A 144179-nucleotide genomic window follows, 5' to 3' on the forward strand; every position below is an offset into this window, starting at 1 on the left:
GACAGGTGCACTCTTCGCTGGGCAAAAAACTGGCTGGATAGCCGGGCCCAAAGAGTTGTGGTGAATGGAGTTAAATCCAGTTGGTGGCCGATCACAAGCGGTGTTCCCCAGGGCTCAGTACTGGGGCCGGTCGTGTTCAGTATCTTTATCAATGATCTGGATGAGGGGATCAAGTGCTCCCTCAGTAAGTTTGCAGATGACACCCAGTTGGGTGGGAGTGTTGATCTGCCCGAGGGTAGGAAGGCTCTGCAGAGGGACCTGGACAAGCTGGATCGATGGGCCAAGGCCAACTGTATGAGGTTCAACAAGGCCAAGTGCCGGGTCCTGCACTTGGGTCACAACAACTCCATGCAACGCTACAGGCTTGGGGAAGAGTGGCTGGAAAGCTGCCCAGAGGAAAAGGACCTGGGGGTGCTGGTTGACAGCTGGCTGAACATGAGCCGGCAGTGTGCCCAGGTGGCCAAGAAGGCCAACGGCATCCTGGCCTGTATCAGAAATAGTGTGGCCAGCAGGAGCAGGGAGGTGATCGTGCCCCTGTACTCGGCACTGGTGAGGCCGCACCTCGAATCCTGTGTTCAGTTTTGGGCCCCTCACTACAAGAAGGACGTGGAGGTGCTGGAGCGTGTCCAGAGAAGGGCAACGAAGCTGGTGAAGGGTCGGGAGAACAAGCCTTATGAGGAGCGGCTGAGGGAACTAGGACTGTTTAGCCTGGAGAAGAGGAGGCTGAGGGGCGACCTCATCACGCTCTACAACTACCTAAAAGGAGGTTGTAGCGAGGTGGGGGTTGGTCTCTTCTCCCAAGTAACAAGCGATAGGACGAGAGGAAATGGCCTCAAGTTGCGCCAAGGGAGGTTTAGATTGGACATTAGGAAAAACTTCTTTACTGAAAGAGTGGTCAGGCCCTGGAACAGGCTGCCCAGGGAAGTGGTTGAGTCACCATCCCTGGAAGTATTTAAAAGACGTGTAGATGAGGCGCTTAGGGACATGGTGTAGTGGGCATGGTGGTGTTGGGTTGACGGTTGGACTCGATGATCTTAGAGGTCTTTTCCAACCTTAATGATTCTATGATTCTAAGGGGTTTTGTGCTCCTAGACAGTTAATTTTAAGCAGAATTCCATGCTTCATGGGTAAAATGGATATAATGTTGGAAATTACACGACAAAACTAAAATACTATGGATGCCCAGTTCACATTCCTGCAACTTACATACAAACCCTCCTTCCCTTCTCTCTAACTAAGTGTGTATTCTTAGCATATGCAGACACTCCACAACATACACTTGTCACACCTAAAAAAACAGTCCTTCAGTTTTCTTGGCAGTTCCACATAACAGATGTCAAGATCTGAGGTTCCCGATCCATGGTCTGCATGGCACGAGGGTATGGAAAACTCTTCCAGGTGAACATGTGGGGTAGGTGGCAGCAGCAGTTCATGACAATGGCTGCATGGAGGTTTCCGTAGGAGCTGCTGGATAAATACCTCATGGTTCCCAGAGGGCAATCAGGAGTTGATACAATTAGCATCCAACACAACCATGTCTGTAATTCCAATGCAAACTGCAGGAACTTGGAATGAGGTAGAGAGCATTGGATTAGGATGGAAGAAAGGCTAGATCATGTTTATCCCTGAGGTGAAAGGAGAAGAGCAATTAAGACGGAAAAGGGGTAGGATTGGAGTCCTCATTTTGGCAGACAGGAAAGGAAGGAAAGGAAATAGGAGCCAAGCAGTGAACTGTTGCCTAAGAAGGGTGTGTAGAAGGAAGCAAGGAGCTTAAGATTGGGAAGGGAAGGTTGGTGGGAGTGGAGTCCTAGTTTGGGAAGCAAGCAGGGACGTGCAACCTGCCCTGAAAGCTAGCAACTGCTGCTGCTTTGAGTAGTGGTTCCCAAATAACCAAGCCTAGAAACACCATTTCCATCAAGTTCAGCCTGGGTCAGAGTACAAAGTGAATTTCAGAACAAAGGGATTATGGCAGACAACTCCCTGCCCACTCTCCCCTCCCTTTTCTTTTATAGGAAGAGGAATCAAGAGAAGCGCTCAGCTTTGGAAACGTGGCTCCACTCCCAACCCATTTAGTGTCAGAACCAACACCCTAAAGTGCACCCATGGGAACAGCGGGAGCCAGAGCAGCTCAGAGAACAGGGTATCTATCCCATGCTCCCTCTCAGGTATGTTGCTTACTGACGTAATGCTTTTACATTGAGACTGGACTGCCGAGCAAGTGCTGCGGGATAGCTTCTAGGTCTATAAATGCAGAGCTATCATTTGCGGTAAAAAGGAAATTAAAAAAACAACAGATGTGTATACTGGAAATGATGTCAAGGAAGAGAAGGCATCAAAAATATATATACTTTTTTCCATTGACCACCAATGGACAATATGAGGATTTGGTATCACTGAAGAAAAGCTGGCCCCCCAACCCACAAATACTTAGATGTATTTTGGCCTAGTTAAGCAGGCAGCTCTTAGCCCTGACTTCAGTAGAAATCAATGCTTAAAGTTAAACTCATCCATAAGCATATGCAGGATCAGAGACTGTGTCCCCATAGATAGCTTTTTCCAATACAGTTCACAACACTGCCAAAGAATCATATTTAAGACTGTACTGCAGTATGCCCAATCTATTTAGCTGGTAATTCCTGTATCTCAGGGTATATAATTGCCAGAAACTATTGCTGAAGATTTGCTTTTCTGATTCCCAGTTGTCCTGACCATCTGCATTGGTTTTTGGTCAAGACATTATTCATTAAATTTGATTTTCTTTATATTCACATCCATCATGCTTGCTTTGCTGAATTCTGTACGTGTATTATTTGTGATACACATGATGTTTGGAAACACATGAGCAGAACACTCACTAAGGATAGAAATTACCAGCTCCAAAGGCAAGAAAATGATGTTCATTCCATCATCTAGCTTCACCAACAGAAATCTCATTGATAAACTCTATTCTAATACACAGCCAGATAAGCAATCTTGTTACTTCATAATGAGAGCTGATTTCTCCTCATCTAAACCTCCATTACTTCTGTCATCTCATTTTTATGTCATTTCCTTCTTACAAATGCTTTTATGTTATATTTCCCCAAGCAGACAAGAGATATTATGTTTGGTTTATATTTATTGCAAAGCCTTTTATGTGGAATGGAAATAAGTGTAGAAAAGCTAGAGGAAGGTTTTGTATCCTCATGCACTCCAACTATATATATTCTACACTGCAGATTCCTTCTGTAATGAAAACTACACTCCTCCTTCTCAGAAGCAATCCCAATTCCAAAGGTAAGGATTAGCAAGCTAAGTTGCAGGCTCAAAAAAAGATTTTTATTTGAAATTTTATTATTGCTGATAATACTGGCCAAAAAAAATTTCCAGAAAGGCCCTACAGATTATTGGCTGAACCATATTCCACAGATCTGATGCAACAGTAGCCTTCTAGAGTTCCCTCCTACCCACAAGCACAGATTTCTTCTTCTAACACACCTATGAACCTTACCGCATTTGTCTTACCAAAGCACAGGTCCCGGAATCTATTTCCAATCAGAAACCTCTTAAAGATGGAGAGGTGAAACCAAACCTGGATGAAGTGCAACTTGCATTTGGCAAGCGCACATCAAACTAGACTAACCTGATCGTTTTTCTCTGACTATCTAAAAAAGCTATCATGACTAAGGGTGGCAATAAGCAGCACAAAGTCTACCTGAAGGCCAGTCACTACTAGTGCACCCCAGGGTTTGATACTGAGGCCAACACTGTTTAACATCTTCATTAATGACTTGGATGATGAGACTGAGTGTACTGCTAGCAAGTTTGCTGATGACACCAAACTGGAAGGGGTGGCTGATATGCCAGAGGGTCAGAGGAACCTCAACAGGCTGGAGAAATTGACCGACAGAGAAATGCAGAGCCCTGCACCTGGGGAGAAACAACCTCAGGCACCAGCACAGGCTGGGAACTGGCTGGCTGGAAAACAGCTTGGCAGAAAAGAAAAAAGGCAGGGGGGGCACACAGAGAGGTGATGGTGTGTTGATTATGAGCCAGCAATCTGCCTTTGCAGGAAACATGCCTTGGGAAGACTGTTGCCAGCAGGTGGAGGGAGGTGATCCTTCCCCTCTGCTCAGCACTGGTGAGATGCACCCGGAGTTCTGTACCCAGCGCTGGGCTCCCCAGTACACGGGAGACATGGACACGCTGGAGCAAGTCCAGTGAAGGCCCACAATGATAATTAAGGGACTGGAGCATTCTTCATATGAGGAGAGGCTGGGAGAGCTGGGGACTGTGCAGCCTGGAGAAGAGAAGGCTCAGGGGGATCTTATCAATGTATATAAATACCTGATGGGGGGAGTAAAGAAGAAGGAGCCAAGCTCCTTTCAGTGCTGCCCAGTGACAGGACAAGAGGCAATGAGCCCAAACTGAAACACAGCAAATTCCATTTAAACATAAGAAACCTTCTTTTTTTCATGGGGGTGTTTGAACGCTGGAGGAAGTTGCCCAGAGAGGTTGCGGTGTCTCCCTCCTTGGAGATATTCAAAACCCAACAGGACATGTCCCTGACCACCCTGCTCTAGGTGACCCTGCTCTGAGCTGGGGTTTGGATGAGACAATCTTCAGAGGTGCCTTCCCACCTCAGAAACTGTGATTCTGTGGGAGTGCATTGGATCTAATTTAGCAAAGCATTTGATAGAGTACTATCTAGGAGAGTAGTGGTTCAGCTGGAGAAGGGGAGAATGACAGCGTTGATGAGGAACCTGCATGTGCCAATAGACAGCACAGAGGAGACGTGTGAAGTCAGAGGAAAGTTACTAATTCAGCCCATGGTCTTTGAATGAATCTTTCCTTACTGTTTTTATCACTGATCTTGATACCAAAAAATAAGAACGGTGTAACGAAATTCACAGCTGACAAAGCTGGGACGCACTGCTGACAAACCAGGGAAGCACTGCTAATGGGGAAGAAGACCAGAATATCATCACGGAGAGACTGAGCGCTCTTGAAGACTAGAGAAACGGAAACTGGGTAAGTAATAGAATAAATACATACAAACTAACAAAATAATCACAGTCTTGCACAGTGAGGAAGCAACATTTGGAAACAACTGACAAAATAAAAGACTTAGATTGTAGTTAATCACAGGATGACCTTAAAACCTGTGCCAAAAAAAAAAGCAGTCCTGAGCAGCATAAATCAAGATTTTTTTTTTTAAAAAAAAAAAGGTAGAGATGTATTAATATTATTGCCACTGCACAAGATACTACAATGTTGTATACAATTCCAGCAACCTACATTCAATAAAATCTACTCTGTATCAAAACAGATTTCAGGGGTGAAGGGCACTAAATTAATTAGGTGAATGGAAAACCTTCTTCACAAATGGAGACAAGGAGAACCTGGTTTATTTTAGCCTAGCAAAATAAAGGCTAGGAATTTTTTTTTAAACTAATGAATTGTGTTGCCAAATAACAAATGGCTTTGAATAAATTGAATCTGGAAAACAGAAAGTATCTAACCAGCTGACCAGTGAGGTCCTGGAAAATTCAAAATTCAGCAGAAATTAGAGAGAAGAAATTTAGCTAGCCTTAAGATAAAGGCTGAACAGTCTGTGAAAACGATTACAACATGGTGGTCTGTGGTGGCAAGGGACAGAAATCAGCAAACCAAGAGCTCCCATTTAGCCCCATCTACCTAACCCGTGCTCTCAATTCCAGTTTCAGGTTGCTACTTTACATGCTGCCCTGGACCACAGCACAGGGGCCACCTCTGAGATGCTCTGAATTATACTGGAGACAAGACTAAGTATATAAAGGATAAAAATCATCAAGTTCCAGGTTGTTTGATCCTACACTGGGAGAGGCCGTGCTAGTTAAGAGGAAGTAGTGAAGTAATTGCTATCTTAAGGCAACTCTCAGCTATATATAGCTTTATATGTGGAAAGGGAGTGATCCAAGAAGCTCTTAAGCTAAGGTGACCACCCTGAACTGAAAATAATAACACTGATCTCTTTACCAGCTGTTCATTTTCTTTTTTTCTGCCACTAACAATGACACAAGTTAATTTAATTAAATTCAGACAGCCACAGACTGTGTGATGGTGAGATTTGCTGAATAAAATCAAGAGACATTTCTTCATTTGCAGATCTAAATTTTTAAAAAACAAAGATGCTCAATTTAGAGTAGTCAAAAATATTCAGAAGGGCTAAAGCAGTACAGCCTCAGTGATTTGAATGGCTTTGATACTGCTCCACACCCCTTCCACAGCTTCTGTGTGTCTCAGGTTCAGCACCCAAAGGGAATGTATGCATTTGAAAAAATGGTCATTAGCTGTCCTTAAATTAAAGTAGAACTCTAATCACTGCATGATGCTGAAGAACAAGAGAGCATGTATGACTCAGATAAGTTCACTTATGTGTTTAGAGACTCAAAAGAGAAGGGGTTTTGTGCTAACAGGTTAGAAAAACGGTATGAAGAACATCCTGAGGGCAAATGATCTAACAATTGTGTCATGACATGTATTTTAGAAAGAAAAAAAGATTAACTGCCATGGTGAGCCAAGTGATCATTTAGGCAATATTGTAGACAAAGGAACTAGTTCCCTGCTGAGTTTTTAATGACTTGAGAACAAAACAGTCTTCAGACACTAGAAGCGTTTGACCCCAACAAACTGCTCTTGCTGTGTTCGCCAGGTTGTGCCCATACCCCCCTTTTGGTTCGGTGTTGAAGTGAAACCCTGACTATCCCAATTTTCCACCTGTCAGTTGGGTTTTCAGGGTAGTTTAGCACATTCAAACTAGATTCTCTGAGGAGGAAACTCATCCAAAAGCTCTCCTCCATTCACCTAGGCACCAAATTCACCCCAGTCCATAATGGAGACAATAAGTAGCTAAATCAGTGACTTGTCCTTCAGACAGCCTCAAACCATGTGTGAGATGGGGATATCAGGGGACCAGATTAAATCTAGTCCAGAGTAAAATACCCAAACCACTAACAATTTTGATATATTAGATGGTGATCCACCTGCCCCAGTCTACTCATCTGCTCCTTTCACACACAGAGTTACTTGCTTATGTAAACATGGCCACAGAGACAAAAACATTATTTCTCCAGGTGAAGGCTGTATATTAATAGCTCCATCAGGTGTGTGATTGCCATTGGTTTGGGGTTTTTTTTCCCAATGGTGAGCAGAAACTCACTTGTACCTCAGTGAAGTGATAATCAGTGTCTCTTCTTCCTAGCAGATATATACCTGACCAAGATTCAGTTAATGTGGACTACTGACTGGACATCAGTTCCCCTAGCAGACACCAGTATTAAGAGAGAGCATAATGACAAGGCTGCTTCTTACTCCAGCAATTGAAATGGTTGTTCAGAAGAATTTCTTTGCATTTTATGATCCTATTGCATGACAGATACTATTCAGAAAACGTAACACTTCATGTCACAGAGCAGCAGAGAGGAAAGACGACTCCATTCCCACCACTGAATGATCAAGACTGCTGTGGGAATGAAAAGATCCTGTAACAAGACTTGGAGGCACCAGAGATTAGGTTTAGAGTTCCCCATCGCAGTTTCCACAGGCAGATGTTCAGAAATGTAAATTGTATTTTGGCCTTGAGAATCACCCTCAGTGTCCCTATTACAAAACCCTAATGCATGCCTCCATTTCATCTGCCTAGCACTACTATAATTTTATGGCTAAACATGTCTGGGGTTTCTCCCTCAACAATCAGTCTAGAATTACTCTCGCAATATTGCAAAGTCGGGTCATTTCCGATTCTTGTTTCATCTTGTCCATTTTAGTTGCAGCACTGAATCATGTTAACTTCAGACCATGTAATTGTTTATCCACATGGAAGGTAAGTAGCCTCACAAGCCTTATAATGATGCACCCAAATGAGGTTGCCCAATGCCAAGGTACCCCTGCACCAAGGAACCCAGATACCCCTCCTTGCTGCCGCTTCTCTGTGTGTCTCTATCCTCAGTGAGTTCTCCCTGCATTCCAACGTCCTGAAAATGAGTTTACTTTGCAAATGAGCAGCGCCTGTATTCATTGTGCCTGTTGCTTTCCTTCCTCTCTTGCACACAACGTGACAGTCTCACAACCATCCTCTCTTTCCCCCAAGCACTTTCCTCAGACCGCCTTAGCCCAGACTCTCTTGGCCGTGGATCTGGAACATGGCTTGAACCAAGCTCTGCACTGGTATGGAAAGGCACTACAACGTACCTGCAACAATCACATGGACCTGAAGCATGGGTCTGTGCAACACCAGATGTCTGAACGGGTAGCCTCTAATAAAACCTATAGCAGATCCAGGGGATGCTCAAGGTTTAGTGACCACCAAGAAACCTTTTCCACAAAAACTCTTGGCTGCAGTACTCAGTACTGTCCTAGGAAGCATCATGCATGGGAGCGCCAGCTGAGGATAACGTAGAGCGCTGTGAGGACAGACTCCTGCAGCTGCCTTCCCATAGGTGCTGTGTGCCAAGCTGCACCGGTGCTTGACCCATTTACAGTTGCCATGGAGAGACTGAAGCATACAGAAGTATCACGTCTCCAATTGCAACAAGATCTCATAGAAATAAATATCTATTTGTGAATTTAAAGGGGAAATACAATAAAATAATTATGAAAAACTACGTCCAGTGACTGCTGGCAAGCATGAATTATCTGACAAAGCTAATCTATCATCCTTCATTATCAGTAGGCTGCAGCTCTAGCCGAACCAACCCCTTTAATGAGAAAAGAGAGGAAATTGGACACAGCTGTGGCACCTTTCCTTTTAAGACTTTCACTTTTAAAACGCAAATACTTTTCACCTTAATGATCTTGCAACACAAAAATGGATTAAAGCAGCATTGAGCCAAGAATCACATTTTCGTGTGCAGTGCAATTTCTCACAGATTTTGTAAATAGGTTGGTCTCCCTCCCAACAATGAGATTTCTGCCCTCCATAATTGTGCTGCAGCTACAGCAGCTACTAATGAGAACAGCACAATGATGAGACTGATTCTCTGAGATTGCAAAGAAGTGTTCAAACACCCACTCCTTCCAAGTGCTACTGCTTGGCAACATGTCTTGAAGGAAGAAACACTAGTATGTTAAGGTTCATTGAGCAGATAGGAAATGACCAAAACCTTTTCATTTGGGCTTCAGACCAAAGTAAACATTTTGTGCATTTGTAATTTTTTTCATCAGTTTATTCTCTTTTTCTGCCAAACTGTGAATTTATGGATCCCAACCAGGTATAGAAATGTTAAACTATTGCAATCAGCTCTGTAGTCATGAAACAGCCCAATTTCGCAAGCTTGGTGGCTGAAGGTAATTTTGGTCAAGCCTCTGATTAAGGATATTTGCAGCACATAATAGCAGTAATTTATTGAAACTACGGCTCGGTGAACAATGCTATCTATACTCATGTGTCGGTGGATGGCTCTCGATTAGCCATTTATGTGCATGTAGCTAAGCACATCCATTTATTATTGTTTTCATTTGTTTTAAGAACTTAGAAGCCTAGCTGGGGACCAGCATTCCCAAACATCACCCACACTGGAGGGAGTTTAGTCTTAAACTAAACATCCAATCCCACTTTTTTCCACTGACCCTTCTGAGTCTGTTGCATTGGCGACAGCAGGTAGAGAGAAAACAGGCTAAAAGAACAAAGTACAAAAATCAAGTCATGTAAAGAGTATTATTCTAACCAAAAGGTCCCATGATTCAGGGACTAGCACTCCTGAAGCTAGAGAGGGAAACTGTGCTAAAGCACATTTTATTAACACAGACCCAGCTTTTTTTTTTTTTTAGTTTTTTCTTCCCACCCACCCCCCCACCCCCGGTAAAGATTGAAAGCAGACAGCTGAAAATAAAGAGGTAGGCAATGCCTTTCATCCATCCTAGAGACAGAGGGAGGTGGCTTGTCCTGCGGTGATGCAGTGCCATCTAGTGATTCCCTCCTTCAAGGAAAAAAGAAAAACCCACCAAATTACATCTCCAGGTTAAAAAAAAAAAACAACTAAATTACACCTCGGTGTAGGGGAGGGCGTCTGACAGGCAGCCTGTTCCCATAACAGGGTGCGGGTGTGAACAGGCTTCCCTCTCGCAGGCAGTAGCTGCCAGGGAGGTTTGGGTTGAAGGCCACCGCCACCGCCACCGCCACCTCACTCTGCAGGGACGGGGACCGAGGGTGCCAACTCGGCGGCTGGCCCCGGGCAAGCCGGCGAGCAGCAGGTCTCCCCATCGACTCGCCAGCTTCAGGCAAGCCAGCACGTAATGACGCTCCGGTTTTAAGGGTCTCCAAGGCCCGTGTGAGAGGCAGCACAGCCTCGGCAGATGTAGCTGAGGTTCATTTAACCAGCACTTCGCTTCCCAGGGTTTAATTAGCTGCTGCTGCGCTAAATAACAGCTCCCAGGAGGCAGCGGCACGTCAGCGCTGTTACAAGCTGGTGCCTGAGCGAGCCTAAAGAAAAGCTGCAGCTCGGCATCAGAAGCAGCATGGCTACCCCAAAGCAGTTAGGAGACCCTCTCTCCTCCCCTCCCACCTCTGCCCCTCATGGTGTCCGCTGGGTTTGAAAATGCAAACTTTTTCAGTGAGTGGTGTCCAAGATCTTACGCTGATTTCTAGACTCCTGGTCCCTTGGTGTTCAATTTCTTCATGTTCTCAGTTTTTTTCTGACCAGTCATGAGAACAGGTTTGCTTGTTCAGGGTTTTTTTTGTTGTTTGGGTTTTTTTTTTTAATTTAATAAAAGCACTAAAAAAAGCACAAAAGTGACTAAGACATTACTGCATGATTCCAAAGTCCTGGAGAAAAATATCAAGTATTACCAGCTATCCTGATTTTTACCATGAGCTTTGCAACGCTGGAGCTTACCTGTCTCAACTACATATAGTTAAATAGAGCTAAAACCAAAAGATTTATTTCAGAGGTGTGAAAAACTACAAAAATGGGAAGGAACATTTTTTTTTTTTTAAAGAAAAGTAAAAACAAAATTTCTCAACACAGAAGACTTCACAAACGTACAGTGATCTCTGGATGCTGGCAGTTACTCAAAAGCTGATTTTTCCCCATCCTTGTGAACTGAGGTTCAGGTGTTGGTGTGGGTGCCTTCCAGAAGCCACACGTTCCCACGAGCTAAGCACCGGGCTGGGTGCCCAGGAATCCCACATATTTCTGTTTCTGCTTCCATCTGGCTTGAAGGAAACCGTCCGTTTGTATTGCTGTGTAGCTGCCCCAGGCCAGGAGGCTGCTGCGGGCAGCACATACAGGTGGGGATGGGGTGCAGTTGCACGGTCTCAACATCAGCACATGACCCCCATGTGTGCCCGCTGTGTCAGCAGGTGCTGATATGGGACTACTGTCTTTCCCTCATCGGCAAATTTATGGTTCATCTTCTCTATTACTAACTGACAGGAATATGAGTGGGAGGAAGACTAGCCAACCACCCTGGGATTTAGGAGTGCCAAATACAGCTCCTGCCCACCATAGGCCGTGGTGACCCTGTTTTATTCTGGGCACATGAGGCACAGGGGTGCTGCTTGGCTCCCGCATCCAAATGCACTCTCAGGCCATGTCCAGTCCTTGCTGTGAGGCATGACCCACAAGTACATCATTCCCTTCCGTTTCCCCTGCCTGTCTTTTTCCCCTGTTCCCCCCGTTCTCCCACAAAGAAAGCCCGAGGCGCCTAGGAGGGACCAGAGCAAGGGAATAGAAGGCACAAGGCTCTGCCTTTGAGATGAGGGAAGTTAAGAATATTGTCTTTTTTTGCATATGGGGAAAATAAGGACCAGAATTAAAAGCCAGTCACCCAAGGGAATAAGGTAACCAAATAGCAATCAGGATGCCAAGGTCCTAAGCCAGTTCGAAGGCTGGCAGACAGCTGTGCCTCCTATGGCAAATGAGTGGTTCCACTGGCAAATCCGGAGTAGTTACCTGATACGTATAATATATAGATAACCAGATATACTAGATACATCTAATATATATAAAATAATAGCTTAAAGTATGTAACTTTAACCAGGGTGTTCCTACCTAATTAGAATTCAAGAAATAGCAAACTAGACCTTCCTGATGGGTTTCCAGCTGTAAATATCAGAAGATGTTGAGAACTGGTTCTGCCAGTCACTGCGTCCCACGATGAAGATGTGCTGAGCATGCAACCAGCATGTGAAGGGAGGCACTGCCATTCCTCAGGAATCAGAGGCTGTAACAGGGTTGGAAGTGATCAGGATAAGCACAGGATTGTTTGTTGTATTTTTGCCCAATTGTGCTGAATGCGCTGTTCTAAATAGCACCGTCTCTATTGTGTCTTGTCTAATATGCACTATAAAACCAAAAATGGGTAGCAGAAATTTCCTGATAACTGAACACAAACTGAAAATTCATGTTTAGAGGAGCAAATAATATCCGTGTCAACAATTTCATGACCCACACAAAAAAGAACTATTTTTATGTTTAGAGATAAAAATTAATTGGAGAGCACTAAAATACTGAACATTGAGCAACATATTACCTTTAAAACCATTAAGAATATTCAAGAACACTAGTAGTACCATTCATTATCACTTTCATAGCCACGTTTCATGTTGAAAGTCAAAGCACTGAACTCATGCATTGCTAAGGCTTGCTAATACAGCACCAGAGTAAATGGAGAAAGGAGGACTCCTTACAAACGGAAAGCCTGCATCTGTGGAAAATGTGCCAGCAAGGTTGATGCATTTTTACTGTCTGTGTGAGGACTTTGGGATTAATCCAATACTGAGGAGGGGAGAGGAGGGGGCTCTCCCACAGGGGCATGATTTTTCTCTCTCATCACTGTAAAGACAGCGCTCATGAAGAAGGAACATATTTGTGAAAGGATTACCAGTAACTGTTCTCCCATAGTCTTTCAGTGATAAATAGCAATATATCCTAGCAGAAGTCAAATTCCTGGTGCAGAACCAAATAAGAACTTGTGCATGTTTGTGTTTGAGCTAGTTTTTCTTCACTGATGCAGCATTTACCTTTTCCCATTGCTAACATTTTTTCCCTTCAACTGGAAGCACTTTCCTGAAAACTATAGTTTGCATATTGGGCCATAACAACATCATGGTCATACAGCGTCTGAGAACATCTATTGAAAACAATGGGACAAGGCTTCTTGAACGGTAGAGGAGCAGATCCTGAGGGCTGTAATATTTCAAAGCTGATCTTTGTCCGGCACTAACATGTAATTCTCAAATTCCACAAGGCACAGGCAGCAGTCCTTTGCCCTGTTCTGTCCTGGCGAGCTCCCACTTGGATACCATAGCCAGGATTGAGTGTCACCTTCTCGAAATATGTGAAGAAATCCAGTGAAAGCAGTGAACAACAAGAGAGATCCAGAAAGTACGACATAGGAGGAAGACTTGCATGGGGTAAAATATTCTAGCAACATATAAAAAGCTAGTGGAAAGAGGAGAGACATAATGAGATCTTCCTGTCCATCATGGATGAAAGGAAGATGTAATGACCTTCAGCTGCAGTTAGGAGAATTCAGGTTGGATGCTAGCAAAAAGCATTTTAGCAGTGCAGGTAGCGATATTGGAATAGGGTGCCCGAGAGGCTGTGAACTCTCCACCATCAGAGGTTTTTAAGGACAAATTTAATAAACATACAGGTATAATCACTCTGGCCTGAAGCAGAAGCAAAGACAAGTTCATGAGGTTCTTCAAGCCCTATTGCTCTATGAGCCTCAGATACTAAAATTCTAGCCTAGAAAATATGAGCTTCCTTCCAACTGCAAATACAGAATCAAATTACAAGTACACCCCAATTTCACACACAGTAGTGTAAATCAGGAGGTACTAAGCTAAAGGAATTATGCTGTACAGCCCAAAAAGATGGCATTCAAGATCATTAAGCTAATGGATTTTAATGTAATGCATGGTGATTTCAAGTTATTTTTTGTACCCATACTAGTTTCCTTGTTCTGTTCCATTCTGGGTTTTGTAGCAATAACAGTATTGTCACCTCATTACCTTGGCACCTGAGTAATGTAGCAGGGTGGAAAAAAATATTAGCCGGGAGAAAAATAAGCTGATTTTATGCCACTGCATCATATTTGAAATCCACTGACGGAAGGTTTGGTGATCAGTACATTCTTTATATAACTCCGCTTAATAAACCAATTTCTCTGACTTCTGTAGCTAACAGTTCCACACACCTTTCTTTTTTTAACTGGTTAATTTTGTACATGGTAAGTGTATTAATTAAAAATGGAATCAAAGGGCCTAGCTAAATCTTTGGTCTTCTCTGTGCCCCTGTTTCCCCTGTCTGTAACACAGACGTCAGCTGGATGATTAGTTCATTATGATTTGTAGGATGCTTTGCATATCCCCAAATTATTAAATTAGATCATAGCAGATATTTAACCACCGTTTTAGAAATTAATTCCCATTTATTGGATTTTTGATAGAATTCAGAAAATGGCTGGGAGATCTGGTTTTTCTTCTTAGACACACACTGTCACCCAGCGTGACTGCCCTTGCTGAAATCAGTTACGAAGTCTCCCAGCAGCCGCAGCGGGTACGGGACCTGCTCACACTTTCTCGCTTTGTCTCCAGGATGCCTGACTCCTACCGACACAGCCAGCACCCTGCAACAGGTACCTTTACTTTTGCATTTGCATCCCGTCCCGGGGGAAATCCCTCACCCATCACCTCCCAAAAAGCGGGGCTGCCCCTTGTACATCTGTAGGCAGCTTTCATTGCATACAGGAGCATTTCAGTGTCCCTTCTACTCAGCGTGAAGGGCAAGGTAGTCAGTACAACATTGGTTTTAAGGGAATTTACTTATTGGCAAGGACCAGCCTACCCTTGCTGGCTAGAAATCAACCCTTTCCAGAGGTAAAGAGGATGCAGTCTGCCTAGCTGCGCAAATGCCAGAGAGCATCACATGTAGTAGTGATTATATTTAACTCTCCATGTGTGGACACTCTTATCCTAGAAGTAACAAGCGCATTTTCCTGTTTAACCCACTTCTGAAGATGAATGTTGAATGTGAGTAAACTAGGCACGAAGACGACACTCACAGGCCAGGAGATAAAAAGGAAAAGTTTATCAGGCTCAGCATGAAGACAAGGCCAAGACGCGCCGAGACACACCTGAAGCTATGGATATCAAAAGCCCAGGCTCAAGGCATGAACGAATCACCTTAAAACATTTGTCCACACATGAGTAGCCTGCATACTAGGAAACAGGTATTTGGAAGTATGAGGCAATGGCCACTAATTCACCCAGTGTATCTGGGCCAGTTTAATCACTTTCAGCTGTCAATGTCTTTGACTCAGGACAGCTTGACTAATCACGGGTGGAGCCATTCGTATATCACAGCTGAGAGGGCACCAAGCAAGGACAACTTCCACTGAATACTACAGTAGTGCTCTTGCTTGAGTAGTGCAATAACTTCGCTATTTCCTCACATTATTTGGCAATTGTGTCCTATATTTCTACTCTAGCAAAGTTCCTTATTTTCCACTGTTTCTAAATATAATATAATTCTGAAATAAGCAAGCATTAGCTTCAGGTTATTAACTTTGAATGCCAGATTATGGTTTCCATTGTTTATTGCCACAACAGACTATTAAAGAGGTACCTCCGCTCAGCTAAATTTAAGATTTTGTCTTCAGGCATAATAATACCTCTGAGAGTTGCTCGACTCTAATAAGATATTTAAGCATATTCTTAAATTTAAGCATCTAAGTTGTCCTCTGAGGTCAGAGGACCTTTTTTGTTTAAAAATAAATCTGTGGTTAACTCAGTATACAGACTTTTTTTTCCCAATGCAATATAGCTGCTATGGCAACAATCAGTAGCATAGCACTTGTGGTGAAAGGCAGTGTGTTTTGATTATTAAATGAAGATCCATGAAGACTGAACTGTGTTCATAAGTGCTACCTCACAGAGGATCCAAAAAGCCACTTTAACTCTGCTTAACTAAGCTGGCTCTGAAATGGGAACACATGGGTGGAAAATTCTTTTGGCTCTGCTACTTATTTTTGAACTTGCCAAAAACAGTTTCTCATAAAATCAATCATATCACCTAGATTTTTCCTGTTTTCCGCTGATAAGCTTATTGCGGAATAACTTCCCACATACTTCTTTCATACTGCTATGCTTCTTCATGCACAGGAGCTGAGCTTGCCTTACCTCTACCAAACTGTTTTGTAAAACCTGATGTCCATGGTCCAATTCGTAATGTTGTTAGAGTCAAGTCTTATACAACTGTAAATATCATATACCCTTATACTTAAAAGACACTAGTTTAAGTCTCAGCATAGCCAGTGGAAGCTGAAAAAAAGAACATAATAGTATTATAATCTGCCACTAGAGGTGCCTGAACATTTCAACAGGCACAGGTTCACATCAATTTCAGGCAAATTTCCAAAGATTTGATGTTTCAAAGTATACCACATCTGGAACTGGTCTAATACCAATCTAAAACCTTAGGGACAAGGGTCTCTCACAGGAGCAACTTTCCTGCTAGCTTTTCCGTGCTTTGTCCTTTTGTTGTTCAGTATTTCAAACTTGCAGAGGCAAAGGTAAAGCAGACAGGAATAACATCATGGTAAAAAGCTGAGAACAAAGGTTTTGAATATCAGAACGAAAATCTGTTTCGAGAAGTTGGTGAGCTTCAGGTAACTACTTCTTTTAAATTCTTATTTATGTTTTTAAAACATTTTTAAAGTCTTTAACGCTGGACACAGAACCCTATGATAAAGATCAGTAGGCTCTGAGGTGGAAACCAGCATCTCCTCCTTGTCCAGAGGAACTAGAGAATTACTTGCTGGGAAACCATCTTTGACAAGCACATAGGAAAGCCTCAGGAAAACATTCGTCACAAACCCTGGGTCTCCTGCTCAAAACTAGGGAGGCTCTCCAGCCATACACTTTCCACACTTTTAAATGGTCATACGGGCCCCAGTATGAAACTTGATGTTCCCTTTTGTTTTGCCATTAATCAGCTTCTGCAGAAGTAACAGAACTGTTTTATCCATTCTCTTTTTAATTTATATAAGCATTAGGTTTATACATATGTAACCAATCATTTTGTACTTCTAAAACTTAAATTACTACAAGGCTGAAATATAACTACATACAAGACTGAAAAAAAAACCTTATCAAAAGAACGAGGGAAAGAACTGAGAGAAACTTTCCTCTCCTAATATAAGTGATCAGTCAAACAAGTTTTCTGTAGCTATCAAACACCCCATAAACTTAGTCCTCCTTGGCATGTATTGCCAAAGAAGCTTATAACTATCAGAATATATGTTTGCTCTAGCAAAAATCATGAACGCACACAGCACTGCAAAAAATTTTGTTGGTAAAATTCTTGGTGCTCGAGAGAAGAGATATCGAATGGTCTTAATTCTGCAGACTAAGGCAAACTGTTCCTCAAACAAAGAGCAACCAGGCAGAAAAGAAAATTCATTGCTTGGCTCAGAAGTTTGTGAAGGCTGAGAAGAAGAGGAGACCTCTGTGGACAGGGGGAGTTCCTCAGCCTCCTCCCATCCCATCCAAATCAATCAGCACTACAGCTCTACACACCCTTCAGGGCTGGTTTATATTTAGAACTTAATAAAGAATAAAAAATAGCAAATCATACACCCACTCTGCTTTGGGGAAACAAATGTGCTAGTCAACGGAAGATATAAATAATCACACGATGACACAACGAAACGCCTCATCCGGTGGCTGCAGTGCAAACTGCTGTCCACTAGCCAGCAGAACTGCTGGATATACTCCTTTAATCTCTTTTCTGAAGTGATGGATTCTTTTCTTGGGAACTAGCCCAGTTCACCGAGGAGTCATTTTTTCCCCCATCAGCTGAGATCAGTCACCAGTAACTCATCACTTTTGATCCAGGCCGTGTTCTTCACTTGTAACTGAGACTTTCCAGCAACAATACTGCAGCTGGCCTGCAGGAAACACCTCCGAACTCCTATTCATAGTCTGGGCAGGGCAGAGGAAGGAGAGAGCAGGCAATCAGATACAGGGTGATAGGAAAAGTGTGATCTTCCTTTCCCTTGATAATGACACCATTTTCTCCCCTCAGCTTTAACCTTTCAAAAGCATTCAAGAAGGCATGTGAAAACCTACAGCCCCACACAATCTAGGCATAGTAACTCCAAATTTTTAGATGCAAAGCAAAATCATGGTGCTGGGCATGGATAAATAGGCCAGAGAAAGTGAACACGACCAGTCAGCTCCAGGAAAGAGCCAGTCTGGGTTCCTACTCCGACGACTGCAGGCATTTCTATTGAAAACTGCTTCTGTGTTCCATTAGATAAATTGGGCAGGTTGTCCTGGAAGCAAGAAAACAAGAGTTTTGTGTACCCAGCTTTCCTGCTCTGTAACAATTTAGGGAATGTACGAAAAATAAAGCTTTATCAGGGACATTCATGCCCCCCTCCCACCCAGTTGCTGGTGAGGTTGGTATGAGGCAGAAGCAGTGGTGCTTCTAGACACACACTTGAAAGGATTGAGGGACCTGGAACATTTTGATGCTAAATGCAGAGAGGATGGCAGGTTTATGAGGTGGCTAAGCAGAGGCTTGGGAAACTACAACATGAGAAGTCGTTGTCTAAATAGCACCGAAGTCTTGCCTTGTCCGTCTAAAGCCTTTGGTAAATCTGGCCTATAAGTCTACTCAGCTTCACAAGTCCTTGCAGACACAATTGACTGTGTGAGGGCAGCAAAACAGACTGCGGTATAGTTTTGTCCTGGTAGAATTCCTTCTGAACTACCCCAAGGAACAGGGTCAAACTGGTAACCAGTGTAAACCAATTAAGGTCTGCCCAGGTGTACCAGCTGCAGATCAAACTCCTATCACCCCGAATGTGACTGGAGGTGTACAGGGACAGAATAAGAAAAAAATACTATGAGTTTATAGGGAGGGAACTGGGATATTTACTGCTTTCCAGCTGGCTTACAAGAAAAGAGTGCTTGTATGGCACAGCTTGTGCTCTCAGGGCGCTCCTCGTGGGGTGGAAAAAAATTGGGGAGTTTTTTTACATGCTCAGTTGCTCTCTCTGACCTCTAATAGCAGCAAAAGCAGCATGAAATGAGATCCAGGCTATCGTGGAGAATTGCCAGATAATGGGATTTAAGGAAGAGTACATGTGTTTATATACACCCTTCAGCAGTTAACAACTGTATCAAGCAGAAGATATCCTGCTACTTCAGGGGTTAAAACAGATTCATTATCAGAAGGGAGACCACAAAGACCCTAGTGTAATCCTACTGCGTAGGACGAGCGTGTGAGGGGCGGTGGGGGGTGTGAGTGTGTACACACCCCTGCTTCTCCTCACAGAAACATTTTTGTTGCACTTTCCCAGATACCTCGGAGCCAGCCATAAACTGCAGGACCTTTTGTTAGCTGGGCTATTGGTTCAGTCCTGGATCAAGTTAGGCCATAGCTCAAAAGCTGGTGCTACCCGATATGCCTCTTTGATGAGCAGCACAAAGCGAATGAGTTGGATCCAACCCTCGGCAATAACATGGCTGCCAGCACCTTTGCTGGCGGTTTCTGTGCACACTGAGAATGAGTTTCTTCTTTTCAGTCCTAGCAGGGCAGAGCTGAGGTCCAACTGCAGAAGTTATTGTCTGACCTGCCTCCGTTTGTGGAGGAGGAAATTTAGGTCTCTTGGGCTATTAATTCTACCAGCATTTCTTCATAACTTCCCTACAGTTTCCTCAGAATTAGGGGTGGTGGAGGAAACAAGTCTAAATAACCGCAATGCAAACATTTTACAGCAGCAAGAAAGCACCACCCTAAAAATAGCACATTAATTTTAAATTACACAGAGCAAGAGCAATGCCCCTTTGGAAACTGTAATTTCAAGGTAATGAGGGTGTTTGTTGAGGAAAGCGTGTGTGACCCTGCCCATCTTTCTTCTCCAGAATAGATGGGGATGTGTCACAAATAGGTTGTTTCCACCCGGAGCCACTCCTCATTCCCGCACGCCATGCTCTGCCTTGCCACCAAGGGACAAAGTGCAGCCGCCACTGTGGCCGCTCCATAAGAGCCGCTCACAGACCTTTTATCAGTGTGAACCTGCGGCAGGGAGCCAACAGTGCCAAAAGGCAGAAATAGCAGCACTCCTTTTATCACCCAAGGCGGAGCGTCTTTCACACCGCACAATGCGGTGCCAAAAGGTCCATGGGTAGGGTGGGGAGATCCCCCTCACCTTTTCACGGGGCTCATCGCTTAGTCTTGACATTTACAAGAAGCGTAGGGAAAGGCTTCTCGTTTCCACGTGTGGCAATGTGACCCTAACCTCTCAGTTCAGGACGTGGTCTTTATAAAGATTAGGCTGCACGGGACACATCCTGAGGAAAGGGTGCAGTGCCGCTCTGCATGACCGCTGTCTAAGAACATGAACTGTATTAACCTTCTGGGGGGCTTGTGGAGGGAAAGGGGCAAAATGAGACAGCCGCTGATCCGGGACATACGGTCATCTTTAAACAATACTGTGGTCACACAGCCTAATGACTGTCTCTTTACCTTTGCCCTCATCCCACTCCTGGGGAGAATTGTAGCTCTAAGTGGAAAGTTAAGAACTGGAGCTGCAGATTTAAACTGTGCTTGGCCAAACTTCCTATTACGATGACCTGAAGCAAAGTAACGAGACCAGGCTGAGTCCTCCCAGCTCTGGACTCTGAGCTCCACAACTGTGCTCCCCATCCAGAGGAGAGCTGCCCCTGGCAGTAGAGACACATCCATTTATGTTGGAAGAACAGAATGCTGCATTCAATGTCCCCCCTAGGACTAGGGAGCACTTTCCTCATTCATACTTTTCCATTAACAAACTATGGACCGGTCTCCCCTACAGAGAAATAAAAGTTACTCCCATTCCTGCTGTTTCAGATGTCAAGTGTTTTGTATGGAGGTCTGCAGGCTCTCCGTACAAAGTTAGACCTGTAGCTATTCAGAGCATGGCAAATCGTTCAGGGCCACATAGGAAAAGAAAACAGATTTCACACGAGGTTTGCAAAATCCTGGACAAATTCCAGTTTAGATAAGACAGCACAACCCTGATTTGGCATTCCTAATGCTTCTGCTCTGACCATGCAGGGCTCAGTCCATGCATGAGCACTGCTTTGAATGATCGCATTGGATCATGGAAAGAGAAAGAACGCCGTGAATTAATCACAAAAATGCTCTGACTTAGCTTCAAGGAATGGAGCTCTTTCAAGAGCTACCAAAATCTGACAGCATCCCAATGGCAGTCCCATGTAGCGCAAGTCCAGCCCTTATGGCTGCTTCCTTAAACCAAAATAAACTAAGCTCCTGCACTGCTAATGGCAGTGAAATCCAAATGAAAATTCAGTATTACTGAGAATATTGCTGTAGATTTGTGATTTTCCTGTCCTGCATATGAATGAGAGTCAGCAGTTGCTTTTTTTCTGTGTTCAGGTATATGATTTGAGTGCTCTCAAAGGCAAAAGTCAACAACACCTTTAAAACCTTTTTTATTTTTTTCTTTTCTGAGCTTCACCTGAGTCTAGTTCTCACTTATATTCTGCTTCTTTACATCTATGAATTCTTTTGTGGTATAAATACCATCTACTGTTACTTTAAGGTTTCTTTATGATTTAGAGGTACATAAATGGATTTACAAGTCACCTACAGTGAAATAAGAACTACCCAGACAGACTCCCTGAATTAAAGCAGTCTGACCTCCCAGTAATGCATACCAAAAGCTTTCATTCTTACTTTTCCTACCTCAGCTCTGCTCCAACTCATCCCTACCAGATACCCAGCAGCCAGAGTACACACCAGCCAACACCTTTTTCCTTGAGTTCCAGCAGTGAGTGTTTTCCAGGATGCTTGGAGACCACATAAACCACATTACAACCAAAGAAAGGAATAAGCAAGAAAATTTCAGCCAGGAACCTTCTGCCTCCCCCTCCAAAGCGACTTTCTTCTCTGGCAACGTTATTCAAGCCCTTCAGGACATGACTGCACAAGGAAAAAAGATACCCTCACCTCCCTTTGAAGAAAATATCTTGCAAGTATTAGAGTATATTCTGTCCATAAATTGCCTCAGCAGCAAAATGAAAAATGCTTCACACTTCCAGATGTAAGATGCGCAAAGGGGCTTAATTAGCTAAAGTTCATATACTGCTTTGAAGATGGGAAGACCTCTGAATGAAGTGCTAAGGACAGATAACCAGAATCCATCTCTTCTGGTATAAAAAACATAAAAAGCAGATTGATGTTGCACAGAAAATGTATGCCAGAAAAATTGTCCAATCATAGGATTATTCACCAAAGTTTTACTTGGAGCCTCAGGGATTGTTCAGATACTGGTATTTCCAAGCCGTATCTCACTCGGAGATGTGATTTCACTACCTATTTTTGGCAGGCGACTCAAATGGGATGTTAGAGTAAATATTGTTAGAACACTATGACATTTTCTTCAACATTCAGGGCTCACAGTTTTGATGTTTAAAATACAGAAGATTTCTGACAGCTTCCTCGAAAAGTGATCTTTTTTGTGTCTGTCCAAGTACATAGCAGCTAAAAATGCTGATTCTGAAGCACAGTATATCCATTAAATAATTCATATCCCTGACTAACACTAGTGAGAAATGGTATCTAGGAGCAAAACAAGTGAATCCGAGTGCATGAAAGCTCATTTCCAAATATTAATTAGGAAGGAAAGAAAGATTAAGCATACTTAAACATCAGACAGAAATTAACCTCTTGCTGAGCATTATCGTCTTCACGTCCAAACTCCATAAACTGCAATAATCCAGCCAAACCTCAGGAAGAACGACTGGAGGAATGGCTTTCCTCCCCCAGTGGTGAAAAACCAATCTCTCAGGCAAAGAAGCGTGAGGTGCTTTGGTAAACAATGTTCTAACCCCACCAGGGAAGTGGTATTGATTAGACCCTGGGAGGAAAAGAAAAGTGAGTCCTAGCAGGATGACAGCAAAACCAGGACCAAACCATCAGCTGATGATCAAAAGTAGACATTGGTTTGTATCAGCTGAGAGGAACGTGACCTCCCCTGGACCCTTGTTCTTAAAATGAGGGAATTTTATTATTTAGATGAGTCTATGGTGTTAAGCACTACAAATAAATAGCAGGTTGTGCTATAAAGAGCTCAGGAATCTGAAAAACTGTTTTTCTTTTAGGCTGCTCATGGAAAGAAACTGAACAGAAAGGTAAGGTCTCAGACCAGAGTGAGATTTTCTTTGGAAACACATGGATCAATAGCTCAACTTGCCCTCCATATTGGAGCACCACGCTATGGAAACTACATATCTGAATAGTTATGCACATACACACATACACATATTTATTTTTTAAACACAAAGCAAAGGTTTCAAAATGTATCACCAACAGAGGAAGCAGCCTGAAACTCCTTGCAGGGGTCAACTGATTTAGAAGAATCTCACAGTGCTGTAACAGCAAATTTCTCTTCGAATCGCCAACAAACTCCTGTGCACATGGCTGTTGCAGGATGCCAGTTTTCACCCTGTCCCGTATGACTCAAAGCCACAAAGTCCAGAGACTCACTTGATGATCAAAAAACCCTCCACGCTGTGCATTCAAAGAGGCAAAACTGTCAGCTCTGACAAAAAATGATTAACTGTAGAAATGTAATTATGGGCTACAAAAGTATCGTTTCCATCCTCAAAAAGCTTAGTGCAGTTCTGGGAGCAAAACAGCACAGGAAGGAGGTAATCAGACTTTTAAGACTCTCTTATCATAGCTACTCAATGTCCTCTACATGGAAAACGGGCTCCAGTTTCTCCTTGGAAAAGGGTGACTGAAATACAGCCATTAAGCAGGACCGAAATTACCTATTTTCAGCTAACAAGTACTTATGTGAAAACATGGATATTTTAGCACCAGAATCCCAAACAGAATCCCACACTGACATTCTGCTATTTCCACCAACAAACATTTGGTGTTCTTCCTGAGGACAAAAGCTTGCATTTTCAGCAGGTAAACACAGTTACTTCACTCAAGCCAAGTAAGTAAACAAATCCATTTTAAAAAATTAAGGCAAGATTAGAAAGTGTTCCTTTTATTTCCTCTTTTTTTAAAAAAAAAAAATCAACCCTTGAAAATGCTATTTTACAGCTGCAGAAAATGTGACTTTTGCCTGACTTTTGTGTTGGGTCAGCCAAACTTGAAGAAAAACAAGAAATCTCTCTGTAACCGAGGGTAAACCCTCACTTTAATATGCACTGTTCCCAGAGGAGGAGAAAATTCAATTACTAAAACGGCAGCATAATCTTTTCATTATTACTTCAGGAGCTCAGAGTTAATTGGACAAGTTTAGCACCCTGTGAATGAATGTGTGTCCTTACTTCTATGCAATAAATGGTCTATAATTACTTCCATTTCTCTGAAACCAGGAGATAGCTCTCATTAGCATTACTCTGAAAGAAGCCTTTTGCTCTTTTGGGGACTTATATAGGCCCCATCATTATCACATCTAAGCACTCCACAACACCTCTCATGCACAGGGAAATGTTCTTATTTCATCTTGCACATAACTGCGCAAAGGCCCCACATGCCTATAGTGAATTTGCACAAGTACTTATGCCTCAGTCTCGACCGTGGTTTAGCATGTGTCTGTCACCTACTCATGTCCCAGCAGGCTCCTTGGACCAGGCAACCCTGCCCTCACCTGAACTGAGCTGTGAGGTCCAGCACATCTTCCCAAAGCCCAGGACAAAGACTGAGTGGTCGAATCAGGTGAGAAACCTTGGCCTGATCCACCTGACAGGTCAGGACTCCACATCTCCCCCTTTCCCTAAACAGCATGCTTTAAACTACCAGCTGTAGCCCGTTCAGGACACTTGTGCTCCCTTCTGTGGGAGCATTTGCATTTTCTAGGAAATGATTAAGGACACCTGGTGCAGAGCGAAACACCGTAAGCCAGGTTGTGCCATGGTTAACTCATCACCCAACAGGTGTGCTCCACCACCTCCTGTGGTTTAGAAGACAAAACTTGCTCTTTGAAATACCAGCCCAATAGTGTGCATCTGCCCCCTGGACTCATCACTGACCCCTGTAATTGCTTCCCTGCATCTGAACACACACACGTACACACACACCAGTTGTCTTAGTAAAACAGGTGTTTCTGAAGCCAAAGGATGTCACAACACATGGTCCAAGGTCTAAGTCCCAAACTAGAAGGACTTTTTTCAAAACTGGGAATCATTTTCCTCCCTCCACATCCTTTAAAAGAGGTCAGAAATAGATGTACAACATGACAGTAATACTACATACAAAGGTAAAGATAATTTGCAGTTTCAGCACACTTCTGCTTATCCTCTCCAGGATCACAGTGGCTCCCCCGTTAATTGCAATGATGTAGCAGAGTTCGTGCTGAGTTCTACTCTGTTGGGCTGGTTTGGCTGAGTTGGTATTCTCATACTGATTGTGCTTTCCCTCATGATCTCAATCCTTTTCAGCTGCTCGTTTTCAGGAGGCAGCACCATACACATACAGTATCTGGATGCATAGCTAGCTTTCAGCTGCATTAAAATGCATCCAGTTTACCCAGTTATAATACTGCAGGACCTCCCTCTTTTTCTCATTATAGACCACTCTTCATCTAGCATACAAGTGTTACCAATAGGGATTTTATATATTCTAGAACAACAAAGTTAGTGCACTGAGGCCCCCCGAGTACAAGCAACACCCTCCAGGTGCAAAAACAAATGCTTGGAAAGGAGGGGAACAGAATTCAGTGAAGAAAATGGCCCAGCCACCAGGATCTCCTGCAGCTAGAATCATAGAATCATAAAATCATTAAGGTTGGAAAAGACCTCTAAGATCATCGAGTCCAACCGTCAACCCAACACCACCATGCCCTCTACACCATGTCCCTAAGGGCCTCATCTACACGTCTTTTAAATACTTCCAGGGATGGTGACTCAACCACTTCCCTGGGCAGCCTGTTCCAAGGCCTGACCACTCTTTCAGTAAAGAAATTTCTCCTAATGTCTAGTCTAAATCTCCCTTGGTGCAACTTGAGGCCATTTCCTTTCGTCCTATCGTTAGTTACTTGGCAGAAGAGACCAACCCCCACCTCGCTACAACCTCCCTTCAGGTAGTTGTAGAGCACGATGAGGTCTCCCCTCAGCCTCCTCTTCTCCAGACTAAACAGTCCCAGTTCCCTCAGCCGCTCCTCGTAAGACTTGTTCTCCCGACCCTTCACCAGCTTCGTTGCCCTTCTCTGGACACGCTCCAGCACCTCCATGTCCTTCTTGTAGTGAGGGGCCCAAAACTGAACACAGGATTCGAGGTGCGGCCTCACCAGTGCCGAGTACAGGGGGTACTGTTCTGGGTCTCCTCTGTTCATTACATTTAGCTTTCTACAGCATACTTAACTACTAACTAGGTGAAGAGTGGGACCCAGGTCTTCCTCGAGCCTAGGAAAATTTCATTCAATTTTCATTTTTCACTCTCTCACCACACAGAAAATCCATAGGCTTAGTAAGAAGCTTGAAGTCAAGTACTTGGACACTTCAGATGGCATCCCTTCTAGAGCTGAGACAGGTGTTGAGAAAACATCCTTCCAGACTGAGCAAAAACTTATACCAAGCCTGACAGGAAAGTCCTCACAGTTCCCTCAGGATCCCACCACCCTTTCCTTCTTTTTTTTCCTCCTTTTTTTTTTGTTGTTGTTGTTGTTGTTGTTGTTGTAAGAGAAAAGTCTTAGAGATAAGGGATCTGACTCTACCTGTGAAGCTGAATCTTAAGGTATAGCTTTCTGAAGTTTGGAAATTCAAAGCTAAGGTTTTAAAACTAGCCTAGCTTACATTCTAGTTCTGCACATTTAGGTTGTTAGGCATGAAACTTTCTTTGACCCAAAAAGTCAAGTCTGTTTTCATCCCTGGGAGTTTTAAAAATACTTCTTGTTTTGCCTAAGTTACAAACACTGGGAACAGGGACGTAGCTTGATTTGAATATAAACATTAGAACTGATGTGCCTCCTCTCCGAAGCAAAGCTGCGTTCAAGCATTATACAATAGCTGGATACAGATATAAACATGCTAAGAAAAAATCTGAAATAGAACAAAAATAACCCTATGCTAATTGAGAGCTGTAAAGTATGGCAAATATATTACTACCTACCCATGTAACCATCTCACACCAATGAGAGAATCTTCTGGTGTTACACAGAACTGTACTCGCTCCATCTGTAAGAATTAACAGATGGAGCAACTCTTCGGGCTTTACGTAACAGTAATTAAACAAATCCTCACAATGGCCACATGATTTCATGCACAAGCCAGGGCAGTGTACAAAAAAAAGCTTTGCTGCCAGGTTGGAAAATTCCAGGTTGCGTATCCCAGAGAGCTCCGCAAGAGCCATCAGCTTTCTGCAGCCTTGGGGTCAGCCTGCCTCTTCGCTGCACACCGGGACCGAGAGCAGAAAATCCAGAAACAAGGCAGCTGCAACGGGCATCTTCATCGTCTGCAGGAAAAAGTTCTTGGACTACTTCGTCTGTAAGATGAGAGACAGTTATCCAGGCACATTGCTATACTAGAAGTCAGTCTGAATAAAGAACATATAGGAAAGATCATAGCATTTGGTATGTAGGAGAATTCAGTGTCCCCACAGACAGCCCCTGGTACAAGCAGGTCACCTCTCTCACGTCACCTGCTTCACAGCCACGAGCACCAGCAGCTCTCTTGTGGGCTAGGACCTGAGGCTGGAGGTGGGCATGTGAAATGCAAGAATTACCCATCGCTACAGGCAGGAAAAGAAACCTCCCCACCAGGTAACACCCACCCAGCCACCCATGTGTATATATACATATGTGAATCTCTACTCATCTGAAAGGGCAAGAAATAGCAGAATGAGCAAGGCACTGCACCTTAACTGGAGAAGGAAGGAGTCCATTACAGATGGAAAATGCAGAGAGGGACAACATTTTGTATCTTCACACAGGCTCTCCCTCCATCCCAAAAGTAAGCATCATCATTAGTACCAACAGACCTCCCTTACCTCTCTAAGGTGCTGGCCACAGGGATGACTGAATGGGGCACCCCAGGAGGTCACCTCTGAGAAACCCTCAGAGCCATGCTGGACATGGAGCCGCCGTCTCCATACCCCTCATCTGGGGGTCCTGCAGAGCTCTGTCCCTTCCCCACCTACTACTCCACCTCTCTATAAAATACCTCGGATATCTTGGGCCAGAAACACATAGATGACACACAGGCCTTTATCTCTTGTACATGAAATATATATAGAAATCTCCCACCACACATCTAACACCAAGCCAAAATCAACACCTGAAAGAAAATTCAGCTCATTAAAACTGAATGGTTCAGGTCCAGGTGGGGGAGGGAATCCATCCAAATCTACTAATTGTGTAATATCCCATCTGCTGTTGCTGAAAATGCCTGCCCCCCAAACTAATGAAGTGTTTCACAGCTTTTGGGTTCTTTTGCTATTCCAAACAGGATTTGTTAAAAAAAAAAAAAAAAGTTGGCAGAATGAAATATGCACTAATAATATAGCTGTTCATTGCCCTCCCAGCAAAATGAATGACTGGGGGAGGGAAAAAAAAACAACGCAGGTGTCTGCTGCCACCACATGGTCAGGAATAGACCTAGGCAGAGTTTTAAAATAAAACAAAGTGTGCTTCTTCAGAGTACATCAATTCACTAAGCCTATCATTTTTATGTATTTCCTTAACTCATCTCCAGTTGGGGGTAACTTGTTGCAAATCCATCAGGTGAGCAGGTTCCCAGCCTGCCTGGTAGCCCTGCCCTGCAACCGGGTTGGATCCAGAGATTTCAACGTTTCACACACTCTTGCCTCAGCTCTGGGATACAAGTTATTTTCAAAAAGTCTTCGGAAAGAGAAGATCAGCTTTTCAGACAACTCAGGACACACGTATCAAACGCTCCTGGAGAGCGACTCACTCTGGAGTGACATCTGGAAGGGGGGAGGTGGGATCCATCCCCCACCCTAGGACCTCTAGAGCAGGCCCTGGCATGAATCAAGCAAGGTCAGGGCAACAGCACCACTATTTATTCCAGTGACTCCTCTCACCAAAAAGCACTTAAAGAAAGAGAAAAGACTGCCTTTCTGCAGCTGTAATTTAAAACACCCTGTTGGCATTTTTATTTTTGCTAAGAAAATTGCAAATCCCAGCATCAGCTTGGCCAAACTCCGGAAAGAAAGAATAAATCCTCTCTGGAAGATAGACTCTTGAAAGGTATACTATGCAAAAAACCTCTCTTAATCAGAAATATCAAAATAAAGGTATGGATTAGTATTCAAGGCCTAGAGACTCCTCTAGACTTTCTACATCAGTTTCACAAGGCATTACAGCCCTGCACATCATAGCTCCACATCCCTAAAAATATTATAAACAGTACAAAAAATAAAATTGCACTTTCTATTAACCCCAAATCTCCCTCTGTATTTTCTTTTTGGTGTGCAGAGGAGCAACAGAGCAATTTGCTACTCCGTTCTTTCATGTCTCATCAGTAATAATTTCTCATAAGTTTTTTTGTATTTTAGAGGTGCCTTTTTTTTCCCAACAGCCACGAAAAAATATCCCAATGACTCATTAGCTCTTCTCAGAATACAGGCATTTATGAAACTCCATGCAGCTTTGTTTACTGTGAAATTCAGGTCAAAACTTGAAAAACAAATCATGAAGGGCTGCTGTAAAAATTCAATAGCGATGTAGCCATCTCAGGGGGTGGGGGGTGAAATGTGTATCCAACCTTATTCCTCTTTTTGTGGAATGTGAACAAGTTTGTGAGATACCTAATTAAAAAAAAGCTCTGTAAATGAATGATGGAAAGTTGCCATGGGTTTTACATTTTGGTGACAAATATTTCCAACAGTTAGTTCTCTTAGGAGTCACTTCCAGTCTTTACTAATGAAGAATGACACTGTCTGTGATGTAGCCAAAATCTTTGTTCAGGGATCTTTGAGGCCTAGAAGTGACAAAAGGTTGTAATTTTAAAACAGTTAGAGAACAAGTCTCAGGATGATTCAGCTGCATACTATAAAACAGGTTATAATTAAAACATTTATTGCCTCTGCGTATCATGAGAATTTCATGACCCCATGGTTCAATACCACTTAATAGATTGAAGGTACCGCCTTAGGCATTTAGTGTGCTGTAGCATTAGTCCTTGACAGATATCAGTGAAGTGCGGTATGGATTGGTACGTGAAACTTACTGCTTATAGTGGAAATGGGCTGATTCCCATTACGATATCAGCCTCACAACGTGCTTGCCACTTTGTCCCTCAAGGTAATTCACCAACCACAGGTACAGTCATATATCATCCTTCCACCAATCTGCCTTAGAGGGAGAGATTTTTGAGACAGGAATATTCAAAAAGCTTTAGGATCCATAAGATAAGCAAGTCATCTGGCTTGGGCTGCGTTGATTGTGGAGTTCGCACTGATCTTCTCATTTAACATGAAAGGCTGAATTCAACATTAGCATTTGGGATGACTATTTTCAGCTGTCATTGATATTACTTGACCAAAGTTCAAGAAAAAAACAACCACAATAGCAGCCTGTGTTCCAGAAAACCATTTACAGTAACGCAAATTACTGTCATTTATTTTACCCTAAAACACCTTTGTCGTCATATGTCAGTGTTTTATTGTGATGGTTTTGACCTCAGTGAAGAACTCGTAGGAATCCTTTGCTCCCTCCCTTCCTATGCCTGAGGCTTTCATCCCACCAAATGGCAAATTCAGATCTCTAACAAGCCAGCAGTTGGTCCACACCAGTCCAGACTGTAGTCTTTGTGCCACCCGATGAACACGTCCCACACTGCTGGACCACACCGTGGCTGCCAAGCCGTATTTCACACTGTTGGCTCTTTCGATCACTTCTTCTTCTGTATCAAATGCTACCACACACGTCACAGGACCAAAGATCTCTTCTTGCATGCAACAAGATTCATCCTTGACTTCAGCAATAACTGTGGGCAACATGAAATAGCCTTTCTGGTTGCCAGCTGGGAGAGCCAAGGAATCCACTCCCTCTCCGCAGAGGACTCTGGCTCCTTCAGCTTGGGCTTTCTTCACATAGCTCCTTACCTGGGGAAGCAGCAGGAAAACATCACTGCTAAAGGACACCAAATCCTGAGGGTCCACCTCTCCACTCTGGGCACATCAACAGGAGCCCCTGAATATCTCCAACTGGATCACGCTGCCTTTACCTCCCTCCTAACAACAGAGGTCATTCCCTAGCTTTTGTCATGATGTTTCTGTAAAAGTAAGGCTGGCTAGTTCTTGCTGTAAAACAATCTTTCTCTCTCTCCAAACACTTACTAGCCTAGCAGGCCACACCGCTGGCCCTTCTCACTAAGTATTCTCAAAAGGGTAGGGGCCCTGGTGAAAACACAAGTGGTCCCAGAGCCTCCCTCCCTTCTTCCAGGAGCTTGGGCAGTTTGCCACGTATTCCACGCCATGGTTCACTCATTTACTTGAAAGGATCAGTAATATTTTCCTACCTCACAGGCAAGCTTGTTAAATGTTTACATGCCACTAGGGTGATGAAGCCATGAATGCTATAAAAAATCTCATCAATAAATAATTAAAGCTGTTTCCATGGCTGCTGCTACCCTGTGCTACCTTGAACACATAGGAGATGCTATTGATCTAATTCTGCTGTTCTGAAATCATTGCCTGGTTTCTCTCCCTATAGAAACACCACAGAGATACCACCGGGCTTCTTTCTCTTTTTCTTCTTTTAACCACCTTAGTAGGTTAGACTCGGAAGTCCTCTGTGGTGCCACAGACCGAGGACCTCGGGAAGTGGGTGTTTCTGCCACTCTGCTTCTGAACAGGCCTGGAGAACCTGCCGAGGCCTCAGGAAGCATGACAAAGGTTTGGCTTTCTCTCTCACTCTGTGGTTTTCAGTCTGCTTCTTGCTTGTGCTGATTGTGTCAGATAGTTTTGGATGTGAGCATCTGCTCTCCTGAACTCTGTCTGACACTGTAAAAATTCATTTCATGTAAGCCACTAAAGCAGACTTATGTTTAACTCTGCACCATCTCAGCTTCCCTCTACACATATGCAATTCCAAATTACTTGCAAGCAGTCCTAGGAAACTGTGTATTGTACTCCCCAGAGTTTGCCAAAGAGTCATCTAAAAAATAAAACTTTTACCTTTTTAACTACCTTATTAGACAAATAAGTGATCTCAGCAAATGCAATATTAAAATCCATGAAAATGTTGCTGAACTCTAAGATTGGTTAGTGTAAATTCAGGATTTGGATTTACGCATTTTGAGTTATTTCACCTCAAATGGGAAAAAATTATTGTTTGTCGTTTTAAATTGTTTTCCCCAGAGAGTTGATTTTTCTGGAGTGATCCCAGGCCACAGGCAACAGAAACCTTATCAAAAAGATAATGGCTTTGAATCATTATCGCTCAGAGCTAATCTTGGAGAGGACATGGTCCTTTCCATACACCTCTGAAATCACCTTTCATAGCCCTCTAAAAGATGAGATGAGATCATGTAAACTCCATGTGACATCACCTTTTCTAGATGCTCTTTACTTATTAGTGCTCCCACATCGACTGTAGGATCTGAGGGGTTCCCAACCTTCCACTTCTTTGCCTCTGCCACAAACCTCTTCAAAAACTCACTGTATATGCCCCTCTGAACAAAGATCCTGGAGGTGCAGAGACAGATCTCACCCTACCAAAAAGAAACAAGCAAGAAAAACAACAATATTAGTTCATATTACATTGTACTGTTGACGAGTATTAAGAGTCACATCCCAGAATGAGACTTGTGTCCCTGCATCCTCAGGAGTGCAAACTACGTTCACCAACACTGCAAAGTAGGGTTTTTCCGAGATTAAAAAGGAAAAGAGAAGAAAAAGACAAAACAGCAATAACAGGATTGTACAGTCACTTACTAATGCAAATACATTTGATTTTTCATTGATTACATGTTGTCTTCTCCAACATTTTTCATAGGAAATGTGATTTCCAATTCTGAATGATCTCTGTCTTCGTTTCCTGATAATCCCTTTCTGATACCAAGCTATTTTTCTGAACATTTGCCCTGATACAGTTTCATGGCTTTAGTGACCTCTCCTGAGGGTGGTGATGAGGGAGGAGGAACATCGATAGCATTTTGGGAGCAGTCTCCTAATTTAATTCCAGCAAAGCAGTCAGCTTCCCACTTACGTGCAGGGTGGGATTTAAAACAGCTGCTTTCTGGGAGGATAAGCAATATATCTATTTTGAGAGGGATAATGACACCTTCTTATTTTCTGATGGAGAGTACTAGGAAGACTCCTTTATTATTTTGTTTCCCTGCTTGTGGAATAATGAAAATGTTTTCATATTTTTCTATTTACAGTTTGCCAGCAACACAGAACCTTGAAACAGACCTTGACAATTTAGGATTTGGATCCAAAGGCACGTGCAGGTGCGCACGCACACACACACTCTCAGACACACGCATACCTCCTGCTGCAAACAGGGTTTATATGCTACAGAGGTGGGAGGCACCTGGTTGGCAAAGCTGGACCTCAGGGTGGTGGGGATGCATTGGGTCAAGTCGGCATCGTCAAAGACGATCGCGGGGTTTTTGCCTCCCAGTTCCAGCGAAAGCCGTTTGCAGTGCGGAGCACTTTTCTCTGTGATCCGCTGGGCCGTCAGCGTGCTTCCCGTGAAGGAGATCAGAGGCACGTCGGGATGGCAGACGAGGGCTTCTCCTGCCTTGGCGCCCATTCCAAACACCACGTTCACCACCCCGTGGGGTACTCCTGATGGGAAGAAAGGCACACAGTCATCATACCCTTTCCCTTGCTCTGCAGGTTTCACTTCACTGTGTTTTGTCCCTGAAGTTAGAAAATTACCAGTAGCTCTAGAGTGACAAAGACTGACCCTTAACTTGCGTAGTGGCTGAAATGCGTGATGTTCAATAACTCTGGGGGTCATGGGTTAAAAGATAAAACCAATTCCACTGATCAGTCAAGCTTGCCTGACATCCATCATCAGAGATTCAGTTTTCAGTCATTCAGGGAAGAAGTAGTTGTCCTCCCAGTTTTTCTTGATAGTCACCAAATCAGCCACCAAGAACTGATTCTCACTCTCACGTCCTGACGGTTCCTCTGCTGGCACCACAGACTTAGGGCACCCTTAAGTGGAGTGCAGGAGGGGGAAAGGAGGCACAGGAAGACTTTTCATGAGAAGACAGTGGAAAAAAACGGGCTGGGGTGGGGAGATGGGATAGCATGAGGGCAGGGAGAGCTTTTTGTTCTCCAGTGCAATATTGAGCTACGGCAAACAGTCTTTCCCAAATTCTTTGAGCACTTTCTGATTTCTGCAACAAAAAAATGGCGCACAGGCAAGGATTCCCACCCATTCCTGCTCCCTAGTATGCTACGGGATTTACCTGCTTTCTCCAAGAGTTTGCACATCATCCAAGCCGTGACAGATGTCATCTCACTTGGCTTGGCAACCACAGTATTTCCACATGCAATGGCAGGAGCTATTTTCCAGGTCAACAAATAAAGTGGCAAATTCCAGGGACTGATTAAACCAGCTACAAAGCAAAACCACAGAAGACAGGAGTTCAGCCTGCTGGGAGAAAACTCGATTCTCTAACCTCAAGCAGATTTATAAAGGGAATTTGGCTATGGCTTTTATTTCCAGACAATTGTACAACAAATTTGCAGCTAGAAACGTTTCTCAGAGGCAGATAATTTTAAAAGATTTGTGCAAATGATCCTAAAGGTGATCAGCCGAACTCTCTGAATAAGTTTTGTTGCTTCTTCAGGGCAGAATCTTATATTCACAGCAGCTTTTCAGTGTTTTCTAGAAACATTAATGCAAGGTTAGCCATAAAAACTATGTTCATCAACTCGTCTGTGGTAACATTCTGGGTTAGCCAACAGCATGTTAAGGTAATGTGCATTAGCTCAGATCACTCTTGCTTTCTCTTGCTCTTTAGAGCTTTTTTTTTTCCCCAATTTTAATACAAAAAAGAGCATGCATAACATACAGTGCGTAATTTCCTGATAAATTTTAGCCTAACTTATGAGTGCCAAAGTTTATCAGTGTACAAACTGCCGTTTTCCTAAATTACTGAATGACCAGAATTTTTTCAGTAATTGCCTTTGGGAATACTTTCACTTTACATATTTATAGAAAATAGTGAAAAACAATCTGTAATTGTTAGGCACGATTGCTCACAAAAGCCATAGGATTTCTCATTGTTTGATGGAGCAGATGCAGTGAGTGACTTCTCCTTACCAGAGTAATTTTACCAGAAGTAACTCATGTTCTCCACTGCTCACAAAAACTTTTAAATAATAGGTCCTCTAGGTTAGCCAATCTTATTTTTTAAATAATTCAAGTATGAATGTGGAACATTCTTATATATTTAGCTAAAACACCTAATAACGGAATCATTACGACTCCATTACTCCTCAGCTCAGCACAGCCACTTCATTTCTGAAGCATTAGCAGCATCTAGTGGCTGAGTCCAGCGATTCCCCAGCTAAAAGCGGTTTAGCCACCCGTGTGCATTCCAGTCACAGGCTGAAATGTCACCTTGCAAGCTACTCCTGCTCCCCCAAAGGCGAGGAGGAGCCAGCTCTCCCCGCAGGAGCAGCAGCTCAATGCTTCTGAATGCCTCACTGACCCACAGCAGCAATACTGAGTTACCCACACAGATACACACGTACAAGGGAGATTTTGAGGGTGAGAGCTACCAGGTTAAACCAGATGCTTTTTGAAGCATGTAAGCATGCTTTTTACCGTAAGTAGCATAACTCATTTTACATAAAGTTGCTCATGCTATAGCAGACTAGTCGTGTTTAGCACGTGATCCAAAGACAATAAATGCTTTTGAAAAACCCTCTTTCTTTGTTGAGCCATTGCTGAGGCAGACACTCTGCCAAGCTTTTCAGCGTTTCAGGAGCACCATACCAACTCCCACAGGTGCCCTGGAGGTGTAATGCACGCAGCCCATGGTTGCCATCTCGGTGCACTCTGTTGTCTGATGAAGGATGGAAGAGGCAAAGAATCGGAAGTTGTACACGGCCCGAGGGATGTCCACCGTTCTAGCAAACGTAATAGTTTTTCCTGAAACAAAAGCAAGCATTCTGCTGTATTATCACGGGCAGAAACAGTGCTTTAAACTCTGCTCTGAAAGCTGATTTGCATGTTTTTCGAAAAATGACTTTTGTCCTGCGCCCAAGTAACCCCCGGCACAGTGCAACCATAGTCAATGACAACAGCTCCCCTCTAGTATTGCATTCCAAATATCTAACAACTGAAGTCAAAGTCAGCAATTCTGAAAAGCAAGAATGCCCCAGGAATCCAAAATCAGCGACTTCCACAAAGTTCATGCACATCAACTCCCATTTGCACCAACAGTTCCTACCAAAAAATTTGGACCATATCCTCCATTTCAATATTCAGCAAGACACACTATATTTGAGATCAACAGTTCTAATTTTTACCTTGATCCTTTGACTCTGCTTGTGCAAATACTTCCAGGTCATGTTCAATCAGATCTGCCAATTTGTTCAGGATCTGAGATCTTTCCAATGGACTTTTTGAGGACCAAACTGGGAAGGCATCTTTGGCAGCTTTGACAGCAGCTTCCACCTAAAAAAGCAAAAGAGGCATGGTGAATGTTAATGAAAGGCCTTAGAAAGAATATCAAACAATCAGCAGATGAATTCATATTTGAGAGGCTAATAATCCAGATCACATTGTTGGGAAGACTGCACCTCTCCCAGAGCAAATGCAGCCCCAGTCTAAACCTCCATAGCCCTTGCAACATGGGACTTCAGCCACACTGGGAATGATGAAAGTACGGGGTTGGGGAAAGAACGGACTGTATGCCCTGCTAGCCTTTGATTTCCTCTTGCCTTTCCTCCAGCTGGTTCAAGCAAGGACTAAGAATATATTTACAGAATAGGCACTCAGAGAAAATTTTTAATATCACCTGATCACAGCTAGAAACTCATTAACACCTCCACAGGAAAAAAAAAAATTAGCTCCTTTCTAAACTCCTGGGGTTTAGTCAGTTCTCTCATCAGATACCTAATGAAGTCTACAGATATGAAAGATCATTATATGGACTTATATAAATGCATACCAGTCTTGTCAGTATTTTGCCCGAGATGTACATAACTGCTGCATGGTCCTTCAGCCTGACCTTTCTGAATAGTGGCAGATTACCAGCACTTTTCTGAAGCAGACTAGGCTTCAAAGGATTAAAGTTCACCAGAAAGCTTTCTCTCCCATCAATCATTTCCTCTGGGCTCTTAAATGGAAGTTACCTGCACCTATTGATTTATAAGCAGTTCCTTCTTGATGTTTACCAGTCTCTCAGATTACTAAAGATGGTTACCAACATCCTTCCATATTTTAATTAACTGCCCTATTTCCCAATTTTTGCTTCCTATGTATCACTTCTTTATTGTTTCCAATGTCTAACATACGCATCAAGGTGGGCTTTTAGCCAAAGCGGCTTCCCATAATTCTTGCTCATGAATTTCTTCAGCTTTTGGAAATCGGCCAAAATCAATAACTAGGAGGATGCTGATGTAATATTAATCAGATCCTTCTGACCTCTCCTAATGCTGCCATATCGCTGGTTCCCGTGCAGTCACTGAAGGCTCCTTTCCACCAATTCCACAAAACTGAGTGCCAAATTTGTTCCTTCAGATCATGATGGGTGTTATAAAAGGCATCGCAAAATAATTTATAGACACTTCAGTGATGTTTTACTAATGAGGGCACAAAAGTTCAAGCAGGTAAAAAACCTTCCCCCTCACGCACACCAGAATTTATGGTCTCCCTAAAAATAAGGACCAGAGTTTGAGGGCCAGAACGATATCGGTACGGAGGCCAAGGTGGGAAATAAACCAACTGGCACAAGGTCACACAGCTCACTAGCCAAGCTCAGAAACCCAGACTCTACTCTTTCGACTGTAGTTCGACAACCAAGTGCTGAGGTGCCGACGGCGGCGGGCTGTCAGCCACCGAACAGCTGGAGCAGGGCCAAGGCAGGCCTGGGGAAGGGGAACCGCCGCTTCTTGAGCGAGCCAGGTGTGGATGGCACGCTACCCTGAAAAGGTTCACCCCCTCTGAAACCATACCACCTTTACTAATTAACTTGTTCTTCCACCCTTCCGTCATTAGGGGCCATTGCGGTGCTGCTTCTCATCTGTCCTCTCCTCTGTGGCCTTTCCCACCAGGTGCTGGGTGCTTCAAGAGAGGGCTGATGTGAAGTCAAGGCTATCTGCATTTTTAACCCTCCAGTGGGTTTAGAGAAGGAAGAAAATGTTGCATTTTCACAGACAGCAGAAGAGAAAATTATCAAAGGAAGGAATGAAGTGGCAGTAGATTGATCAAGAAAAAAGCAAGAGGAAAAAGAGAGAGATTTGAACGGAAGGAGTAAGAGAGCGTACAAAGGCTAAACAGTTACTTAGTTTGACTAGCAAAAAGCAGCAAAGAAAGTCGAGCCACAAAGAAAACACGCGTAAGAATTCAACTATGAACTCGTGTGTCTGAAACACTTCCTTCTGCTTTCCTCTTCTGCACAAGACAGACACAGAGAAAGAACACACAATCCAGGCCTATCGTAAAAGGCTGATACCGAAACACCCCAAACTGCCCTAGGACATGGTATTTGCTTTCCCAGGGGATGATGCACAGGAGCAAGGTTCTTAGAAGAGAGATTATTTTTAAGGAGATATTTGCCAGGACTAATTAGGCCTCACCAGCCCGTCTTTTGGAGATACAGGGTACCTGTTCAGCTTGCTTTGGTGCTGCTATTTGGAATTTAAGACATCTAGCTAGGGGACAAATTAACCCCTGAAAAAAAACATTCAGTGTTTTTGGCAGAAACTGGCTGAAACGGCCATTGCAGCTGACCTGGTGTTAAATTCCAGGGTCAGCAACAGATTCGCTGTCTGCCTCCGTTCTGCCTTCTAACCTTCCACTAAAATTAACCAAGAAAAAAATCCAAGACATCGAGCCTTGCTAGAAACCAGCATCCCGAGTTTTTTGTGGAACCTGGGTCTAGGTGCGTGTTTTGGTATCTCTAGATACCCTCTAAGTAGCATGTGATCGCATTTTCCCCTGCAGCATATTCCATCAGTCACCAGCTTTGCAGAGCCTGACCTTCTTGTATAGTTGTCTAAAGGCAGGGGTAAAGCACTCGCCGACTTTACAGGTGTTTAAACTGGGTCCCACTCCTACACACAAGCACTAACTCAGAAAGCTGAAAGAGAAAAGCCGTGGCTCTTTAGTATATTTGAACTATATCTCCAGAATGGCCGGCAGCCTACTTTTGTTAAGCTGTTCTGGCATTCTCACATCCCTCTGGTGTTAATGATTTTGCAAATGAATGAACAGGAAGATTTGCACCTGCACATCAAAGAGAAATCTTTTCAGGCATAATTAGGGTTGGAATGAACTTACACAGACGTATTCTAGCAAACCCAACCTGTTACTCTTTAACCCTTGGTCATCAGCATCTAGCAAATATTTACCCAATTGAAATTACAGTGCAAAGGTTTCTGCTGAGAGAAGCAAAGAGAACAGGACCAAAATGCAAGTGAACAGCTACACACAGTAGCAGTTTGTTTTAAAAAATGTTTTGAAAATACTGTACACTACTTGTCAATATTTTCCAGCTCTTGGAGCTATCCAAGCTTTTCCAGTCGTTTCTCTCTTCAGTAAACCTGAAACACTATGTTGGACTCACACTTGTAGATCCCTTACAAAGTAGCATCAATGACACTGCAGCTCCCCAGATGAATGTCACATTGCCCATCCACACCTGAACACATGCAAGGTACCAGGAAACATTCATCCCACCAGAGAGCACAGGACTAGGAAACATTACATTGATGCAGAGGACGGCTACGTTATAAGGAAACGTACACTCATCGCAGCCACTTCATCACCTCCGCTTAATATCCAACTGCTAATACCAAAACCAGAGAGGTCTGGAAGCTTTCTACCATCTTCAGGGAAGAGTCAGCAAGCCAAAAATCCTTTTAAATGACAACTGCAAATCATCAAGACACTAAGGGAGAACACATTTAGTTGTATATGGTGCCTCTAAGTTTATTTACAGAAGAGCTCAATAAACCCTCTTCTCTCTTACAGATTGTTTATACTCACAGTCAGTCTGAGTGTTATTGTTAACTTATGTACAAGACATCTCCCACGGGAGCTGAAGGAGCTCCACTGAACTTACTGAAGCTTTGTTGATTTACACCAGCCTAGGATCCAGCCTGTAACTTTCTAACAGCAAAACGTAAAAAAATAACAGTGTTCGCTGCCACAGCAATAGATTACACAGCGCTGCAATACAATCAAGAACTTACTCATTTAAGCATTAAAGTCTTCAGCGTTTTTCTGTTCTCCCACCTTCAGCCTCTCCCACTCAAAATATTAATGTCATGTGCATTTAACGTTTTCACTTCTTTGTACATTTGGATAGTACTCACCTCTTCTTTGCCACTGTCTGGCACCCTGCAATAGACATCTCCGGTGGACGGATTATAGGAGTCTATGTAGGCGGAACAAGGAACAAATTTGCCACCTATAAAGTTTTCCAGCACTAAGAGAGCCTTTGAGTGAGCCATCGTTAGCCGCTTGCTTCATCTGTGATTTTTTCTACGAGGCATCAATTTAGATTAGTAGGTCTGTATGTATTTGCACAGCGAGTCTGAACTCCTCCCCCTCTCTCTCTCCGTCTTCCCTGCACCACTCACTCATGAGTGGGAATGAACCCTGGCAACAACAGCAGAAAAGAGGAAAGGGGGAAAAAAGTACTATTTCTGCGACACTATGTTCTTTTCTAGGAGTTGAAGCAGGGAGGCAGGATCAGCTTAGTTGTTAGAAAACAGCTCCTCTCTGTCTATAGGATATAAAGTAGGAGAGAAAAAAAGAAGGGGAGAAAAAGAATGGTTGGATAGGGAAATTTCTCCCTATACCAGTTCTTCAAGTTACAATCTGAAGACATTTTGCAACAACTAAACAAAATAATTCAAGACACAAACACCTAGCCAGGGACCTGCTCCTTACTGTCAGTAGACACAGAGAAAAGACACTTGGACTAGCATGTCCGCAGCTCACGTTCAATGGCTTTGTCGTCATCAGTACTTTTCCTTGTAACCCCGAAAACCATGCTTCTGCTAAAACAAAAGATCTTAAACATAAGAAACTCTCATTCTTCCACCAAAATCCCCAAACATCAAACAATACGAGCAGCTGAGTGTGCCTTCAATTCAAAACAGTTGAGAAGCACAATCCTACCTGGTACACTCTGTTGTATGTTGTCCATACATACTGTCCAGAAATCCAGTTTTTAAAAAAGAAGCAAGACACCAGCTTTCATGCTTTCCCTTCCACAGATATTCCAGTGGAAGTCACTTACTATAGAGAAGCCTGTTACATATAATTAGGTTTTTCTTTAACTTCCCAAGAACCCGAACTGCCTGGTAAGAGCTGTGTAAAAGACATTTTTCTCCAAGAGAGAATGCTTAGATTATCAAATTGCTCTAAGATTGCATGCCGCCTCCTTGTACTCCAGATATATTCAAAACACTACATCCATACTGGAGAGCAGTATGTTGTCAGCAGGAGATTGTGAGTATCTCAATCAGCCGTTTAGAATGTTTTTGCACCCCAGACCACTGCCAAGCCATCAAATTTCTTGTGGATCAACATGCAAACATATTTTGTTCGAATAAAGGTGGTATGTTTTTGTTGCACAACAGATCATTTATGCATCAACCAACTGGTGCCTCTGAGCAGTGTTCAAATCAGTGCTGAAAGGTAGTGCAGTCATGTTGAAACTGGATTAGGTAATACCTCTGGCTCTCCCAAGCTACAAACTGGGAAAGCATGCAGTAGCTTCTCTGTCGTCACAGAATACTGTGTCTCAAAATTTAATGCAACCATGTCTGAGAAGGGTTATCAGAGGTTCATCCCGTATCACACTTCCTTGTCCACAAACAGCAAGGAATTTACGGAAGTCTTAAAACTGAAGACGCATTCTTCTGCCCGTAGCACTTCAGCTGTCCTCTGACTTAACAGCAACCTAAACATTTTCAGGGTTTGAAGGCAAGTTCAAGTGGAACAGGTTCAATGTAGGAGCTTGGCAGTACGAATCTCTGGAATCCAACAAGTGCATTGAAACCTTGAGGGCTGGCATGCTGAAATTGGTAAGTATTTAAACGCAATTTCTGGACTATAAAAAGACATGACAAATAGCGATAATTCATAAGCTTCAGTTTTGGCAATAACAGTTTTCATAAGATTCATAAGATTTTGCAAAAGTCATTTCCACGTAAAGCATTGCTGATACTTCTACAAATGTGAATGCGGTCAATGAGACAATTTATCTATGTGGCCAAGTGCAGGTATCTGCACTTGGGGGCTAAAGCATGTAATTGCAAAAAAACTTACCTACCAAAAAAAGCTTGTGGGAACAGTAGGTATGGACCGTATATGATTTTGAACTAAGTAACAACCATGGGCTTTTTGTGTTCTTCACTACACAGGGCACAGCTTTACTTCGGTTAACCCCAGTGACTGATGCTCTGGAGTGAGTACTCTAGTTCCTTCCCCACACTACTATGGTCGAAGTAGACCACATGTCTCCACCCCACACTCGCGTACAGGTCCTGAAATACCTGAGGTCCTCTCACACTTCCTATTGAAAAAAATCTTCCAAGTTGTAGTAAAGTGTGTCTGTCCCGAGCTCATGCTGGAGCTGGCAGAAGGACCCTCTTTTCAGTTGGGAGGTTTTGCCTGCCCTATTACTGAAAAGCGGGAGGGAGTTACAGGCTTGAGTAAGCAAAACAATCTGGCTTTAGCATACATCCCGAGATTAAACTGCCACCGCTTTTGTTCAAACGAGCACTAAGTCTCGATGAAAGAGAGGTGTATGCGCAGTAGCTGCACTGAGTAACGTGAGAAAAACTGAAATTATTTCCACAGAAAGACAAGTCGCATGCCAGTTTCCCATTTTAACTCATCAGTTTACTCTGAAACTTCTGAGTTATGGAAAGAAAAGAATGATTTAACACAATTTAGAAGTGTTTAAATAACAAAAGAGAAAAGAGACAAAAATTATGCTCAGACAAAGTTATTTTATTATTCTTACAATTTAAAAAATAAAATTAGCCAATGTTGGCACAGCTTCCACTACACGGCAAAAGAAAACTTTTTTTAAATAAATTTTGGAACAGGGAAAACAATCCCGGGATAATACTACATGCCATTCTCTTGAAACCAAAGTAAATAGTTCCTTTTTTCCCTGAATATGCATTCAACTCAAACCTAAAAATATATTAGACCAATAAAGTTACTTTACTGAATTAATGTGCAGCAAAAAAGCAAATCAAAGAAAATATGTAAACAATTTATGTCTGGAAGTAAGGAGTTTGTTTCATGATGATTCAACATCTTTTTCTCTAATTCAACTTTCTAAGATTTTTCCATCAAGCTCTCTAAGGGCTAAATTCCACATGGAGAAACACATGAGATTCTTGCGATCGAGAAGTGCAACATTAGCAGTTCCTTGTCAGTTGGCATCTTGTTCTGCAGTGGGAGAGACTCATGAAGGGCTCCCCAGACGTCTCACACGATTCAACTTTTGTCATCATCATCATCTCCCCAATTAATTGCACTTGTTCCTTCAACTGAAGTAACTGGATTCTTAAACAGAAGTTTGGATATCTGGTTGGACGGTGGAAGTTCTGACACCACTGTCATTCTTTAATCTAAAAATATAAGCAAATGGAAAAAACCCTATGGTGAAAAATGAAGTACTAAATGTAAAATGATCACAGCTTTTTTCAACGTGACATAATTAGCTGTGGAAAAAATAATTCGTTTTGCTCTGAAATCCTCTGGAACAAGATCACAAGTATTAAAATAGTAATTCCCAAATAACAATCAAAGAGTTATTTAGTCCTCAATTCTACAAACATTGGGCATCATAGATCTAAATAGAACCCCATTCACTTCAAGTTAAATTTAATGAAAAATGGGTGCAAGATTAAAACCTTAATTCTGGATCCTATTTAACACCAGACAGACTGTTAAGAGTATTAAAGCTCCATAAGGTCCAGAGCCTCTGACAGACCTAGCACATCATTCCTACGCACACAGGGAGAAGCCAGAAATTCTCATGCTCTAGTTCCAAGTTTTGACATTAAATGACTCAACTTTAAGTCTCAGTACCAGAACTTGGTTAATGTGACTAAATTGCTCTCCCTCAGGCCTAGAATTAGAACTTAAATTCTTATCCAAACATCACAGCAAGATTTTTTTTAAAGTGACAGATAGAGGGACATTCGTATTTTTTGCTCCTAATAAAAGGCAAAACATTTATATTTAGCCCCACAGCCTTTGCTTCCTCTCACTTACACAGGATCAGAGAATGTCTATAGGCATCGGTAAGCATCAAATGTACAATTATCTTTAATGCTAACTGAAAAAGATTTGGGACCCAAACTAGCCGCAGTAAAAATGGCCAACGCTTCTTATTTACAAACTACTTCCGGTATATTTATACAGGCAATTAGATTTCAGAAAGACTGATGTATGTTAAAATAGTGAAGGGGTTTTTTTTAACTCAAGAGAGGGGGAAAAATGCACAACATTCAAAAATTCTAAATAGAGTAATTTTTCCTCCTAATAAATTGAACAGAACCATGACAAGTTTTCTTCACAACTTGCTGAAGCACTGTCTCTTTTTCAGCAGAATAAATTCACTTTTTAGGCCAAAGGGTGTAGAACAGGTGTTAACCATAAAAACTAAATGCTCTGTGAAAGTTAACACCATTCCTTTACAGTACAGAAAGTCCGCTACAAAAATGCCATACCTCTGTGACAACTCCTGCAGCAATAGTGGAACCACTGTAGCGTAACATAAACCTCCCAAGCTCTTTAAAATCTTTATACAACTCTAGAGCAACAGGTCTTTGAGTCTGTAGTTCTATTAGAGCATTCTGTCCTTTAGACAAGAACCTGCAGGTAAATAAGCAGAAAACTCTATTATAAATATATGCATGCATAAATGAAAAAGAGAACAGTGAATAAATGGAAAAAATCAACTTAAAAAGCCAAAAGTATAATGATCAAGCTTGATTTCAAGTATAACCCAAGCCACCAGACTGAAAACTCATTTCCCTGGAGCATACCTTTTAAAAAGGCACCTGAGTTTTCTTTAAAAGCTTCTAGAGAAGCGCATCCACCACAACATTTAGCAAATTGTTTTGAAGTTAATTATCTCATTAATACCTGTTTTTTCATGTCTAGTAGAAATCAAGTCTTGTTGCAAACCCAACGACTAAAGAGCCAATTCATTGCTCTGTAGCAGTCATGATTTCTCTTCCCATTACCTTTCAGCAACAGTTTCAGCCATGCAATTTCTGGAAAAGGATTATTCTGATAACGTTGTATGTATCAAATAGCATTTCTACCCAAATACAGCTTTAAAATATGGGGATGTTCCCATAGCTTAACTTGTATGGGAAGACTCCCTAAATCCCTTTTTCTCTGACCCACTGTCTAGTCGAGTTTATTTTAGACAGTAACTCATCTCCAGAATTATACCAATGATCCCACGGTATTACAAGAAGAAAAGAGATAATGTAAAAAACAAAACAAAACAAAACAAAACCCTAAAAAAAGTCCTTTAAGTCCAGGGCTGGTGATCTAGGATTCACTCCCAATTCTGCAAGTGACCTCAGGCAAGTTATTTTACTTCTCAGGTGCTCAGCATTAATCAAGTGGGCAGGAGGTTTTTCACTTTGTAAAGCGCTCTGAAATCTGAACATGAAACCAGCTAAAACAATGAAAGCATACTCTTATAAACACATTATTGCTTCATAATAGAACCTGCTTGATATACCGTATATTAATCAGAAGTCAACCATTTCTTGAGTAATTATTAACTAGTCAAAGTCAAAACACTTACTTAGGTTTTTGCTTTGTCACTTCACCAGTGCTTTTGTGCAGGACACTCAACAGTCTTCTAATAGTGGCAGGTTCACTTATGGTTTGATAGTGTAAAAGCACCTAAAAGTATTTTTTCCAGTTATTAAACATTCTACAACAATCAGAAATCCTACGTGTTAATACTTGAAAATACCAACTTCTTTTAAGACTGATTTTTTAAACAAATACTTATAAAACTTCTCTCACAGGAGTTCTCTGCCTCACATTCAGTAACTGTTCCTAGCCCCTAAACTTTGTGATTTCTACACACGTATTAATTCATCACAAATACAATCTTCTTTCTCAAGTGTTTTGCTTTTGCCACTTCAGTGCAGTTCTGTAGCGTGAACTGATATTTTATTTATTTTAAAAGGTATCTTACAACTAAGATTGTACTCCTACAAGGCACGAGTTTTCTAAAGGCCAGCCTAGCCTGACTGTGGTGGAACTCATGTTCTCTGAAATGGCTCAGCTATGTATTAGAAGCCAGCAAGAATATGCACAAGCAGCCACAACAGTCCCTTACATCCTCTTCAAATTATAGAAAAGGTTCTGTCTGTCTGGTCCTGGAGAGACAGAACCACTTCTGGATGCTAAATGCCTCTCATATTCGGGGGGTTGAACACGGAGAGGAAAAGCCCTGAGCAACCTGTAATGAACACAGGAACTTTGTTCACAGAGACTTACAGGAAATCCTTTAGTGATTGGAACCTCAATACTGAAGATGAGAACCCGAGCTCTGAAACGAGTGCAAACTTTAATGGGTTCCTTGGGATCACAAAATACGCAGCCAACGCTACAAGAGAGGAGAACAAAAGAAACTGATACATATCTTGACATACAAACGTTAATCACTGCACTGGAAAAAGATAAATATTTAAGACAAGCAAAGCAAAGACAACACCACTTTAATAAAACCTGGAGGGGAAAAAAAAGTCAGGAACACCATATTAAAGCCCTAGACAAAAATTAATTCCTAGACAATGTCTACGGTATTTTGTGGGTATGCATGAAGAGGTCTGTCTAGTTCAGTGAACAATTACGTCCATTGCTAATCAGTTTCTAAAAATGTCACTGTTTCCTGTGTGTAGGTACTTTGAAGAATTAAACTTTCACTCCGAGATTAATTGTTCCAGATCAATAGCATAAAATACTGCAGGGTGCCCAAAATTGCAGGGCTGCTGCCTGTAACTCAACTATTTTGTGTATAAAGAACATCGTGATCAGGACTCTCAAAACTTAAGCTCTCAGCCGCACTCATTTCCAAAAAACTCTACATGGAGTCACAAGAAAGCAGCTGCTCATTACAAGTCAATAAGGTAAACTAGACACAGCTTTTTCACAGTGGCTAGTTTTAGCCATCTAAAATGAAAGGAAAATTAATCCCACCCAGAAAAATATGACTAAAGAGAACAAACAGCATGATTAAAAATATAAATCAGATGTAATCAAATTTCCTCAATATCAAGACAACTTAAAACTTCGTACCTTTTCTGGACAAATCTAACATATCTCCAAAAGATGAATGACATCAAGGTAACAAATTGACTCAAGCCTTCATTCAACAAGTAGAACAAGACTTCCCCCACCACCACCCCCCATTTACCACAGAGAATCACACCCCATTACGAAATGGCAATACAGAAAAGCCTGTACTTTTCCCTTAAAAGCAGAGCATAAATTTTCAAAACTATCAATGCAAGGACTTTTTCAAACAGTAGCTTCAAAGTTTGCTGTCTAAAGTCCAACTGGAATGTAAAAAGCTGTACAAATTATGGATCCAATTTTCTAGCCTGAACAACAACTGACACCTAAAAAGCTTAGCATGAAACCTATAGACTGAAAAAGACACAAAGAGATTTGCTCTGTCTCACTGAATGTATCAGACTCCCCCAAAAAGGGTCAGCAGAACATTTACCAAAACGAATGTTACAAGCAACGGAATGTGTTGAATAAACAATTTCCATCAATTCCACTTGTCCAGATTTACTTATTGGTACGCAGCGCCAGTTATTTGGATGTGTCTTGTTAGAATGATTTATGATTCGATAAGCTCTTAAAAAATATTCTGTTTTATTTAGCAATAAGGATTTACTTAATTCAGCAATTAAAATGTCCGAGGACAAGTCTTAAAGAAAAAGGCTTTGAAGGTTACCAGTGTCAGCACTAGGGCAAAGTATGAAAACTAACAGTATTCTTCTGAGGTTGCCGTTGTACATGTGGCAGATGTTTCCAACGTTTGTACATGCAAGCCAGGTGATAGGCATCACTTTGGTTTTAAATATCTTGGTAGCCACATCATTCTTCAAGTAAACCGCTGATTGTTAAGTGTAATAGTTATAAAGCTTTTCATTAAAAACAAACCGTTACTTAGACTGAAACCCAGTTTTGCTCACTTGATTTTGATGATATCCATGCCGGTCAAAGTGAGACTAACGTGATCTCCTGCTGCAGCCCAATCAACTGGTTCATCGTGCAGTGTGATTCCTGGAAATGAGTAAGAACAGAACCTCACAGTGAAGTACCTAGGTTCTGAGCTACAAACAAACAGCTCTGTTTGGGCCATTTGTGCTTCATCAGCCATTACTCATCAATTTTCAGTATGAATGGGTTGAGAGTAAAAGCTTTTTAACTGAGAAGACTGAGGAAGTTTTTTTTTCCCCTTGGTAAGGACTCACTATTCTCTCACCCCACCCTGCACAATAACATGGCTTTATTTAAGCCAGAGGAGGGGACCTGGCATTTGTCACACAGCGCAGATGACGTAGTCCTGAAAATGTCGTAGTACTAATATCTCCGTATCTGCCCCACCCATCCTTTGAGGCACACGCACACCCTAGACCGCATCTTTCATATACTTTAATGGTACTATGTCAACTTTCATTTACCTTAAGTGGGTTCGCTAACTCTTTCATAAAAAAGTGTAACCGGTGCCCTTCGTTTACAACATCGCGTCTATTAGAAAGCATCTTTAAAAGTAATTTTATTCAGATTTTGATGTATTTTAATCACTTTAAAAGATAACCTGGCTGGTGGGCAAGGACAAAACTAATTGCTCCTAACTTAACATTCTGAAGTTTCTGGTAGACACCAAGAAGGACAGGAAAAAAACCCCACTTTTTAGAAATACTGCATACATTTATAGGATCTAGTTCTATTTTGCTACAGATTGTATTTATTGTCAAAAACATGCCAGAAAGTATGATTCAACTACATGCATGTTAAGTACTGTTTTTTAAGCAGTGTTGATAATTATTTCACACATACATGTCATTCTCATTCAGAATAAGTGAAACTCAGCCTCTTGAAATGAAAAATTGGAATCCTAATGTGCACACTAGCTTTAGTAAATATTGTATGATAAATTAAATTATCTCTTCTTTACATTCTTTCCATGCTACTTCCTCCACTCCCAAAACAGAGGAGTGACTACAGTGGTCTGATACCCATATTCATCCACGTTATTGTAAAATTCCTGCGCATGCAAACAACGTGCATACAACTGTATAAACAGGCACACTGAAGAGCTTCCCAAATTAACACTGAATGGGCCGGTTCTGGAACAGGACAGGACAGTTGAACCAGCACATGGCTGAATTCAGGCTAAATAGTTAGATACAGAAACCTATTCATTTATTTTGAGGGCTTAATTTTTTATTCATTGGTCAGTGTAGGAAAATCATAATTTTATCTTTCTGTTTGCATATGAAACAAAAACAACTCTGCAGTACAAAGACAGCGAGCTTAATCAGGAAACAGCTAAACATGTAATGTCTTGACTTAGCTATTCCTCTTTTCAGAAATCAAATGTATTGAAATTTAAATGCAATTTTCTTCTCTTTTGTGGTTGCTCAGAACAATTATATCCTGAAAGTTTGTATATTATGAAAGGATCAGTGACAATCTCATGAACATCAAACAGCAGAGACTTAATTCTCAAGCTTTTTCACATCTAATTCATAAGATTAATTTCTAAAGGTTGTTCAACATCCTCACACTTCCTAACAGCAGTGACACTCCACGGCAAAGCTGAATATTAATGATGCCGGTACTGCATATTTTTATAGGCATCGCTGGAACTCGGATGTTTTTACAAGTTCTTCATAAAGCAATGTCAAAAGTCATGAGGCTATAACATTTGGAATATCTGATATGGTAAAAAAAAGTTAAAAAAAAAAAAAACACGCAAGATTTCACATACTCTTCATAGACATATTTATACAGACACAGTCACATCTAAAGAAATTCGTTTTATGCCTTCACATTTTATGTTTGACAGTTAGTATCAGTTTGACAGTCTGTTACCATTTCAGTAACTGCTTCTAGCCCAGTATTGACCTGAAAGTAAACACGCTTCTGAAGACTGTACCTTTTGCAGTGCAAGTTTCATTGGGAGGCATTGCCAAAAGTCGTTCTCCAACTTGAATATAGCCTGCTTCTATTTTACCAGTCACACAAAATCCTGATCCTTGGTCTGTAATAAACAGAGTAATAATTTCAAAAGACTTCCTCATAAGGTCAATTTCCCATCACAAGTTAGCCCTTCAGCAATGCATAGGTAAGTTTTTAATGTAGCGAAGATGGGTTTTTTCCCCACTCGGTAGAGTGTTCAGTACTTGCAAGTTAGCCAGCTGTGCATCATAATGAAAATGAAACATTAAATTCAAAACCTCTTTTTTTTTTCAGAAATCTTACGTTTTTCAGAACTAAGGGAGAAATATCCTTCTTTAAAAAAAGGCAGGTACGTGATGAAATATTTTTTAGTTTTTCAATATTAGATTAAGCCCCTTCATTTCTAGCAATTTTATTTAATTCAGCACTTTCTCACTACAATTACAGATAAAAAACCATACCGCAGACCTCTCATAAAAATTCTCAAGCATACAGGTGCAAATTCCTATGCCATTTACTGTTTAACTGAGTCAGAATCCTACATGCTCTGTCTGCATATTACATTTACTCCTGGAAAGTCAGATTGATTCAGTCCTACTTAATATGAGGAGCTACTGTAATTGTGGATGACTTCAGTATTTCTGAATAAAAGATCTGCAAAATTTTTCTTCAATGTCCTAATACTCTGTTCATTATTTGAATATGTCAGTTATTTTCAATATATGTGCTACACGTGCACATTTATGCACATACACCTTAAGAAATGCCTCATTTCCTTAGCATGTGTTTGCAGATGTATTTAAAAAGAATCTCTGAAGTGATTCTACAATGACATTTTCAGTATCCATACAAACAACAAATATACCTTTTGCTGAACATTAGAATTCAGTGATAAGCAAGCATCCTAGTATTTTGCGGGTCACATTAGACTAAACACTTAATTTAAAGCTGAATTCAAAAGAGCAAGTTGACCTCAAATCTTGACGTCACATACTACCAACTTGCTCTTTTGCGTTCATCACCATTATTGATGAATGCTTCCATCTATCTAGCTGGAAAAATATTACCAGTATGGCTGCAAGCTAATTTTCTTCTATTCATTCCAGCAAATGAGATGAATATAGTCAATTAACAGATGACATCGGATGTCAAAAGAACAGAAAACTGGAGAAGCAGATACTTGCTAGAAAAAGAATCTCCAAGTCATGGTACAAATACCGCCTCAATATGGTACACAAAAGAACCTGAAGCTGGCTCTGCAAGCACTTGCAGGCAACCAGAAACATGAGCTAGTTCCAGGTTCCCAACCACTCCCACGCACAATCAAGAACCATTTCTCTTTTTTTCACATCATCACTAGCTCTGGGTTGGTAAACCAGTGTGGTTTTTGAAGCCCTCTCCCATGCTGATTGCTTCCTGCAAAGTGTCAAGTTCCTTCAGCTCCCCATGAAATCAATGCAAGTACAAAATGGATTGGGGGGGACAGAATCAGGGCATAAAAATTGGCCTGACTTCTGTGTATCATGGTACTCGGGTTCTGCCAGACATGTTCTTTGTCCTCAAGATTTGGCTGCTGGATAAGGCTGTTCTAAAGTCAGGTCAAGTCACACCCTAGACAGCATAATAATATGGTAAGTGGGGACTGATACAACGGTGAAGGAATTTGCAGGGACCACTTGGATCAGGAGAGGGTTTGCCTGGAGAGAACATTGGGAGGGCTCTGGAGGACAACAGCTAAAATCAGGCTGAGGTAGATTAATCATATGTGTGGGCAAACTTACTAAAGAAAGGGGTTTTCCAAACTATGTAAGAGTACACATAGCACTCTCACTTTTCATACACTTCTATGGAGAGCTCCTCCTGAGCATGCACAGGCACTGGAACAGAGCTGAGAACAACTGTTGCTTCATGTACTCGTACCTGCAGCTACTTCCTCTGGTGGCATCCAAGTTCATTAAGTTTTGAGATCACAAGGTAGGAAAAAATAGCCTAAAAAACACCTAAAAGGCCACATCTAGTGATAAACCCTGTATATGTAAATTGAGTCCCTTCCAAAGCCATTATTTTTTTGCATAATTTAGCAAAAAATCAGACTTTTCCACAGAACAGATTTAGTCAGAATTGCTCATTTTGTGAAACTTAGCTCAACACAAAAATGATTATTGCAACAAAAAAGTTGTGATAATATTATGAAAGATCTCAATCAATAATGCTAACACACTTTCCCACAGCTCACAAAATTAAAAAATTAAAAAAAAAAAAATACAGTGATGGCCTAGATGATGAAACTAGTGGTAACACACTAGGGTAAGTTCTCATGCCAGGTTTCAATATTTAACATTATGGCTTCAGTACCTTAAGTCAGCTAACCCAGGGTATGTACAGCATCTAATGTTTTCTCAAAGACCCACATGAAAATTGCACAAAACTGATTTTTCAATTACAATCAGTATTTTGATCTGGTTTGTCTGTACTTCTCCTATAAACACCCTATATATATAAAGTAAAATTTCTTTTAAAATATGAATTTCAATAATAATATTTGATTACAAATATTTACAACATTTCAAATCATGCTGTTGTTTAGTTTGCAACATTTCTCAAGGGACCAACGGAACGTTTCAAATAGGGTGAGTGTTACAAACCTTATTTCTTCTAAATTACCTGTAAATGTAAATGCATTCAACTGAAAAAAAATATCAAGTTTACCATGAAAATCTTAAGGGCTCAAAGCAGTCTATTTTCTCCAGACAATGGGAATAAGGACTAGTTATAGTTATTTGTTGTCCATATCTCTATTAGTGCTAGAGAATAGCTAGCTGCCTTTCATTAAATCCTTGGCTGGTTATAACAGTCTCACTACCACCACCCTTTTCTTCCACCTCACCCCCCAAATTCTTATATGAAAATGAAGGAATTTATCATTATTTACAGCTACAACAATAAGCATAAAAGGAACAAGTCAAACTTTTTTAAAATATGGGAGTGGAAGGTAAAAGAGCCCGAAGTCACACTCGTGAAAAGTTTGAGAAACATTCATTTAGGCAACAAGAACCAGTTTGGGAAAGAGAAACTCCCAAATTCTGTGCCACAGAACCATCAACTCATTACACAGCCAATTAGCTGGTCATGCAGATTTTCTTCCTCAATTTCTTTTCCAGTGTGTTTCTCTTTCAGCGGTACTATCTAAAATTCGATAAAGGACAGTGCTTGAAAACTTACTATTCCTGTTCAAGACTACTGATACACATAAAGCTCCTACTTTAAGTATTATTTTTACATCATTTTTCAACACTTGTGTTAAATATCAGTGAAATGATGGTGAAAATATTATAAAAACAACCAACCTTTAAAGACATCAGCAACACACAACCTGAATGGTTTATCAATTGATCTCTGTGGTGGCTTGAAAGAATCTGCAAATAAATCAATAAAGACCTTTTAGAATTTCTGTATGCGATAACTATCTCAACAACTTCTCGCTTAGGGATATATCAACTATATTGCATTCCAAAGACTTTGTCCCACATTACCCCCAAAATAAGTTTTGAAATACACAGGACTAAGATATATTAGTTTTTAAATGAGGAAAATTGCACTCACCAATTTGCTCTAACAAACACTTTCCTTTATACCACTGCGTGAGGTTACTTGACTGACCCCTTGTGACCAGATTTTCACCACCAAGGCCGCTTGTTGGGATATAAGCCACATCTGATTCCTAATTAAGAAAACAAACAGAAGTTAAGCATACATTAACAACAGGATCTTCTAGCAGAAGCAATAGGTGCATTTTTTCAATATTACACATCTAAGCTATAAAAAAACAGTTGGCACATTCATATTTCCCCTGGAGATGGCAGATTACTTGGTGGATCCATTTCCTTTCTGTTTACCTCTTGCCTGATCACAGTTGGATCACAAAGAGTTGGAGATATTTAAACATGATTATAGCAACATTAACAACTAGAAACTGAGTTCAGGTAACAAACTCCAATTCCGTATCTGACAGGCAAAACTTTCGTTTGAATTGCTGGTTTATACATAGGGATTTCAGGAAAGCCACAGATAGTGCAAATGGATAGTAGTTGGAACTGAGGAGATGCGAGAACAACAGTCAAGAATGGCAAATGGAGAGTGTTCTTACGAGTTCATAATCCACACTGACACCTGCTCTCTACTGTCATTCATGTAATCCTGACCATTAAGATAGACGACCCTTGGTCTGTTCTGCTTTGTAGACAACAATCCCAGGAAACTACAAATGAGGCGAGTGCCCCAAAGATTCAACAGACCTAAAGAAAGATGATGATGGGAAGAGTATTAAAAAACTGACTAACCTTATCCAGGGCTCAATGTACACCCTACCAGTAAGAAAAGGAATCTGCTATACTTTGTGCACATAGTAATAGCAGGGAAGTGACACAAAGTAACCTGACTGTAAGAAAAGCTCATCCTACCCAAATGCCTGAACAAAGCAACAAAGACCTCAGAAATTTACATTACCTTAAAGCCAGCTTGTTTAAGAAACTGGCCAAGCTTACTCGTAATTTCCTGAAATCTTTCCTGTTGCCAATTGACCTAAAATAGAAAACAGATTATGATAATAAAATTGTAGATTTTTAACCATGACTGGAGCATACAGCTGCATGTCATCAACTCTGTAGTACCAGTAGATGTATAAATATTTATAAATATGAGACTTCCAGGTGGATTCATAGTTGAATACATAAGAGCATACACATTAACAATTACTGATAGCAAACAACACACCACTTAACTTGCAAGCCCCCTTAGTTTGATTTGTCCTTGAACAGCACCTTGTTTTTTTTTTTTAAGTTTACACAAAATTCAGATTCAGCAATAACATCTACAACACAGCAATAATCTAAAACACAGCTAGTAATATTTAACACACCTTACAGGTTTAAATAAAGCTCTTGGGGTCTTGACCTGAATGACCACCAAGATGCTCTTGCAGATGCCACTGGGTTAACTGCTTATGTGAGATTTTCGCAAGTACAAGAGGGACCCCTACTCATTTTAGCACCAAAACTATCCTTCTGTGTGCTTTGAAAATACACCCATAAATAAAAAGTATTGTAAGGTCGAAACACAAGAGACAGAGATGAGAATCAAAGAAAGAAACAGTACTTTATTATTAGTTTCACAATATTGATGCTTAAACTTAGGGTCCACAATTCTAGACGGAAGCCCTCCAACTAAATGAAAAAATTAAGCACGTACCTGGTCCATTTTATTGACTGCAACAGCTAGCTGCGTCACTCCAAGAGAGCGCACTAATAATCCATGTTCTCGAGTTTGTCCACCCGTCTCAAACCCTGCTTCAAACTCTCCTCTACTAGCATCCACAACCAAAATAGCCACATCAGCCTAGATTAAAAAAAAATACAATCAAAAGTGGTTAAGAGGTGGAAATAATCCGGGTAAATATGCCAATCAGCAACATTTCACACAAAATGTACTTTACAGAGGAGGAATCTTGATGAGCTTCAAATCTAATTGAAACTGCTCAGTCCTATCTGTGTCATGCCCACTTTGGTGAGATATTATGGCATTATGTCATCTCATGTCATAAACCACCATTTTCTGTTAAACACAAGCCAACTCTTGGTTTTGGGAACCTGTCCTCTTCAAACTACCTACTATGGATGTGCTGCACAGACCTCAAGTGGACAAAAGCAGCCCATGCTCCAGAAGCTTAAGAACAGATATGAGCACAATGTCCAATTCTCCCTGCCTCAGTCTGGACACCTTCATAGTGAGAAGCTGCAAAAATTACAGATAAATCACCTCACTATACAACTGGGACAACTGGTCGACTGCGTGTTGGATGTGGATGCCTCACAGTCCACTCAGCACACTGGAGCATGCCAAAATCACAAGGTGGAAAAGATGAAGTAGCCTATTTTATCACCTAGGCAAACTCTCTGCCACAGCATTAAGACCAAATAGGTATCACAGAGTCTACAGCACTGCCCAAAAGTCAGCATGTAAGCACAGGCAAAACCCACAGGTTTTGCTGTTAACCTCAAATGCTGCTAATATTTCTTGTACTTTTCCTACTTTGGTAAGTAACAGCCATTTAGACCATCATCATGTATCAAGCAACGGCAACAGACGTGAACAATAAAGGTACTGCTGTCAAGAGGCAGGTGTTAAGACAATTTCACAGGACTCATGAGATGGACATAATGGAAAGAGAGAGGAGAAAAAGTGGTACTTTCTCCCTTTCCTTATATGCTTATGCTTCAGGATGCCAGGAGAAGGAACAGAGACAGCACGTTGTCCTGGCTCTGAATTCCCTTCGCCTTGTCCTAGGCGTGAAATCCCCACAGCTCATACAGAGACGGCGCAAGCGTGAGAACGGGAAAAGGATGAGGGATGAATTTCCCCACAGCTCTCAGCCTCAGAAGTGCATTGCGGTGAACTTCTCCCTCAAAAAAAGGACATCCTGTATTTTCAAATTATAAAAACCGTGCCTGAGGACTCATGTGAATTAACCATATGTATCAAAGGCCAGATCCTGGCCCTGATAAGGCTGATCTGCATTTTGCATAACAGCAGTTGGGGATTCACCTCCTAACAGAATTCTCCACGATAAAAAGGCATCAGAGCCATTTCCACGTTTGCTTTCTTCCACCCGTTGCTTCAGCGCTGAGCCTACTCTAATAGGCAACAGAAACTTGCAAGGCTTCAGTGATTCCTTAACAGGCTTCAGAATAGACCAGCCCCTCATCATCCTGAGAGCTGAGGGAACACAGAGATACCAAGTCTTATTTGGCCAGCCCCATCTTCTGCTGAACTGATACAACTGCTGGTGGATCTGCAAGTCTTCTCTTAACACTTCTGCCTGTATTACTTTTCCCCCAAAAGACAAACCAATTTAAATTAAAGTTGTAAAGAAAATGGCATGGCTGAGTTGACATTTTCCACATTCTGAAACTAAAGATCCATTTCTAATTTTAAAACTCCTGAACTTCCAACAACATATGCTCCACAATATAGATGACTGTACAAGCTCTAAACCATAATTTGCAAACTTCTGACTATTCTGCAGCCTAACCACTGGGTCACAACTTCTGAATTCTTACCCAGGCTCTGCTTCAGAGCTAGAGCAGAATTTGGGGCAAACCAGTCTTCCTACAGTATAGTTGTCTCCCTGTAAAATTATACTAACAGTACCCATCCTTACTGAGATCTTACGATCAAACTCACATTTCAGACTGTAGTGACATGCACGAAGCAAAAATCTCTACACAGTAGCTTAGCTTCAGGAAAAAATTACACCTCTACATTGTTAAACAGAAGAACGCCTTTTGTTTGACCTCTCCAAATCTTTTTTCTTTAAGCTCAAAACCACTTAAAATCTTTACCTACAGGACCACTTTCACAGAACTTCTTGTTGAATAGACATATGCCACATATGAATAGCTTTCAAAGCTCAACTCTGATTTTATCAAACTGCAACTTAGTATTCAAATTACTTCCCTCTAAGTAACTTAAATATAATAAAACTCTCTTCCAAAAAGTTTATGTCCCAAAAAAAGAAAAGCAACTGCCTTCAAAGTTAAACACACACATTCTTTTTTAAGTTTAGTAAACTCATGAAAACCTCAAAGATATCTTAGCACCATCAATGATTCGATTTCATCTTCGATTTTAAAAGAAGCAGCAAACCAATTTAAGAAAAAGATATAAATAATAAAGCTATTCAAAAAAGAGGTTTAGACCATCTCTACCTGTGCAGCTCCTGTGATCATATTTGGAATGAAGTCTTTGTGGCCTGGGGCATCCATCAGTGTAATTACTTTAGTCTTTGTCTCGAATTTGGTCATACCCACATCCATTGTCACTCCCCTTAAACAAAGTATACATGCAATGCGCCATTAGAACTGCTTTGAGAGCTTCATAAAGATATAAAGTAAGCTACTAAAAACACAATCATGAAACTGTTCACTTCATAGCTTCCATTTGGTTTAACCTGCACAAAAAAATTGAAAGAAACCTGCTTGCTGGAAAAGCAGACCTCTAGAGCTGCCTTTCAGTAACTCTAGTGACGAAGGGACTGCCTTACTCCATGTTCTTCAGCATCAGTTTATATTGTGAATGTTATCCTTCCAACCAGCAGAGCTTAATAGGCTATGAAACCATGGGTGACAAGTGATTGTAAAAATATAAACGCATAAAAAAATGCCGGTTTTTATTATTTTGTGAACACAGAATATCATGTCTTTAGCTTCCCATATAGTGTTCTTAAAAGTTTTTTCAGATTTTAATTTTAAATTAGCTTCACTGCTTCCCCATTACATACTTTTTCAACATGACAAAATTTAATTTTAAATTTAATTTTAAATTTTGTATTTCAAGTTATTAAAGGCAGTTTATAAAGAATACAAATATAACTTATTAATTTAATTAACTTATAGCTTTTATATTCAATGTAATGCAAGTCATGTGATGAACTGACACTTCAAAGCTTAGTTTGTAATTCTGACACCCCTTCATAGAAAAATTTAACCTAGAACTTTCCGATACAATGATAACCAAACTGAGAGAAATTTGGCAGCAATAAACCAGTAAGGCAGCTTTAAATAAACTCAGCTACTAGAAGCATTCCGCATCGTAGTTCTACACTGCACTCCACAGCACAGAAGTATATAAAGAAATACTCAACTTCTCCTTCACATTTCTTGTAACCAAATGAGGATATTATTTTTTTCTTTTGATAACATGTACTCTTATAGACAAAGAAAAATATTTTCTAATAAGTATTGAGTAAATATCTTTAAACATTTAGAATATTCCTACCAAAGCACTATTAGTAGATTGATATTTCCTAACAAATGCTGTTCTTTCAGGGAAAAAAGGTAATTCCCGTTAAAAGATATTTCTACCTTTCTCTTTCTTCACCAGTTTCATCCAAGACCCATGCATAGGCAAATGAAGCTTTGCCAGCCTTCTTAGATTCCTGTTCGTATTTGTGCATAGTTCTTTTGTTCACGTTTCCCAAAAGGTAGAGCAGATGACCCATTAAAGTACTTTTACCTGCATCAACATGTCCTATGGAGGGAAACAAATATTATATAAATTTTATTAATTTACACATTTTAAATATAGTACAAGAAGAAATATACTAAAACATATGAAAATCACATGCACTAATAATGCTTATGCAATCCATAGAATTTCACAATACTGTAAGATACAGATACAGAGAGACAGTTTATTGAAACAGTCAGTTAGCAAGACAGCCATCTAGCACTTCCAAATTCATGCTAAAAAGAATACACTGCAAGAATGAAACCAAACCAAAGTACATTTTATTATACTGTCAAAAGGAAGCTAAGTCAACCTCACTGTCCTAGTCAAGGACATCTGAATGTACTTCCTCCACCGAATAACAGTCAAGCAGATGCGAATGAAAACAGTATGAGATTTCCCTTCCCTGGAGAGAGGACAGTTTTACTTCTGTATCACTTCCAGATTCAATCAACACAGTTTTTAATTTCTATGTTTGTCAAAAAACGTAATTTAACAGTATTACCTATTACCACCAAATTAAGCAGTTGCTTTCCTCCTTGTCTCTTCTCCAACTCTGCTTTCACATCTATTTGTGGTTTTGTCCTGCTTGACTTTTTTACTGGAGTAGGCACCGTATTCTGCTCTTCTGAAACCTGCACTACTTGGGGTGAAAGAGCAGATTTTGAGACTGCCTCAAGTACCCCAGAAGCTACACTGGTGTCTTCAGTTAACGGTCCTTTCTGAGGTGTGTTAGCATGGCCATTTTCTTCAGCAATCACACTAGGGAAAAAAAGAAAACACAAGGAATGCAAAATGACAAAGGCGCCATAGAAATATAGGAGGGAAATTGAGTTTTCCCTTCACTATCATGTAAGCCCCAGACAAAGAGTATGTGATAAGCCCATTAAGGTGGAAGCGATAAGCAGCTGGATACAAACTGCACAGATAGCAGCTCTGAACATCTTGTCTGAAAAGCACTGTGTACAAAAGCAAGATAAGAAATATCTTGTAAAATACATGAAACAGATAAACAAAAGCTTCCTACAGCCACTTCTTCTAACAGGGAGGGAAAGGACAGTTGTGCAGAACAACTACAGAGAGCTGGTCATCTCTGCGGTAAGAGCCCAAGTCAACTTCGAAGCATCGATCCTAAAACAGCTTCCACATACACTACAAGTATTGCAGCTGAACGCAGCGATGTTCTATTATGAGAACAGCAATACAGCATAAAGAGTAGATACTAAGCATATCTGAGCTGCAATTTAAGGTGCAATGCTTATATAGAGCCATAACAGACGTGTTACATTTTTCAATACTGAGAAAATTTGTTTTATGGATAAAACAAGGCATCTAGGGCTAAGGAGATTTGGATTCCCCAACTCCCCTTCTCTAACACTCTGTTCTCCCACAGATCCCCATTCTAATCCTAACAGTAAATAATCCTAAATATATTATTCTTTTACACTCTCTCACTCTTTTTCTCTCTGATTTGTAAATGAGGATATTTTCCTAATTTACACAAGTGTTTTGAGAATATACAATATGATTTTTCACCTGTTATGGCAAAGATGACCACTAAAAACAAATGCTAAGTAACACCTTCAAGAGAGCAAAAACTTTCTTACTGCCTGACAGAGCTCCGTGGTGAGGCATTAATGTAAGCAGCAAGACAAGAACAGAAGCTGCTTACAGAAGTTATTACAGGTGTGACAACACTATATCACAGCAAACTTCAATATACAAACCACAGACCATTACGGTATATTGAAAATACCTACAAAATACTGTATTTAAAACTTGGGTTACCCAAGGAGAAGAGGCTTCTTCCCCTGCAAACTGGAAATCCTTTCCAACGCAGTACCACTGTGCTGCGGGCTGCTTTCTATGGAACGGATTCATGCAGGCTCTCAGACTCAAGTGTCTCCACATCCAGTGTGAATTTTTCACTCTCCACTTTCTGTTTACGTACAACAATTAACTTCCCAGTTTTCCTCTTTTCAACTTCTATAAACAAAACTACTTCAGAATCCCACATCGTGACATCTCTGCTTTTGACATTACTTCTCATTTTCTGTCTCCGAAGGAGTATTTGCATTGCATGTATCTCAGGAAACAATACAGTCCAAGCATGTTAGTCTACTGAACAAAGCAGTTCAAGAGTTATAGTCTAAAAAATTAAACCTAGGAAATGTTCAGAATGAACACAAAATTAGCACTAACATGGGATATTTTACAGGTCTCCCTTTTTCCCCTCAGTTTCAGAACCCACCTATGTAATCAGTACTGCAGCAGACTGATTTTGACACCTTTTTCATAAGGCCCAAAGCCAAGTTTTTATCTTGATTGTCAGACCCCAAAGCAGAAATGTAAGCACTCGTCTTTTCTGGCTATAGTTCCACAACCCAAGGCCAGGGTGTTGCATCAAGGCTGGATACACAAGCACATGTTTCTCAAATTAGTTAAGCAAAGAACTTAGTTTATGCCAGCCATGCTGGTTGCAGGGGCACAGATGGTACCTGCGCTTCTGCATAACTGATAGACAATTCTGTATAAAGTCTATTCACAAGAACTTATCCTACCAAAATATTCTAAACCGCTTGAAGGAGAAGGACAAGTTTATATCAAACTACTGCCCTACGTCACACAATCACGACATTTTAGATTTGACACTACAAAACCAGCTGTACTGTATCACCAAGTATAGCCTTAGACAAGCTCCAATATAAAACATCGTATCTTGACAAGCTGAATACCCTTTATAAGAAGATACACTGGATTCCCTAAATTCCAAAAATTAGTGGGTTATCATTGCTTTAGATTTAGCTATGGAGAAAGGTGATTACACATGAACTATTCCACAGAAAAATAGTCACTACAGTTATTTGTGCTTTCTTTTACTGGAAAAGATAAGTGCATTTCTATAAGGCTGAACAGAGGCTCTATTTTTTAAAATTCCTTAAATACTACATTAAGTTCAAGCTGAAAAACTACTTTGGAATGGCAGAACAATTATTTTCTCCAATGTCTCTTCAGGAACATTTTACTTCATAAAAGGCAAAGAGAACTGCAGTGACAAAGCTTTCTACATATTTTAATAACGTATTTAAAATCATCTGAATGATATAAAGTAGACCAGATCATTTTTGCCTGAATCATGTATCAAGAGAGCCTCATATGTTTACAATTAATTCGCATTAGACATCTGTCATCAGGATTAAGACTCTCTTCCATCTCTTTCCCTTTTTTCAGATAAACTTCAGTTCAGTGTCAGCATAACATCTAGAGCTTTCACACTGAAGTACTATGACTAGTGCCAATATGCAAAGGTAACACTGTAATGCAAATATGGTATTTTACATTGGTATCAGGTTTTCTTCCTTGAAATTCTAATATTTGAAGTTCTGGAGAGAAGTATTTGTATAAGAAGCCATATCAAAGCAGCCTTTGCAGTTGGCAATAGTTTTCTCTCCTTTTCAATGACTGCATTTCTCCCCAAACCAAATTTTCAAAAATGAAAAAAATCTAAAAGAAAGATATTTAGATGAAGCTGCAAGTAATGTGACCCAAAAACATAACTCTGTTCTTCTATAGCTTTCCAAAACATACTCAAAGACTGTCACATCAAGCCTATTAAAAGGCAAAAATGTATTTTGAAAGACAGGTTATTTGTAAGCTTCTAAATTCTATTTTGTTTAGCTAGGTAATGATGGTTTTTTCTAATCCCAGATGCTCAGATCTTCTTACAGACCAAGGCCTATGTCAGTAAGGATTCCAAAAACCAGATGGATGCTGAGTGGTAGAATTCAAACTGATTACAGCACCTGAAAGAATCAAGGTTATTGCCAGATAAAATAACTACTCTCTCAATTCTAAGCAGACTTTATTGCGACTACCATTGCTTAAGGCTGCCAAGTAGTTTTTTTTTAGGTGGTGCAAAGAAAAAGTGCTAGATACAAGTGAAATAATGAGTGAAACATGACTCCAGCCATCATAACGTTAGGCCTTACTACTTTTTCAAGGGTGCAATATTTGAACAGTCAGTATACTGCTCCATTTAGAGTTTTACAGTTTTCAGATATTACCATGTTTTGGAAACCTGAAAACAACCTGTGCTATGATAAACCAAGACTTGACATTTCAGAGGAGAAACATCAGAATGGATAGAGTGTATGATCTACTTACAGAGCATCTCTGATGAGATAATTCATCTTTTTGCTCACCAATGTTGGGGAAAGGGAGAGTGAGTTTATTGCTAGGTACCTAAAGCAGAAGATGGGCAGATGAAATGTACAGTTCCAGTCTCATGGAAGTACATGAAGAGAGATGCAGCAATAAGACCCTGACAGTTAGTTATTCCTCATGGCAACCAAATAAATAGTTTATTGAAAGCTTGATAACAGCTCAGAAAAATGCTAAGGAGCTTCATCTCTAACAATCAATGAAAAAATGAATGACATTGAAAATGCTTTTCAGTAAGCCTTTTCCACTGAGATTTTTCAAAATTATTGAATCGAAAATTTCTGTCAGAAAACAGAACATATAGGAAAGCATAATAGTACCCAGTATGTCGCTAGTGCAGGCAGCTGAGGGTATAAACAAGTCGATGGCATTAGCAAGCATCTTCGGTAGCAGAGTTCCAACTTGGTCTGAGTTATGTTGAACCATCACATCAAGAAAAATTAGTATTTGGAGGAAGAGCACTTCCTAACCAATTGCTTGCGTCTTTGTATGAGAACTTGGTGGAACTACCAAGAGCGGTCTCAGTTTGCAAACATCTGTGCCTGTCTGCCACATCGCTGCTAGCCGCTAATGTGAAGCCATTGATTAAGCAACTCGTGACTTCTTCGAAAGGACAGAACCATTAAGCACCTTGTATGTGCACTGAGGTCATGTACTCAAGAAAGCTTGACCGCCAGCAATTCAGGCACAAATGTCAAAAGAGCTTACCACAGGTTTTTGTTAGGAAAACAGCAGACATACAAAAGCCTGGCAAGGACCAACATTTAGTCAAAATTAAAACTGCTAGGTGAGAAACTTCCTATGTTGCCTTGTCAACAAGGACCATAAGATTTTACTCAGTTTACTCTTATGGTTACATCACTGTTTTCTGGGGAAAATTAAGAAATACAACATATGTTCTTATAAGACATGTTAGAAGACACTCAATCCCACACAACTGTTGAAAGGTTCACACCACCATGCATTCAAAGAAGAACCTGAAAGCTTATCTGCTGAAGATTAACTCTGCATAATTTAGCTTTTAAACATTATTTTCAATCTTCTAGTCTGAACGCTTAGTGAATTATTTTTATGCAACTGACTCTTTCGGAGTACTTACAGTCATTACAGGAATGTCTACATTTATTTCCCCTTTCAAAATTATTAATTACACAATATTGGTCAGGCTGGTTAAAATAATCACCCTCTTTTACTTACAACTTCTTCTGGCTTTCTTCATGACTTAACAGGAAGAAAAAGCCTGGTAAATAGTTTTGCTAGAGCATCAGAAAAGCAGTTGGTCAGAAGTGAGCAAACTCCATTTTCTGTAGGCAATCCTACTAAGAATACCCAGCAAAAAAGACAACCAATTCAAAGCAATTCATGACTTCTAATAATCCATACATTTTAAATAAGATTAATTTATTATTATGAGGTCATACCTCATAACAAGACTGAATCATAAAGACTGAATAGCTAGTCAAAGAATGGTTATTTTTGCTAATGCTAGGCCACTGGTTTTAAAAACATGGTCCATGAATTACCTTTAAGATCCCATAAAAGGTGACAAGAAAAACTAGTTCATACATACCATACAATCATCTCCTAATGGTGTCTGCACTAACACCATACAAATATTTGGGGGTGAGAGTAGGGGGCAGTTACAGGTGTTTTAGAATCCAAACTGCTATAAATAGCTTGTAACACTGTGCTTTTGGTCAGTGATATAAACTACATACTTAGAAATCTGTATTATTATAAACCCTCTGCAGTACATTTATCAATGCAACAATAACATAAAAAGGGTCTGAAAAGAGTCAAAAGAACAAGCCTTTCTTAGGTGTTAATAAACACAGATTCATTCTGTTCCGTGACAACTCATCCTCATGCTGTCAATAATCCAGAAGATAACTGCAGAATTAAAAACCCAACTCTGATACTCATGGAGTTCAGGCAGGAGTTCATGTTTTGCTTTGTTTTTCAAGTTTAGAAACGGATGCGTACAAAGTGATTGCAAGCTTGCAAGACAATGCTAGTGCTTCAGCTAACCACAATGTATATAGCACAGACTTTACACAGAGACTATGGAAAGGAGCTAGTCAAGCTAGATCTTACGCTCTCCAGATCAGAACTACAAACACTGTGGGATGAGGTGGTGATGTGGGCACTGCTTACACTTGCGTATTTTTTTCCTGAGGATGAACTATGGAATTTCTTGCCACAGATTAGTGGCTGTTGTAAGATTGGGTTCAAAAACAGAATAAGCACATCCAAGTAAGAAAAATCCATTAACCATTCTTAATAGAAACGGCTTAATAAAAAAAAAATATGGTGGGGAGCCACAGAACACTACATGTAATGGTATTTCGCAGACTGTATTCCCAACACACATGCCCTGTCCCTATATATTTCTTTAAGTATTCACCGCTGGCTACTGTTGTAGGTAGACTCTGATCCAGATGTCTGTTTTCATGCTCTCATGAGACATCCCCCCAATAGTTCCAAGTCAGTATAAAATTAGAACTACTGTTCAACCACTCTAAATTAGCTAAAGCGTAAGGAGGACCGGTTTCTTCTCTACAACAGTTGTATCCTGGACACCTGTTAAAGTTAATAAAAGCTGCAGAGGAAGGCAAAGTTTAGCCATAAGTGATTGTTTTCCCCATAAATTAGTCTTAAACGTATTACTGCCTTTGAAGAACAAGCAATTACAGTTAAGATTTATTGATTTCATAATTCCACTTAGAGAACTAAATTTAAAATAAACGAACCCCAAGAAAGTTTAGTATTCTATGAAGCGGATGTTTAAATAATCTGACTAGCTGATATCTCTCTGCACTATTCATAGTGAAAGGATTTGTTAAACTCAAAACGTGAGGTACCATCTTCTGAAAGTAATTCTGAGTCAAACAAGAAGCTGAGATGGTTAGTTCTGGAGAGTGACACTAGAACTGCTGTAAAAAATAGAAAAAAAGAAGAAGAAAACTTGCTACAGGTGCATCAGTCTGAAAGAAGAGCTGCTGATGTACCTTGATGTACAAGGGCTTGGCTTACCATGGAACTTCAAATCCCATAGATTGTTTCTTTCCAGACACTGTCATTTTGGTAACTTTTGGCACAATTTCAGATTCCATTCTGGCTGACTGGGAATCCCTTGTTTTTCCTAGTAATAGACAAAAAGTAAGTTTGAACTTAAGGTTGTGACTAACAGGTGTTAAATATAAAGTTACATTACTTCTCTTCAACCCAAAGATACCAGTCTGCGATGATGAATTCTCACACTTCAGCATCTTACTTGCATATATTACATATTTATTCAAAATAATCTACAAACAGTTATATTTATTGTGAAAATCTCATCTGCACCTCCAAGCATTCAGATGACACCTACACCATTTCAGAGCTCTAGTCGCAGCAGTTCTGCAGGATGCCAGAAGCATTTCATGCAATATGAGGATGAAGAAACGCTTTGCAGCTGCTCACTAGCTGATTAGGTTAATTCTTATTTAGAGTACTTCTTTTGCCTTAACATTGTTGAGCCTCAAGGCTATTGTAAGGTAAAAAAATATGTCTACCTCAGGTACTGCTAGCAGCAGTACAAGCTATGTGTGGGCTACCAGGCCTTCCCTGAAACCTGGGAACAGAGTTGTCTTGTACTGAATTACACCGAAGCAGCCAAGCAATACGCAAAAGCTAGTTAATTTAGAGGTTATTTAGAAATAATTACCAGAGCTAATGATCTTAATTACTTTAAAGGTATCAATTTTTACCACAACTTAAATGAAAACACAGTTACAGTAAGGTTCATTTTTAGTTTTGTGAAACTACAGTTTCACAAGTAATAGCACTACAGTACTATTAGTTTCTTGTCAAGCTGTAAAAAAAAAAAAAAAAAATTATTTACTGTGGGGACAGGGAATTTAAATAAAAGAAGTAAACTAGCTCTTTTCTTTCCACAATTCCCTCTTCAATGTTAGGATCCCTTCTCCTTTCAAGGAAAATGACTTCCAGCTTTACAGCATGAGTGACAGCGGCTGTACCTTATTTTCTGAAGGCTGTTATACACACAGGAAAGCAAAACAATAACCTGAACTCAGAATTAAGCTGCAAGTTTTAAACAATCTACACCTACAGATATATCTGAAAACTAGAAAAATGCTACTACTCTTCCAGTAATAGACCAATTCAGAGTCAAGTGAATACTTATTTTGAATAACAAGTTAATCTTTTAAGTATTTTAGATTACTACTGTAAGATGAACTGTTGGATTAATTTGATCCTACTCATTTAGGTTTATTGCGTTGTAAAGTATGATGGCTACACCTTTAAAACCACAAGGTCATATTGCTTTGCAGGTTATATACAAAGTTGTGGTCAAGGCTGCTGAAGATTTCAGGTAAGGAAACAGAATACCACAGACATGTCTATAATAGACAGCATACCAAAAAAGCTGTTGTGCAACTTTTTCTTAACAATCACACTATAGATTGAGACATTCTTATTTAACTGATGACTTGGTCTTCATCTCCCTCATTTGTCTTATCTGCTGATACTCATTTTATTTATATGCCACCTGGAGATCTCTGGAAGATGTACTCTGTATGTGTATTATTATACCAAGTACACTGTAAATAAGGAAAAACAGTAAGAGAAATAAAGGCAACAGCACAAATCATGGTTTACAATAATCACAAATTATGTAACTGACAAACAAAGAGTAAAGATTCAGAATATAAAATTCTGAGATCACTGGACAAGGACTACTAGTTAAGCACAAAGATTTTGTTTCATCTTTAAGCTTCTACATAGATCACCTACAGCATTTTTCTAATAAGTAGTTAATCACTTGAGTTACAGTAAAAATGACATTACTTTTGTTGCCAAGTTGGTATGGTTTTTTCCACTTCAATTCTAACAATTTTCAAGTAGCCATCATTCTCAATTGCCAGTTAAACACGAATGCTTTACATGTCATTTGAAAGCTGAATTACAGTGAATTCTCAGGAAATACCATGTTTGAGGTCTGGCTGCTAGGAACTAATAATTACAAAAAACACAATGAAATTGAAATGAGATTAGTTGAAAGAAACCAAGACAACAATTCATATCATATTACTTGCAATCTATTAATAATATTTGCTACATATGATCCAAAATCAAAAGTCAAAGGTTTTTACAAAATACATCTTTTCTAATCAATTTAGAAATTAAGCTTCACTCTGTACAAATACTGTTGGGGTGTTTGACACTGATCCAAAGTTAAATGTGCAAGGAGACAAAATACATTCAATGAATCAAGTATTTGACACAGGAAACGCAGAAATTTAAAACTAGAGGTTAGGAGACACTAAAAGTTGAAAGAAGATACAAAAAATTACAAAGAGCAAGAGAAAGTAAAGTAATTGCCCATCGACAGCACTGACAGTTTGGGTGGGTTTTTTTTCTTTTTTTTTCATAAAGCACTAATACTTCAGCATAGGTGGGACGAGGAAGCAGACCAGGATCGTATAAAGACAAACCAAAACATAGAAGATAATTCTGGAATGGTGGCATTCAAATAGATGCGAAGACAAGGCAAGAATTATTAGTAACACTACTGACAGAAGCGTCAAATATAATTTTCTGACTTTAATGTTTTATAACCAAGTACGACAAAATCAAGCAGCGCATTTGAGATAAGGACCAACTCTGTCTTTTGTGCACGGCAGGCGCCATTACAGATTAATAATTATGGGCTTCATTACAAAGGACACAAGGCCAGGAAAGGAGTATACTTTACCATCTAATCTATAGGGCACCAGAGAAAACCCGCATGATAAATTCTTATCTGCTTTAGCAGGCAAAGCAAAAGCTATTCAGCACTTAACAGATCGTATGCAAATCCTTAAACTGCACCTTGGACCTAAAAGGAAGTCAATGCACAATGCAGATACAATTCTTAAAACACTTCTTAATCAACAAGCAGAGTATCCTACGGCAACTGAAGTGCACTACAAGCCTGGAAAAAGTATAGAAGCAGTAATCCCAATCTGATTAGGACAAGAGCAGCTGTGAGTAAAATTAACCTCTGAAAGGAAAGGATATAAAGGATATATAAGTTTTTGCCAAGAAAGGCTTCATAAAGTTCTTTATGCCTACTGCCATTTGGATATTCTTAAACACATACTTAAGGAATTCCATGACAATACGTTTCCTAAATCAAGAGTACACATAAAATAAAAACAAAGACAGATACATCTTTCATAAACTCCTAAAGAAGCCACAGTACCTCCTTGCTATATTTCACTTACTCTGGCAATGCAAAAAGCAAAAATAAGAGTGGATCACATGCAAGTAAATAAACCAATTGGCCAATGGTGTCAAATAGAAGAGCGAGAGATTTTACCAAAGAGGACACTCCATAAAAATTTTGGCAATTCACTAACTTAACACTAGGAAAATTAAAGAAATTTTCCTTCCATGAAAACAGAAAGTATACATTCATAAATTATAAAAAGGCTTGTCAGCATGATAGTTCTCACAATTCAGAATGCTTAAAAACCAAAACTTCTAGCCTATTTTAAGCAAAGTAGTTTTCAGACAGATATTTGGTATTTAGACTGCACTGACATCAGAATACCTAGACCAAAGCATACTGTAGCTACAAGTCAAACACTATTACAAAACAAAACATGCACTGATGCACCTTGTCTCAGTATTAAATTAGGATGAGCCTATTCCAAAGGGAACAGACAGACCTGCACTGACGTTACTCCACCACAACTACGGCAGCGTGTGACAACTTGACAACCAAAGCTCTCTTCCCTTTATTATTCTTCTCTTTGCTTTTACCTTTCCCATGACTGCCAGTTGGTCTTCTGACAATCAAAGCCTTTTGATTTAGTCAAAATGTATTACTAACGACACCTGCTGTAACTTCAAAATTATTAAAAAGTACAACCCCAAAATCTGATGACACAATAAAGTATTTGCAAACTGATAAACAGGACACAGACATATATATGCAAGAAGCAAGTAAAACATACGGACAATCTTTAAAAATTAAAACAGTCTCTCTGGGTGTTCAAGCTGCAATAGCAAAACTATACAGATATAGTCAACCATCTTCCTTTACTGTAACTCCCTAGATTTTGCACTTCCTTTGTAAAAATGGTTGTAAGGAGTACCTGTAAAATATTTAAACAAACAAATGAAAAGATTATTTTGGCTTCTTTATCATACATAACAGGCTTGAGAAGTTCTTTTTTCAGTTTTTGTTCGTTTATACACTTACACTGAAAGTAACAGGAAGATAAAAATTGGTCACTTCTCTAATTCTGTTGGAGGTATGGAAGTTATGTTTCAGGACTTGGAAGAGTTGATTGTCAGTCTACTCTGTTCCCAGGTAGTTTAGAGGCACATAAAAACAACAGGAGTCTGTTAAACAACCAGCATCTCAAGAAAGACATGTTGATATCAAGTGAAGCAGGGATATTGGCGTATTTGGAGAAATGCAGACTAGCACTGGGTATTTAAATGCACACTGGCTTTGTTCAGATGGCCATACCTTTTCAACAATAGAAACAAAATGCCACCGTTTTCGATTCCTACACACAGAGGCTTTTCCCCTCATCAAATTGTATAATGGCACTGAAACTTTAAGCTCAACTACACCATTGCACAGAGAAGCCTGCTTCTGATAAGATGAATCAGAATTTTTAATATACCTGAATTCAGATTGAAAAACAAGAAAGGAAGAATATCAACGTGTTAGGCATGTCTTGAGTCCGTGCTTTTTCAGATGGCAATCCCATTGAAATAAATTCATGTCTACACACAAAACAACTACTAGCAGTGTATCAGCACTGGCAAAGGAATGCACCTCCAAGGAAATTATGCGCTAATTAACTGTGGCGAGATTGCAGTTTCTTTTTCTATAAAGCTTTAAGTCATTTACATGCTTTTGAAATTTCTACTTGGTTTACATTGATTTTTCTATTTTCAAAAGTGGTTTGAGCACTTAAAGAAGGCGGCTGCATACGATTTCAATTTTGAATGGGGCTGGGGAGCCTAGATGGTATTGACTCTAAACAGACAGAATTAACTTACAGGTCCTCCTAGCGCTGTCTAAATCAGCACTGCCATGGAAAAATATACATGTAACACGAAGCCTTCTGATATAGAAGATAAGGTTTGCATCCCTTACTCTGCTACAGACTTTCTATATAACCACAAGCACGCCACTTACACCTTTGTCTACCAATTATACAGCCACAGCCACCGATTGCATAAAAGAAAAAAGACAGTGCACTGGTTTTGTGCTGGGTTTGTGCACCATGTCATGAGTTTGTTCCAAGTATGTTTCGTGACTCACTGATTAAGAAAAATATTTTTTGCATACACTACTGGCAGTGCAACTATTGAGTGTATTAGTAACAACAGAAGCACAGACAAGACAGCTCTGTCCGAAAAGCCAATTTAATAACTGAAGCCTGTATCAAGATAATAGTTCCCTTCTTATATGCTGTGCTATGATTCAAAACTAATTTTAAGGCTCTACAATTATGAAAATATTCCGAATATGGACTACACATGAGACAACCAGATACAGAGATGCCAGCCTGATTACATACAATTTCATGCTCAGAACCATGTATCACCTGTTTGCCCACATGTATGTGGGTTTATATTAACATCTAATACCTCCATCCATCATTCTAATCAGCTATTTCAAAATTTTGACTGTAACATATCCCAGCTGACAAATTTCAAACTGTTTATATCCTTCTATTTATGCCATAAACCTCACGAGCTTCTAGTCTTTCATTAAAACCTTTGATTTGCCTTAAAAACAGTTGAATTGTATTTTCCTCCCTTCAAATTTCACAGCACATAGGAAAAACAATAACATAAGGAAATATAAAAATTTGTCAAATTAAAGAGATACACTACTGAAATTTTTTTTTTTTTTTAATAATTCAACTGAATTATTTGACACTCATAAATTCTACAAAATGCTATAGGACATGGTGGCAACTTGCAGTACAGTTTAGTTAAGTTTGCCACAGAGCACACTGGATCTTCAGTGGCAGTGGTACTGAGTATTAGTATTATCAACACATCACAGTGCTGGGAATAGTATCAGAAGTCCAGGACCCTCAACCATGTCCTACCAGTACATAACACGACTACTGAACTTGGAACATCCCAGATTTCCTAAATTTACGCAGTTCGCTAACCTTTAAAACATTCTGTCTGCATATAATTCGCCATGCACTCATCCCTATAGCCATCATTTAAATTTCTTTGGATGTAACAGATCAGTGACAAAGTCTGCTGCACATGTGAGAAGGAAGTTCCAACATACAGAAATCCTTTCTTATGCAAATATATAAAGCAATATAGGATAATTGGGAAAGGAAAAACTAAATGATTTAGAAAAGTCTCTCCCACTTCTCTATGACCCTAGAAACATCAGCAGCCCTGCAAGGAGCACCTCTGATAGCAAAGAAACACCACGTAGCGCTAATAAAAAAGCCACGTGAAAAAAATTTCAAAATTATTATTTAGTATTTAGTATTTAAATTATACCAGTTAAAAATACTAATTTTTAGGAAAACGCATGACATTATGCTGCTATGAACCGCTATATACAAATGGATACTACCGAACATCCCCAGCACTAGCAAAAATAATGCAACAGTCCAAAATAACAGAAAAGGCAACTTGTTAAGTCACGCCGCAGTGCTGAGACACAGCCATTTTCTAAAGATACTACTGAAAACAATTCTCCAAACAAGAACACTGAACTTTTTCTTTTTAAAAGAAAGGTTATTTCCTAATAGAAACCACAGTCAGGGGTTTTCCAGGTAACTTCGTCTTGTTGTTATAACTATTACCTTCTCTGCAAAGTTTCAGATGGTGAATATGACTTTTTTTTTTTTCCATGAAAGTGGGAGTAGACATTTTCACTGAAAAATGCTGAAAATAAAAATGTCTACTTGCACCTGACTACAAGAATTTTTTGTTTTGCTTTTAAGGTTTGATACAACAGGAGGGAGGAGGGATACAGCAGGCTATTGACTGATATTCCTGAGTACCTCCAACATGGCCCAGTTCTCTGTGGCCCACAACACAAACAACACAACAACTTGCTACCCCAAGACTGAAGTTCCAGAAACAGTTTGCTTCACTACATGCAGCTGCAACAACTGGATGTGCAGTAAGCGCAGTCAGAAGGGCTGGCAGCCTCGCCTGTTACAGTTAGCTGGCACTTCTCATTGCTCAGGCTTTACTTTCAATGCTTGCAACTTTCAGCAAGTTGAACTCTTTAGTCCAAAAATTAATTTGTTCAAGTGAGGTACCTTCCTGGGGCTGACTTTTTTTTTCACTTTTTTTTTCCTCCCTTCCAGACAGGGAAAACAGGGAAACTGGAAGAGAAAAGATCAGACAGAATGGTTTATTTTCAAAAATGGCACCTGAAGAAAATATTATTTACATAAATTAAATCCTTCAGGTGATCTTTTCACCTTCTGAAAATCCACTCGATTTGGCCTTAGAAAACAGTTTGTACATGCTCTTATGGCTTAAGTTTTAACAACTAAATCCCCAAAATACTTCATCAACATTCAATGTGTAGCTGCTGTGGCTATTTTTGACCAGGCTGGACTCGGTTGTGTCACCTGAGAGCAAATCCTACCTCTCCTGTGGTCTCAGTAGTTTCCTACCACATCAGTAAACTGGTGAGTCTGCCTCGGGTAATCATAAAAAGTAAACAAAACTGGGGGGCGACAGGAGAAACCAACAGTATAGTGAACACTGGCAAGCAGCAAGACAAGCAGATTATCAAGGACAGACAAGGACTACAAGAATGAAAATCAATAAAGCAGAGAAGATGAAAGGAGAGCTACAGGGACCACAAAAAATTTGACAATATTAGTTAACAACCTAACCTGGGGAAACACTGTGTGTAAGGAGAGGGAGAAAGCAAGAGGCCACATAGTCAGTGACAAGTTACATGCACAGTTAAACATGAACAAATGAAGCAGAAGAGGATCAGAACTGAAAATGAATGCAAACTATGGGTGGAAAAAAGCAAACGTGGAAAATAATCATGGCCAATTACTAGAAAATAGGTAGGAAACTGGGAAGGGCTAGATAAAGGGTTTGGAATGATAAAGTAGAAAAAATGGAACTGCAATGAAGAACTTGGAATGACATGAGGAAATGTTCTGTTTAGGGCACAAACAGGAATTAAACAAAAAAATTTGAACATGACTAAATAAATTAGAGGATGAGAAGGACACAGGCACTGAAATTAGATCAGGTTGAAGTGGATGGCGTGGAATGTGTTATAACAAGGCAGTAACACATTTTCTTTCCTGCCTGGAACTCAGCCAAAATTTCTGGAGTCTCACCATTTCTCCTGCCGTCGACATTTCCTCGGGACTGAAGCCAAACGATATACAGCAGTCAGCTACTGCTGCGTTCTCTTGCTCTTCTTATCTGAAACAAACACCTTCCCATGCAACTTTTCTAGTCATCAGGACTTACTCAAATTACATGTATTCAAATACTCAAACACCACAAAATTAATGTTACTTATTAAAGCTATTTTTTCTCTGTGATCCTTTATTGAATTGAATGGTTTCTATTTAATTTAGAATATCTGATGTCCCAAAGAAACCTAATGTCTCAGAGAATGGCTTAATATATATAAAACTGATAGTTTATATAAAACTTCCTACTGACCTCTATTACAACTGTGAGCATTCAGTGTTTTAGCAAATTAAACCTGTATGTCTCAATTTCTGTATGCTTAATATGACATTCCAACAAGCATCTATCTCTAAGCAGTTATGTTTAAGCAACATACTTCAACAAAGGAATGCATAGTTCAGCTCTATATGTAGACCATTGGTATGGTCTTTCCACAAACATGGATAATTGGTCTGATTTACATTCACAGTTAGTATATATTATTAGGGGAAGGAAAGGCACTGTCACTGGAGTAAAACTCTCAAGATTTCCCGTTTCACTAAGCCAACACCTCTGATGTAAAAGAACGGAGATCTGCTGCACAGAAAGGCAGGCTGGGGGGGTGTCTGTTTTCTTCTAGAGATTACACAAACATCAGCTGCCTCCTTTTGATGTTTCCGATACATAAACATGTAAAGGTCCAATAGGAATTCACAACAATCAAAACAGTGACTTTCTCATCCGTCAAGTTTTTTAAAAGAATGTCCCTGCGGTATTTCTCATGCCTACGGCTTATAGTTAAATGGACTAAAATCCAGTCCTTCACATAATCGTAACTCAGTACAACTCATCCTGTAACTACTACAACATCCTGTAACCACCTTATTTGTGGGAGGTGTATTTCTTTGCACTCTAGCAATGCCAACAATGCCCCTTCTCAATCCGTAACTGAAGCTACAATCGGCCGTAAAAATAATTTATTAGACATTTGCAGTTGTTCTGTAACAGCACCTTTACTCTCCCACACATACACAACCGTAAGTCGTTGGTGGTGTTTTCTAATTCAACGAATTTTTCTTAAATGACTGTGAATTGTCTTTCACTAAGATTTAGAAAAACCTCAGTCTGATATTTCTGAAGTGCAACTTCCTACCATAAATGGTCATGTAAAGAGCAGAGTCAGCACTATGGGCAGGATAACCCTAAAAAGATATCCCCTTTAGCCAGTCACTTAATTGAACAGAATACACAGAGTCCATGCAAATTACCAGAATTTCTGTTAAAACCTTGGCCCAAAATGAGTATGTAAAACTGAAAGTACAATATGCACATTCTATTACAATTATATTGAATTTCCAAAAATAACGGACAGCAATTTCAGGTTTAATTCTTAACTAATATTATAATGCCAGAGGATGGTGCTATTTGCCTGCACATCATCCAGGTAATTCAGAAACACGTTTTTTACACGTTGATGTTATCTATGCAAGTACATTCCCATTGATTGTATTACAGGAGTGCAAGCCATTTTACAAAATAAAGCTTTCCTGATCCACAGCTTCTATTTCTGCACCAAAATTACTTCAGTATGAAACAGAAGTTTAAATATAAGAACAATAATGAACAAGAAAAGCATACAGCAAACTGATAGTATATAAAAAGTAAAATAATCTTACATCTATTCAACTCTTCCACAACCATTCTGCAAACTTTCTCCAGAAACTTGATGAGGTGGTCTTTTAAAGTTGGAGAAGAAAAAAAACTGTATTTACTAGTCCTGCACATTAATATGTTGAAGCTGCAAGTATTTTCAGCTTTTATAAGTTCCAGAAAATTGTATTTTGCAAACTTTTAGTGTAGTGAGAATTTCAAGGTAAGATTAGCTAAAACCTTATTTAATTTAGGCTCTCTGAATTCTCAACTCTCCCACTCTGCTGGTGACACTATAACCACACTAGACCTGGACTGGGCCAGAGAGCTGACATATCTGTGGGAGAATTAATCCATTTTTTTCTTAAAAGTCAGTCAAATCTGCAAGTTTTTACTTGTCCACACGTTCACTTTTTTATTTCTCTGCAAAGTTAGCCCTGTATAAGAAAAATACCTTTACTTGATGCCCCTCCATGATTCCAGGGATGGCAGTGCAGATTGCAATGTCAGCATAGGGCACATTTAAGAGTAGAAGATCTGTGGCTTCAAAGGACCAAAAGAATAACCTAATCATATAATCAAGAATTTAGCAGCTACTGAAAAAAGCAGTTTATGGACTTAATGTAAGACATGACTGCAAAGAATCAAAAATGTTCAACAGATTGAGTACAGTTTAAAAGGAAAAAATAAAAATCAAGGTCCAGCAGTACAGCAATTATTGAAAACACTATGTATACACACACCCCCCACAAATGCATTTAATAACAAAAAATAGGAATTGTTCACGAGTACAAGGGAGACAGACTCACTGATTGAGACCGATTTTTGCATTTCTGCTTGCAAGGTTATGGTAATTAAATAGCAAATCCTCAGAGATGTCCCCTTTTAGTTTGTGGTTTTTTCCTTAAAAAAAAAACAAAAGACAGACATACTCTACTTAAATATTTTACAAAAAGTCAGCCAAAGAGTGCAATTTTGAAAGCTTTACCCATAATGAAGATGAAAGGAAATGACAGTATACATTAGAATTTCATTAAAGGTAAAGATGGTACGAATGATGGTATGGGATTGCCAACAGAAATGGGACTGCAAAGATGGAAGCACATTATGTGGAACCGTTCATATTTCAAGGGTTTTTACTTTGCATTGTGACAAAACTGACTTCTTGATCATCCTCACCATGCCCACCACCCTCTACTCAATAGAGATGGAGACATCTTCCAAAGCCAGTAGTTAGGGCACTTCTCTGGGATCCGGTAGAACTAGGTACAAAGTCCTTACTATATAACCGACAGAAACCGTAGGCGGTATGTGTATCATCCACACCACAGTAAAAGTTCAGACTCTTGATAGTTTTTTGGGGTGGTTTTTTTTTTTTGCACTTTGGCAAGCTACAATCTTCCAGTTAAAAATTATTTCACTATAGATTACTAATCAGCTTTGGGCATAAGCCTCGGTTTAAAGACACCCATCTTTGTGTGGGATGCTCAGTATTTGTTCATGCATGTAACGCAAAGCAGACCTATCTTGCGTTTTTGGTACAAATACTTAAATGCTAGTTAAATTCTACAGTCCATAACCACAGTGGAGACTAGAACTGCTTCAGGCCATTGCCTTGTTTCCATTAAGACAGAAATTTGCTATTGAAGAAAAAAAATACTAAGGTACAAAGACAAATAAAGTTACAGAACTTCTTCTACATGAACCACAAATATTCTTATAAAAAACCACCGTACCAAAGAGTACGTCAACTCTCTATACTGAAAACTACAATCAGATACAAGAACACAAACAAAAAGTTTTTGCTGACAAAAAAATAAAACTGCGATATGGTGAAAACTGTTGTGCTATTATAAATCCCAAAATAAAAATCATTACCAGATATTATTCTGACCAAAGAAATTAGACACAGTCATTTTCCAAATTGTCACAAAACAATGTTTAGTGCTTTCTTGACCATGAGCAATTCTAATAAATTGCGGAAACAGACAAGGAAAAAGCTGACAGTATTCACAAGAATGGAAATAATGATGCTGGAAGGCAGGCTCCAATGAAGATGAAATCAGTAAAACACAAAGACTGACATTCTACAGGCTTGCCTACTTTGCAGAAATGATCGTGTTTTATGCAAGGCCTCCAGCTCACTGAACAAGCAACGCCTTTCACTCTGGATAGAAAAAAGCTTCCGAAGGAACAAGAATAAGCAGTGAAATAGGAACTAGCATGTTACATGTAGTAGGCACTCTCACTTTTTAAGGCAGTCTAGCAGAACAGTGTCTGCCCACGTGCCCCCAAGTCAATGGGAATTTTTTTCAAAGCAAGTATTTGTAGGTGTGCACATGGATGCCGCTACTTAAGATAATAGCTAATTATGTAAATAAAACTTTAAAAAAAAAAAAGTTTGCTCACATGAACTAATACTACAGCTGATGGAATGATGCAAAAGGTACCTCTGATAGCTGACGAGCCCAAACTATAGAAGAACTTCCAGACCTAGCAGCTGATAAGCCCAATTACAAAAGAGCTGTATTGAAAGATGGAGGATGAAGTAGAAGACATTGTATTTTACAGGGCTTTACAAAACAGCATAGCTCAAAGGTACCTCTCTTGCTACTCCAACCAGTCTCTTAATATCCAAAACTTAAGAAGCTACTGAAAATGTACAACCTTATAAAGTTAAATGATAGATTAACTGAGTTTATTTTAAAGAGCTGAGAATCTTAAACAGTTTAATACATACATTTAAAAGCCACCTGACCAATTACTTTGAAGAGAAAAATGTTAAACATGTTCAGATTTTTATCGTTTTTAATGTACCAGAAAGAGTAAGTGTTAAGAAAGGACAAGTTGGAAACAAAAGGCATTAAAAATGCATTGTTCTCCTTTGCACATGTAAATTAGGTAAAGTTAAACATTTCACACAATCTGTTCAAAGGAAATTTGCTGAGTGAACACACATCTTTTATAGTACTCGTTTTACTAGGACTAAATGTAAAATAATGAAGCAAAACACATACACTTATCAAAACCAAGCAAAATAATTAACAAGGTGCTGTTTTTCCTTTGGGTTTTTTCCTCCAAATTAGAGACTAATATTGATCAAGTACGTGCTCTTCCCCTCTTTAACTATTCAAGATTTCAAATTAAGGGGTGGTGTTTTATGCCATTGATCAATTTTCCATTATTCCTCAATTACAAAATATTAAGTAGCTTTTTAAAAAAATTTAACTGCAGGATCACAATTCTTCAATAGAAATTTCAGAAACGCTACTTAAAGTTTTAACCCTTTTTCTTATATCCAATTCAGCTTAAGACAATTAAAAAGAAACAAAATTTATAAATTACTTCTATGTAGATGGGACAGTTTAAGTATTCTGTAGACATTCAACATCAATTTTAAAAAGGTATCACCAGCAGAAAACACTTAAGATTTCCTCCTTCTAGCTGAATTTTGCTTTCAATGTGTTCTTACATCATGAAACCAAAGGCTGTAGGTGCACCATCAAACAAGACGTTTCTACAGTATGCTCGCAACCTACCAATCCAATACTAAAGATTACATTTTACAGTGTGCTACTATTCAGCAGTGTGCTCTCCCTGTTTCTTGTATTAGATACCACTTAAAATCAGAATATCTTCCCATCATCATCCAGAGTCTTACTCCTCTCCTTAATGCTATTTTCCACTCATGGTGGAACATCAGAAGAAAAACAAAGGGAAATGAGGCTTAAAGTCTGGTCACGTTCTTATCTACCAGTTTTTGGTATTACGTCCACAACAATGGGGTATATGAAGATTTGTTATTCCATATGTGACTGCTCTCTACTAGAAGAGACCTTGACTGGTCATAATTATTCTAGAAAACCAGCATTTTATTCTACCTTACTACTGGGATTCAAAGCTCAGCTTTTCTGATACAGCAAGCTACATCACCACTAGCAGCTCTTGCTGGTACACTTTCCAGATATTCTTGTGCTGTAAAGGACTTTTTTCTGTATGTACCTCCTAAACTTGAGCAACTCCTGCCATTTGGAAAAAAGAGTACAATCTCAGTTTTGTCCTCAGCGCTACACAGATGAAAGTTCAATAGATGACACACAAACCTACTCAAGAGCAGCTGTCTTTAACAAAAGACAAATAATAACTAAATACATAGGAGAGGATGACCACATTCTCAAAGCACAGCTTGAGACGCAAGTTGTTAGATAAAGCAGTTTGAAACCACTACGGCATACTTTACTGCCATGTAATTTTTTTCTAGTTCATTTTTGTCAAATTTTCTGTTTGTCTTCTCTGTAATATCAACAGGCTTCAACATCTACTTTTGCTCCTTCCTTTAATCCTAATTGAAGGCACCCTGTTCATTTCCTAAATAAACATAATTAATTTGCCATACAGCTATCTTGCCCTGTTCATATAGAGAGTACTTATGAGGAAGGGCAAAAATGCAGAGGAAGCAATGGCTATTAAAAAATACAAAGAATATGGAGAAAGAAAAGCTTTAGCATTCTTTGTTACTTAAATGTGTTAGTGGCAACACATTTACAGACAAAGAATCTTTGAAACCTAGGTGTGAAACTGCTAAAGATCTCTGAATCTAACTTGCAAAACAAACTCAAGCTGCATCAATGCAGTAGGCTGATCAAGCATACTGAATTTATCTGCAGTCCAGAACTTCTGCAGTACTAAAAACAATGTATTAGCAGAAAAAAAAAGGCAAACAAGTTCACACATCTATTACTACAATTTTAGAGACAAATCTTAAGCTATCTGAAACCACTGTACACCACACTGTTTGTACAAACACTTAGCTACAACAGATTATACACAAGGAAGACATCATTCCCTACAAAAGACATGGATGCTACCAGTAACAGTCGATATTATTAGGGATTTAGTGAATCTAACATTAATTAGATGATTAAGTTGACATTAGGGCTTTCAGTAGCTAATCAATACAATCTACTATACAATCCTAGTATTAAGCTCTAATTGTATTTATCAGGGAAACCTTTGCAAGGAGAAGTGGAGATACTGGTCAAGCTGAAGTAGGCAAGGTAAAAGTAAGCTACTTGACATACACAGCAACATACATTTGAGAAGCACAAAATACATTAAAAAAAATCTGTTCTGCATTAAAATTTAGGAAAAGTTTATAAAAATTGCCCCATCCTTCAGCATCAAAAACGTATTCACTTACGTAGTTATGTTTTCCCTTCTTAATTGCAGCATATTTTACGTCATCTGCATTACTTATCTACACTTGGATTATTGATGTATATCATTACTCTGAAAGTTTCTTTAACTATTCCACATTTCCCTGTTAACTCCTCTGGTGCCAGCCAAACATAGCAGAATTCCAGAGTTATCAAAGATGAACTTGCTTAATTAAGTCTAGAAAAAATGGAGATTGAAGATTGCCATAACCTGAATGAGGGAGACCTGGAACAACCTATGTATAGATGTGATGTGAAACATAGCATTGGAGGCTCTATTTTTCATTGCCGAAATCATTCAAAGACACGAACTGATTTATAAAAAGCCGCATATCTGAGTTTAGAAGAAAAACTGAATATAGTAAAATATAACCTATAGTTTTACATAGGCTTTGCAAGATTTATCAGATGCAGATGAATGCCAAGAAAAGTTCATTTGCCAGTCTGAAGCAGTGCATTTCACTCTTATCATGACTCTAGAGAGGAACTTGCATGGACTCAAGTTCATTGCTTAATGTTTCCCTCTTCCTTAATGCAGTAAGAGTAGTTAGACACTTCACATTTACAATAGTACCTGCAAGCACACAGACAGCATCCACAACTTTACAATAGTTCGTTCACGTATATATGGTATCAGAAAAAAAAATAGTGTTAAAAGCATACAATTCAAATCACATTTTTGCGTTGAAAAATGTTTATTTAAAATCTTTAAGCAGCACTTTTCCTCCTTTTTTCAACTTAAGCATAGCACTTGGTGTATACGCAGTTTCACCATCTTGCCTAGTTGACAAGCAAAGTTACTCATTTTCCTGTTTATGTGGGTCAGCAATAGGGAAGAGGAAAACATTAAAAATAGGAAAATGTGATTCTAAACCACAAAAAGTGGTAACAAGGACTCAAACAAGGAGTACCCAAAACAACTTCAACTCATATTTTGGAATTAATTAGATATAATATTTCCATTTAGGCTGAGCTTTTACATGCAGTAAAAATATGGAAGAACAACTGAAGCAACAACCAGTCAAAGCTTTTCCATGTCTCTGCCAATTGGGCATCACAGCTTCTGCAGACACGGGCATTTTCCATATTAAAGTTACCTAATTTTCCGACCTTTTGGCATTATAAGCATGAATTTCTACCAGGGATTCTGACAGTAAACTCGTAAGTTTTAAGTTTAATGGCCATTTCAAATGTCACAAATATAATAGAAGGGAGGAACCTGGGACTTTAAGCGTTTGTACCTGTCCACTCTGAAGACCAAATGCTAGTTTTATGAAAGAATACAGAAGCTGAGATGATGAAACACGGGTCCTATTTTGTCACCCAAGAACAAATCAGTTTGGGTGCAAAGAGGCAGACAAGTGGTGGGTGGGTGGCATTTCTATCGGCATATATGTGGCATAATGCACTAGAGTATGCAACTAATACATTTTATAACAAGATTGAATCACACAGAATTAAAAAAAAAATGTATGATACTGCAGAAACACATCCAGAAGACAGTACAGAGATAAAGTAGGTATTGATAACACAAATTTTACAGGGAGGTAACAATAGTATTTGTAGTGAAAGACAGCTAGCATAAACAGACATTGTAAAGTAATTTTGTGTTTTAAACTTGCATTTTTATACCTTCCTAGCTTTTTTAACTCCATTTCTGATTTTTTACATGTGTTTCCTATTAGAATTCAAGCTCCTTTTCATCAATTACTGATACAGTTTAAACTGTTTCTTTTGCTGCCACAATTTTGTATTTGATATGCCTATACTTCTAATGTTTAGATGTCTTACTAGTTTCTAGAGCTGAAATGCACTGGTTTACAACTGCTGAATACTACTATCTCAGACTTGTCAACAGCCTTGTTTTGAGTACTTAAAGTGCAAACTTCAGGTAGGACTTACAATGTTTAAATTGATATAGAACAGCACTACAACAGCAATCATTCATCCTTAAAACTTAACAGGATTTAAAAAAAAAAACGTGACTCCAACCATACTTCCCTGGCACTCCAGCAATCACATCTGAGAACTTAGTAAATTCTTCACTTTACCTGCTAAAGACACAGAGAACACCAACTGATGGCTGATCTTTACCATGACCTGAAGGGACTGAGATAGAAGGCCACCGTAAGAACAAGTGGAGCTACTGTTTCCCCAGGATCTCTGGTTCTTCTGGAATACCAAAGTTCTAAAAAGGACACAATCATTTTTAGTTTTATCTAAGCTCTCTTAGCTTCCGAGCAAAACACCCAACTTTCATATAGCCAACTATGAAAATTAATGACTTTGTATTGGTTTATACTTCATCCGAAAAAAAGTAAACCAAACTAGTGTTAAAAGGACCATAAAAGAAAACTCAGAAAAAGCCTGGAGTGTCACTTTTTCCAGTGTAGGTGTACAGTATGTATGAGGAGAATCTCAAAAAGGTATCTCAAAGGATTTTAAAAGCTTTTCATTGCTGGTGACACATTTTTCCCTGAAATAAGCCACTTCCTTTCTAAAACCCACACAGTACCTCAGTGTCAAGATTCAGTAACTTCTCGAAGTCTGTGTATATATTTTTCTTACACAAAACACGGAAGTCTTAAATTCTCATTATTTTCCATGATTTAAGATACATCATCAGACATGCCAGATTTCAAACATTTCCATTCAGTAAAGAACACATTCTCTTTGTCTGAATACAGACTGAATACATGCCATATCTGAGTATCATTAAGTACAACGGGCTCTCATCACTATAGCAGGCATTTGAGAACTGTCATGTTACTGAAAAGTTAGCATAGCCAATTGAAGTTAGGGACAAAAATTTCTTTTGAGCTGGGTATAATGGATTTTCAAATGTGCAAAATCGAAGTATTAGAGCCTAGTATGACAAATGGAAGTAAAACCTAAGGGACTCTAAGCTAATGAAAATATATTGTACATCACCATTAAACTCCAGAATGTTTGCTCCTCCAGGATTTCTTTGGAATTCTCCTATAAATAAAATCCAGAAGTATCAGTTTGGTTGTTTTTTTCATTTAAGACTCCCAACTTCACTTGTCCACTAATCACAAAGCAGAAGTGATAAAAGTTATCTGTTAAAGCACAATAATCTGCATTCTGACACTTTGCACTAGGAAGCAACTGCTATCACAGTGTCCATCTGTAGCATAAAAAGGCAGAAGACAAATAAGTATTTGTCCATGGACTGAGAAACGCCCATTGTTCTGAAACAAAAACAAACCTTGCTGCATTCAACTGAGTGAAAAGAAAAAGCTAATTACATTAAGTCACGTTGTGGTAATGTTTGTGGGATTTTTGTTTATTTGTTATTGGTGTAAAGCAAAAATGAAGGAAGATATTTATACAGGAGAGGCAAAAAAAGAATTCTAGAAAATTGAAAGATAAACATTAACAAAATGCAAGCTAAGGACCTACTAATTTTACTTGTGGCGTGTATTCTTGAAACTGCCCACACTGTCTTAATAGCTACATCAAAAACCTGAATACATAATAAAAATCATAAATCAAAAATAAATGCCAGTGAAGAAATGCCTGCTTCTCCATTAACAGCTGCAAGCAAAGCAGTATAGTCCAATATTTAGAAAACTAGACTTTAGCTTGAGACCTGTGCTCTATTCCCAGATTATCTGGTATATCATGAGTAAGGCTTTTCAACTTCCTGTGCCTTACTTTCAATTTTGACTCTTTACTGTGAAGCTTGTTTGTTATTAAAAATTTATACATATAGCCCTATAAAGGCCCTGTTCTTGGTGGTATTCCTGAGAAATTGCCATAATACAAAATAGCCAGTGCCCCCACAAAGATAGCTCAACTACGAGAATGTCTTCCTTAGAAAAAAGACTAGATTCCTTGTTACCCCAACAACAATCAAACTAAACATGCTCAGTTCACAGTAGTTTTAATTTCCTGCAAGGACTGCACATTTACAGACATCTGACCTCCTTCTTGCTCATGTATCACTAAAACGAAAAATCTTAGTGTCATAAAGTGGTTAACAATTCCGTTAATGATGCCTGAAATGGAATAGAATCTAGCTCACTCACCAGTATCTGTATTTGTTCTGCAATACTAACACAGGTAAAAAGAAATGAAAATGTAGTTTAGCCAGAAAAGGCAAGCAGAAATGAAACAAATATGCACAGAATACAGATCCTTCTGACTAAGAGGGTACCATTTTTACATGAACATTTTTTAGAAATTTGAACTTTAAGAAAGGTTTCTCAGAGAACCCATAAATATCAGCTAAATTTCATCAAACAAAAATTCTTGCTTCTCTTGACTATAGTGAAAGCAAACTTATTACAATAGTGCATTTCAAATTGCAATCTCTGAACATCACTAATACCCACTGCTGAGATCAAGCAAAGGATGCCTGAGAAATGCTACATATGTCAAGAACATATGTCACCAGTTAAAAAGAAATTATATTAAGATCTCCTTCTTTGATTTTATGGACAAAAAGACTCAAAATAGCCAATTGGAATATTAAAATAATGTCCATCTTCATCAGCTATTACCTCCATACATTGGCATGATGATGAGTAAATACTTCACAAGCAACTCTTCTCTAAGATCTCCATATTCTCATTATAAAAAGAGTAAGACAATTTTCACTATGTCTTCATAAGTCTGCAATTCTTAACAAATTGTTCATGAATTCTTTCAAAATGTATCATTTTAATCTCTGCAGTCTACAACCATTTTACGGGTTCTAGTCATCTTCTGGTCATTTTATTACCAGAAAGCTGTAGAGAAGGGTAGTGGGTTATTTTCTAAAGGAATCCTACCAACACTAAGCATCCAAATGAATTATGTGACCAACAAACCACTGACATACCTCAGAAGTCACTGACAATTGTTTTTAATGAGCCATTTTTAAGCATGCAATGTAACATGTCCATAAACCAGATAAAGAACGCTTCCATGATGACATAGATACCAGAAACTCATTAACCATTTCATAAGAATCGTTCATCTCAACAATCACCTAAAATCACAAACTGCAATTAGCTTTTACTTTCCGTAAAAATGTATACTTCAACAAACAGTCTGCATAAAGGAGCAACTGGCTGTATAGTACAGCAATACTAAAATATAGACCCATTCCCATTGAACTGCATTAAAACAGCAATTTGGGAAGACCAAAAGAGCTTGCTTCAATAAACAAATAAATAAAGGCTCTGATTTTTGTTTCATCACATTGTTTTCTAGTGCAGACTAAACACAGCAGTTTCACAGAAGTTTCTCTTACTTCCCCACAGATAATCCTGTAAGGTCAAAACCTTTAGCACACACAGAAGTATAGATAACTGGGATTAATGACATTTCCTCATCATCTAAATAGTAGTTTGGACATAGTGAATTGAACATAAAATCTACTTAAGAGTTTATCAGCTGTCTACACTTCACACAAACCAAAAAAGGATGTATTATCCATAAAAATTCAACTCAACTTCCAAAGAAACAAAAAAGCAAAGAAGCATTCCCTTCCACCACTTTAGGAAGTTTATTTTTTACTACATGAATTACAATGTGATGAAATTTTTGCCTTTTTTTTCCCTCCCAACCACAATTCATAATCAACATTTAATACAAAAATGCTTTAACAACTTTGAAAAGTTGAGCACCTTAGACTTGAAAGAGATGAGATCTAAACCATTGCCCTTATATAAAGGTACTGTAATAAACCACATACATTTCATAAAGACAGCCTACATCCTACCGTCATACAAATATTTTGTATAGCTATTCATTTTTGCAGTAGTAGTAGTTGCTCTTAACTTTTTGCATTAGTGTAGATTTTCAGAAATTGTTGATTACTGAAAAATGTATTTGCCTGACATGATTAGAGGAAATAGGGCAAAACACAAAACTGCAAAGACTACTTCACTGTACCACTTAGTCTCTTAGAAATAAGATTTTGAAATATTATTGTGCAACAGTTCCAGAAATTCAGGTAGCTTGCTGCCTCTGAAGCTTATGAACCTGAGAATTGTCTGAACAATTCAATGAGAAATTACTCATATAGTTATTTCTGAATAAAAAGTAAAAACTAGGTATGTGAAGTTTTAATCCCATGGGTTTTTTTAAATCTGAAGCTTATGCTCCTAACATTCTATTCTTTTCTCAAAACAAGTGTTTTCTGTTGTAATTACAAAACAGCTAAATATAATTACATTAAATCACATCCCAAAGGGTGCAAAGCATCAATCATTTCTGATAACCCCATGGGGGTTGTTATTTTCCCACCCTTCTCATACTTTGACTTTCAATTTGCCCTGGTTTCCCAAGACAAGTTCAGATAGAAATTGGCTAGAAAAAAGAAACCTAAAAGAGAAAAATGGAATAGGTATTTAGAGACATTTTAAGAATGTTGATTTTAAGAAATCAGTAGCTCTAATTTCTACTGTAACAAAGAGCTTGAGAACTGACTTTAGACACTTGCTTTTTTCTTATTTCACTGATATTCTTTCCTTTTTAAGATCCAAATAAGGTTTAAAAATGCTATCAAAATGATCTAAAAAGAAGCTTTACAAACCCATTTCTAACCAAAAGCACACTGGAGCCTCAATATGGTATCTGAAGACACACTAGTAGATGCAGGTTTTGCCTTACTTTCTCCAAAGGAATCTTCCATGGAAAGAAGTATGCCCATGCAAACCTAGACAAGAACTGGAGCCTGTTTCCACAGCCTGTTTTCTACAACAGATCATTATAGAACATTCAATCACAACTCTATTTCGATCAGGTAAGTTAACAAGAAATTGTAATTAAGTCAGTCCTTTAAGAATATGCATTTTATTTAGGTACATAAAGCAATGTCCACAAGGCAATTTTATATTAAAAATATTCAGCAGCCACTTAAAAATTATGTACAAAATAAATTTAATGTACAAAATACCTTAGGAGTATACAGTCTGAATACCAGAAATAGTATGTCTATGTAGTTTAATATTATCTTTTTTACCTCCACATGCAAACACAGACACCAGTACTTTGCAATGTTAATATGTGAATTCCAAAACAAGTAACACAATTAACCCGTATTAGACAAAGATACACACTAGCTGCAAAATGGGAGGGGAAAGTTTTATACATACATCAATAAAATAAGCTCACTGTGTTAAGCATAAAATAGGCAGGTTTAGTTAAAAAGAATTCTAACATTCATCAGGCAGAAACACTTCAGTGCAAAGGCCAAACACAGATTTCTTACACAAAAATGCCGTATATCATAATAGCATGCAGTATTCTAAGACAATTAAACCTGTCACTTACGACACAAACCCGTTTCTCGGTAAGGAAATTAAGGAATAATTAAGGAAATTATTAAAATACCTGTTTAATTTAAAAAGCAAATATAGTAACACATTACCTTTTGTTTATAAAAACAAAACTGTAAAATTTTCCAAGCATGGAAATTAATTGGAATTCAGGTTTATCCACCACTTAGGCACCTCTGCAGTGTTCAGCCTGCAGGTTTGTACTAATTCAAGGCTCACTTCAGGATTTAGGATTGCAAACAGAAGAAAAATCCCTCCCCTACTCCTTATGCACTGAACAGCATGTATTGCTTCTTCAAGATCACTTACAACGCTGAGCCAAATGCAAATGAAAAAGCATTTATATATGAAAATTTAGCTACCTAACAAGATCCAAAGTTGTTTACTAAGGTATTAATCCCACAGTAAGATCCGTGATAAACATATAACGCTGATGCCCTTTGGCTTCAGCTATTTGTTCGAATTGTAATCTGCATGAAACCTATGGCAAAAATGAGCTCCAAGTACTACACATTGTCACCTACTACTTGTACATACTTTCCAAAGGACTCCGCAGGACATTTAGGTGTATGTCCAGTTCAGGCTCTAAAATTATTAAAAATGCTAAGACGTTTTATGCAAAGAAGAGCAGCCAGGGGAATGAGAAAACAGACTAAAAACAAAGAGAAGTTCAACAAGAATAAGGGAAAAGATTTAGAAGGAAAACCAAAGCTGTTCAATGAAAATGTTAAAAAAACGCATGTATTGGAAACCTCTACCTACATTAACAGGGCCTCAAGAGTATTTGGAACATAAGAAAGAAAAACCACCTAACAATATACCAGGCATGACGATGCCAAACTTTGTACTAATATTTTACTTTTAAAAATTAGATCTCTACTAAAAGAACACACACGATTTTGGAGAAACTGAACTTTCATTATAAACTCTCCAAATAGGACATTTTGCCTCAGTGGGAAAAACAGACTTGGACTTTTAAGCAGTGGGAAGTTAATATCTGGACTAACTGATCGCTGAAAAGCATTTCATATTCAAAAAGCAGAATTTGCTATTAAGACTAATTAATAAAACAACCAGTATACAATCAGTATGAGCCAGACTTCTATAGGAAGTCTTCTGAAGAAATAAATCAATTACACTCCTGCTTATGAACTTATCAGATCATAGTATGTACACTAGATTGTATTACTTACACTTCAATGCTTTAAGGCACTCAAAATAGGTAAGGATACAGATGGCTAGATTAACATGTCAACTAGAACATAAACACTGCAGCATTGTCATTATACAAAACTTTTATTAGTAAGGGTAAGAAACATTAATTTCATTCAAGAGGTCAGAGGTCACACTGCTCATAGTCCTAAATGACAATAGCATCAACGAGACAAACAAGCAAAATATACAGAACATGAAATTTGTACCTGAGAGCACTGGAATATGTTTTATTTTTATTTAGAAACAAAATTGTAGTGCAAACTGAAGTCAGGAATAAACCTAAAGTTTCTGTCTTCTTTTTGATGCAACATGCTCAACGAAAGTTAGATTAAAACTAGATGAAAATTATATTTATTTTCCATTCTAGCTGCCAAGTTTAGCGTGAATAAGTGTATGGCAGTTTATGAACTAACATATTTTTCTAGTTGCAGCAGTACCTTTATGGCACTTATTGCTGTTCAGGATCTAAAATACTGATATTGACACTGGAAATATATTAAAACTAGTAGCGTGTACTAAAAGAAAAGTTGAAACATACATGCAGTTACTAATTTGACTAACAGGGGCACCAGAATCTGGTAATTATCACCTGAAAAAATAAGTTCAGAATGCCCTGATTCTGATCTTCCATACAAAGATTCAAAGTAACAGCAACGGGTGCAAACAGTAGAAGAGAATACATTTCCATTACTGAAGGAAGCTTTCTTCAAAACAGACAAGAGGCAGACACAAACAGCACTTCTGTTTTGCCTGGTGTTTTTTTTTTCCATTGAGCTAAGACTCTCATGCTAAAGTTGAAAGAATTGTTATTCCAATACTTTTCTGAAAGACTTGAGAATAAGACATAGAATCCTAGTGAAACGTCTCATGAAATACATGCAACATGTATATACTTACAAAACAGCTGTTTTAAAATTCTGAATATCACATTCTGACAGCTGATTAGAGAGTGAACGGGGGGGCACACAATTTTAATTGCTTGCTCCCTACTAATTTGGTCCTATCAAAAACTATACATGTCCTATCACAACTAAAAATGTCCAAACCTGAGATTAGTGAAGCTTTTAAAAACTAAAGGTATTTCTGTTGTAATATCGTAATCCGTATAAAGATAGAAGAGAATAGTGACATTGACTGGAAATACCAGTTAGAAGACTGGCAGTTCAATAACATACCTTATCAGAAAACCTAACTTTAAGAACATTTCATAAAACAGTCGTGATATAAACTGAGGTTCCCACTCCCCAAACTAAGCACCACATAGCAAAACTAAATTACTTTACAAAATAATAATTCAGTGTTCTTCCCAATGAACTGGATCTTCAACACCCAGAGATGTTTCAAGAAGTCTAATCATGTTTATAGAATTTTGTACATGCAATATCTATATACTAAAGTTCAAGACTTTGCAAAAGTTAAAAATGTTAAATTGTCAGTGAAAATTAGGCAAAAATAAAGATATTCAGTGCAACAGCTTAAAAGTTCACATAGAAATTTGTTACCAAATAGTGTAATATGTCAATTAAAAAAATAAAAAAATTCAATTCTGGATTATAAATAGGTTCTATTTAATTAGGTTTTCTTTTAATATACCAAGATATAAACACTGATTTTTTTTTTTTTTGCTCTACTGTCTTGTAAAAGCTCTTTTTTGGTTAGCTTTCACAATATCATCAGGAGACGCTGATTTGAAGTCAAAGGGCGTTATGGCTATTATAGGACCAGTTTCCTTGGGTTTTACGTCTTGTACTTGTCTACTGTATAGGAAAGCTTTATGCATACCAATTGTGCGCCGCTTATAACCTTTTGGAGGATAATGGAGACACAAGGTTAAAGCAAAAGCTGAAGGTCTTGCACGCAGTGCCTTCATCCATGAAAGGGACAAATCCTGCCTCTTAGGAGTAAGCCCTCTTCTGGGTTTTTTATTTGTTTTGGTAAAACCAGAACATTTTCCTTGTTTGTCTTTTAAAATTTTAGTTTCAGGGCTTAAGATATTTGACTGTCCTACCACATTGTGTTCTGCAGATACATCTGCATTTTTTACAAGGACACTTAAATCAATGTTGGTTCTTTTAGAGGGCCTCAATTCAGCTACATTGAGCATGGGGAAGTCTGTCCTTTGTTGAGTTTTATCTACTTCAATAGTCTCTGCTATTAAATCCGAGAGTGATAAATTCTCAACTTCCTTTAGTGGAGAAACTTTAGAGAGGGCTAGAGAAGACAAAGATCCTGTTAGCTCTGGCATCCCACCTGAAGTTTGGGGTTGACTTACTAGTTGTGATAATGGTGAGGTTCCCAATTTCATATCAGTGAGACTTGCTGTTGACTGCGTGTAAAGATCAGCCAAAGAGTAACAGTGGCTAGCACTGCTTTCCTGGTGCTCCTGAAGTAAGTCAGCCAATGATGTACTTCCAGACCTTAACACTGGCAAAGCAGCCATGTCTGAAGACGGGCTTTCTTGTTTTCTACTTTGCACAAGTGAAGAAAAATTTTCAAGAAGTTCATTCTTTCTATTTACAGTATGACTGACTTCGTTATCAAGAGCCAGTTTTCCTAAAGCACTTGTTAAACACGGACTGTAAAAATTTGCATTACTATTACAATCGGAACTATTTGAGGAAACAAGAGGAATGCTGTCTTCAGGACTCAGAGAATCACAAACCACATTCTGCATCAGCAAGGATTTCAAGTCCTGTGTTTCCTTGCATTCTGACTTCTTAAAGGTAGAATTTCCAGATGGGTTACTTCCTATGCTAAAGTAAACATCTTCACTGTCAGGAATCAAACTTACTGCATTAGCACTTTCTGGTGGTTGATTCTCTGCCTGTTTATTCACAGGTTCACAAAACGATCCTTTACACAAATCATCACTGAAAGAAGATGACAGAACAAGTGAAGAGGATTTCAATCCTTTCCTTTCAGATGTAGGTATATTGGATTTTTCAGCACTAAGGAGCATTTTGTCATTTGTAATTGAAGAGTAACAAGCTGAACCACTTTTGGCTGTCAGGTTTCCAAACCCAGGTTTGTTGGTATTGTCAGCAACATTTTCTACTGCACAAGAGAAACTGTCTGTATCAATACACATTTCTGGACAACAAAGTAAGTCTCCTTACCTTACAATAGCCAATAATTTTCAGATGGCAGTGCAGTCACAACGAAATATCCAATTTTTTTAAAGTAGACAGCAGCAACAAAAAATCAAGAAGAAACATGAAAAGGCATTTAATTACTAAGTGTTATCCAAAGATATGCAATGTTCTACAATTAAATTATGGTATCTACTGAAACGCCTAAGAAACTTTAAGAATCAGCAAAGAATGCCAGTAAAGATTATGAAGATTTAAGCATAAATCAAAATAAGAAAGTTACTGTATAGGCGCTACCAAAAAAAGGGAGGTATTAGGAATGGGAGATGTCAGTTCACCAAACAAATAATGGAAGTGCATAAAGCTTAAAGATGTTGTCCAACTTTTAGGACATGTATTCATTCCGTTAAGTCATATATTAGAAACCAGAAATTTACTGTGAACTGCAGATGGTTGCAGTTCGAATTTAAGCTGACACTAAGGTTTTATTTTGACTTCTAGCTCAAGAAAAGCTACTGTTTTCCTTTAAATGTTTTTTAAATGTTTTTAAAACACAGAAATAGAAGAGTAAGTCGGTCTTTTTTAATTTTCTAATAAATGACTAATGCAGTAATAAGCATCTTCACAGCTTGTAAAGACAAAATTAAACTGTACATAGAAATGAATCATCTTGAATGTAAACAATTAAATAGAAGTATACCTTTTGTCGTCTTTCCTACAATCAGAGCATCCTCATTCTTGGTCTTCACATTTTGCTTACTGCCTTGTGAAAGCACATGATCCAAAGCCTTCTGTACATCAAATTTACTATCCAGTACTGCTTGCACCATTGTTTGCTCTGGTACAGACTCTGCCAAAACTTCTCTCATTTGATCAAGGCATGAATTAAGACGGGCTAAAAGAGACATATTACTGTTATAAGCTACACAAAAAAATGTCTTAAGCGGCCTAACCACTAGCACCACACATCTGATTAACAAAAACAGGAAAAAAGTATCATAGTAAGAGATAAAACCTTTAGAAATTAATTTCAATCTCACTTATTGCCATGATAAACTTTGTCCCCAAACTCTGCAGAATATTTGACTAATTTCAAATATTGCTATAAGGAACATATCACTGACTACTACTTACTAGTTTATAAAGTCTCAATATTGAAACATTTTTATGTTGTAAAATCAACTATCTTCACTGCAGAGAAGAAAAACAAATAACAACTTTAAAATTATCCAAAGTAATTTAATAAGTCAATATGGAATCCCATCAAACAGCACATTTTAAGTGTTTACAGATGCTATGATTAACACCCAAAGTAAAACAGCATTTTCAGGGGCCTCAGGCCCTATCAACTGAAAACTCGGGATCAACTGAAAACTCAGGATCAACACACCAGATTTAAAACTACCTGCAGTCTTTACCTTTCCTAAAACTGTAATACATTTTTTGGCTGATAAAATCAATTTTCTTTGGAGCATATTTCTTCAACTAGTATAAGCCTTGACTAAGATAAGTTTCTTAAGTCTTGAACTGCCGCACAACAAGAGACCAAAAATTCACGAGGCTGCCACTCACTGAAAGTAGTGTGCTAATCAGACATACAAACGCAAGAGAACAGAAGAAAATCTTCTTGAATATCAGTTTCTGCTAGTTCACATTTTAGAAAACAGGAACTGAACAACAGGAAGATGACTACAGATTCTTTATTTGAACATCTCCTCAAAGATGGTGATGTTTAAAGAACTTTGCTAAGGGAATTCAACACCACAGAATTCCAAGTTCCTCAAGGTTACTTAAATTAGCACCCTCAATCCGTAATCAAGTCAATGTTCCCCAGACATTTACTGTGCAAAACAAGTACTGGCAGAGCCCTGCACAATGTGCTGGCTGGCCATTTTATTATCCAACACTCAACAAGGACAATCTTGCCAACCAGACTGACTACAATCAACAACTTTGTATTAATGGCCAAACACTGCACACTATACCAAACATAACAGGTCTTGCGGGACCCACTGCTGTTTTCACAGTAGAAATGGTAATTTCCAGGTTTCTTTTCCATCTTTTTTTAATCCAGAATATTACTTTCCTTCTCGTTCCAATATCAATTCTTAACTGACAGAGTCTGTCAAACGCATTCTGAAAAGCCAGGGTACCATATTGTCTAGATCACCTGTATCCACATACTGGCTGATTCTTTCAAATCGCCCTCTACCGCATTATTTCCTGCTGTAAAAACATGTATATTACACCCCAATTTATTACATTTACCCATAGATCTATGCATTAGCATAGCTTCTACCAACTTACGTGACATGGAATCTAGGTTGTTTCTATTCTAGCTACTATTTCTGAATTTTTTGCAACTTGTTTTAAATACCAAATTTCATTCATGCATTTTATTGTCTATTCATTCACCAACACACTTTACTCTGAGCTTATCAACATTTTAAAAATAACCCTGATTATTTCCAAAACATTAAAAACTAAGTTAACTATTAATAGTTAGGAGAGAGACTTGTGAATCTTTTTCACAAAGCAAGTAATTAAGCTATCAGGCAGCAAGTTTAAAAAACGAAAGCAAGTATTCCTTCCCCAACCACTCAGCTTGGAATCAGCTTGTAACGTGGAATTCACAGCTGCAGGACTGAATGGAAACCAAAGTCTAATGAATTCAAAACAGGGTAAGAAAAGATTGTAGAGGATACAGGTATATAAAGATATTGGCTACTGTTTCAAGGAAATGTGTGACTTTAAAAACCTCTCAAATACTGCTGATTGCCATAATTTGGAATGCAATACAAGCAAAAGATCATTCTACAAATACTCTGTTTCTAATACTCTTCCCTAAGCATCCATGTGCGGAGTCAAGACCTCGAGCTACATGGATGCTTGGCCTGAGGCTGTACAGCTGCTCTTACGTGTGAATTTCATATCAAATCTCATTATTTCTAATAAGAAACTAAGAACATATTTCAATGTATGCAACCGAGTTACAAGTAGTATACAAAAAGGTAGTCACGAACCTGAAGAATCACCACTGAAGCTATGCTCATGAACATCTTCTACAACAAGATTACAAAATTGCGAGTACTGTCAGTCAAGTAACAAACACTAACTTAAGAATATTTTAGTAAGTCCTTAATTCATAAAAGAGATTGTTCTGAAGATTATTTATTTTCTATAATTACCTCTATCAACTTCAGTCAACTGATGATTGGATGTAAAATAATCAGCAGTATCATCTGTACCTTCATAGCCATATTCTTCTTCTAATGGCTCAGCAAATGTTGCTGGTTTGTCTCGTCTGGAGTAGATAAACTGAGCTGCTGCATTAGGTAAAAAACAAAGAATTAAAAAAAAAGTCAAATCTTTTTTCCTCCTTTAAAAACAAAGTATATCTAAAGGGGAAAAAAAGTCAGGAGGCTGACCTGTTGCAGTGGTTGGGGGGGGGGGGCGGGGGATGGGATGGGACACTACTGTACAATGACAACTACCTGAAGACTGTACAGAGTATACAGCAGTTCATGCTAGAATATAAGTAAGTCATCATCACAGTGAAACCACAGGCTGGGCAATATCCTTGTATTCATGCAACGCAATAATTCTGCAAAGTTCAGTATTCAAACAAAAGAATATACTCCAGGTTTGAAAAATAGTATTTTCTATACCGATTACCATCTATGGTCTAATGTCTTCAGAACCTTACTCCACAATTATTTTTTTTACCTCAGTTACAAGTAAAAAAAAACCTAGCATGAAAATAACGTTGCTTTTACAGTATGGCACTGTCAAACTACTGGTAACAATTTAATGAGTTGAACACATTCTTCTCTTCTTGGAATTTCATTAGAAATACAGCCCATGAGTTAAAATGTATATTCACACAAAACTAACAAGTGCATAATTCCACTCTGATTTAGCAACACATTAAGGCATATATAAGATAAAACTTCTTGCTGAACATGAGCCCCAGTCATTACATACTCTCAGAAACGTACAAAGTATAATGTAAACAAATTTCCTTATGTTATGTAATATTCTCCCCACCTCCGAAATACATACTGAAAGTATATGTATATCCAGAAGTTAAGTAGTATAGCCTTAGCAACTGTTTCCCAAATGAATACCATTTCATATTCAATCACCATAACTAAAGCATCTATTAAAAGATTGCTATACAATCTAGATCAGATTATTTTACAAATGAAGCTTACGTAAAAAGAATTCTTAGGAAAATTACTGCGCACAAATAAGAATTAGTTTTGCAATTTAGCAGTTTATACTTGATTAAAAAGTAAACATGTTGCACATTTTCATCACAAAATACAGACTACCTTAATTCTTAGAAAAGGTCTGAAAAATTCTAGCAATTAAACTTAGAAATTGAATGCAAGACAATCTGAATTTAAATCAGGGAATGTGACTACAAATAATAAAAATACACACCTAGATTCGCTTATCTAAAAATCAACAGGATGACAGAGGAACAGATTTTTAAAGACCTAATTAACTCAAGTATCTGTGGCCAGAGGTGTCACAGACTACATCACAGTCGCAGTGGATTTAGATCCAGCCTACTTACCTGCCATAGCACAGCTTCACATCAACATCAGCCATACTATTTTCAGGGCCTTCTCAGCCCTAGAAACACTGCCACCAAACCTGGGGAAACCCTGAACTGATAATCTTGCCAGAGATTTGACTGGAGAACACAACCTAATGGTTCTACAGTCGGGTTGAATTCAGCTGGGCTGAGCCGCTCCAATTATGTCTTACCCAAGCACACAGCATCACTATTTTTATATCTACTTTGTAACATTACAAATGCCTGAAGGCCTATTAGCTCTACATGATCTTGCATGAGACCAGAAGCCAGTGAGGACTAGTGCTGCATCCCACAATAAGACTCCTTACCCAACATTTACTCAAAGTTGTGTAAAAGACATCCCACCAGATGCAGAATCACAACTGTTAAGCCCAGCTAGATCCTACTAACAATTTTAAAAGATACCAAATATTTCAAGGCTATCAACACATTCCATAAAACAGATTTTTACATTATCAAGTACATTCTGACCATCTGAGATAACATACTTGTACAACTGAAGATGTGCCCAGTTATCTAATGTGACTTCCAAAAGTACAATGCCTAACGCTACCTAACCGACTTTAACAGGATTATGGCCACTAGGTAGTTTTCAAAAGTTTCACCAGCTTTTAAATATTATTTTATTCTATAAATAAATATCAAAGTAGGAATCAATGGACAACGCTTATATGTAATCATGTGAACTAACCTGTTGAAGGAGAAATGCAATAATCATCCTCTACTGATTGGCCATACACATCATCATCTTCAAAATCTATGAAGCAGAAACAGTAAGATTAGTCTGCACAATTTCTAAATACTTAATATTATAATTCAAAAGGTAGTTTTTACACACGGTTTTAAGAAATTATGCATCTCTAGTATTCCAGAAGTGCAGTTAAGTACTGTTTATTTACCTAGGTAAGAAATTCTAAGTTACAATAATAGAAATTTAATACTCTATTCATTAGGAAACCTGAAAATTTTCAAGAGCTGCCATGCTTCACACCTCCTCCTTCAGCAACTCCTTTGGAAGGCTGCTCTCACAATCCAAACCCAACTTTCTACAGTTCCACAAATCTTTACCATAGCACTTCTCTTGATACTTCCGCTTGACCTCTCAATAGTCTTAAAGACAGACAGTTCAATTACAATCTCTACTCCAAAAACTCAGGATCAGCATACCTATGTACTTCTGAGCTTTCTTCTCTGGTCTATCCTCACGGCCATCCACCTTGCAACTCAAGTTTGGCAAGGCAAAACCACAATTCACAATTCCCTTTGAATACGCAAAATTGATTCAGCCAAAAAGCAAGAATCTTATATAGTTACTTAAACATAGCCATATACTTTCCCCGTTAAAAAAAAAAGATATCAGGAATCAGTTATCAGGAAACACAAAGAGAAAGTAATTTATTTACCACCATCACCACCACCCCCCAAAAAAATCCTAGTATTATGTAAATCTTGAAAATAAAATTTGTAATTTTCAGTAAGTAATAATGAAATATATGGAAAAAGTAATGAACTATTTTTAAAGATGTTATTACATACAATTGGCAGTTTCACAAATAACATCTATTGTTTGTTTTTTTAAAAGAGTGAGAGCAAAAAGTAACTAACAGCTAAAAAACAGTCTGCACTCTGATATCAACTTACAGACTACAGAACTGGGACATTACAGACACTGTATCCATCTATAAAAGGCTCAGAATTTGGGACATGAAAGGTTAATTTATCTCAAAGTAAACTTAACTCTATAATTCACTGTAATTTTCAAAAAAATGCCAACCAAAAGCAGTAGCTAAAAGGGTTGGCACAAGTGTACGAAAAGTTTAGTGAAAAACCCAGGAATCTACTTCGGAAATTAAGTATCACGGGATAAAGAAAACATATTACAGGCTTGTTTTGATTGTTTGTCTTTAAAAAAAGAACATATCGTTATCTACTTTTTGACCATGTTGAAAGGAACACTGTCTCCTGGTTCCATGCTAGGACCAATTAATCTACAAAAAGTCTAGAGAAGAGCTATACTTTTTTTTTTGAGGTAAGAACACTTTTTGTAGTTTGGCCAATACTTGGAGAGTGTCAAGGACAACTCCAGGATGATTTGTGTGAATGGTTAAGATTTACAGTTAGTAGTAAGTGAAATCAAGGTAAGTCTTGTCAGCGTGCATTATTTGAATCACTCATATATCCCATACTGGTTTAATTTCTAGATTAAGAAAAAGACACCTCAGTGACAATGGCTCAGCTTGCATTGGCCATAAAAATAATTTCTAAAAAATAACAGAAACTACAAAGAACAGAGTAGTATTCCACAATATCAACAGCTGTATCACCAACATACTCTCAGCTGGAATATCATATTCAGTTCTGATCACAATACCTCAAAAAAGAGAGAGCAGGAATAGAACATGGTCAAATAAAGGCCACAAGATCTAAGATCTCAGAAGCCTTTTTATGAAAGGAGACCAAAAAATACTGCACATATTTACTTTGGAAAGGAGACAAATAATTGGGCCAGATAAAGCATTACAGAATCATAAGTGGCATAAAAAGAACATATGGCATTACACTAAATAAGAAAAGAAGACACAAAAGTGTACTTCATTTGGGACAGAAATTATTATATGCAACTACAAAAGTAGTATATGGTGTAAGCATAAAGACTACACATACACACACTTCTAATTAAACCTCACATGTAACGCAGCAGTAAAGTTTCAAACAGCAATAGCAACTTAAGCCTCATATGGCTACAGCAAATTACTATGTAACTCAGCAACCTCATTAAAAGAGATTCTAATGAGTGTACAAACACTGAAATGAATTCTACAGATTGGGCACCCAACTGTACAGATGACAGAGATTCAGTTGAAATCAACATTTCAACCACGCTGTGATGAAGAAAATCTCTAGAGGATGAAAGAATCAAGCAGTAAAATCCTCAATCCAGTCTAAGATTTCGCCTATATTAGGTAAATTTGCACTAGTAAAACCTGCAAGGTAGGCTACACAGACGTCATGGCTCACATGGATTTACATGACTTCCCCAAAAATTCCAAGATCATGGTGCAAAACCCAGTTTGTGCTACTATAATACATATACACATTGCATCTGTTCACTCAACAGCAAGCGACCAAAGGCAGGCAGAAGTATTTCTTGCAACTTTTTAATATAATCTGGCAAAGTGAGGCAACAAAATAGCTGCTCCCATACCAAAGGGTTCTTTAAAATACCAGTATCAACTGGAAGTGTGTCCATTTTTCCACAGCCCAAGCAAACACAAACAAAACCTTTGAGAAAAAAGGGTGCAATTTATAGTTTGCCTAAGTTAATGGGACAGGCCACAAAGCTGCAGTACTGCAGGTACGAGCCGAGTTCTCACACAAGAGCCTGTTCATTCCATACAAGCTTAAGTAAAATATGAGAGAAAGGTGTCTGAAAAACAGGTTCTTCCTTAGATGCTCAACTCCAAGAACTACATTTCTTCTACGAGGAACGGCTGTTGCCGCTTATCTATCTATGGCTGAACACCAGCAACAATTTGCTGGAGTTACACTGGGAACACAAACTTTTAAGCTTTACAGGACTGAAGAAGGGCGGGTTCAATGGTACTGAGGCTGGTGTTCAAGTCACTCCCACCCGCCTGAAAAACAGTCAACTTCGGCAGCTTAAGGCAACGCAGGTAAACCCTGCCGCGGCTTGGCCTGCGTGCCAGAACCGCGCTTTCCCGGTGTGAAAGCTCCCGAGAAGCGCCGGCAGCAGGAGGCGGCCCGGGAGGGCAGCGGCGCCAGGGCGGCCACGTGCGCCCGACCCGCCGCCCAGGCAGGAAACGAGCGGGCGGCGGGGGGAGGGGGAGGCGGGGCGAGGCCTCGCACGGAGCCTTGTCCAACCCTCGCGGAGGGGAGGGGGCGGCTTCTCCCCTCCCACCGCCCTTGACAGCCCCCCGCGCCCTCCCCTCCACCCGTGCGGGCCCGGGCACACCCTCCCGCCCGCGGACACCGCCGCACACCCCCGCCGGGCGGAAGGGCCCGCCGGGGGAAGGGGCGCGGGCCGGGGGAGGGGGGGCGCGAAGAGACCGGCGGTTGGGGCGGCGTCCGGGGCGGCCCCCGCAGCTCTGCCGCCGGCTCCTACTCGCCACTACCTTCGTCGTAGTTATAGCCTCGGACGTTCCTGTGCCGGGACATGATGGCGGCGGCGGCCGCCTCGCTCGCCCGCGCTGGCGCTGGCGCGGCGGACCTAGGGCGCCATGTTGGTGTCCGGCGGGCCTGGCGGAATCCCCCTGCGCAGGCGCGCCGGGCAACCCGCCCGCCCTCGTCGCGCTGTCGCGCATGCGCGGCGTCTCCCGCCTCGCCCGACCGCTTTCTGGTCGGCCGGCAGCGCGGGGAGGGGGGGGGCGGCTCCCTAAGCCGCTCGGGCTCCGCCCCTGCACCGGGACGTTGTCCACGTCAGCGGCGGGCGCTGGCCTCGCGCTGCCGGGCCCGGCTCACCTCACCTCACCTCACCTCGCCCTGCGCCCTCGGCCTCCTCAGGGACCGTGAGGGAACAGCCGCTGCGGCACCGCGCTCTGGGCGATCTCTGCGCCCAGCCTCCGGTGGCGTCGTGCTCAGCCCCGCGCAGGGCAGGGCAGGCACTGCGAGGGGTAACGCCTGTACACCTCACCTGCCCCCGACAGGGAAACACCCCTGCCTCGCCATGCTGCAGCCGACGCTGAGAGTGCCGGCATCCAACCACCCTGCTGCCCGCGCTGCCATGAGTCTGATCTTACAGTCAGGTGCAGTCTTGGCATTTGAAGTGTAACCATCATTGCTACATCATGATTCACACCTCAGACTTAAAATGTGATAAACTGCTGCAACCATATGTGCACATATGTAAGCAAGCATATTTAAGATAATTCAAACCAGATCATTGATGACAACACAGCATTCCAGGTTGGCCTAATTTCACTGAGGGGTATGCTCATTTAAACACACTCTCAAAATACTGTTTCCATATTTCTGTACCACCACAGGAGCAGAGTTTGAAAGCCTTTGAAATTAACTACAAGTTTTTTTCAATTCTGGATCTGAAATCGCTCAAACTGACCTGGCTTGTTGGTGACCAGTAGCCATTACTACCCAGTGACTGACTAGTGGCCAGGATTAAATGAGCTGGCTGTAGGTAAACGCAAACTGTATTAATTAGCATTGCTATGGGCAGTGTTAAGCAGCAAAACGTCAAAGCATTAGGCTCCATGGAGGTCTTGATTTGACTTCATTGGCACATTACTGTAAGCACCATCTAAAACTGAGTTTCAGCCTGCAAGTGCTGTTGCAGTGCCAAGGGATCAGGTAATCAAGGAATGTCCCTACAGCTACTCCTCTTGCTGGGTCAGAGAGAGAAGGGCAAGCAGAGAAGACTAAGCTTCAGTGGCAGAGGGAGATGGGAGAGAGATCCCGGTTCAGAGGCCCTACCAGTGCTCCCTGCTGAGCTCCAACTCTGACAGACTCAGCTGATTCTACATCCTCCAGCCCAGTTGTTCTCCAGACACCTGCATTCATCTCCATGCTCAGGAGCTGCTAGGCAGATGATCCCATTAATATTTCTCAAGTCAGATGTCTCTCCAAGACCTTTAATACTTTATTTACCATCTTTTTATCCGGTCTTGACAGCACCAGAAATCCAGCCTTCTCCAGCCACCTGTGTGCCCCAGGTGTCCTCCGATATCCCACCGCATAGCCACACATCCCTACAAACACACATACCCTGGTTTTGTAACTGCCACCTAACTATTGTCTCATCCTGGCCCACATGCCAAAACTGTTGCTATTTGCGACTCCACATCCTTCCTGGTCACCGCTGGAGGCAGGGTGTGTTAAACATAAGCCTAAGTTTGTGTTCGTATACAAATTGTATGCAAATGTGCAGATTGTTGCCTCATGTTATTTGCATACTTCTAACTAATTTGTACAGAACAGCACATGCAGCTGCACAAACTTAGTATCTATATAATATCTTTTATATGGTTCTAAGATTAAAGTAGAATTGGAAACAAAGATTTCTAATTAATGCTGGTGTCCTGTTGACCTTTAGTGACCCAAATGTTCTCTACAGCAGAGGTTTGACAAAAGTTGTGTTGATCTTTATCTGTCCCAATTTCTTGATATGGATCAAAGATACAAAAGTGAAGAATTGCTATCATACATTATGATCTAATATTACACAGCCAGGGTGACACACTTCGAAATTCAAATCTGATTCCAGCATGTGCTGTCTGAGCCCTTAGTGAAGTGACTTAAGACACTGTAGCACTACAGCCTTCACAGCTGTCCTGCCAGTCTGCCTCCAACAGCTTTACCTTGGAAATGGCACTTTTTCCAGCCTCCAAAATTACTTTTTTCATACATTTTTCAAATGTTAAAAGCTCCAGTAAATCTTAATCATGTAAATTTAGCATTTTTTCTCTTTCAAGTAGTGACATTTCTCATTTCAAACCTGACCATCCTACTGCAAAGATGTTTCTTTTACCCTTCCTATTCATGCTTTTTACACAAGTCACCAGCTGCTTATCAAATAATCATTTTTTCACATTTGAATTTTATGTTCACATTTATTATGTTATCACTCTTGATTTTCAGTGACTGTGGCCTCCACAGATATGACCCACATTTCATTTGCTTGGTATTCAAATGTAACATTGTTTTCAAGATTTCAAAATTAGTATTTAAAAGAAGAAAATAAATAATAGTTGTAAAAATATAAAGATGATCTAAGCCCAGTGTAGGGTATGATACATTATGTAATCTTTCCATGGCATTAACATTGGAAGGCTGCTATTTTTCTTCATTTAAAGTGTAGTAGGTTATATCATTCAAAGACCTGAGGAAAAAAAAACCAGAACAACAGTTCCATACAGAAGGGCAATTATTTCATATTACAGCAGTATCTTTAAAGAGTCGTAAATACACTGTGATCATTCCTTGCCTTTCCTTAACGCTGAGACCTATGTAAATGTTTTGGGGAAAGGTGTTCAAGAAATAATAAGCTTTAGTCCTCAAGCCCTAGCTATACCTCAGTTAGTGCTATTTGTAAGTGAATGCAACGTTCGTGAAAGGTACTCATCTGATAGCAAAGCAGCCTATAACTAAACATGATTCCTTCAGCAGCAGTTAAAGCACCATCAGAGAACCTCGTCAGTCTGGCTCCAGCAGCTCTGACTGAGGAATGACTAACCAGGTCACTTCTGGTAAACGCTATGAGCATTCATTTCCTTCCTGCCCACTGAGATTATATATTACTTTGAGGCGTTTGCATTAAGAAGTGAACTAAGACCACCAGTCTCAATCTAGGTGGCAGCATTACTGGTAATCCTGTTTTTTTCAGCAGTCTCCTGGGCAGTCCCAGCCCCAGCACTACTGATTTTTTTTGTAACAGTAAGAATCAATAAATAAAATATTTAATAATTTCTTTTAGCTAAGCAGAAAGTCTTTCAAATTATGTTATTTCTTCTTAAAGTTACCCAGCGTTTTAGTAGTTTTAAAGTTCTTAGTTAAAAAACATTCAGTCTGTTTAATATTGTTTCCTTTTAAAGCCAAGTTAAGCAACACCTGGTCTGGGAAAAAAACAGCATAATTCCAGATGTTATACCACACTATGCAGTGTGGGTGTTAAGTTTTAAAATATAGATATTATCAATGTCACTAAGCACTTTTCCAGCTGATAAATGATCTGACTAGATCAAAAGAACTGCAGCCAATAAATACATGTCTGTTTTTGTTTAAAATGACACCATCTAGATCAGAAGCTGATTTAGGAGTCAGAAACCAAAGTGTATTAATAAATTATCATTTTGTACATATGGTAAATAGCAAGTGTCTCCAATTTTCCACAGTATGAATGAGCTTGTTAAATACATTTATTATTTCTTTGAGAATGGATCAGTCTGCAGAACAACAAGTTTCGCGTGTGAGTTAGTGACTTATGTTAGTCAAGATTTCCTGATACAATTTCAACAGGATCTAGCTAAAAGTTAGATGTTAACTGATGGCAAATGGAAATGTAATGGCAATTTGATCTGGAAAAGTTGCCTATTTGGATGGTTTAACATAGAATCATAGAACCATTTACGTTGGAAAAGACCTTTAAGATTATCAAGTCCAACCATAAACCTAACACTGCCAAGTCCACCACATTTGTGTTCCTCACAAGTATGTAAACTTACTGTTACAATAAGGGATAAAATATTTCAGTGACTTTAGCTATGTCTATACTTCCCAAAACACTTTGGGCTCAATCCCAAATTCCCCTGTCATCTTGCTGCCTCCCTGCTGGCTCTCAGACGCCTTCTCATCTGCAATGCCCCAAACGTTAGCCCAGAAAGGGAAGTTCAGTCTCTGCAAGGAGGGGAACTGCCTTGAACCACACGGCTATGAGAGCAGGAGTTCAAATTCAAGCACAGTTGCCAGGAGCGTGGTAGCTATAGCCACTGTGAAGCACTCACTGAAAATCGCTGATCAGTTGTTTTTACCACTGAATGCAAATAAAAAAATATGATATGGTTACAACAGAGAGTGGCATTCACTTCTAATTTGTCTATAAGTGATGAGAATCATCAGAGGCATGGGAAATTTCTTACATGAAGAAATATTAAAAGGATTAAGAATTTGTTTTACAGAGGAGATGTATAAAATGGGACATGACCGAAGTATATACTAGGGAATGGCTCAGAAATAGCCATTGTTTTTTTCCCTCATAGTGAAAGAGGAAATTCCTTGAGATTGAAAGAAGGCAAATTTTAAACTGATAAAAGTAAATAATTTTCATTCAGCACAGAATTAGACTGTAAAATTCACTGCCGGTAGAAATGATCACAGCCAAAAACTTAGCAGGATTCAAAAAAAGTTTAGATACTTGTGTAGATGACAAGAATACTTAAACATGATCACAGTAAATAGTTAAAATATATATAAAAGTTCTGCAAGGTATGGAAATCTTCATGTTAGTGATTCAATCTACTTTTAATTGTTACAGGTGACCGACAGGAGAAATTAATAGAGCTACAGACATAAGGAAGAGAAAAAACAGAAGGCTGTCATTATGACTCGGTTTAACATGATGCACATGTCTGCGCTAAAGCATATTATAATGACTCCAAGATATGTGTAGTGGCAGCATTCTGTTGTATATGATTGTACACATCATTTTAGCAAGCACTTTAAAAAGTTTGTCATGGATCCTGGCTACTACCATAAACTGTGTCTTCACCAATAAGTCTGCACGAGGTATATTTATTGAACATAGGGATGCAGTCAAGCTTCCAATAACACCAGCGGGATCTTTTTCTATTGCCTCAGTAGAAAAAAAGAACTCAGATTCTGGAAAATATCTTTTAAGAAACATTACACAAGCGTCCACAGGGTGAATACAGTTTGAAAAGTCCCTCACTTTTCTGCATAAAGTAATTAGTCACACAAATCTGACCGGGACATTCCACTACTCTTCATATAGACCTTAAATTAAAAACAAATGCTGACACACGTATGCTTGTGGGAGGCATAATTATAGCTGGTTTGTTGGGAAGACAGCTTGTTAAACTCTAAGCATTATCTTAGAATTATTCTGATTTTATTTTCTGTGTTCTGCACTTTTAAATTTTTGGGATCTGCCTTTGGCAAACCCAACTATATATGCTGGGCAGAACAGGCTGAATATGTTGTCAAGAAAACTCCATATGCTAGTCTCAGCCCTTTCTGGTTACTGACCTAAAAAAAAAAGCGGTCCTAGAGGGGGGCGCGGGGGAATTGCCTAACACATGGAAAACACAACAAAGACTTCCAGCAGAAAAATAAATTCAGACTTCCAGAAGACATCCAGAAGAATTACCATTTGATATTCATATATTAATTGAGGCTCTGGCAAACTCAGTGAATATATATCCATTTTATTTGAAGTGCAGACTCACACACGGGGTCTGGGCAAGTCGTGGGGTATCCTGAAAGAGAAATCTCAGCTATGCGGTGTTCGTTAGGCTCATTTTGACTACAGCCTTACTGGTGGTGTGCACAGTCTGCTGCCCTCCATACCATGGAGCGTGGAGCATTGCCATGCGTCCACGTTGCAAGGCTGTGCAGCCCTCTGCGGTCCATAGGCAGCCCGAGATTCGGTTACCTTCATGTGATGCAGAAGGGGCAAACTACGGGCATCCCAATGGCAGGGATGGCATGGCCACTGAGTCAGGGAAACCCTCTATACTCGCCTCTCTTGGAAATCTGCTATCTGCAGGGTTCTCCTGAATCACATTCATTTGCACATGAGACTCAGAACTGCATCTGTAAAATTGGAATATTTCAGGCTGAAAAGAGATATTTGGTATTATTAAGTGTGGCAGGGAGCATCATTAGATGAATAAGAAATGTGGCTTCATTCGTACTGATACTATACTTCGGTCTTTGACTAAAGTCTTTGTTTTCCTCCCCAAAAAATTTGCACTTTAAAGGGGTAATTCTTCATTAAATGATCAAGTCCCTCTTTATCTCTCAATCAGTTCTCACGTACTGCAGACTGAAGAATCCCATAGCATTGCTATCATTCGCATTGCTAATTCATCCTGCAATCACAGGAAATAATGCACTTCAGATGTTCTTTTATTTTGCTTTTCTTGCTTTGTCATCTGGTTATATTTGGTGTATCCTAGAGTCAAATGTAGTCCTGGAGCACAAAGCAGTGACACTAGCAGGGAATGGAAACTTGGCCTAATCTTGCACTATAATATCCTTTTAGTTTAGTTTTGCTTACTTTATCTGATAACCAGGAACTACTTAACAAGATGCTCATTTACTATCTAGTTTGCTTCACATGTTTAAAGTATAAAATTCTATCACTCGCTATTAGAACAAGTGTCCTATCTTCCATGAGCTAATCTTGTATAGCAGATGCACTGTCTTAAATGTATAAATCTACTTGAAAACCAATCTGATAAAATTTTATGCCTGCAAAATGATGATTCACTTATATCAATGTACTTGTCACTCAGACCTTTAAAAAATACATGTAATACCACAGAGTTGGGTGGGTGCTGAAAATATGCAAGACCTTGATAATAGGAAAACATTAGCCACGAAATGTAAAGGAGAAACACCAATTAAAAAAAAACAGTCCAGTCCAAAGTTTCCTAGTCTGTACACCATACGAAAAGGAACATGTAAGCTTTTGGTCTTAGGGTGCTGCAGCAGCTATGTCATGCGTGATGGCAGGATTTCAGTTTAACTGGAGATATCTTACTCATCTTCCCAATTTTCATATCCGCACTGTTTATAAAAACAAACATGGCTTAGGCCTTATGAATCAATATTTTAATACTGGTGTCAAAAGCTTAACTGATGTAGCTGTTCTATTTAGAGAATATACAACCTCCAAAGTATCCATTTCTGAAAAGATTATTTTCTCACTTTCTAAGCTATCTCTGAGGACAGGTTAACTACATAAAATTTTGCTTAATATGCTTAAAATAATAATTGCTTTATGTGATTTTGTGGTGAAGTGCATTGAAGTCCACGTGTTTTTTATGTTTGTATCCGTGCAATGAGTTCCCTGAAAGACACAGCAATGTTGCAGGTAAGCCAAATTCAGTTAGCATTAAAGTCATGTTTTCCCAAATCATGCATGGACACAATAGCAAGAAATGGTTGTTTCTGTCCCTCTGCTATGGATAAAATAATTTCCCACAAGACTTCATACTGAATCAGGTGTACCTTGCACCAATCATTCCTGCAGACAGCCTCTGAAGAGGCTAAAAACAAGTACATCATCTTTGAATGGGGCGGATCCCTCCAGCAACGAAGTCTCTCTCTGCTCTGCACTCATGGAAATCAATAATTAAGTTCATCTTCCTTCTACATCAATAATCTGGGTAGGGTTTTTCACAAACTTCTATAGAAGCAAGGCTTATGGAAAAACAGTTTTCATATATTCCTTCAATCTTCATAAAATTCAGTGGCAAGATACAAGAGAGGGACTCAAATTAGTGCTCCCTCAGATGGAAAAACATCTACAATTGAACTATTACATGTTCTGCGTGTATGCAGAGTTTCACATGAGCCATAGTATGGGCCCGATGATGGTGTCACAGAAATATAGAGACAGCTCTGGTTACTGCTGTGAAGGGTAGTTGGGGGACAACAGATACAGTGCAGAAGAACCCAGGTTTCATCCCTTTGCTGTTTGTGGAACAGCTTGTTTTATTTGGCAGAAACTATTCCTGGAGTCTGAAGTATTTAATAGAAATAGTTACAGTCTCTCCACATTACTGAAGTTGATGGTGGGATATTCGGGAGTTAATGAAATTACTTCTATTCGGTGTTTAATAATTGATACTCAGCAGTATTCAGTGGATGAATTAAGTCAGTATAATTTATTTGGCAAGGCATGTAAAAGTTACTTCAATGAAATTTAATCAGGAATGAATTTAACCCCACAGCAATAAATTTTAGTATCTACTTGCCACTCAGAAACCTTATTCTGGCGAAACATTAGATAGATGCATCAGTGCTTTGCTGGATTTCATAAATTTGAAATCATAATTTACAGCTATGATGCAATGCCAGCACTCTGTATTGGTCACTTAACTTTGTTAAAAGAAAGTTTAGAATGATTGGAAATGTTACAAGCAGGATCAGTAAGAGCGTTATTTCCAATAGAAACAAAAAATATTCCTACTTCATTTTAATTCAGCTGTGCTCATGTGGAAATCCACATTTCATTCTCAATATATGCTACAGCAGAATTCTGCTAATACTCTCCAACTAAAAGATTCTGGTCATCTTTTTATAGAAATTCATTTGGGGCCCGGTCCAAACCTCGTGAAAGTCAATAGAGATAATTGCATTTGCTTTCATGAATTAATTTGACACTAACCAGACCAGCAAAACATATAAAGGAGAGCATTTTGATAGAACAAAACCGCAAAATTGTACATGGAGTTACAGGGGAGGAAATTGTTTTGGAGAGACACCCTACTACTGCTAGAGGAACCATGAGCTCAGCAACAAAAGATAATAATAGGTATAGAAAATTTCTTATTGATGTTATCAGGCAGTGAGAAAATGTCAATGGATATTATCTGTGAAAACACAAGATTGAGTTAAAAAAAAAAAAAAAGTGAAACATCGCAAAGAGGAGGCGAATAACCAAGGCTGCCCCTTTGAGCCTGAGGACGTGGGAGAGGAGCACTGGAACCAGCCCGTCCTGAGCCATTATTTGACCAAGAGGGAGGGCATGAAGTGAGTCCTGCGAAGGCCCAAGAAACTCAGCTGGATCCTATGACTCCTGGTTGTAGGGGCCCGTGGGGGTAGCTTTAGTCAGGGGAAATACCCTTGTGTTGTGCTGCTTGGTAAAGTTTGCGTTTCAGATAATAAACTGTGCCTGAGGGAAGGGCCTTAAAGAGGCTTGGGTGTGGTACCGGATTTTTTTCCCTGGCTGGTGAGGGAGCCTGCCAGTTTACAAAAATATAGGGGTTTAGCAAATACTGTGTGCTTGTATGAGACTTCCTTCACCTTGCAATAAAGACATGATGCTTTCCAGTATTTTAAAGCAGACTTGACACATTATCTTTGAATGCATATCAAGAAAAATGATCAAAAAGAAGAGGAAAAAGAAATTGTTTGTGCTCCATTGATTTTAATTTTTTAAAAAAACTTCTTGTATGTTGAAAGGTAACTATTCCTCAACCAGAAAAAAATGCTTGTCTCAGGTTATAAGCTCTTTGGAAAAAGGATCATCTTTATTTTTTCTGTATTTTTACCCTACTGAGTGCAGCATGGTTCTTTTCCAGGCCTGGTACACCAGAGTAATAGCAGTAAAACATTGGTATCTCAAAGATGGATATAAACACATATATGTTTATGACTGACCAAAAGACTGTCAATGTATTGAAAGTCCAGTTGTAATCTTACAGCAGTTTTGCATTTGTACGAGTTGTATGACTTCTGTAGGCTCCTGAAATAAATTAAAGTTGTTCAAATGAGAATCATTTATTGAACCTGCAGACACCTTTAATGTGGCTGCACATTAAATTTGCAGGATTTAAAACTTCCACTTCATAACCTGAATGCAACCACCATATCTTTTTAAAGAAAATTCTGTTCAGGTATAGACCCAGAGGAACTGATTTTCCTGTCTTTTACATCATGCACGCATTCTGAGAAGAATCCCAAGCTATGTGTGAAATAGTAGAAAACTCTATTACTTACCAATATAAGTAAAGAAGCCTTAATTAGTCACACTGGTTCCAAGCTTCCAAGGCACAAAATGAGCTCTTGAAATCTTTTGAGGATGTTTTTCTGTTGAAAATAACCAGGGGAAAATCAAACAAATGAGAATGGAGGGCAAAAATGAAGCCATGAGAAAGATGTATACATGAAGAAAGGAAAATAATAATTGAGGGAAGTCAAAATGGTTGCATATACTTCCTTCAGTAAGGGCAAACTCTGTAAAACTAGGTCTACGTTCAGTTTTACCCAGATTGCTGGTCTTTTTGCTATCCTGTCTCTCTGAATGGAAGCTAAAGTGATCTCTTACAGTGCTTTATATCAGTAGCAAAAAGTAAAACACAGACAGACTTTCAATATAGTTTAAATGTGATCTCTTTGCATCAGCAACGTTGAGGAGAAAGTTACACTGGTTTAGCTGGTGAATGGATGAACGTGTTGCTTTGATGTAACAAGTTTTACTCCATGAGAATGCTCAAACAAACAATTGGTTCAAGTTATAAGCAATGTGATTATTTATAGTCTGAGCCTAATACAGACCTAACACACTTAACTGTGTGAACAGTAAATACTTTGTGAGAGTAAGAAAGTGAAAAAAGCGCTGTTTGCAAGCACTGCCACATGGTGTACAGCATTTACTGAGAATAATAATGCAACATCTCCTCCAGATCCCCACAGGATGTGTACTCTTGTTATTTCAGGGTCTCTTCCAAGTTTATTTGACATTATTGTAAGATTCACATAAAATTCAATGGATTTTGGTCCTTAGCTTGTCATGTAAAATACTAGCTCAATATAGAGTTTATATTTGGAGAGGTGAAATAAAACCTTCCTATTCCCACACCCTGAATAAGCACTTTCACCCTGTTTAAGATCATTCCAAAAATAACAGGAAGCAGGCAGGTAATAGGTACTATCTGGCCTAACATTATAATTGCAGCCCCAGGGAAGGAGGGAATAATGGATTCTTCTATACCCATTTTCCCCATGACTGAGTCTTCAAGGAAAAGGGACATTTGTAATAATAAAGATTCCAAATCTTTAAATAACCACCTTTTAAAAGACAACTGATTAAATCATTACTTAAAAATCAATCATTTCTACCAGTTCTATGCAGTACATACATAGCTGTTTACTATTTACTCTGTTTCCGTTCTTAACTTGAGGGATAAATGTCTAATGAAAAGCAAAGTACGGAGAGACTTGTATAACCACAGCTCAGTGGATGAATGGAGAAAAGTAAGCGTGTGTTTCAAAATGTAGATCTCAGCTGTCAGAGTGTGCAAATATTAGCCTATAATTACTCTTTATTAGTCTTTCTGCTGGTAGGGGTTAGGGGCTGGGAAAGCATGAGTGGCACGGGAAGCCGGGCTACCGGGCTCGTTCTGGGGAATGCGTTGTCCATCCATCCATCCATCCATCCATCCATCCATCCATCCATCCTCTGTGAGTATAACCAGCTACAGGTACATACTCACATGTTGCAGAGCTCTTATGTTAATGGAGTTTGTGCCTTCAGCTGGTGATTTCCTGCTGTTTGTCAGTGACCTTGGCTTCACCCTTAACAACTGCGGTGAGCCCCAGCTCCATGTTACCTGTTTGTAGTTCAGCAGCCTCTCGTGAACTAAACTTAGCCCAGAAAACCAGGAAGTGAAGCCAGCACCCAGCCTTTCAAGTGGCGAGGTGGTTGGAGGTAGAACAACAATGTTGCCGTGACTCACTGGCAGGAGAGCCAGACGGGATCGGGATCGGAGGAAGAAGCAAGGGTCAGATGCTGGCCTTCAGGTGTCTGTCTGTCTGTGAGAGAGGGGGATAGACGTGGGTGATCTGCAGGCAGCTGTGTAAGACCATGGTGTTAATGGTGCAATCATGACTTATGACAGCCCCTTCTGATAAAGGATTATAACTAAGCCACCATCAATCAAAAAATGTTAGCTATATGCAAGAAACTTTTTTTTCATTGTTTGATTCATAGACGTGAGAATTCACCTAACAATATTTCTCAAAGAGTGTCCCCATTCATTAGTGTAAGTTTGTTCTACTGAACACCGAGTGGTTGGTTATGCAATTTTAGTGTGACGATTCCTGGGGGACTTGTACACCATCAACAATAAGGGCTCTATGCTCATCAAATACATGGCCTGCAGATGATCAGAGAATATGTTTCAGCCCTCACCTCACACTATCTTGCTAAACTTGTCTGGGCTGAGGAAACTTGTTTTTGCTCTTCCCTGTGGGCCTCCCACTGAGAAACAAAACCGAGATGTTTTCAGTATTTCCATTGCTGCTCTCACAACCCACCTGATTCTGAAAAATCAAAACATCTCCCCTCAAAAAATCACAAAATGAAACAGTGATTTCCACAAAAGCAAGAAAACATTTACAGAAAGGTGAATGAAACCTCTGGTCTGTGTGCAAAAGACAAAAAGTAATCTATCAAGAATAATATACGTGTGATTTGTTTAACTAGAAATATTGCACTTCATTATGCTTCATTCAACAGCCAGTGAAGACTGTGAGGCTTTTCCTGGTAACATCAGTAAGAGCTGGAAGACTTTATGTTCATTTATGACCCACACACAGGTTCCTGCTGATTTTCTACTTAGCTCCCACGTTCAGTAATAATGGAACTACCTCAAACCTTGAGGCAGCTATCATCTTCACGCGAATTAAACTTACGTGTATATGGTTTCTCTGCAAGTTTATTGTTCATTTCTGACAAATTTTCTTTTCTGTCTTGTCCAGGAATACTGATCATTTTACAGATTATTATATTCCTCTGTCAGGAAGAGACTAATGTTATCACATAATCTGGCCTGCTACATAAACTATCTGAATCAGTTCTTATTTGAATTGGTGCATGGCTTTTAGATATATTGTTTTATCCTGATCTCATGAGTAAATGCTTCAAAGACAGAAAAAAAGGTCAAGGCCTGCATCCAAAAACCCCTGACCACTCTGTTCTGTCTCCCTTTCTACAACAGGTCTTTTGGGCTACATTTATACTTCTAAGTAAAACAGACTGGAGACTGTGCTTTGGCCCGGAAGACACATGACATGGCTTGAATCCAGGTCCGAAAATCCATACCACCCCATGCTAAACAGATTCATTTTATCCAGACCTCCTTATGGCAAAAGTTCATGTAACATGCTGTCCACTCAGCAACACCCACACATTTTCCAGGGTAGTAGTGCTAGTTGGCAAGGGCCAAAGTTATGCTTGGAAGTGTGCTAAAACTGTAAAAGTATCAGCAACTGCAGAAGGGTGCATGACTGTGAGCTCTGACCCCGTTTTAGTTGCAAGTGTAAGAAAAGCTCAGTGACCTTTATCTAAGCTTGCAGTTATTTGCTTAGGTTTCTCCATCTGCAATTTACTTCTCTGTCATTTATGCAACACTCCCTGTGTACATACGCCCTTCACTCGTCCCTTATATTTGTCTTGACTACTATGTATCTAATAAACTTATCTAGTACACCGTACCACAGTCTGCAGGCCTCAGGATCTCTGAGATGTGTGCTCTTACAGTTTCAACCTGCATCCCAGTTCTGGCGTATTTTGTTTCCTGTTTGTTCCCCCAAGTAAATATGTGATGTGGTAGCTATCCTTAAAAGCAGGCCAACAGCTAGCTGAGCTGATTGTACGTGCTGAGGAAATGGACAGGTCTTGTCCATCCTGACTGTTTTTGGTTGGTTTTACTCCAAATGAAAACAGTGTGTGAGGGAACAGTCACAGTTTTGGTGCATACGATCGTGAGATCATGGTCAATGTAATAACATGACAAAGAAGCATTTTGAGAATTGAAAATCCTGAGCATTTATGGGAAGATGTATGATTCTGAAGGCGACAAACTGGTCACAACTCTGTACAGTTGTCTTCAGAAGCTGTCTTAAAATCAACCTTATTTCTAGACTGGGGAGGGAACAAGATTTACTATGTAGATGACCTTTCAGTATGAATTTGAGTATAGGGTTTATTTTTATGGCATTGAATTTTCTTCACAGGTTCAGGTGGGCAGAGGGGACCATCCATTGTTCCTATTCATGTGGGGGGGATAATAGAAAGTATTTGAAATTTGTATTTAGTCATCCGAGCATCTTTTGGTTTTTGTCAGTATTTCTCATGGTTTGAGGGTCGTTTTGGCAGCACCTTTCTTTCAAAAAGCGTCATATCTTCTAGTAAAATGTAATGATGTGAGAAGACCCAACCCTTCAAGCTGAGATACTTGAACATTGACAGACACCTACTGAAACCATCCTAGTTTTATCTGGCTGTTTGGGGAGGAAGGAGGGAGTTCTTGACTGTTGCTGCCCAATCATAATTCTGTCATGATGGTGGTGAGTTTTCTTCTCAGGTAGGCAGGAGATGTCACTTCCTTCTTCACTCAATATGTCTGAAGGCAGGGAATGAGGTCTTAGGAAAGAAGATGTTCACAGTACTTGAATGAGGGGCAGCTCCAAGCAAAAAGACCTTCTCTGGATACAGCTGCTACTGGGATCTCAAGGTAGGATGGGAATGTGGTACAGAGTTTGAGGCTGTAGTTTTTGGGAAAGAGCTAAGGAGTAGGGGTCATGGCATGTTAGGATATGGCTAGGGCCTCAAATTACCTTAATGGAGGTAATTGACTTCAGTGTTTAAAATGTGTTCTTTTTTGCTAGCTAGTAACTAACTTCTTTAAAGCCAGCTAATTTTTTTTTCAAGGTCTACACTGGACCTCTGACACTCATACAAAGCCAGACATGATTCACGTTACTTTTGAGACTACTTCAAACATAGATGCAGGTGGCATCATGATAGTGTTGGATGTCACCCTCTGCAAGATGTGCCTTTCTCAAAACCACAGTCTGCCTTTGTGGTTGTTGTTTTAGAAGAAGGCCTTCAGCTGGTGTTATCACATGATGACACAAAGTGTGGGAAATGAGACAGTCAACAGGTGCTAAGAGACCTTGAGTACTAGAAGCAAGAAAAAAAAAAGAAAGAAAAGAAAGACTAAAGTTAGGCCAAGGAGATACAAAAGCACCAAAAGTTTTGAAAATTATTTTCAAAGTAAAAAGAACCCAAGCCAAGAGAATTATAGGTCATTCTGGCTAGACAAGAGGAAACACTGTATGAGAACAATATATTTATAGCCCGTATCTTCATGTGGTTATAAGATTTCCCTACTCTATTACATCAGACTTTCTCTCTAGGACTAAGTAGAAAAAACTTTATTTACTGCCCTTTATTTGGAAGGTTTTGCTTGCAGCAGTAAAGCCATGCAACACTTTGTTGTTTTAGTTGTTGCCTTTTCAGTGAAAACTTAATTTCAGGACATGGGTTCCAGGGCAACCATAGGGTCTGGGACAAACTCAGTCCTAGAGTTGTTGAATAGTTAGAGTAGATACTGTAAGTCAAACATCATAAAATTTCTCTTTATTTTTTAGCTTGATTTCCTAAGGAAATGAGGATTTGATTGTGCTATCTGTCCAGAGGTCTATTTCTCTCTTCCTTTGTATGTCTCCTGCTCCGTACCTTCTGACTTCACTGGCCAGTTTCCAGAAATTTCAAAGTGTGGCAAGTATCTCAATGATAATTATGATCCTAAGTGTTTCTTGGAATTCAACTCCTAGGTGGAATACCATCCCACATCAATACTGCAGTACAGCAAAAGGAAGAAGAACTCAGCAGTTACAAAAAATATTTGCCTCATTAGCCAATGAACCTGCACATAGTGGCTGGCCACCAAGCACATCAATATCTCCAGGACAGCCACGATATCAACATCTCCTTCGCACTGGAGATATTGAAGAAATTATTGTTCAGCAGGGGCTATTGTGGTGGAAATGGTTAAGGGACAAAGGATTCAAATCTGTAGGAAGCCAGCAATTCCTTTGCTTATGAGCACCTATTCATTACACACACAAAACCGCTCTGCAATCAGAAATATTCAGCATGCAGTAGGCTATTCAATAAGCATATGCATGAAGTAGTACCCCAAATGCATCTTTAAATGCAATTAAATATGTGTACAAAATAGGTAAGGAATATGTTGATATATTTATGCATCAATTCTAAATATTCAAATGCTTACTTGCATATACAAATACAATGTACAATTACAGCACTTGTAATATAGGCACCCAGAAAATTTGATTATCATTTCAGTTTGATTAACATTATCAATTTTCTCCAGACTACTGACAAAAATCTCAAGTCCAATTAAAAAAGAATAACTGTCCCAGAAGTATTTTAATATATCGTATATATATTTACCAAAGTAAGACTTTCAAAACCAGTACAAGACCAAAACTGAACATAATTATTTGTAAGAATATATGTTTCAAAGCAAAGACTGATAATGAAAGGTATCTTCTGAAACAAAGGCTGAAACAAACTTTCAGTCCAAGACATTGTTTTTTCATTGCTATCACCAGTGGGGCACATGGTCCATCGTGGCTTCCCTGCCAACAATTTTTTTTATGAGTCAGCAGGGGATCAAAAGTCTGTCAAACAGCAGAAAAGAGATAACATATCCGTAGACCACACTGTTTCGTAGGTGCCTCCACAGCTTTACTCTAATGTGCCGGAAGAGGAGAATCAAAATGACTGCTTCCTCAAGTCCAGCCACGTGCCACTCTGTGCAAGCCTTGGTGAGTCGGACAAAAGGGCAAAACTGTCTGCAAATGAGATTAGCGTTAACAAGGGCAGTGGGGAGTCAGCTTGGTCACTGCTGCGGATTAGCCCATGCTCCTGGCCTCTCTACCCAGCAGAGGCACTGTGGTGCCCCAGGAGCTGTTCCCCAAGACGTGCTTATTCCACCCTTGGATTTCACTCCAAGGACGCCAGGAGGGAGAAGTGTGGGGGAAACTACTGGCAAAACTGCATTACAGCTTTAATGTTACTGATTTTAAATAGAACCTCCATAAAGGATCAGGCCCTCTATGTAAAAGACTGTATTTACTGGTGAAGAATATTTATCCCCAGCTCAACAAACCAGCAAGGAATTACTCTAAAATGAAGACATTACCTTAAAAGTAAACAATAATTAATTTGTTTAAAAATATCTACAGCAACTTTAAAAAATGCTTTTTTATATATTTTAATTTCTAAAGAAATGTTCAGAGAAAGTCTGTGGCCCTTTCGTTATATATGTTCACATCTTCCAGATGTGACTGCAGGTATAAGGAATAACATTGATAGATCACATTTATTAGGTACAATTCTGCACTAATAGTTAAAATAATGAAAAATTCCAAAGATAAGCATGTCATGTACAATACAGAAAAGAAGGTTAAAAAGCAAGCCAAATGGAAAATCATCTTTAAAATCAACAGCAAGACTCTTCCCCAGAGACTGAGTACAGTCAAAATAAAAAATTCTACTGAATAATTAACAGGTGTTATTGAAAATGGGGTGGAGTGGTTTTAGGCTTATATCCTGAAGGAAGTAGCATGGTACCACACTAAATCATGCATTACAGGAAAATGAAATTCTACCCACCTAGCTGCTGTTGAACGTCTAAGAACTGCCATTGCACAGGTGGTTAATAAGGCAGGAGCTAAGAAGGAAGTCTGGAGCACAACTGCATCCTTCTACTTAAAAGAGTTTTAGCATTGCTCCAGCAGACAGCTGAAATCATCCTGGCAATGTTATAGGCAGTAATGTCAAATAATATTGCTGCTACACTCTACATGAGAATCCAGATCCAAAGCTCAGCGAAGTCAAATGTGAGTGGGCTTCAGTGGGCATTGGGTTAGGTCCAGGTTGCGTGAGGCAGGGAAGCTGGACTCAGGCCTGGGAAGGAAAGACGCCCATACAACCCATCCTATAGCAACCAGCAGCAGAGTGCTTCTTGGGTACCTACACATAGATTTCTCTCTCAAAACACTGTAATCCAAAGGTGAATTCAGCTCTCTTTGGCTATTCAAAGCTTGTAATAGCTGAACTGAAAGGGTACAGAACATAGCATTGCACAATTAGCTAGTCTGATAGACTGAAATGAACATGCTCATAGTATAGACTGCTGTAGAAGGCTAAATACAAAGTAATATCCTGAATAACTGAAAATAAAAAAAGAAATACCAGAAGGTATTCTTTGAGAAAAATACCTGCTTGACATATGAAAACTCTGACCACAGTATGAGTCACTGCAAGTGACTTCTGATGATTCACTGCCATTTTTTAAAACTCTGATAGCAATCTCTAGTTGTTTCCAAAAACTTTTTTTTTTTTTGCAAACAAATGGCTTGGGCAGCTTTTCATGTCAAAAGCCTGCAATTTAGTTTTCTTCTTTTTAGCCTCTAAACAGCTGTATTAGTGGGCTGTAATAGGTTAAGATTGTTTACATTTCCTGCTCCTCGTTTCTTGGAAGGCCATTTCTTGTGTGGAGCATCAAGATCTTGACTGCTCCATCTCAGACTGTAAATTACTTGTAATTCCGGTGGTGGTGGTCATCTCCCAGGAACTGGACCCAGGGAACAGAGCTCATGCTAGTAGACCACTGGAATGCCACCAGATTATGTCTCTTGGTTACTAACACGGCCTGTGAGTAGTGACTCGTGCCTCACTTATGCAGGAATGTTTAGTCACTTGCTTACAGCAGTATCATTGCTCAGATAAAAATAGCTCAGTGGATGTTCTGTCAGGTATGAGAACGTTCCTCCCAGTCAAGCATGAATCCCTTTCCAAATGACACAATATAAACTGAAAAAAAAAAAGTTTTTCCATGGCAGAGACAGTGTGGGTTGTTTGAATCTAGCTAAATCAAAGTAATTTCACACATTCAGCAGTGCCCATGTGGACAGAGTTTAGCAGTGAAAGACTCGGCTCTATAATTACTAATTCTCTTGATAGTTCCCACAGTCTTCTGACCTAACTCTTTTCTTTCCTTACTTGATCTGCATTTAGGCATGGTAAGAAAATGTCCCAGCAGTCTCAAGGTATCCAGACAAATTTTGCAGGCAACACTTTTGAAAATTGACATTATACAGTTTTGGAATAGCTTTGAATAGTTTTGGAAAGTCATTCAATTTAATCTGCTTTGCAGATAAATTATTTGAATAAAATAAATGATACACTTCCTAGTTTAGACCGCAGGAAGAATTTCTTCGGTCTGTTCATTCTGCATCTTATTACACATAGGTAATATGAAAATTTTGGATGGGAAACACCAATAGTCAGATAATTCTTCCAGTAATTCTGCTCTGAATTTTTATTCTACTCCAAGGCATACATCAGTGATTGCAATCACATGGAAAAAAAAAGCTGGTCTTGGGTTATTTCTTGCTCATATCATTGCTGACCGTGTGAACACTCCTAGCCCATTTCAGTGCAATATTGAAGAGGCTAACTACTAAGTAAACCATTCTGAGCCTGGTTTGAGCTAATCTGTTTGACTTTGTAAAGGAATGTTTATATATTTAGTTACCAAGTCTCAGCTGGGAATCACAGCTAAGAGTAAATTTTTCCTAAGTTGTTTGTTAGAAAAATATGGCAGAAATACAATCAGCTCATAGAAGGCAAGAGTAGACTGTAAAAATATTCATATTGGGTCAGACCTAAGACTGATCTAGCTCAGTATTTAACATCTGCATTGGCCACTAGCAAAAATGCTAAGAGGAGGGTATAAGGAACAAGGCCAAGTACCGAGTGATGCTGGTATGTATCAGTCAATAATCAGCAGTTTAGGGTCTCTCAATCTGAAATCTCCTGATGGACCCATCCTATGCTGATTTGACTGACACATGGGAAAAATATTCTCCTTCTCTTAAGCCTGCCATCTGGTCATTTTATAGAGTGGCTCAAGTCCTTATATTGTAAGAAATAGAAGACAAGAAAAGCTTTTACTAAATGTAAAACCAGTTTATTGTGTCATATTTAATGTATTAGGCATTATTGTGTACTTACAAATCAATATAATTGTGCAAGTCCTTACTGAATTTTCCATTTGTTTTTAATGCACGTGGACCTGGCAGTTTATGCCATTTCGGTTACAGTATGGAGATCAACGCTTTTCTGATTCCTATGGGGACATCTGTTCATTAGCACGCAGGGTGGCCAATATTGCTTTAGGTAAAGATCAGCTAGTTCCTCTGTTCTACACACTTGGGAAGAATAGCGTTGCTTATAAAATGTAACAAATGTTTCCTGGACTCTAGCCAATATATTTTTGATCCTTTCTTGATCTTCATTTTCACTAATCCTTTTCTTTTTGTATTCTTGCCTTTTGTTGACATGCCAAAATTCTGTCAGTCTTGTTTCCTCTTTCAAAAAACGTATTTTTGTTAAGTTGAATTAAGCATTCTACCCTGTTGCCAAGAGCAAATTAAGTTCCCCCCCCACTGAAATCAAATTTCGTAAAGTGTCCGGGCAATTAGCTCTAATATGTGGTTGCTATAACTCTTAATTTTCCCCTTTCAAGGGTTTTCTTTTTTCTCTGTCTTTGTTTCTGAACAGAAGACGTGAGATTCCTTCTCTTCCCTCTGGTTGTAGCCTTTTAGTTCCCCAGCATCCAGCAACCATCCACTGATACTTAGCCAAACCTCACTTTTAATCTATAACCCAAAGGTATTTAAAGTAACAAATTGTTCATTCTTCAACCAGAAAGCTGAGCTGGTGGACCAGCCTGCTGGAACTGGAACAAAACTTGAAGAACAGACTTCTGAAGAGCTCTCCCAAGCACCACATTTAAGCACATCATATGCACACCGAGAGATTTCCCATGACGACTGAAAACTGGCACAGCTCACCCACATAACTCAACAACAGAAGTCTTTCACATCAGAAGTTATCTTCTGTGCATTTGTTGTCAGGGATTTGATTCCAACAGGTTCAAGGAGGACAAAATATGAGCGCATAATTATTCCAAGTAGATGGGAAAGGAAAGGCCCCATTTCAGAAAGATCACGACAAAATCCTGCCTGGTGTTGTATGGTGGAATGGCCCAGCTCTAGCTTAGCCTTCTAGCAACACTTTAGCATTCTCACATCTACATCAGCCTACTGTAGGCTTTCTTCTCTGGGCTGCCTTCAGCGAAGAGGTTTTCCTTATCCCCTTCCCCAAACCCTTTGTATTGACGCACAGGCAGGATGCATAAGACAAGGAATAAGACTTCTCTCTGCTAGCCATACCAAGCACTCTGTGATGAGGAAGGATGTAATCAGAGCCAAGGAAGCAGTTGTTTCAGTTCCAATAAAAAGTCATCTTCTATCAAAAAAAAAATCCTGGATGGTTTCCCAATGTCAACTAGATTAGGATCAGCTAATTTGTTCATAAGGAATTTGACAGTTTGAACATTATTCAGTCAGCCACCGTCCCTCTCTTTCCTTTATTTCCCCATTTATTTTGGCAGACTTAAATAGTGCACATGATAAAGCTGTGTTATAGTAACAGCCATCGTGCTATTTTAAACATAACACTAGAAGTTGGAGAAAAGCTTCTTGGCCTCCAAAGGATATCTATACATATATCTACAAATTGACCAGCCACACTGCAAACGCTCTAATGAACCAACAACTGATTTTAACACATGAAACCTGCAATTACATAAAAAACTCTGTCATTTAAAAAAATTACTTCTATCCACAGATGCATGCAGAAGTGTTTTCCTTCCTCCCATACTTCCCATTGCTGATTGCCAATCCCTGTCAATGTACTACTCCTTTAAGCCCAAGATGTGGGTAAGTTTTGCTGTTCCTCTCCTCCCCCTTTTTATTCCTACTCACCCCTGCAACACTCCTCAGTCTACCTCTTCCCTAGTTTAATTTTCTGTCAACCCTGTAAGTCATTCAGAAGGGAGGTGCAGTTGCGAGTCAGGTGTCTAGCCCTCATTGACATTCACTGGGGACTAGGCACTAACTGCCCTTCAGTGTTTTGAAAACTCCCTTATGAATAGTAACATGCTGATAACTTAGTCTCTATTTCAATTTAATGTGGCCACAACAGCATCCAGAAATTCATAGCTAGTCTTCGACCTGGCTTGTATGATACCCATCTATTGCAGCCAATTCTCCTGCTCCTTCAGGCCACTTAAAATAATCTGCATGTGGCCAAGGGCAAGAAGCTCAGTATGTATCTCCAGAGAACAGGCAGAGGGATCCTGGGGAGGATGTGGTGAGAGGTGGGAGGTGAAGCATCTTTTCCTTCAGCTGTCCCACCACTGCCCTGTGGAATGGGTGGGAAAGGGCTTGGAGCTAGGTCATGAGGCAGCCTGCGTCTGAACCTCCTCTCCTTTTTACTCTAGGCATCCTGGAGTACTTAGCAATTCAAACCCCAGCACAGACTCATATCGCGTGATCTCACCATAGCAGCCACATGTGACCTGCTCCAGATTTCATGCAGTACAGTAACGACATTAGCCACCTTTCTTTATTGTAATCAATACCAGAACTGCAGTGCCTATACTCATAATACCTCTAAGAAAAGGCTGGGATGCTTGGAGGCAAGTCTGATAGCTTGTGAACTCCCACAAAGCCTGAAGTTTCACAGTAACGCTCTGCTCCCCAATTTCGTCCTCCTCCCCTATTTCATGAGCCACCCCCTACTCCTCTCTCTTTATCTTTTCATTTTCCATCTGGCAGACCTGATTCATGCTCTATTCTATCCCACATGCTTCACCTTCTTAATCTTCCTTGATCCTCACCCCTGATAACACTGACTTCTTTATTATTATTGTTATCAAAAGGATGAATTAAAATTAATGCAAGACTTGTAGTTCAGCTGCATTGTTGAAGTGATAAGTCAAGCCAGTCAAAACAGCAAATGAAACATGCTCAAAGGCATATCACGGCAGCTTTTAAAAGAAAACACAGCCTCTTTAGAAAAGCCTAGGCTTCTAAACAGAAGAGAGAAGGTGCGTGATCGTACAAGGGACAATAAGTATTCACAGAAGCTATTTGTGAAGTACATAGGATACTTTTCAAACATTTTAGGTCAGTTACATGATCAAGCACAACCCATCTCATGATACAGCTATGGTATTCGTATGTCAAGTCTACAATATAATCTTCTATTAAAAAAAAAAACAAACATTTTTTTATATTGTAATCTTAGCACTATTTTCCTAATAACACCAGTCACTATTTTTTCTATAATTTCCTTATATTAAAAGACAAAGGCTAAAAATAGAAGTATTTTATCCAACATCTTTGGATAAAATAGTTCATAGTGCCATATAATATGCAGCTACTGGTTTTCAATTTTGAGTGAGATGAAGAGGTCACTTTCTTTTGAACAATGATTGCAGTCTGTTTCCCATTCGCTTTAATTCTCATTGCTTTTGAAACTTTATTTTGCAAGTTAAGTAGTACTTAAACTTGTATTTCCTGGCCTTCAGGTTAGGATTTCCACTGCTACAGCAAGCACCCTTGAAAGGCATATTATTTTATAAGTATTATTTCCAAGCATGATCAAGTGGGGAAAAATCAGAAAACCTTGGATTGAAAACAGATTTAAATTATCATGAGGCATAAAAGGCAAGAAAAAAAGTAGCTATAAATGTATTAGAAAGAAGAGGAAAATGATGTATAGATCCATTGCATAGTGTAGGAAGAAAGCAAGCATGGCTTCACACGCACACAAACACAAAAGATAAATTGCAGTCAGCCACTTGGAAGAAAATATATTTTAACAAGGACAGAAGAGTACCAGACAGAGCACAGAAAAAGCAGGTTAAAGAACGTATTTACATAAGTGAGAGCTAGATGAAAATTACTCTAGACAAAACTAGCAAACTTGGAAGTAGCCAAACTAGCTGATTGTGGAACTAACCAGGATACTGTCCCAAATATTGGTGATTGCCTGTGGGAACCTGGGGAGGACAAAGGAGGCTCCAGAAAATGAGAAAGGGCAGAAGCCTTTTAAAGAGGGAGAAAGGAAGGTGTGAAGATGCCAAGCATCATAAACTAATCAGTCTATGAAAATCCTGGAACGTATTACTGAACAATCCATGTCAAGTGCCTTAAAGATAATAAAGTGATAAGAACAGGCAAGAAGGGTGTGTTGAGAACAGCTCACTTCAAACCAAACTAATTTATTTCTTTGATAGGTAATAGACATAGCACAGAAGGAAGAAGCAGAAGATAGGCTATATTTCAACTGCTGTAAAGCTTTGTCATTGCCCACATGGCGTTCTCAGGGGGAAGCAGAATCTTGATATAGTCACCATCAGGTAGATAAGGTTGGCTGAAAGAATTGGTTTCAAATCTACTTATCAGTGATTCCCCACCAAACAAAGTAAGTATCTCAAGTGGATGTGATTCTGCCATGAGTCTTCTGAATCCAATTATATTTAATGTTTCCATAACAACTTGCACAGTACAATCAAAATCATAGTTTAAAAACTTGTGGGCAGCCACAAATACTTTGGTGAAAAGGATCACAGTTCGCACTAATCTTTTTAAATGGGAAGAAAGGTCAAAATTTAATGCGCTGAAAATCAAAGAAGAAACCTGCACAATGCTATACAGCAGCAGAATGCCACAAACACAAAAGGAGGAATGATCTGGGCAGTGCGGCAGACCAACAATTGGAGCGCTTCACAAACTGGATGAGAGACAACAATATCACATGGCTAGGAAAAAAAGCAAATATTGGTTTGTCCTGTGCTGGGGAGATTTCTGATGGTGCCCTCCCTATCTGTGCTGATACTATGGGCGCCCAAAAGTATCCTAGTCACATCCATATTGCATACTAGATGTATTCTGCTTCTCAACCCTCTTGCAAACCCTGGAAGCCATCCTGGTTCTCCTGTTAAAAAAGAGGTTGAAGGATGTTGCTTGTGCTGGGGAGTTTTGAAGAGGCGTATTGTATTGTGAAGTTGATAAATGGATCCATGGATCTTACTCAAAGACCACTTCAGTTAATACAAGTAATAATGGTATGCAGATGGGTGATGAAGTCTTTTGGACAGATTCTGGAAGACTCTACTCAATTCTCTAGCAGAGTGACTGAAGTATTTCAAGAACAGGTTGGACAATAATCTGACAATTACACTTGTTTTTACTTCAGTGGCGATAGTCTTTTGGGGATGGCTCCACAATTCCATCATTAATTTACACTCAGGTGATTTAAAAGCAGTAGTCCAGATGCTCAGTGAGGGAAAACTGGCTATAGCTCCAGTTGGAAAAAGTAAGTTTGCCTGATCTATAAGAGGTCATGGATCTAGCCCCAACTGTTCAAATGTTAATATGTCAGTCTGTATTATGTGAATGAATTGGTGCTATTTTATTTGGAGTATTTTGAGTTTTATAGCAGTCTCTTAAAAAAGAAAAATATATATACATTTCTGGTTTACATGGCATCTTTTATTGAAAAGAAGATCTATTAATCAATAGAGTTGGGTTTGCTTTTGTTTTTACTGAACATTGGTACATATCACATACTTAGGCCTTGATATCATAGGCTAACAACCACTGAAGTCAAGCTTAGGGGCAGGATTTCCTTTAGTCATACCTTGAATCATACTTATACTTTTTGTTAAGTTCAGAGTCAAATCACCTTTAGTTCTCCATCTATTTATTTTACTATCACAGAGAAAAGACTAGGCTTATTCACAGGCACCAAGGCACAAAAAGGTTTGATCAAACATAGCGAACTAAAATGACAAGCACAAAGTTTCTGTATCAAAGACTCAAAAGCCTGCTCAGGCAAAACACCACCCGTACATCTTAGCTGAGTACAAGAGTTTCCCAAACAGCAAGATACTGGCCTTAAGTACAAGGGCAGATCAGCTGAATCTTAAAAATTAGTCTCATGCTATTTGGCCCAAAGCCTGGACAACTGAACAAAGTAAGGGAGCTTAGATTAACTTCCAGATTAGCTGGCTGAGTGTTGTGAGGACTCTGCCTCTGTGATATCACTTCAGAAAATGTCATTTATTTTTCATAGCAACCACAGCCTGTACGTGCAAGAACAGGATAAAGGGGAGGAAAAAGAAAGCAATATTTACAGTTGATCTTTTTTTCACTTAGCTCTCACACACAGAAGTGATTCATTTTTACCAATAGGGAAAGTAAGGGCATCCCTTTCATGAGTCAGATTCTTTTTTTCTTGTGGATTTCTCTGTTTTCAATGTTTTGTTTCTTGATTTTGCTTTTAATTCCCTGTGAGAGAGATAAGCATAGCAGTAAAAAGGTGACCACCAAATGTGCTTTCTCCTCATCCTATCTTCCATAGTATTTTTGAACTAAGTTGCAATTCAGGACTTCTTGTTGCTAATAACAGTCTGAAGTGAGCCGTTTCAGGTCAGTCTTAAACTTAAGTGCCTAAAGTTATGGAAGCTAACAAATACGCATCTTTTCCATCTTTGGTCAAGAGACACAAAACCTCATCAAAGCAGGCCGTATTTCATAGACAGATAGACGAGTAGATTGAGGACTTACCTTTAGTCCTTATAGTTTGAAGATCTTGATGAGCTTTTCTGAAAAAAAAAAAAAAAACCTCAACAAATTTTATACATACAAACTTAAGTTTCACAATTTAGACCTGATGTAACTCATCTGGGCCTCCCAAATCACACCAGAAATTAATCAGCCATACAGAGATAAGGCTGAAAGGGCTCAAAAGTATTCACTGACTTTGCATGCCTCTGTTTACGGTTGTCTGGCTTTAAACACTTACCAGCAGGTGTCTAAATTAGGCTATCTAAAAAAAGAAGAACCCAAAATGTGGGGGACTTTTTAGAAAAGATTTCCCCAAGTGACTTGTTCAAGGATTTTGAGGGAGCCAGTGCTCAATTCAGAAGAGGCAACCAAGGGCCTGATCCAAAACTGACTGAAGGACACAGTCGGCTTGTACGACTCTCACGTCTCTGGAAGTGGCAATCACAATGTACACCAGATTGTGTAGTATAATGCATATGTTACAGGGGTCTGAGGCAGAGAGGTGGTCATTTTCATATTGAAACTATATATTGCTTTTCTACGCATCTGGCTAGATACTTCTTCTCTAAAAAGGAGAAGGAAAAAAAAAGTAAGTGAAGGCTGATTTTAATCCAGTTCATTCATGATCTATGTTACAATCCTGAAACCAAGGAAAAAACAACCTTTAATTTTTCTCAGCTAGTCAAGGAGTGCCTGAGGAACCTACTATAATAATTTTGACTGGTATTTAGAAAGTGTACCTAGCTTTTTTGAAGTTTCTTGGACTTTCTGGAGATAAAAACAAATCTGGAAAATCAGTGTCACTTGGACACCAGCCATTCCAGTATTCTGATGCCAGACTTCTACCTCAGTTTTCATCTCCCTCAAAGACTTATTGCGTAAGATTTAAAAACTCAAAACATCTTAACCTTTTTTTATATTTACAGCTCTGTTAAAATCCTTAGTTCCCCCTCACTGGCTAACAGGGCTTAAAAACTCCAGTTGTCTTCCTCAAGATTTTATCAAAGATTAATTAACATGGCTTGAAATGCATCCCTTTTCTTAATAAAAGAAAGGCTGTGTTTATTTTTTTTAAAGTTACCAGCAGAAGAGTAAGGATATGAAAATAAAAGATTTTAACAATATAGACAAAAAGACGGTTTTGGAGAAGTTAGACTGCCAGTGACAGAGTGCAAACAGAGGTGAGAAAGGAGGTCAAATGTACTTCAGTTAAATAAACCTGTGAGAAAGTAGGTGTGGAGAAGATTTCACTTAAGAAAAACCAGGGAAATGTAAAAGTCCACCAGACACTGAAAACAGATTGTTGAGCTCCCATCCTTCCCCAGCCATCTTGTTGGAAAAAACAGGACAGTATTTGCCTGCCTTTTAGTAAAGGAAATCGGGGCAGATTAACAGGTTTTCTGACTCTTTTTACAAAGGTTTAAGTAGAGGAAGAAAATTCCAAGATCTTGGTTATTAAATGTATTTAACTAAGCACAGAATTTGGCCTAACATTTATCTTTGTAAGAGAGATTTTTTTTCTCCTTTTCATGAAATCTTTACTCAAGCAAGATAATACCTGACTTACAGAGTGAAATCCAGTAACTACGCATAGGACGGGTAAAAGAGCACTGACATCCTCGTTCCTGGGTGGGGACCTGAGCTGCAGAGCAGTTGAAGGTTAGAATCATAGAATCATTAAGGTTGGAAAAGACCTCTAAGATCATCGAGTCCAACCATCAACTCAACACCACCATGCCCACTAAACCATGTCCCTCATCTACATGTCTTTTAAATACTTCCAGGGATGGTGACTCAACCACTTCCCTGGGCAGCCTGTTCCAAGGCCTGACCACTTTCAGTAAAGAAATTTCTCCTAATGTCCAATCTAAACCTCCCTTGGCGCAACTTGAGGACATTTCCTCTCATCCTATTGCTAGTTACTTGGGAGAAGAGACCAACACCCACCTCGCTACAACCTCCTTTCAGGTAGTTGTAGAGCGCGATAAGGTCTCCCCTCAGCCTCCTCTTCTCCAGGCTAAACAACCCCACTTCCCTCAGCCGCTCCTCATAAGGCTTGTGCTCCAGGCCCTTCACCAGCTTCGTTGCCCTCCTCTGGACACGCTCCAGCACCTCCATGTCCTTCTTGTCGTGAGGGGCCCAGAACTGAACACAGGGTTCGAGGTGCGGCCTCACCAGTGCCGAGTACAGGGGCACGATCACCTCCCTGCTCCTGCTGGCCACACTGTTTCTGATACAAGGTTAGGTACAAAAGGGACGCAGCTGAGCATCTCCGCACTTAATTCCCACTCTGTGTCTGCATTAGCAAGTAGAGCAGCTCAGCAGGTGTGGATTCGCTGCATGACACGTCTGATGTTGAGGCTCCCAGCTTACTTCCACCTGAGAGAACATCCAGCCTGTGCGCTCCCCGGCCGCTCTGCAGCGCAGACTGGAGCAGAGCAAGTGGGGGGATTCACTTCAAAGGCGCGACCATAATCTACAGCGAAGACACTGACTGTCCCCTCGCCTGGGACCCAGCCCGGTGGGCTGGCAGCAGGTGAGCCTGCCAGCCAGGCCCCATCCCCGGCGGGAGGTAGGTGGAGAAGCGCCAAGGCTTTTCGGCCAGGCAAGCTCAGGCACGAGCCAGGCGCTGAGCTGTTCAGTCATGTCCACGCTGAAGCATTTCTTACACGGGCAGAGAGAAACAAAAGCTCAGGGGCCTGATGAATTTCAGGCCACGACCAGCAGCGGTTTCAGGACCGTGTTTTTTAAAGTATTATTTTGCTACCTAAGTAACATTTGGGGGACCTGCGTAGCGCTTGAAGTAATTTGCCTGAGGCCACCACAGCCATTTGTGGCAGAACAGGGAAACTCACCTTCATCCCCAGAGGCCCTGGCTAACACCGTAACCGCACCAGCGTCCTTCCTCTTTTCTCCTTCCTGCTGGCTGGGCAGAATCGGCTTAAATTCACATAACAGGAACATAGTTTGATCACAGAGATCAAGTATGGTCACAGCAGCATGAAACGAGAGATGGCTGTGGAGGTGCATGGGGAAAGGAGGTGGTGAGGTAAAAGGAAAAGCTAAGAAAGATATGTATTTATTCAAAAGAAAACAAAGTTCTTCGCTATCATCCTATTTCACTCAATGGAAAAATTTCCACCGACTTCAGCAAGACAACTGGCGGACAAGCCACACGCACGACTGAAGAAAGTGGGCCACCGATGTGCAACTTAGAACTGTCACCCCCTGTGAGACTCTGAGATGCCAACACTTTGTTTCATCCCAGATCAGCAGGAAAATTTAAATATTAGATTTATTTTTTCAGATTGAAATATGCTGTGAATACCTGTTTTGATTGTCACAACATTTATTCTAGGCCCTGAGGTTTTGCCTAATGCTACGATAGGAAAAGCTAAAATATTAAGTACAGAATGCCCTGTATATTTAGTACATCAATATATAGAATATGAAAATTGAAATGATAGACCATTCTGGTAATTTCTTGCAAAATCTTTACAAAAATCAGTGCATTTGCATGAAAATATTTTAATTTAATTGAACAAGCATTTCAAGATTTCCACCCAACTTTCTGTTCATTACTTTTTACAGGCTGTACTTGCATGAACAGGAATTTTAATTTCAAAACATAAAGCTTGAATTTGCAAAACTCAGGCAAGTTACCATGCTCAAAATCTTGCTCCTCCTCATGCAGGAGCCTTGCTAATTAGTTTTAATGAAACTGTGATAGCACCTATTACCTTTCACAAGCTTTGGATCAGGCCTTTGGTGAAAAATCTTTAATTATATCTTTCATCACAGTAAAAATCTAAAGAGATGGAAATTAATCAAAAATAATTAATAGATTTTTTTTCTCAAGGCTTGTTCTAGCTTGTTTAGTTCACTTTAGTCAAATAAATCATTTGTAATACTTTATTAACTGGGTGTAAAAACAGTGAAAAACAATAATAACGAAAAATAAATTAAAATTAATGGAATATTTTTCTCTGTATTTATAATAAGCTCTTCAACGATTCACATTTTCTAATTACAGTGCCAGAGGAATATGCTGTATGTTTTCATTGCATGTGCACAAGTAGCAATGCATATGTGAATTGCTACCAAATATTATGATGTATACATTTTCTTGTGGTATGTTTGCAAAATTAATACAAGATCTCATTGAATTATTCATCTCCTATTCTGTCCCTTATACTAACAAATCATGAAAAAATAGACAGTATCTATCTCACCAAAATATATGGAGTAAGATGTGGCCCTGGTTTTTTCCAACTACCTAGGGTTTTTTATCAGTCTCCCAGAGTCCGAGCTCCTACAGGAGGGGAAAAATGTCTCAACTCTAGTCGCAGGCAGTTGGGTGAGTGCACAGGGAAGACAACTAGTGTTGGTTTTATGGCTGTAGTATTAGGATGGGAATGAGTGGAGTAAGAGGAATGAAAACAAGGGACGAGAAGAATGTCTAATCTCATATGCACCCCGTGAAAACTGAGAAGAAAATGGGCTGATTATCAGCTTAATGCCAGGTAAGAAGAAATTGCATTTCCAAATTTGGGGCAAAGAGTCAAAATGTTGAGATTTGCTGTATAAAACAAATTCCAAAAGGTTTCTGGGGAAACATCAAAAGAACTGTATCAAAACACTACGTATTGGAATGTTTCTGCTTCATGATGTCAGTTTGGCAATGCAAACTGTTATTCTTCTTTCTGATGTTAAACAGAATACAGACATCATATTAGCACTAATGTAAAGGTTTTAAAAAATAAAAATATGAATGAAATAAAAATGAAATGGCACGAGAAAACTAAAATAACACATAGAAGCTGATATTGCCAGTAAGATTCAAAATATTTTAAAAATTAAGTATCTTGTAAAATATTTGTATTTTGACAGCAGAATGGCATTTTCTGATAAAAAAATTCCAATATTTTGAAGGACTCTGATGATTAAGATTATAAGGAAGTGATACATTAGGGTCATGCTTGTCCTTTCATTTTTTTGGGTCATTTTGGGTTTTGGACAATAAAATGTGCAACTGGAGATATTAGTATCTTAGTTCTTTTTGTATAATGGAGAAAGGATATGATAGAACACGGTTTTAAAGGTATTTTTCCCTATGAATCATCTTTATTCTAAAATAATATAAAACAAATGTCCATCCCACTTACATTCAGCACTTTCCTACTAAAATGCAACACTGTGTAACATGGTTCTTACTTTAAGAGTAAAGCAAGCTTTCTTGAGAAGTGTGGGAGAAAGTATTCGGAGGAAGACCAAGCCACGGCAAACAGCTTAAGCTGGACCCTGCTCTGCTAAATCTTTCCTTACGTAGGGCTGCTGGCATCTCTCCAGATCCCCACTGCCAGTGATGCTGTGTGAGCTGATACTGCTTCATCCATGTGCCGAAACCTGCAGGGTCTTAATTCCTGTTGCCTCGCTGTGGCTTGAAAAGCAGAAGAAAAGCACACCGGGGAAGAAGTTGCTTACAATCATTCTGCTACATTTCATGAGATTAAATGAGGGGATTTCCCATCAAGGTGAAGGAGAAAGCACACCTGTAAAGACTGAACATCAGCAATAATTTGGCATAGCCTCCTTCCTGCTCTGAAATTTGCTGGAACTTTTTTCACTTTTTTTTAAACTCTCTTTTGTGTTACAGCTGAAAAACAATATACAATTTTAAAACTGCGAAGCTGTACTTTCCCACCTGCTCACGTCTTAACATGACTGGACTATTTTTGGTTTAGAAAAACTGAAAAACCGCTTTTATGCCTCTCTACTTCTTTACCTTCCAGTCTTGCTCTGTGATTTATTTTCCCTCACTCTGTCTTTCTCTCCCATGTGTCATTGTGTTGAGGCTCTTTAAAAACTGCCACACCCTCCATACTTCACCACTGGGACAGCCTGGGCTTTTCTCATGTTTGGATCACTCGCTTGGATGTCACTCTGCTGATAGAAGCCTGGAGTGCAGAAGGGAGATAAAACCCATTTCTCCTATATGAAATAACGGTTGGACAAGAGTTGACCAAAATACGTTCTGAAAGGGCCTGATCTAATATCCCCTGCAATCAATGGAAGGCCTTTAACTGACTTCAGCAGGTCTCAGATAAGGACCCACATTAATATTATTACCATTATCATTTGTAACGGAGGCTCTGAGCATTGCTGTACAGTATGTTTTGTCATAAGAAACAATTATGAGATGGTATGTTTCTCTCTGCTGTTTTAAAAGAACATTTATTTCATGCAAATTTTTGCTTGCTTTGTTCTCTTTGCTGCTTTTATATATCAGATGTTGCCTTGTTAGTGGTCCTCCATGTGTTTTGACATCTCTCAAGCCTCAACAGAAAGATAAGAATATTAAAAATCAACAAGGAAGTTTTTCTCACAAATAGTTTAGGCATTTGCGGTGATTAAGTGTTAAAGAAAAAAGACTTCGGAATAATTCAGATGAAAGAAGTCCCACCTTATTTAATCAGGTCTCACTTGTATGGGTGACACTGATACCATTATCCTTCATGTTGCTTTGTGTTCCAGGAAGAAACAGACCTAAATATCTGATATAAAAACCCAAGCTGAACTTTCTCAGGCCGGAGATGTTGAAGGCTTAAAAAAAAAGGCATAAATACTGCTCCCCTTTTAGAAAATTGCCTAAATACTATGTAATAAAAGTCTGTAGAGATCAGAAAAATTAATAGGGCTGCCTCTGCCCCAGTTGACCTCCACTGTGTGGAAAGAAGGAAGTGGAGCAGGAGAAACTGTTCTAAAAGAAAGATATCTCTCAGAGAGTTTTTTGCTTCAGTAACTTTCCATTTGATTTATATCACGATCATTTCAGTGACTCTCATGAACTTTAATGAATTAACTTTTGCAATGTCCTCTGAGGAACGGAAATGTTATTACCCCTTGTAACAGTTCTTAAGCTGGACCTGCTGAAGCTAGATGATATGCTTTGGCTCATGCAACAGACCCATGGCAGCATGCAGTCCTCTTCTCTTAAGCTCTTCGTCTGACAAGAGAGCTCAGCAACTCCAAGATCACACCTGAGCGCTTGAGGAAGTTGTGCCTGTGTGATTTGCTGCTGGCCGTTGTTCTTGAAGTCGTCGCATCTAGGACTGCGCTTCATGTGTTATGTTCTGGGCTTTGTCCTGCTTTCATTTAGATGATTAGAAAAATCCTTTTGACTCTGCTATAAACAGAAGCAGGCATACAACATCATGCAAGGAGCCTGTTCAAGAACTAGCAACTAAATTCAGGGTTGCATCTGAGTCTGAATTCTGTCTAAACTGATGTATATACTTACATATACACGTATGTACACATCATTTTCTATCAGTATCTAACAACCTGTTTCTTACACCACTTTACTCTTTCACCTCCTCTCCCTGATTTGTTACATACCCTCACCCAACACCTCTGCCACTCTAAAGTTTAAGAGAGCTTTTAAAATTGTACTGTGTATGCCCAAACCTTGATACAGGAAGGAAGCAACTAATCAATAAACACTTAAGTCAGCCACTTCTTATCTAAGAAGTATCTAGTAACTTCTCCAAGTACTTTTGCTTGTAGGTTTTACTAACTCAGTACCTTGAGAAGTGTATGTAACTAGGGAGTTTAAATGAATGTGTATGTAACTAGGGAGTTTAAATGAATGTAAATATCACCAGTGAAGTTTGTCTGTATTAAAAGTTATATAGTTTTAAAATTACATTTTCAGTTAAACCGATGCAGTAAAATTAATTCAAATGTGTGATTCATGTCAATTTTATCCCAAATGGATAGTTAAAGTTAAATTAATATGAGTCAGGCTGAACAAAAAGAATATAATTTATACCATGTTTTGCACTGTTTTCACTAAGTTGCTTTCCCGTGTGATTTCAAGCTAAACAACTTTAACTTTGGTAAAGATGAAAACCTAGGTCTGACCTTAGTACTCCAAAGTACTAAAATGCTGACGAAGTTACAGAATAGCCAGAATAGAAGGAATTCTCACAGGTGGCTACCAAGTTTTAATGCAAGGACAGTTAAAGGTAGGGGAGAGATCCCTCAGTTTGCAATAGGGTAAGAAGGGGAGAACATTGGTTTGCCAATCACAGCTTTCCTAATCAAGGGCGGGGGGGGGGGAGATTAAAGCCTTGAAAGCCTCAGGAAACTTAACTATAACTTTATGTCCAAAGCTTTATGAGATGGTAATACAGCCAAAGAGAGACTGTGAAGTATTTGCCAAGATGTAACTCTATGAGAATAATTAGATTTGAGACAACCTGGTAATTGTTATTTCTGAAAAGGATTGATGGATGCCTTTCTAGTCATATACCACTGGCATTCTAAAGAACACCACTGAGATGACCCTAAGAAATAAGAAGTCGGCCATTTAACAAAGTATTTGAGACAGACATGAAAGTATTTCCAACTAGTGAAAGGATACAGAAAAGCATAGCAAGCATATGTGATCAAAGCAGTAGGCAGTACTTAAAGACTGATCTTGATCACAGACGTGCTAGAAATGCAAAATGCAGGAAATGCCAGAGGAAGGGTCATTTTTCAGTCGTGCGCTGAACAAAAGGCACCCAGGAGGAGCATGCAGAGCCATTCTCCTCAGGCTGTATTACTTGTGTCGGTAAGTCTGATGAACCCTGGAAAGTGGATTTCCTACTTCATGGTAAGCATACGAGCTTTAAAACGGGCCTGGTGTTTCTATTGTCAGAGCTAGTATGCAACGATCTTCATTACCAATCCAAACTAAAATAGACCAGCGTTGCCCTCGGTAGCTCAGTGGGAGAACTGGACTTGAAAGGGCAGTTTACAGAGGAGACAACAGACAGTGGCTGTTTGTGGAGTGTATAGGAGGGGTACAGGTTAGCAGTCTGTTGAGCTGTAGTGTCATACCAATGCAGCTGATACAGAAGTTCAAAGGGAGCGCCTGAAGAATGTGGGTCTCTTGAAATGTGAGGCAAGAAGGATGAAAAGCTGGAGAGGCAATTCCCTTGTAGCAGTGATGCAGAGCGTCAAATCTCATTTCTCGACAAAGTCTGGAAGATCTAGCCAAGTGATCCAAGTGCCACAGTAACAGATCCTGCAGGACGAAACACAGCATACGTCTAGACCAAAAACAAACTGACAAAATCCTGGTAGGACAGCAATGTGTTCAGGAAACTGCTCTCCCAAAGCCATCAGGCAGGCAGGTATGTTTCCCCAAGATATGGTATTTCACGTGGACTTGGGCAGAGCTTCCTTCTTTCAAATAGTGCTTATTTTGAGATTTCTCTATTTGGCCAATGCTTTTAATTTTGAAATTGACCTTTTGATACTGGCAATATTTCCCCCCTTCCAACACAAGAGGCTAATTGAGGAAGGCCTGAGACTTTCGTACTTCTGTACTCAGTACATGTGCTTAATCAAAAGAAGGTCAAGAAGGTTTGAGTGTTTCCTTAAGGTTCATAAGTGCACAAGTGTTTCCCTGAATCAGGGCCCATCTCACCATTACTAATTCAGAGAGCGCAGGAGATAACTGCAAGTGGAGAGCATCTTCCTCACGCAAAGGGAAGTAGCTGGTGTGTTTTGTGCTCTTCCCCTGTGAAATGAGACCAGTGGAAGACACTTATTCTACAAATGAATCTTCTGTGAGTTTCACTGTTGCCTACAGTAACCCTGAGGTCATTCTCCACTGTCAGCTCATCTGTACCAGAAAGGAAAGGAATACAGAATGACGGGGCCTTTCCAACACCCATAAAAAAAATATCGTGTAGTGTACCAAATTGCCTGAAAATGTTCCTCGTAAAACAAAGAATATTCTTGGTATTGCTACTTTCCATGTAAGAGTAAAACAGTCCTCTTTCTTTCTTCTCTTATATGAAACCATGTGAAGCTTTTATGACTCGTTCTTTACAGAAGATTTCAGCTAATAGAGTATTGGAGTAAACTACTCCAAAGCCAGGCACAACCTTGTCCTACGGAAAGTTTTCATAACAATGGATATCCCAACCTGTCATCCAGTTACAAAAATCTCGATATATTTATCCTGTGGAGGAAAGGAGAGGCACCACAGGGTCAGGGAAATCTGCAGGCCATTGCTCTTTGGGAAAGTCAATACCAACAAAGCTCCATTTGCCTGACCAGAACCTTACAGAGTAAATAGTCACAAAATAGCCCCTGCCTTTTCAACCAGTAGTGAATCACTAACTACAAGTGAAAAAAAGCATGTTTTTTTGTAGGTTTAGGGTAATCCCTAAAACCTGGAGAGGAAACTGAAAATAGAAGACAGGATGGCCCTGAGGCTTTTAGAAACTGCTGAAAAAAACACTATTTCTAGAGTAGCCTACAGCATGTAAAAAAGCCAGAGAATCTCTGAATTCTGACACTTTAGTAAAACAGTAAAAAAAAGGGTGATTTTCTGATAATACCAGCTTTGTCTGAGGAAGACCAGAATAGTGGATATCAATCTTTGTGCACTACAGTGAGAGAAATAGCCAGCTGGGCTAGAATATTAGCCAAAATACTTACAAACTGTGTGGTTGCCAATTACAACTAAAATGTCACTGGGAAGGTTAGGAGTATGTTTTCTTACTGGGGAATTCCAGAGGAACTATTATGAAAACAAAAAAAAATGGACCATGGTTTAGAGGGCAAGGTTTCAAAGCTTTTTTGGCAAGATACAATTTCTACTGCATTATCACCAGCCCTCAATATCCTCAAGCAAAGGCAGAGACTGGAAGAAATGTGCAGACAAGATGATCCTTCCTTGGCACAGTTACGTGCACATCAGCTCCTGTTATGTCAGCTAAATAAAACAGACTTTGCAGAGAAGCACTTGCCATCTCAGTGACTGACGCTAGAAACAGCTCTGTCTGTCTGTCTATCTACCTATCTACTTACAGAAGATAGAGGTTGTACAGACTATATTATGACAATGTCCAGCTGTCTCTGAAACATTTAGATGTTGGATGGGAATTTAGGTGAGGAGCAAAGGTGAACACTGTCTGCAAAATCACAGGATAATTTGTCTCAGCAAAATCGTGTGAGTACTTTTCTAAAAAAGATGCTGAAGTATTGTTAGGAGTACCTAAAACTGCACATTTAAACAGAAACAGCAACGTTGCCTCTCGCTTGCGAAGCCGAGAGGTATCTGGGGTTTAAAAAATCACATGATTTGCCACAGAAGCAACCTCTGGTAGTGTGAAAATAGGTTTAATACATATCTACTTCAATTGAATGTTTTTATCCCCTGCAGTTGCATAGTCAAAGGAACTTGTGCAGTATGAACTGGTACAGGATTTATGCCTGTGTTTAATAATAGGATTTATGCCGTGAGCCTGAAGAAGCAGCTCCTGTAATCAGCTCGTGACATTCATTTGGCTAAGTGTGAAAACTAGAGATGAACCATTTAGACATTGTCATTGACTACTTCATAATTTGTATTAGAAACATTAAAAATGTTTCTCAGTTCTGTCCAAACTCCTCCAGAATTACATTTCTTCTAACCCAGAGTAAATGCCTTCAGCTTCATTCTCCACCTCTAGAAGGCACTGGCACCTCAGAGGAGAGAATTTGTGTGTGTGTGTGCTAGCTTACTACCATTGAGATTTAGGGCATCTGAGGTTAATTTTAATGCCCCTTCCCACGTAATCAGATAGCTCCTACATGTCTGTCAAGAAGTCATTTGTCACAGCTCCATAATGGCACTTGGCGGGTGTGTTGCCGCTGTTCACTTCTGGTACCTCACCCTAAGAGTTGAGTTCTGCTCTCCAGTTACATTTGGGCAGAGAGTGGGGGTATAAGCAGATATTGGTCTCTTCATCAAATTAAAACAACATCTGACAAGTGATAGATCAGTAAGGATGGATGCTTTACTTATTCATATGCACCCCCCAGCAATGTAGCTGGTTCCCTAATTGTCTTGTTTAAGAAAAGTGAGTTGCCTCTACTTGTCTTATATTTCTACACACAAAGCACCAAGGATCCACCTCGTTTTATCATTCTCAGAGCTACTAAAGCTACTTTATTTTTCCTTTTCTTTTGCACAGCAATCACACCCCCTGCAAGACTGCTTCTCTGTTAGTGAGTGAGTGAGTGAGAATTTAAAGAGTCAGATACTCAAGCAGATGGAATTGTTCTGTAATTTTGCTTATGTAAAGTAGGTGTATTTTAAAAAATCACACCCTAGAGGAACTACGATCATACCTGTATTTCTAATTGAGAAGAGGGAATATCCCTGAAAATTGCAATTTACCTAAAACTGGAGTAAAAAAATGTAATGAAAATTCCATGTGAAAACATAAAAGAGAGGCAAGGCGCTAAGAAATTATATATGATTGCAAGTGAACAAAAAATGAACTAAGCATAACAAAATGATTATACTCATGCTTTATTCTTAATGAACCAAGTAGTAAATATTTTATTACAGACTTAAGACTAATAGGTGACTAAGTAAAGGAAATTTTTCCAATAATAATGTTGCATGACAAGTCCCTCAGCCAGTTTTCAAGGGAAGGAAAGGAAGAAATATCCAACCTTGACCTAAAAGTACAGACCAAAAAAGCTGTTTTTGGCTGCATCTGTTTCTAATCCAGCAATAATATCCCCATCAAACTGAAGTCCAAACAATTGCCCCCATAGCAATTTCACCTCCGACAAGAAGTTAAGCACCCTGATGCTCAGTTTCTGTAGCATCTCCAAAAATAACTGAGGAATCAGAACCTAACTGCTGACCTGGTGGTACAACAGGCAGATGATGGGCCAGCTCCCTTTTCACGGCTCTTTGTGCTTTACAGTGCTGACAACACTAGAGCTTGTTTTCGTCAGTATGCTATCCAGATATGACTCAGAAGACATATGGAGAATAGATATGCGTACTACCAAGATTCAATTTTTAAAGTCACTTTTCTGTTCATAACCACACTGCAAAAAAAAACCCCAAAAAACAAACCAGCAACCACCATACAACAAAAATGTGCTAAACTGACAAAAACTGTCACTAATAGTTGTCTAAATCATTAGCTGGTCATCTTCTGCCCTCTAACTTCAGTGAGGATGGCAAAGGGGAAAGGTGCTTGATGTGTAACTATGAAAAATGTCCATTTGGGGAAAACTCTTAGATTAACAAACCCGAACATTGAACACTATCTATTTTACAAAATGAAAAACTGGAAGTTTATGGCAGCTGAACACATGACCCAAATTTATTGGTTACTATTCAAAAGAAGGAAAAAAAGAAATAAGATTTCAGTTTGCTATGGAGACTTTTGCATTACAATACGCCTGCAAAATAAGAGGTGCCTATAAACAGGAGAATAGGCACTTGTGAAGTCCACCTTTGAAGCTATACGCATAATATGGCCATTTGCTGGGCGATCTGTAATCCATACTAGAAAGCAACAGTAGATGGCCTACTTTTCACAAAAAGTGAGAGCTAGAGAAAACCACATTGTGCCATAGGGAGGGGAAGCACAGGCATAGCCTTCATTATTAATTGGCATACACAGAAAGAGCAAGCAGAAACAAGACTAGTAAGAGAAAGAAGGGAATTCTCCCCGGAAACATATGGGAAGCACAAAACAGAAGTAATAAAACATTAAAGAATAGGGATACAAACACCAGCGTGTCCAGAAAGTGCAATCATTAGTAATGGACGTAATGAAAGCACTGGAAGTGTGAATGCAAAAGTTAATGGCTTCTCTTACATGTGTGAGAGAGTGCATGGCAAAAGACCAGGGTATGTAAATAAGAAATGTATGAAAGAGTCTTCCAAGTATCATTTTCTATATAACTCACCAGCCTTCACTAAAGGGAGAAGTAAAGGAAAGCACAGAAAATTCCACTTCGACACCTGTCTTTTAAAGCTGTTTTCATTTTCACAATTTATCTTTGTAGCTCCTGCACAGCAGAGCTCCCAAAGCCGAGCACTGTCAGCAAGTCACTCTGGCCGCAGACCTGGTTTTCTACTCACTTATGTCACCGGTCCACTGGACCAACTCCTCTTTATAATTAGCCACCAAGGCTAATTTTCAGGCTAACCTTGCCACGTAAACCCAATACAGGCTCAAATCCCTGAAGAAAACTAAGCACCCAGCCACTGTTGAGGTGCCCTCTGCTCAGGAAACCGAGCATAAGCCTTTTCAATACTTTTGACTGTCCTTTTCCTATCTGGGTGAGGTCTCAAACCACAGGTTTCCGAATGTTGTCAATTGACATTTACAAGGTACCTCAGGAAATATTTTTGCAGGTCCCCAAAGCATTTCCAACCTCGGAACACCAGTGCATGTGAATGAATGCAGATGCAATGTTACATGCAATTTGAAGAGTTGCTGCTAAAAAACATTTGGTGAACGCGTATTCAAACAGGATACACAAAGTTTGTTGGACACAAATACTCAGTAATAACTTAGTGATTGCTTCAGAGTTGTCTAAGCGATAGCAATCACCTATTTAAACACTTAGTCTTGCTTCTAGTTACGATCCAGCAAATTTCTTTCAAAACTAACAGTGTGATGTAGGTGTAGCTTAATTGAATTAAATGGCAGCAGTTAGGGGCACAAGGAAGACAGAAAGGAGCACAGCGTTATTTCTATACACAACCTTGCTGCAAACGTAATTTGACTAGCCCTTGGACAGCAGTGGGTAACAAGGGTTGCAAGGTATAAAATGGAGGTGATTAACTCTGTCTTGGCCTGAAAAAATTACTTTTCATGCCAATCTTTTGGCACCTCCTACTGACTAATACAGAAAGAAGTGACATAGGGCCTGAGGATGTAAAACAAATATAGTGAGAAATGAAAAGCTTTATCACCTAGCCTACGTTAGGCTGCCACAGCAATAGGGTTAAGTGTGAAGGAAAATGAAAAAAGAAGGGAGGGACTGATTCCACCTCACAATATTCAGTTGGTCCAACGTTGGGAGAAAGTTTGAGAGGGGGAAGATTATAAGCCTATAAAATACTGGATTTTAATAAGATGATAATGGACTAAGTGGGAAATAGGCGTTTGTGTGTGAATTGTAAGTGTCTATGACAAGTCTACAAGATGGGGTTAATAATGGGTTAACTTATAAAAGAAAACCTGTAAGAAAAGACTGCAACCAGTGAGTTAGGACCACAGAAGGAGACACATCTCCTTTACATATCTTTCAGTACAAGGAGAAATTAATGAATTTTATAGGCAATGGGCTTGACAATACAGGAGGCTGTCCCCCCTTTTATTTAAACCAGCGTACATCAAATTTATTTCCCTCCAATGCATCAAAGTCAATAAAACAAGAGGGGAGAAACATTGCTGTAAGGGGGAACCAGGCCTCCCCAGTGGCGTGACAGTGAAAAAAGGGTAAACATAAGCAGTTGTGTCTATGGGACGTTGCTATGTTCTGCATCGCACAAGTAAGTGGCTAAACTCACTTACACATTGTTTACCCTTAACTACACTGCTGTGGTTTATAG

General features: G+C 39.4%; 2 protein-coding genes and 1 long non-coding RNA gene across 18 annotated transcripts; 1 reads left to right on the forward strand and 2 right to left on the reverse strand.

The window, feature by feature from the left end:
- Positions 1 to 30538: 30538 nt before the first annotated feature.
- Positions 30539 to 40685, reverse strand: ALDH8A1 (aldehyde dehydrogenase 8 family member A1). Its single transcript, XM_075145857.1, has 7 exons — positions 40476 to 40685; positions 36462 to 36609; positions 35926 to 36081; positions 34388 to 34537; positions 33499 to 33755; positions 32513 to 32674; positions 30539 to 31064 (listed from the first exon to the last, which is right to left on the reverse strand). Exons 1-7 carry the CDS (start codon positions 40611 to 40613, stop codon positions 30612 to 30614), a joined length of 1464 nt encoding a protein of 487 aa, XP_075001958.1. The 5' UTR covers positions 40614 to 40685; the 3' UTR covers positions 30539 to 30611.
- Positions 40686 to 43107: 2422 nt separating this feature from the next.
- On the reverse strand, positions 43108 to 102528 carry HBS1L (HBS1 like translational GTPase). Of its 15 annotated transcripts, none has more exons than XM_075145858.1 (20): positions 102298 to 102447; positions 99332 to 99425; positions 98856 to 98921; positions 96747 to 96884; positions 96582 to 96620; positions 94259 to 94453; positions 66694 to 66802; positions 59945 to 60201; positions 59295 to 59460; positions 58140 to 58257; positions 55624 to 55770; positions 54883 to 54957; positions 53980 to 54097; positions 53724 to 53792; positions 50354 to 50458; positions 48381 to 48471; positions 46672 to 46780; positions 45965 to 46065; positions 44868 to 45012; positions 43108 to 43760 (listed from the first exon to the last, which is right to left on the reverse strand). In XM_075145858.1, the coding sequence occupies exons 6-20, from the start codon at positions 94425 to 94427 to the stop codon at positions 43749 to 43751; spliced, it is 1791 nt and encodes a 596-aa protein (XP_075001959.1). In that variant the 5' UTR covers positions 94428 to 94453; positions 96582 to 96620; positions 96747 to 96884; positions 98856 to 98921; positions 99332 to 99425; positions 102298 to 102447; the 3' UTR covers positions 43108 to 43748. The 15 variants fall into 15 exon arrangements, with proteins under 15 accessions (XP_075001959.1, XP_075001962.1, XP_075001964.1 ...); XM_075145861.1 differs by lacking the exon at positions 99332 to 99425 and adding an exon at positions 69638 to 69706 and having other exon boundaries at positions 102298 to 102430; XM_075145863.1 differs by lacking the exons at positions 96582 to 96620; positions 99332 to 99425 and adding an exon at positions 69638 to 69706 and having other exon boundaries at positions 102298 to 102525.
- A 16379-nt stretch (positions 102529 to 118907) lies between these two features.
- LOC142080471 (uncharacterized) lies at positions 118908 to 127116 on the forward strand. Of its 2 annotated transcripts, none has more exons than XR_012672993.1 (3): positions 118908 to 119026; positions 123963 to 124054; positions 126421 to 127116. It is a non-coding gene; the product is annotated as an uncharacterized LOC142080471 (long non-coding RNA). The 2 variants fall into 2 exon arrangements; XR_012672992.1 differs by lacking the exon at positions 126421 to 127116 and adding an exon at positions 124618 to 125354.
- Positions 127117 to 144179: the final 17063 nt, after the last annotated feature.

This window comes from Calonectris borealis, chromosome 3, assembly GCF_964195595.1.
Source record: "Calonectris borealis chromosome 3, bCalBor7.hap1.2, whole genome shotgun sequence".
In the NCBI taxonomy this organism is placed as follows: domain Eukaryota; kingdom Metazoa; phylum Chordata; class Aves; order Procellariiformes; family Procellariidae; genus Calonectris; species Calonectris borealis.

Coding starts and splice junctions, on each gene's coding strand:
- ALDH8A1 (XM_075145857.1), bottom strand. CDS start 40,613: ATGGCTCACTCAAAGGCTCTCTTAGTGCTGGAAAACTTTATAGGTGGC. Junction 36,610..40,475: donor CAGACAGTGGCAAAGAAGAG/GTGAGTACTATC, acceptor TTGCTTTTTTAG/GTGGAAGCTGCTGTCAAAGC. Junction 33,756..34,387: donor CAAACTCTTGGAGAAAGCAG/GTAAATCCCGTA, acceptor TCTTCCCATCAG/GAGTACCCCACGGGGTGGTG.
- HBS1L (XM_075145860.1), bottom strand. CDS start 102,486: ATGCGCGACAGCGCGACGAGGGCGGGCGGGTTGCCCGGCGCGCCTGCG. Junction 96,885..98,855: donor TTGCATTTCTCCTTCAACAG/GTTAGTTCACAT, acceptor TACCTAATGCAG/CAGCTCAGTTTATCTACTCC. Junction 94,454..96,581: donor CTTCAGTGGTGATTCTTCAG/GTTCGTGACTAC, acceptor TGTCTCTTTTAG/CCCGTCTTAATTCATGCCTT.